The following is a 121,896-nucleotide window of genomic DNA, read 5'->3' as shown; positions in this document are numbered from 1 at the left end:
AGTCAGTACTAGACTCTATGATGCGATACAAAAACATTTTGTCCACCTTGAAGAGTTTGAGATCGCCCTCAATAGCCGTTTGTTTTCTTCCACACTTGGTACCTCTTCGTGTCAACTGCCCTTTATGTATCCCATAACAAAATAAAGTACGTTTATATTTTATATTAATTTTCTGAAAAAATATTTTATTTTTCTTCATTTTTTTAGTATTTTTTTGGGATTTTTTGTTGTTGTTTTAATTAAATCTTTTTTTCTTATTCACTTAGAATAATAAAGTTAGTTCTATGGCTTATTTAACTAGCCTAAATAAACACTAAAAAAAAGACCACACTTACATACACAATTTTATTGAACTTTAGTTACTTTTTGTTTTTATTGTGTTTTATAATATAAAAGACATGAACAAAAAGAGCAAGTGGAACTTTCATAGATGTTATAATAAAAAGAAAAAAAAAACAATGGAAATAAATTATCTACAGACTGGGTAAAAAAAAAGGCAAACCATTTTAATAGGTTTTATATTCAAAGTGAGCTGGTGTATGTGTAACTTAAATAATAAAACATGTTAAAAGCTATAGCATCTTTATTTTTGATTTATGGTTGCTATTGTATAGTGAAGTAAAAAAAATTAATAGTATTTTAAAATTTAAAAGTATAATCTTAAAAAATAGTGGTTTTGTTTTGTAATAAAATGTAGTTTCTAAAGTTCTTAAATAATGGGGGTGGTTGCTTAGAGAGAAAATAAAATATACACACAAAAAGTTTTTGGAGATGGAACTAATTTACAGCATGATTACAATATAATGGGGTAAAGTTAAAATACATTTTGAGGAATAGGCTTTTATTTTGTATTGTGAATTTTTTGTATATAAAAATGAAATGGACTCATTACTAGAATTGTTATATTGCAAAGAAGAATACCTTAAAGAACTTTAAATTAATTTTTTTTAAGCATAATAATAATAATAAAAGAAGTAAAACATTTTGTTTTTGATTAATATTAGATGTAAGTTAATGTTATAAATAATATTTTTCTCATATATAAAATAAATATATATTTTATGTTTATATTATGTGTGTGTGTATATATATATGTATATATAATTTGTATTATAATTAATTATAAATTGTATGCACAATGTTTTATTTGTTTTATAATTTTAATTTCTTTAATTATTTTGTACTACACATTCAGCGTCATCTCACCACTAACTTCTTCATAATTATGACCCATTCTCATTAATATGAGAGTTCGTTTGCACATTTTGATGTATTGCCAGTCAATGCAGAGATTTTCATTCTTTGTGTTTTAGCTAAAGATCTAAAATATTTTATCACACAGTCATTAAAACACAGTTTAACTAATTAAAGTCTCACCTTGTTCATGTCTTAAGGGACTTATAACTAACGATAAAATCGTTTAAAGCTTTAGGGCATAGCCATAAGCACTAACCGGTAAAAGGTGTAAGTGACAAAATGGTGGATACACAGTTTCTGATTAAAATCAATAGACAAACTATATTAAATCGTCTTCTCTCCAAGTTGTTTACCATTAAGGACTTTTAATTGAAGTGGGAATTTCCTTAAAGCTTCCCCCTTCAAAGTTCAATTTTTGTCACTTATACCATTTTGTCGGTAAGGGACAATATGGTTGGTAATGGTAAAAGTTAGCCTCAAACCATTTCAAAATTGTTTTAATTTTTGGCATATAAGGAGCACTTTTTAAATGCTTAACAAAACTGTAAGGCCTCAGGTCATGGTAACCAAAATTATATCAATGTAAAAATCTAAACATTTTGTAAAGTAATATGACCTAAAGGAAAAACAATTTGCAATAAAGCAAAGCTAAATACACAAAAGAAGTTTGGTTAGCGAAAAGCCCAACATTGAGTTGTGCCCTTCATGCCTCCTTTTGTTACAAAGCTTAAACTTTTCTCTTTGGTGGTTTTGTATATAACCAGCCCAAAATATAATCTCCACATTAATTGGCAAAATCATCTCAGTGCAACATTGTAAAGCTTTTTCAGTTCGAAACCTCAAGTATAAACCTTAGTACGACACCTGCCCTCATGAATAAACCTCTGGTTTTGGTCTATCGTTTAAATTTTTTCACTATGCGGCCTCTTAGTGTCTGATGATGGGGAGGTCCATTGGGCGTTTCACTTGTAATTGTCACTCCGCCACTGCTTCTCAGATTGACTCTTTTTCCAAATACTGCAGACACCACCGACGACGTCGTGCCATTGGCCTGAGCAGCACGTTGTTGTGATATCAAAGATCTGGCCCTAGTGGCTGCTGCTGCCACCGCGGCCGCCGCATTTATCATCTTGGGTGAGGGTGGAGGAGCTGCCAGATTTGTGCCTGTACTCTGCGAACGTGTGGTCTTGCTAAAACTGGGGGCCGGGGCTGGCGCACATATGCGAGGAGAGCTGCGTGTGTGCATGGTTCGCAAATTGCGGCGATCGGACAGAGAGGCACGTTTTATCACAGGTGTAGAGGCTGCAGTTAGCGGCAACGGCGTGGGCGGACTGCCCACTAAGCTATCCCTAGCGTTATTGAGGTGCAGAATATTTGGTGTGGCTGACGACGAAGACGACGACACAGAACTCTGGCGAGATCTTAAATTGAGATGGTGTGGTGTTATGTTAGTACTGTTATTGCGGCTTTTAATACTGCGTCCATTTGAGTTTGCATTGAGAGATCTACGATTTGTTGGAGTCATATGTTGTTCTTGTAGCAACACTGGGTTTCCTGCCAATAATGCTGCTGCCGCGGCGGCTCCATTTCTTTGCAGGAATTTGCGTGTATTGTGTGTGGTATGATATTTCATAGTGGCCTGTACCAAAGCTGATTTGGCTTTCATATCCTTGGTTAAGGAATTCCTTGTTCTCAGCGTACGCTTACCATAATCCACTATGGAGTTATTACTGCTGTTACTACGCAATTGTCTTTGGATCATGGGTGTGGAAGAGGCAGCCGGTGGTGTCAACATAAGTGTAGAGTTTAGTTTATTGCTACTTGTGGGTGTCATAGATAAACTTCTGCGTGCCCCATGGCTTTGATGGAAAATGGCATGTTTTCCCTTGCCGCTAGAGATTCTTTCTAAGTTCTCATTTTGTACATATGGGCGAATGGGTCTTTGGCTAGATCTTGCAAGAGGGGTGCTATACAAATTCCCTTTGCTGCTCATCATGGGTTTTCGCATTAACTTGTCACTTTCGCGTTCTGTACCATCTAATGGCGGCTTGTAGATCTCATATAAGGGTTCTTGTAATATTTCAATTTTTTCTATAACTGCTTCAGGCTTATCGCAGAATGAACTACTTGGCATAGCTTCGTCTTCGTTCTCCAGCTCCTGCATAATTTCATCGCCTGAAGAGGAGGAAGATATTTCGTTGATCTGAACTGAGGGTTCCAGCGTTATGACAGCTTCTTCCTCCTCCTCATCTTCATCAACCTCCTCTATGAGGTCTTCAGGCGCCATCAACGCCACTTCTGTCTCCAGTGTTGAAGTGGTAGGCATTTCATTTGCCACATAGGCGGTTATTGGCTCTTGTCGTATAGCCTGTAAGCAAGCATAAGCAGTTATATTCGGCTGATGCTGCTGCTGCTGCAGTACACCCATCTTATTTTGCATTTGTTGCTGTTGTCTTTCATATGCCACTTGTTGTTCCTCCTCGCGTTCTTGCTGCAGTAACGAATGCAATTCCAAAGGTTTCTGATGCAGTTGTGGCAAATATGTCGTATGCTGTTGGTAATACCTTTCCGTATGGCTACTGTACAACGTCGTCATACTCTGACTGTCTTGCTGCTGCACAACATTCGTGTTATGGTGGAAAAATTTGAAGGTATCTATGCCATTGCTGTTGGTGCCCTGAGATTTGCACGACTCCTGTTCTCTTCGCGTCTCCAGTTTGGTCAATGAGTAGCCATCCTCTTCGGACATGCATTGCTGTTGGTACAACTGTTGTTCTTCGATTAGAGCATGCATATTTGGCGGCGTAACACTTTGGCAGTTGGAGGAATTTGAGCTGGAATTTGAATTGGAATTTGTGGGTGTTATTATAGCAGCAGAAGTTCTCGATGATGTATTATCCTCCACAGTGAGGCATTCACTTTGTCCTGTTGCTAACAAAGTATTGTAGGACTCGGCAAAGGTATTTATATACGAATCGGTAGCACTATTCGCCTCTTCTGTGTCCATTTGCAAATAGTTTTGATAGTTCATGACGCATACTTGTGGTTCTCCACCAGCTTTTGTAACATTGTCTTCCTCCTCATCTTCGTCATCTTCCTCTTCGATGTCATCTTCATCTTCTTCGCAATCCTCGGCATAACCATGTTCCTCTTCGCTTGAGTTGGAGCTAATAGTTTGGTTTACTATACTAGTATGGTGCTGCCAATCCCAACCATTCGTTTGTAGCCGATAATTGTTGTGGACCATCGAAGTCTGAGCCATGGCTTTGGTTTGCGTTGTCGAATCCTCCGCATCACTTTCGTCCGTATCGCCTTCTTCAGCATGATCAGAATCATCGGTGTAGTAGTTGAAATTCCTATAGGCTTCTGGAGGCAAATATTTCATGGCCATTTCTTTGTACGTTGTAACATCGTCGTGCGTGGGGATTTCGGCCTGCACTTGTGTGTATTCTAGCCCATAACTGGCGGGTTGTACAAAAGCAGGTGGCGCTGTCACATCTTTGTGAGTTTGATTTGCATTGTTGTGGCCACCTTGACCGGGTGGGTACAATATCACAGTAACGACAGAGGTATTGTCGGCTCTCATCTTCTTCGATGACCACATTGCCAAGGCTTGATCAACTAATGATTTGCTAGGATTTGTCCATTGGTTGCCCTCATGGGGGCAATCACCACGTTGAGCTTGTAAACGTTCATTTATAATTTCCTTTTCTCTTACGGTATTAACGGCTTCCTGGGCACTTACAACATTCCAAAGGCCATCAGTACCAAATATTAAACAACGGAATGTTTTGGAATTTATGGGTATAACTTTAACATCCGGATCTGGGCTAACCACAAATTCATTGCGTTCAGAGTTGTAACTCCAGAGATCACCCAAACTTCTGGCAACAGCTAAAAAGGGAATCTCGTCAACGGGTGTCTTATGTTTAATGGGTCCTTTGTGGCTGGCTATAAAGAGAATAAAACAAGAGGGGGTTAATACAGCCCTTGGTTAAAAGTGTTTCGTTTGACAACTTACCATTTCTCGGCCGATTCCATACCACACGTGGTACACCGGATTTTACAACCACTTTGCCACCGGATTTCATTATGCGTGTTCTTTCCTCTACCGATTCTGGTTTGTGGTCCACCGTCAATTGTTTGGCTCTCCAAAAGTTTTCATTTTCATTTTGATAGCCCAACACAATACCGGAATCTCCCACATGTCCTATATAGATTTTTTCACGCCTTATAAAGGCAACAGTAGCGGTAGTACCTGCGGTACTAGGTAAACCATTTGCGGTTTTAGGCCATTTATCTGCAATAAAAAATATAGATTTTATATTAACATTTTGTAAGACAACAAATGATAAGCGCGTGAGCACATTGTGACAGTCAGAAGTTGTAAAAAAGTTAAAATATGTTAATGAAAAATCTGTCCTATGGCATCGGTAGAGGCACACCTTTCAGAGGACTTCCTGGCTAAAAAAACAGAGTGTGCAGAAATGCGAACATGTCAGTAGAAGTGGTACTGAGTTCGAAGGGCAAATTAGAAGTGACATGTCGCTGCGTCACTACAAATTTGTTTTCAATTAATTTCAAATGTAATTATTGGCTCACGAACTGGGTCACTAACAAATCTGCTTCACTGTAATTGCTTTAAATGTGTGTAATTGTATGACTTTTGTTTGTGTTATTTTATGCAATAGAATGCGGCATATTTTACAATCAATTAATAGACAATTTTAGTGCAAATGAATTTAGTACTAGGCTTTAAGGACAAAATATCCTCCTGTGAGAAGCCAGAGTTGTAGTTTAAGCAGTATGTACCTGCTATCGCCTAAAGCTGATATTACACGATAAGACTTGTCATATGTAATTTCGTAGACAAATTTTCATGTGAAAGTGGCGATCCTCATCAAGTTCCTGTATGTGAGTACGCTCATTCCGGTCCAAAGAACCGATCGCCGTGGGAACACGATGACCATTAGTTATTTAAAGGCGCCAATAACTCACCTTGTCATATCGAGCTTCATAGGCACTCAGTTTTTTTGCAAGTGCTTCTCATTGAGACTTTCCGCTCGATACCGCTGATTGTCCGCGACTACCGTTGCAGCTACTCCGTATGGAGCATTCCACTATCCGAAACCTGTGGACGCGCCATGTAGCTCGCAGCTAAGCTTCTCGTGACAGCAATGAACACCACACAGATCGGACCTCTACTGTTGTTAATGCAGTATCTTTTACCATAAAGCTACGATATTTAGAGATGTAACGCAAACATATATTTGATATCTATCAAACAACGGAAATCGAAACTTTCAAAATTTTCACGGGAAGAGCTCAATGTGGTCATAAATTGGTGGCTGTGAACACTCCAAAAGTATGCGGCCCAAGTAACCTTGAAAACGACTACCAATTAGCTGTCGTGTCCACCATGAAAAGCCCTAATCGTGGTTGGAAAACATGCTGATAGACTTAAGAGTTAATACTAAATGTTTTTACAGAAGAAAGTTAAGGGCGTACCTATAGCACATTTGCTAAGTGGTCTGTTTGACCAGCCAAGACAGCAGTTCTACTTTAGGTTTCATTTCTAGCAAACTCGCTTGAAATTTGGTGAATAGTTCCAACCACAATTGACTTAATTGTGGACATAGATTGATCTCAGATTGCCACTACAGGTAAATTAAACTAGGTCCTTTACTAACATACACAAAAAATTAAAATAATTCAAAAAAAAACTTCAAGGTTAAATACGTTACAAATGTTAATACGTTGTGAAACACCATCATACTTCACTAATTAAATCCGCAATATTTTCGCAGAATTGAAATTGTACAACCCACAGAACAATAACCCGCTTTTGATACAAAGCGGAAAATGTCCATTCTGCTTCAACAACAATCTCTCTCGTTCTCATGGGAGGTATATTAACACAACAAAGCATTGCATGCAATAAAATGACTTCCTACTTCATTAAAGGGGGACGGAGTAGCGGCAAATTAAGATAATCAAAACAAAAACGCCAAATTTTTGTTTTGATTTGTGTGAATATTAAAAATGGCATAAACTAAGAAAGAGGGACATATCCACGAGAGGAAAAATGAAATGCGTACCGCCGTTAATAACAACTATAAATACAATTGAAAAGAAATAAAAAAAAAACATGAATGCTATTCGCAAGAGGTGAGTTTTATAAGAGGAGCTGCCACTACAAAAGCAACCACAACAACACCCATCATCAAGTGTCAATAAAGCACAGCCAGAAAAACACGAAAAATTCATGGTGGGGATAAACTAACCACAATTCAAGTAACAGGGTTGCAATTTAATACTACATACTAGTGGACAATGTGGGGCTTTTTAGGTTTCAAGTGAAAGTTAAAAACGAGCGCCTACTTAAAATGTAATCCTAACATTAATGAGTTCCTTTGAAATTGCTTAAATAATTCGTCGCATTTTCGTAAATTCTTTCTAGAGAAATCTACAATGAAAAAAAAAATAATTTCCTGTTGAGAAACGAATTTTCTGTATATCAACATTTTTATTTTTGCTTTCATAAAAATGAAATAACACAAAATTCAGTTTAACCATGACTGGCTGACTCATGAAATACGAAAACAGCAACAACGTTGTTCACATTGGTATACACAACGCTGCTTATTATTTGCTTGCCTGCCTGACTGCCTGCGCTAAAAGTGACTGGCTTATGTAAACTCAATAACACAAATAACAAAAAAAATACCCGCCGCGACGCCTCCCCGTTCTCTTCTAAAAACAATTTATGCCTCACAGCGCATACACACGCAGCAAACAGAAAGAAACTACCACCACATTGTAGAAATCAGGCCACAGTGAAGGGCCTTGAGCTGAAGGGCCTTTTCAAAAGCTCAAGATATATATGAGTATAGGAAGGAGATAAGGTTTCTTTCAGTTTGTTAGAATTCAAAATGCTACAAGTGATTGCCGAATAGCAACCGAACAGCGGTTTCAGTGAAATGAGTCAGTTTTTTGGGAAGAAAGTATTTCAAAATGTTATTAGTTCTCAGAAAACTACTAATCATTTGGAGAAAACATTTGACAAAATAAATCTATCAACATATACATAGCTTTCTATGAGAAATACATACTACACATGTATTAATATAAAAACCCGACGAAATCAATATGAAAGTTTAAGTTCAAGTGGAACACGACTGTAAAACAATTTGTTTTTCTTTTGAATCCCAATAAATTAAGTTTTAAGCCCAAAACTATATTAAAATTTAAAGCTAATACATTTACTTTACTTGGAAAACCCCATCAAACTCTGATGAGTCGTTGTTTTTTAAAAGGCCTTTTACAAGGCCCTAATTGCTTAGTTGCATGTCTTTATTATGACTGCAGTACGAAGAAAAAATCTACCACTACAACGGCGTTGTTGAGTGTGTTGAATACGAAACTGTATAAAAGGAAATGAACGATAATTCTCATCGTTGTACGATGCCATCATAAAACCCAACAGAGTCTCTGAAAATTATGGTGGTGGTATATAAGTGTACAAATGAACCCGTATCGTATCGTATACAGAGAAATACGCTATATACAACACTGTAGCTATGGCTTTGCTTACTGTGTCGTGTCGACGAAATGGGGAAAATGTAGTATTCGTCGTTGTCGTATCTCAACAAATTGGGTAGGTACACAATTCAGGGATGGAAAGTTTATTTCAAGTATAAGTTGTTTGCTGTTTGAAAAATGATCACTATTTGGGGAAGTTGACACATTAGCTACTAATTTACGTTACAACATTGTATGCGTAAAGGCCTACATCTCGTAAGCGTATCGTAAACAGAACTATGCAAAAACAAATTCCGCAATATACAGTTATCTTCCCTCTTCTATGCATAATGAAAGCAGCTAGCAAAGTATTTGAAATATTTTGGACTAGATTAATTTTTCCTTTACAAAAAGTTCTAAGGGTATACAAATATTTGAAGTGCAATAGAGTGTGGAAATGTTGCCAACTTCAAAGGATCACTAATTTTAAATGTAGCTGAAGTATTGGTGATTTTTATCATGCTTTTAAAATAGGTATTAAAAGATGGCAGCACTTCCAAAGAAAATCACATCAATTCTGCCTCACTCAAAAGAGGGACATGATTCATTCAAAAAACGGTTTTCCAATTTCAAAATCAATGATTTGAAAAACAATAAGCAAGCGAAACATATATTTTGGGTAATGAATATTTTCGGGTATGGAAAACAAAAATAGCATGGATCGCATTTGTCAAGTCTTTGAAGGTTTTTTAGGTCAGAAATTGAAAATGCGAATATGAAGACCATAGCTAAAATGATCCCTAGACCCAGATCCCTGTGGATCTGGGTAGGCAACAGAATCAAGCAGACGAAATAAATAACACAACACACTAATATAACAACATAATGTGGGGGCATTGTTTCAAATTATGAAATAAATAAAAATTGTTTTGCTGATCCGAAATTTGAACTCGAGACCCGGTGTATTGAAAAGCACATGCCCTGTGCCAAAAAACTCCTTCCCACTTTGTACCAAAATTTTATTTTAAGTTACTCACTTTCACTAGTGAGACATTATGTTTATAAATAGAAAATGTCAAACGTAAACAAAAAAACATAAACATCTTTGATGAAAAAAGTTCGAAAATGTTTTGCTTTTGTGTTGTTACTAAATATGGAAAGGGGAAATTAGTGTCACATTCAAACAGTAATGATGTGTATATGCTTTGTAAGCAGAAGATTCCTGGTTCAAATCTGAGCTGCGACAAAAGGTGAACCGTTATTTAATTTAAAACTGCAATGTTTCATTTTAAATTTGTCTTCTTTAAAACAGCTGAGCGATTGCTAGCGTGGGGGTGGGTGGGAGACAGGTAAAACTAAATGGGTTATGTAGTATATACTTAAAAAATGTTTAACCTTATCACTAAATAAAATGAACTAAATTTGAGCAGAATTGAACTTCATATAGCGCTAAACAATTATATGGTCGTTATGAGTTCACAATTTCTTAACAGCCACGATTTTTTAAAATAATTTTAACTTTCAATTTTAGTGCTTATTAGTTATAATTTATCTGTAGGGAGTTTAAAGTAAACTAATACTACGGAAAAACAATTCCGTAGCTGTTAAGATATTTTTGAACCTCCAACGAGCATAATTCTTTAGCGCTATATGAAGTTTATTATTGCACAAATCAAGTTCATTTTAACTAGTGTTGAGACTCGACATTTTATGAGTCTTTTTTCCATAATACAGGATAAGAAGTCGCTCAAGAACATGAAATTTAGTGGTTAAATTCGCCCGGGCAAAATTTTGCCAATCCACCACAATGGATTCTTCCAGAAATATACACAATTGAACTTAGCTGGAGGGCATATTCGTAGATTACGTGCCGAATTTCAAGCATTCGGTTTATATGGGAACTATATCAGGCTTTATACCGATTTGGACCATACTTGGAACGTGTGTTGGAAGTCGTAACAAAACGCTACGTGCAAAACTTCAGCCATATCAGATAACAGTTGCGGCTTCCAGGAGCGCAAGATGTTATGCATTGTACTTGGCACGATTGGTAGAATACAGTACTTCGTGGAAATTTTCAGCCAAAAAGGATAACAATTGCGGCTTCTAAGAAGAAGTCAAATCGAGGACCATTTATTAATTGGCTTTACCCAAATATGAACTGATTTGGCCCATTTGCCATCCTTAACGACCTAGGTTAGGTTTATGTGTTTATAATACCACAGGAACAGGGGAATGAAGATGCTGTCTAGTTACTACCGTTAAACCATCTATGTAGATCGCTTTAAAAAGCCCAATAACTTGCGAATGTTCACATACGCTAATGCAGATAAGTTCTCAAAGAAATGATAACCTAAAGTGGAACTTCATATGTCTGCTAATGCGGGACACACACACAAGAGACGACCGCTATCGTGATTTCCACAGTTGGACGAGCGAACTTTGCTTGACGACTTGAATGCCAAGGCGATCAAGAATATATGTGTATTTCGAGGTGCTGCAAACGAAATGGCAAGATTAGACTTACTTCATCCTATGATGGTGGGTATCAAAAGGAAATTATGTGTTCTGAAAGTTTTTTTTTTAAGCGAATGAGGTTTTTAAATGAAAGAAATTAATATGTATTTTAAGCATTTAATGAAACATAATTATTATATTAACCCAGTAACGACGAATTGGTAGAAAAATATCCAAAGATAGAGCTATCTTAAAATAATTCTAGCTTTGGTTAGGGAAGAGATATATTGGCGTAAAGTGGACGAATGACGCTAGTTTGGAGAAAATTGGTTTGTCGAAAGTTAAAAACTTTATAGCTCAAAAATTTAAACGAAAAAATTTTGTGAAAATTCTTGGCAGTAAGATTTCTGGGAACCGCTTTATTGCATTTGATGATTTCTATATTAAAAAAACATTTATGGCAATAAGACTTCTATTTTGAAATCCACTTTTCTTCGCTAAATGGCGATAAAATATTAAGAAATTATAATTTTTTGTAGTTTAAAAAATTATTACGTCAATATAAATGTTTTTAATTATGAATACGTAAATTTCATCAACATCGGTCAAGGGAATCGAGGGTGGGGCATTAAGGGGTAAAATTTTATTATAAACAATGTAGAAATATCTTACTTAACGATGTAAGCATGCTCTTCGCTTTTTTGATTTTTTATTAAAAAAAATATATATATCGTGATATTTTTATTTTCACTGTTAAACACGAACATTGTAACTATCTATAGTAAAAAAGCTATTTGCTTAACATATTTACTTGTTAAAAACAACTTTTGCGTCAACAATGCTTAATTGCATGGCATTCATTAATATCCATTAACACTATCCATCCCTGGCATAATACTCGAGAAAACTTACGATGCGATAGCACACAAAACGAACAGTATGGCACCTTGGGAATATTCCATTGTATTTAAGTGCAGCTGGGCAAGGTAGGTAAAGAGAAACACCACACCACACAAGTTTCACAATTTTATTAAGGGTTGCCACTACACTAAAACCTGTAACTCAAGGTAAACATGGCAGACCTGTCATTTTATCGTTATCATCGCCAACATGAAAAAGATTCCACAGCCGTTGACTATCTCCATTTCATTTCAAGTATGTATACACAATGAGAATTTAAAATTATACTCTCTGCAAGTGGCAACTCTTTGCGATTTTATTGTCTTGATGTGTTGTGTGCCTTGCCTTGCCTTGCTTCGCTTATACGTGACTATTTTGTATGGCAGAGGAAATCCATACACAATACTACATACATGTGAATACGAAAAAGACCCCATATATTTTATTTCAGCGTTTTTTTTTCATACCATAGAAATGGGTACACTAGACTACACTACTACACAATACAGCGAGCAAATGCTTAATAAAATACCCAACCCACCATATGGATGGATGTTGTTTGTTGTAGATAGAAAACGAAGAATATAAAAAAACAGCGCTGCTGTATATACAATAATTCGAAAAAACAAGCAAACAAAACCAGCCAAATGCCTCACAGCCACGGCCGCAAAGCCAAAGCATAGCGAGTGGTGGTGAAATTGGATTTTTCCGTTGTCGTCGTGGTCGATGTTGTTTTTGGGTCTTTATATAAGTAATGATGATTTTGTTTAATGCATATCTAAACAAGCAACTTGGAATGATTTTTTGTCGGCTTTAAGTCCAAAAAGGTTGTGGTCTATGATCGACAAAAATGATGTAGGATGGATGTAGCAGAGCATACAAAACGCAAAACGTTTCGTACACTATACCGAATCTAAAATCACAATAATAAACGTACGATGTACGATGACAACAGCAGTAATCTCTCCGTGTAGAAGATATATTGACAGTTCTTGCCATGCAATGCCGCGAAAGGCTTGCTGCTGATGCTTAGGCGAATCGAAATGACATTTTAATTAATTGCAAGTGTTTTTGTTGTGTTTGTTGGTGGGTATGGGTAGTTGGTTAGTTTTCGACAATTCGTACGATGGGTAGTATATGCAATAATATGAGGAGATGAAACGGGTGGAAATGGGTATAGCAAAACAACGGTGGCATAAAAACGAAACGGAAATTTGATTTTGAAAAAGAGAAATAAAAACCAAACTATAATCTAAATAGAATTTAAAATAAAGAACAGTTAATATTTTTTAAATATTAGTCTTTGCAAAGAGGAAATAAAAATTAAAAGCTTTATATAGAAAATTTAGATAGTAGCTCATTCTACATATAGATCTTGCGATTAAAAAAATTTTATTGGTAAAAATATTAGAATGTTTAAAGAATTTGTAATTTTAAATGAATAAAGATTAACTTGTACATCATTTAGTTACATAAACTTCCAAATTCTGAACAACTAACAAAAATGTGTGTACATATACCATTCCTTCGAACATAGAAGCAAAAATCCCATAAATCTGTGTTTCAAGATGAAGTCCATTATAGGCAAGGACTGCCGCCTAAATGCAAACCACACTGCTACTGCAACAACAACTAACATCTCAGGCTAGAACATTTCACCAACTCATAAATATCGCTACTATTATTGGGGGAACAACGTCCGCTAACTAAATTACCCAGTATTTTAAATCCATATCGATATTCTGCAACATGATAATAACAAAATCCTGGGTACGTTTGCAAGTTATACCTCTTTGGTCTCAAGATCCTCATATCTGTGGTTGTTGTCTGCCCAACAATTATAAGCTGTTCTTGCTCTCATAGTTTCGAACCCATTTCAAGTCAGACCATCTACACTAAGAATCTCTCAGGTAGGACCAACTGTTTTGTTCCACGTCAAGAACAAAGCTGATAAATATAGAGAATATTGACATTAAGAACCTAATATTAAACTTAAACCATAAAATATAAGCTATAAAATTATCTTAGAAGACCCTTTTCCCCACCTGAGGAGGCTCAAAATACATAGAGAAGTATAAAATATTTTTTCTTATATATGAATTCATGTTAGGAACTTCCCGCTTTATATACGTATAACCACCACCCCAGTATGGGTGTATATTAATCATTCCGTTTGTAACACCTCTAAGTATAGATTTGCGACCCATAAAGTATTTTTTTTTTTAGGTCGTCTTTACATCCTATAGTAAATCGTCTTGGCATCCTATAGCGATCGAAAGAATAGATATTTGAAATTTTACACAGATTGTACTTCTTATATACGTGGGTCATTGGGAATTGCCAATGAGCTAAATCGGTTCATAAATTGTTTAAGCTCCCACTTAAAATGGTCCTTCGATTTGGCTTCTTAACCTACAAGCTGCCAAAATGGTCCATCGATTTAGCTTATTGAGCCACTAGAATCCGCAATTGTTATCAAATTTTGTTGAAATTTTGCACAGAGTGTTTCGTTACGCCTTCCAATAACTTTGCCAAATGGGTCTATAATCGGTCGGTCAACAACCGTGCCAAGTTCGTTTTAAATCGGTCCATATCCTGATATAGCCCCCATACACACAGATCCCCTCTGTTAATCTTTTTCTTAATCTTTCACTTAAATTTTGGCCTGAAAGTAAAGTACGCATACGCCACTTAACTATGTTGATATGTGTAAATGTTAAGCAGAATCCATTGTGATGTGTTCTTAAGATTCGGCACAGCCAAACTCAGTAGGTTTTCAAATGTTCCCTACGAATGCAGTTTTAATGCTTTGCAAAAATTTAACTTTACAAAGATTTCGATTGGATGGCCCTATAATTTGGCAGCCAATCAATTAAAGTTTTCGTCGGGATCGGATGCCATGTGATTGAACCTGAAGAACTTAACATCCCTCGGTAAATGAGAGTACCTCTAGTTTGACTACGTTGCGGCAAATGCAGCCGCCTCAATTCTGGGCTATGATTGATATCAAAGTGCTAGACGTGTCTCCAAGATTACTCTGGACGCACGCTACAAATGGTCAAAAGTTCCTTAATCAGTTGAAGTTGAATCGAACAAAAGTAGAGAACCAGGCGGACTGGGGAGAAACTCTCTTCGATTAGAGAATGGTCAAACAGGCCGTTCGTTGTTGTTGTAGCCCCAAAGTCCTTCCTTGAAGAGGAATGATGCTGTGTCGAGCCCTACACATAGACCTGACTGCAATGGGTCAGGGGATATGCATAAATGAAACGGCCGTTTTGTGAGGACTCTCGGTAAGATTTCTTTAACGCCTTGTGTGTTCCTCAAAAATTAATCGTAGTGGAATATCTAGAGAATGTATGTAATGTCTAAACAAAACTGATCATTTATTTTTGCGCAATATATAAGACCTAAAATTTCTTTGAAGTTGCAAAGCAAATTCAATGATGTACGTATGTATTTAAAAGATGTTTAAAACTTTTTCCTTGACACCTGCTTCTACATTACCTTCCCACAACTAACGAAAAAATCCTTCAAATTTTCTATGTACTAATATTAACAAAAACAACTTACCTTGTTCTCTCCACATTGCATAATGTGTTGCTATGTATCCCTCTCGTATGGCTCTTAGAATGTCATGGTCTGAATCGGACCAAAATAATCTCTGATTTATAATCTCCATCATAAGATGCTCCTTGGCGAATGTAGCTGCCTCGGCACCACCATGCCCATCATAGATGCCAATGAAAGCATATTCTAAATCTTTGGCATTTTCCGATTGTTGATAGGCAACGGAAAAGTAGTCCTCCATATATTTACGCCCTCCTTGGCTGCATTGTCCTGTCACACGCAAGTTCACACCAATCGAAGGTGTCTGCCTTTTATCGGACAGATTGGAATATGAGGACTTTGGTGATAGGCAAGGTGAACTGCTATTACTAGATGCTGATGGGCTGGAACTTGCAGTTGAATTACAGTTAAGAGATACCTCGGAACTGCTATAATACTGGGATGAACAATTTTGTGACGTCACAATGGGAGTATAAAGTCCTTCGTTCAAGGATGTCAAAGGCGGTGTTACTGATGATGACGAGGCAGGCATTGTGGCTGGCATGTGGACGTAACCCTGATGAAGGTGAGGTTGATGTGGATGATGATGCTGCTGTTGGTGTTCTGGCAGGATTTTTTGTTCTGTCTGCATTTTGTTTATATTTACAATATGACAATTTGTTGTTGCTGTAGCCTTTTTTGTTGGTATTTTTCAAGTTTCTTTTAGCTATTTCGCTGCTTGTTTGTATGTAGAAATTTGCTTGACATTTGCACTCTTCCCTTTTAAATGGTATTTTTGTGATTGTTGTTGTTTTTACTTTGGTGGCTGCATTAAGGAAATGACAGCTATCACCCTCACACATTCTAATGTGAAAGGCGTAAGTGCGACAGAGAGCGCAAATCGTTTTTTTTTTAATCTCTTATTTTCTATCCCCCGACGTTTCTGCTTCCTCTTCACTTTAAAAACTATATATTTTGTATTTTATATGCTCGCATCAACCAACAACGACCTCTTTTAATGTAATTTTCCTTTATTCCGCATTAATCTCAATGTTTTTCATCAAAAATTTTTCATTTTTGTTTAAATTTTGCTTTCAACTTCCATTTATCAGTTTTAATTTATTTTTAAACGATAACTAACACTTATTATTGGTTGCTTTATTGAAAGGGGGAAAATTTTCAAGCGACGATAACGTCTTCTTCGTTGGACTGGAACTCTGTGTCTGTCAATACTGAAATCTTACCACCCGTCTCTATCGAACAGTGAAACAGAGACAAAAAGAGGATTGTGTGTGTGTGTGTGTGAGGGACGCATTGTTGATGTGTTTGTGTTGGGTATGAGGAATGTCAGCCTGTGTGCATATTTTAATGTTGTTTTTGTTTTCCGACTTCTCTATGTGTTCTGCTTTGTGTATTTTTCGTATCTTGCTTGTATGGCTGACAGCGGGGATGGAAAAGTCAATGCTATAGTATTGTTTCAGCACTTTTTCGATCCGAGGAGTACAGTAGTAGCCCCGCAACCGGTTTAGTACCTTTTAGAGCAGAAATAGTTTCGAAACTCACCACAGTAAAATAGGGTCATTCTGCCCGGCACGGGATAGCTATGAGCACCACACAAGCTGGAACTTTGAGTTCTGATCTGTGAGGTGTTCATTGTCATCACGAGGAGCTTAGCTGCGAGCTACCGGGCGTCCACAGGTTGCAGATAGTGGAATCCTCTATACAGAGTAGCTGCAATTGCAGTCGTGGACAATCAACGGTATTTGGCGGGGAGACTCAGTGAGAGGCCTGGCGGCACCGGCTCTTGCCTATGATGCTTGATATGACAAGGCGAGTTATTGGTGCCTTTAAATAACCAATGGTCAACCTGTTCTCGCGGAGATCGATCCTTTGGACCGGAACAAGCATGCAGACCTATAGGGGCAAGACGAGTATCGTCACCTCCACATATAAACTTGTGGCTACAACAACAACAAGGGTTATTCTGGATATAATCGACTTTTGAACTCGCGTTATGCAGGACATTGGGGTTGTATATAGACATGTCGGTACATATTTTAATATAAACGAGACGGCTATTTTGACTTGTCGAGCTTCTAAAAGAATTAACTATTGTCTGAATGTCGATGGATATTAGTTACTTAAAATACTCTTATTCGCAGTAGTATGTTATGATCGTAGTGTGTTGTACACTGAGGCGACAGCCCTTGCCGATGAAGCACTTCATCGGGTCAATCCGGTATCACAACCGTCGGCCATGGTCGCAGTACTATACAAGTAGTAAAATATTCTTAAATCATCTAATTATATATTGTGGTTTAAAACCCGTTTACCCTGCTCTTTAAATCCGGATTTAATGGGTGGATCATCTGTTTTCCCTTTATAAAATCAGCTGACGAGAGCCTTAAATCCGGATTTAATAAGCAGTGTAAACGGGATTTTACATTGTTTTGCATTTAAGGTGAAGAAATATAGCAAATATGTATAACGAAAAGTTTTAATGAGAATTATTTTTGATCTCTGTACTCGATTACTCGGGGATACCGTAGATCAGAGGTAAGCATATCCGCCTCTGACGCTGAAGCATGGGTCCTGAGTACCCGGGTTCATGAGAAAAATGTTCAGCAGTGGTTTCCCCTGCTAGTGCAGGGTAGGTAAGATAGCCGCGTAAACTTCTCTATTAATTGGCGTCGCTCTGCATCCAGCCGTTTGGAATCGACAATAAATCAAAACAAGGTCCTTTATCATTGAGTTAAAACTTGTATCGGAAAGCACTCATTGATATGAGAGATGTATCCCCGCTGTTTGTTAATGGAATGTTCATGTGAAAATTTGCAATTTATTCCCTCTAAAGGCCAAAACAGAATAAGCGCGTCGAGAATTGGTTTTTAGCGTCGTGTTCCAAAAATGCAACTCTGCACACAAATTTCACCAAAGCAACGCGGAAAAGTTAAAAAATATTCAACTTTGCCAAACATTAAGTATTGTTTTTGGTGGTCAAAGTTAAAAATTGCAAAAATTTTGTTGCAGAGTTGCATTTTTCAGGGCGGCCATTCTGTTTATCCCTGAATACTTTTGATATCTTTATGCAAAACTGAAAAGTACTCTCGCGGTCCAAAAAGTACTTTAGTACCATTTAAAAATTTATAATTTCCATCCCTGATTCGATGTGTTTTTTTTCAGTTCTCTGCTTTGTGGCTTTGTGTATTTTCGTATCTAATACATGACTGACAGTCTATGGGGTTTATACTTTCTCTGTGTATTCATATCATGAAAATTACGGTTGTTGCCGGACTTATTAAATATGTCAATACCCTCTTTATAACAAAATGTGTTGACGAATGTTTGCAAGATTTAGGATAGGACAACATTTTGCAATTAAAATATTGTCGCAACCATTTTTTTTAAAAACTCAATATATCCTACTATTGCGATATTTGCAAAATTCGAGTTAGTACAAATTTTGCTTGCGGACGCACATGCTTGTTTATCAAAAAAAGTTAAATTAGGTAAGTTTGAATGGTTTATGTTACCCAACAAAGCTGGAGTAACATACCACGCGGAGCACTTATGCGTACTTAAGCGTATATGTCAAAAAAATAAAATACGTTGGTTTGTATTGTGTTAATTACATAACTGAAACGCTTTCAAAGTTGAGGGATGGTTTACTTACTCCGTCAGATGCGTTCGTGCATTTGTTGTGTAAATCACACAAGATAAATTCATTTACAGGTAGGGCCAGTTGGCGAACAACAAAAAAAAACCGAGGACACTATCTGTCCAAATCTTTGTTTGGTGCAACTCTGATTTTGAGTATGTTAGTAATTCGCGTAATTTTTCGTTGTTTGTGTGATATGTCACTTAACGATAATGCACACACACAATCGAACTTTATGAAAACTGGATAACAGATAGTGTACTCCGCGAAAAAAATTTTACTCAGCTTTTTGCCGTACACTACCTGCATATGAATTTATCTTGTAACTCACACAATACATACCCACCTATTTAATTTTTTTTTGATATGTACGCATGTCGAAACATTTTAAGGTGTTCTCATTTGTACAACAACGACAAATAATATGGTGCAATCTGCCATCTTGTCATCAAGCCGATCTACTTTTGCCAACACACGCAAAGAAATTTGTATGCGTGTGTCTATACGCGTGCTTACTTGGGCAGAGAATATGCGAGAAAGAAGATAACAACAAAGAGAATGCAAACAAAAATCTGTCATCTAGATACCGTCAAACCTGGCCAGCTGTTAACGGCTGTTCGCGTGAGACCACTGCCTTGACATGTACGATTAAGTACGCATAATTGCTGCGCGAGGTATGGAACTTCACCTCAAGTGCACGCAAGCATCTGAAGATGGTGAAACAATTAAAGGTGGTCTTATTTGTACAACAACCACAAATCATATGGTGCAATCAGCCATCTTGTCATCAAGCTGATCGACGTTTTGGCAACACACACAAAGAAATTTGTGTGCGTGGGTGTATACGTGTGCGTACATGATCAGAGAATATGCGAGAAACAACAAAAAGAATGCAAACAAAAATCTGACATTTTAATACTACTCAAGTGTTTCCATTACAATATTTTTTGCCATTTTGCTCATTATAAGCAGAGTACTACTTTTCCGCTTATTTTTAGTCAACGTTTCGCCGACAATTTTTTATATGGAGTTTGAGTGCTCCGCCTGAAAAGCTGAACAGAATACTCAGCTTTAAGCGTCAAAGATAAAAAAAATTGTTTAACTTTTCCGCCATTAGAAGATAAAACATGTCATATGAGCTGTCACTTTCAGTTTCTTTCTGTAAGCCGAATGTATTTTCACACATGTATGTTCGATGAACTAAAAACCGAAAAAGTTGAATATTTATTCTAAAGTTCATTTGTCATATGAAATTTTTCGTACGTATTACACGATGTGTGCAACTTCCGGAGTTGCTGTTCTTGAAATTACTTATGGCATGTCTTATTGTCTAATGGCAGCTTTAATTGTACCATGACTCAACCCAAGGACACATATGGTGAAGTTTAACAAAAGAGACAACCTTTCAATTAACGAGCCATGGATGTTGTGACTGGGGTGAAATGGGTTGCTTTAAATATGGCAATACCAAATGCCAAATGGTGGCAGCTCCACTGTATTGACATTCTTGTCTAGCTGCTAGCCATTTTTAAAAATAACCGCGGCTTGTAAACAGAAAGGAATCCAAAAAATCAAGTTTTTAACAACAGAACTCAAATTTTTGACAACAGAACTCAAATTTTTAACAACTAAAACCAGTCTCTAAATTAGAAACAACAAATAGCTTCAACACTAGTGCATTCTTGCAAATTATTGGGACAAAATAATCGTTCAATAGTTCTGTAGCAGCGCAACCATGGCAAACTATGAAAAAGAATGTAAAGAAATGCAATACCTTACGCATAAGTATGTGAGTGAGATCACCAAAATATGGGAAAAACTCTTTGAACAGGATACATGTAGAGATAACTTGCGCAAGCTTGTGGAACATGCCAATAATTTTTATCGTGAATTGGTTGATGAATCACTGAAAAGGAAGGCCTATATTGAGGGCGAAATAGAGGATTTAAAAAAGGAGGCGGAAAACCTTAAAAGGTTACTTAATGTTAATGTAGAGCTGCCTTCATATCACTCAGAAGATATTCCCCTCCTAAGAATTCAATCAGAACTTGATAAAAGCTTGGAGGACTTGAGAGACCAGTTAAGACTGCGCAAGGAACAAATTTGTGAATTGCTTTTGGAGCAAGAAGCCCTTTGCGAAGAGCTGGGAGAGCCACCACGTGCTTTACTGGCCGATCCTTTGCCAACGGCCGAGGAGATAGATGAATTCCGTATACACCTGGACAAGCTGAGGGATGAAAGAGCTGAACGCTTGAGCCGCGTGTCAAACATGCGCAGGGACATTAAGAATTTCCTACAAGTTTTAGAGTTGAAGGTGAACACCGAAACCGAGGATCGTTTGCTTAACCATCGTGAGATACCCATGAATAAGGAGACATTTAATGGTCTGAAGAGAATGTACGATAACTATGGAGCCCAAGTGCAAGAATTAAGGGATACCATCGACGGAATGCGTAATAAAATAAGCACCCTCTGGGATCGCCTGCAGACTTCTCCCAATACGCGACACAAGTTTAATCGCTACAAAGACTACAACCAACACACCTATGATGTCTTCTATAGCGAATTGCAGCGCTGTGAGCAGCTAAAGAGCCAAAATATCAAATTGTATGTGCAACAGATAAGGGATGAAATCGTTCGGTGGTGGGACAAGTGCCTCAAAAGCGAAAAGCAAAGAGAACGGTTTTCCGCCTTCAGCTCAACCTGTTATACAGATGATCTTTTGGATCTACATGAGTTGGAGTTGAATGACTGCAAGATGCATTACGAGACCAACAAGCACATTTTCGACTTATTTGCAGATCGCAATATTCTATGGGATCGCATGTGTGCCTTGGAGGCAAAGGCCTCCGAACCGGGTCGCTACAATAACCGAGGTGGGCAATTGCTGAAGGAGGAGAAAGAACGCAAAACTATTGCCACGAAACTTCCCAAAATCGAGCAGCAAATCAGCGACCTTGTGCGGGAATACGAAGAAAGAGAGCATTCTCCATTCTTGGTGTATGGTGAGAACATAGTCGAATTCATGGCCAATCAGTGGGAACGCAAACGCAAAGAAAAAGAACAATTGCAATCAGCCCGAAAAAATGCGGCCAAGACGCCAGGCCTCACACCAGTTAAGCCAAATGTCACTATGCGCACCCCCATGTCGTTGAAAAATGCATCGACAGCGTCCTCGCTGCGCAAAACACCTTCAACCACAAATCTAACAAGTCAAATAGGCATATCCTCCCAAAAGCGTAAACTGAATCCGGTGGAAAAACACACGCCAATGGCCAAACGTAGTCTAATGCAGGCCTTGAATAGTCCAAGCATATTTCTCAAGCCATCCACCACAAAAAATACCCTGCCGCAATCAAAATTGTTAGGCTCGGCGTCCAAAGTTTCCGCATTTAAATCGCCTTTGAAGAAAGCCAAAGTTATAGGAACCACTTTAAAGCGTAAGAGTGGTCGACTTAGTGCAGGCACGAAAAAGCGAAGATCTATGAATAAGAGTGGTACGGCGGCTCGTAATATACCACGCATTGTAGTGCAGGATTGTGCCTCATCAGATGGTTATACCACGGACAATACAGCCGACGATACCTATGATTCATTCCAGAAATGCATTGAACCAGCATCTAGATCATCCATAATACAAAACACCACCACACAATCGTCCAGCAGTAGTGCAACGATGCGAAATCGTCGCATGCAAAAAATGGTAATGGATGAAAATGCACGTCTGGCAAAATTGCCTAGACCACGGCCAATTAGCAGGACTCCTTCGAAGCAGAATTTAACCCATCACAGTAATAGCACCAACATAACCAGAACTCCAACGAATGCACACTCGCCGGTCTCATGTTCGACGGGTCGTAAGTTAACCACAAAAAATTTGCCCATTATTATTTAAGGACGTTTTTAAAGATACAGCCAGAGTCTCTAGTTTATAGTATTTTTTATGTTGTTTGTAATACATGGTGTTAGGTGTTTTATGTTTTTTTTTCAAATTTGTAAAATTGAAGGCAAGAACGATGATTTTTTGGTTTAGTTAAGGGGAAAAAGGTAAAATATGAACATTTTGTATATTTTCCTTAAACCTTAGACGCTTCTTTATACGAGGCTACTTAGTGTGCCTGTTTTTATTTTAATTTCTTATTCGAATTTTGACTATTAATATAACTTGACACTATCAACACTTCAAATAATGTTAAAAACGTTTTTAATAAATTAAATGAATAAAACAATCGGCAGACAGGATAACATACTTTCGGGTTCCTGTAAAACCCATTTTGAGGGTACTATTTTGCCTATATTAAGCTTTCAAATCAAACTTTGGTACAAACCTTTCGATATTAATTGCTACCGTCAAGTTCCTTATCATGTTGTGGAAGTAAAACAACGCCCTACTAACATTCTAATCATTGGGGCTTGAAAAATTATGACATGATTTCAAGCTAAAAGTTTTCTTTTTTAATATGACTTTTCGTCAAAATATGTTCTGATATATTGTTAGATAATTTTCAGATATATTCTTAAAAATTAATGAACCCTTATCAGTTATAGTTCTAACATTTGTTAGTTGTCTCTTTTACAAGCTTAAATAAAGGAGAATGGGAATGGGTTAAAATGCATTGCGCCTTAGCGCAAATGTTAACGAAAAGCTCGATCAAAACATGAGACATTTTTACATAATTTCAAATTTAAGTTTAAAGAAATATTAAAGAGCTAAACATCTTTTCAAAATAAGTCCATGCCCTAAACTTTCGGTCTATAGATTTCAGTTTTGAGCCCCAGTGCCCCGTTGAGGCTTTGCTATAAAAAGAAAACCATTAATCATTGAGCTAACTTTAATCGATTCGAGAAAATTTCATAAAAATTTGTCTTAAAAGAAATTTCATGAAAAGTTTTGTTTGTAGAGATAATTTCAGGGAAAATTTTTGTCTTTGGAGGAAATTTCAAGAAGATTTTGTCTTTAAAAAAAGGCTGTACTTTTGTTTGGCAAAAATTTCAGCAATATTTTGTTGTCACAGAAATTTAGTATTTAGAGAAAATTTCATGGAAAGTTTCTTTTTATAGATACAATTTTTAGATACAATTACAGAAAAAATATCCCTGAAAAAATTTCCATAAAACTTTCTCTAAAGACAAAGTCCTTTACATACTCGCTTACAAAATCTTAAGTCTATTGTGGTACCATAGTAGGGACAAGCTAAGGCCCCTGGTAGGATCGAAATGGCAATCGGAGAACGCTACCAACTCGGTAATCGGGGCGCTTCAAAATTCCCGTTAAATTGTCTTCTTCTCTTTAGAAAACATTTTCGGGAAATTTTTTGTCTGGAGAGAACATTTTTTTAATAAATTTTGTTTTCTTTTAAGAGAAGATTTTCGGGAAATTTTGTCTTTAGAGAATAATTACGGGAAATTTTTTCTATAGAGAAAATTTTCGGGAAATTTTGTCTCTAGAGAAAGTTTTCGGGAAATTTTGTCTCTAGAGAAAGTTTTCGGGAAATTTTGTCTCTAGAGAAAGTTTTTGGGAAATTTTGTCTATAGAGAAAATTTTCGGGAAATTTTGTCTATAAAGAAAATTTTCGGGAAATTTTGTCTTCGAGAAAATTTTCGAGAAATTTCGTCTTTAGAGAAACATTTTCGGGAAATTTTGTATTTCAAAAATTTTTTTCGGGAAATTTTGCCTTTAGAGAAAATTTTCGAAAAATTTTTTCTTTATAGAAAATTTTCCTGAAATTTGTCTTTAGAGAAAATTTTCAAGAAATTTTGTCTTTAGAGAAAATTTCAGGGGTATTTTGTCTTTAGAGAAAGTTTCAGGGAAATTTTGTCTTTAGGGAAAATTTTGTCTTTAGAAAATATTTTCGAGAAATTTTGCATTTGGGGAATATTTTTGGGGAATTTTGTCTTTAAGGAAAATTTTTGGGAAATTTTGTCTTTGGAAAACATTTTCGAAAAATTTTGTATTTAGAGAAAATTCCAGGGAATTTTGTCTTTAGAAAAAATTGCATGGAAATTTTGTCTTTAGAGGAAATTGCAGGGTAATTTTGTCTTTAAAGAAAATTACAGGGAGATTTTGTCTTTAGAGAAAATTTCAGGAAAATTTTGTCTTTAGAGGAAATTTTCTAGAAATTTGGTCTTTGGAGAAAATTTTCGAAAAAATTTTCGGGAAATTTTGTCTTTAAAGTAAAATTCAGGGAATTTTTGGAAAACATTTTCAAGATATTCTGTCTTAGAGAAAATTTTAGGGAAATTTTGTGTTTAGAAAGCATTTTCAAAAAATTTTGTCCTTTGAGAAAATTTCGGGAAAATTTTGTCTTTGGGGAAAATTTCAGGGAAATTTTGTCTTTAGAGAAAATTTTAAGGAATTTTGTTTTTAGAGAAAATATAGGGGAATTTTGTCTTCGGAGAAAATTTTCGGGAAATTTTGTCTTTACAGAAAATTTCGGGGAAATTTTGCCTTTAGAGAAAATCTTAGGGAATTTTGTCTTAAGAGAAAATATTCGGGAAATTTTGTCTTTAGAGAAAATATTAGGAAAATTTTGTCTTTAGAGAAAATTTCAGGGAAATTTTGTTTTTAGAGAAAATTTTAGGGAATTTTGTCTTTAGAGGAAATTTCAGGTAAATTTTGTTTTTAGGGGAAAATTTTAGGGAATTTTGTCTTCAGAGAAAATTTTCGGGAAATTTTGTCTTTAGAGAAAATATTAGGAAAATTTCATCTTTACAGAAAATTTCAGGGAAATTTTGCCTTTAGAGAAAATTTTCGGGAAATTTTATCGTTTGAGAAAATTTTCAGGAAATTTTGTTTTTAGAGAAAATTTTGGGGAAGTTTTGTCGGGCAATTTTGTTTTTAGAGAAAATTTTGGGCAAGTTTTGTCTTTAAAGAAAATTATTGTCGAATTTTGTCTTTAGAGAAAATTTTATGTTAAAAAATTTTTTTCGAAAAATTTTGGCTTTGGGGAATAATTTTGGAAAATATTGTCTTTGGAGAACATTTTCGAGAAATTTTGTCTTTTAAGAAAATTCTCGGGAAATTTTGTTTTTAGAAAAAAATTTTTTACAGAATTTTTTCTCTAGACAAATTTTAGCGAAAATTTCTTTTGAAAATATTTCTTTATCTGTTTGCGCATTTAAGCAAAATATGTGTTATTGGTCAGATGACATAGGAAATGCTACAACGTCTCTTCTTTGTTGTTGTAGCAGTGTGTTATACAATGTGGCGGTAGCCCTTGCCGATGAAGAACTCCATCGGGTCAATCCGGTACGTATAACAGGCTGCCATGGGATTGAACGTCTCTTCGTCATCCCCACAAGCTATCACTTGCCGCATCTCTTTTGCATAAGGTGGCCCGTAGTCTTATGTGTCCCGTTATAATACCGATCTCCTTACTTAGTGTTGACGTCATTTATGATCATTTTAATCTTGTACAACTTCTATACAAAGAAGTATCGTTTTGTGGCATATGACATTTGAATTAGGCTAGCCCTCCAAGTAGTTAATGTAGATATCATAGATCTCTCATTGATATGTGAGAAATCATCTCAGTTTGCTTAAAGAATTGTCTGTGGGGAAATTTGAATTGTTTTCTTAATTTCTATTACATTGACTTCCCATTCTCTAAAAAATCATCGTCCTTGATTTACCTGACGTTTATTATTATTTTTGTTTATTTTAAGCTATTTGTATTTTCTGTTTGTAATTATTTTTATTTGCTTTATGTTGGTGTGTATGGTTTTTTCTCAAATATTTTTTATTTTTTTTTTTTTGTAAAAATGTGAAGAGTTCTTGTTTGAATGTTAGAAATTAGGCAGCATAAGCAAGGGCACCTGAAACTAGACGGAATTCCCGAATAAACTCCAACTATTTGTACTTTTGACTTTAATGCAATTATAACTACTTGAATTACGCTTGTTTTTCCCTTTTGTTTATTTATAATTTATAAATGCCATTTTAAAAAAATGTGCTCTATATGATAAGTAATTAAGAGGATAAGGGTCACATTACAAAGAAAACAAAATTCAATTCCTTAAAAAAAATAAATTTAATGTAAGCATAAATTTAAAATTCCTCCAAAGTTTGGAAATTCCAGAAAAACATATATTTAATTGTGGTTTCCCTTAATATGTATTGGCTTATTGTTATTGGTATGCGTCAAAAATAATGAAATTTCAAAACTTTTTAGAAATTCCATTTATTTTTAATTTTTGTGCGACCCCCTTTTGACAAAGAAAATAAAATTTTGTAAAATGTAACTATTCTTTTTAAAAAGAATTGTTTAATATAACTGTTTTTTGCTTTTTCTTCTTCAGAGCCTAATTAATTACTTTAAAAATCCCAATTATTGTAGTCATATTATAAGAAGTCCATTTGTAATTATTTTTAAGTATTTTAATCAACAATTTTAATAAAAAAATATACTAACCAAAACTTTAAATTGATATTTTTACTAAAAAAAATAAAAACCTATAAATATTCTCAAAATCTTGAGTAGCCCATCATCACTGAAATGTTCTACCAAATATCTCACGATTAAGCATCTTTAATGTTTTAATGGTTTTTGGGGTGGGGCGTCCTAAAAACATTTATTCTCAAGTTTGATGGCAGATTCCTACTCTACTCCCATTTAAACCCAATATTGTCCCGATAAGTCTAAATTTGTATCCAATTTTTTAAGTCAGATTCGTACTTTGAAGTGTCACATTTCAGTCGATCTACATACATGACCCCTCGATGTGCATGTGACAATTCTAAGGGTTTGGAACCATTTTTAAAGTCAGATACGTACTCTATTGCAACAAAACTTCTTATTGAGGCTTTGAGGGGGCTTAGGAAGAAAAACGGAGAATTGGCTTAGATTGGGACTGTAAAAATGTATAGATCAATTAACACTTCAAATGGTATGGGGTGTACGAGAGCCTAAGTGTACTACACATATACAATTGAGACTTTTTGCTGAATATGTTTGTGTAGTGCATATATCGGTGTTTTGACCCATCTGGGGTTTTTCCAATAGTGACTTGAAAACTTTGCATTTAATTGATGAACTCACTCTTACAATTTGTTCAGTTAACTCTTTAGTTCATCATGGTAAAGTGCACGAACGACAACGTCTGCAAATTATACAAATTAAATACCGAAATTCGAAGTCGGTGGCCGCTGCTTCAAAAGCGAAATCAAAGGCTTAATACATTCGCCATTTAGCAAAATATGCGTTATTGGTCAGGTAAAAAACCACATGTGCTTCAAGAATCAACACTTTCTCCACAAAAAATAACTTGTGCAGTTTGCATGCCGGCTTCATCATAGGGCCATACTTCTTCTTCGTCGACGATGCTAATCGCCACGTTATCGTGAATGGACAACGCTACCACACCTTGCTCACTGACAATTTTTTGCCTGACGTTGAAGATATTAACCTAGAAGAAATTCACATGTGCTTTATGAATCAACACTTCATCCACAAAAAGCAAAATCATCTTCAGTGAGAAAGCCGAATTTTGGCTTAATAGATTCGCCATTAAGCAAAATAAGCGTTATTGGTTAGGTAAAAATCCACATGTGCTTCACAAATCAACACTTCATCTGCAAAAAATAACTCTCAACTCACAAAAAGCAAAATCATCTCCAGTGAGAAAGCCGATTTTTGGCTTAATAGATTCGCCATTAAGCAAAATTAGCGTTATTGGTCAGGTAAAAATCCACATGTGCTTCACAAATCAACACTTCATCCACAAAAAATAACTCTTTGGTGCAGTTTGCATGCCGGTTTCATCATAGGGCCATACTTCTTCTTCGTCGACGATGCTTGTCGCCACGTTACCGTGAATGGACATTGCTACCACACCTTGCTCAAATGCAAATTTTGCCCATGAATAAGGCATAGGAACTGGGGCATGGCTTAGCCCGCAGCTAAGCTTCTCGTGACAGCAATGAACACCACATAGATCCGAACTCAATGTTCCAGCTTGTGTGGTGCTTAACGCTATCCCGTGCCGGGTGGATTCTTGCAGAAGCTGTGAGAACAGCTAGGAAGAAGAGACTATAGAACATCCGATGTGTGTGTGTCCCACACTGGCAGTCAGAAGCATTTTCACTTTAGGTTCTTATTTCTTTGAGAACTTGTCTAAATTAGAGGATGTGAATATTCCTAAATTTTTGGCCATTTTAAAGCGATCTGGATAGTTCAACTGTAGGAACTAGAAGGCATCTTCCTTCTCCTGTTCCTTAGACGAACGAACGTCGAATTGAGTCTGATGGCAGACTGCCAATTAAACCTAACCTAAGTAACCTTACGCGTTTATACAAATTTACCCATGAATAGAGATGGGCGATGGGTATTTAACCCAAAAGGTATTTACCCGGAAAAATAGGTAAATATCCGGGTATTTACCCATTTATACCCAAATGCTGGGTATTTTTTTTAATTTGGCAGATATTTTGGGTATAAAAACATTTTTCAAAAAATTTTTGATGATTTCGATATAAAACTGATCTTCTGATCTCATAAAGTCGGATTTTAGTTTTATATAGCCACTATATAAACCGATCTCCAGACTTAAAATCTTGAGGCAATAAATTGGTCATTTTTAATCCGATTTCCGTGAAATTTGGCACAGTGAGTTTTGGTAGGACCCTATTCGTTTCTGTGAGGTGCGATTCAGATCGCACTATATTTGGATGTAGCTGCGATTGGACCAACCACCCGCTTTCTCGATATGGGGTATTGAGGCCATAAAAGATCCATTTATTACTCGAATTCGATGAAATTTGGCATAGTGTGTTCTGGTAGTAAAAGGAGAATTTTCCATCCAATTTCGATGAAATTTGGTACAGCGAGTTGCCCTCTTAACGTTTTTGTTGAATATCGTCCAGATCGGACCTTATTTGGGTATAGATTCCATATAGACCACCGATCTCCCGAAATAAAGTATTGAGCCTATAAAACGAGCATTTTTCATCCGACTTTGATGAAATTTGAAACAGTGCGTTTTGGCACCCCTCTAAACCTTTTTGTTGAATATCGTCCATATTGGGCCAAATTTACCCAAGCGTTGGGTATTTACCCGGTAGAAACCCATCTCTACCCATGAACATTCCATTGAGGAACCGAAACAAACTTCTCACATATCAATGAATGCTGTCCGATTCATGTTGAAGCTCAATAATAAGGAACCTTCTTTCTATAGTCGATTCCGAACGGCGTGCCGCGGTGCGACACCCCTACTGCCTTTAAAACAAACTTGAATTTCATTGAATTAGGTAAGTTCAAATTAAGAAAAATACATTTATTTCAAACTAAAGTAGCCCCCGTATTGAGATCCATACTCAAAGGGAGTTTTTAAATGGTAACATACTACATTCAAATGACAATATACCACCTAGTGCATTAATATGTATGTAAGGTAAAAAATTAGTTCGAACATTAAAAGCGGCATTCCATTGAAAATTTTTAAAAATTTTTTATGCGATGGAACGTATCGTTTCTTAATATAAATCTTACAGCGTATGTGTGTACGTAGGTAAATGTTTTGTTTCTTTGTCGAAGATTTTGTTTTTGTTGAAAATATGTTTAAACAATGGTAAGCTAAATGAGGGAAATATAGATTTTTTTGGTTTTTACAAATAGAATTTTTTTAGTTTACAAAATATTAAGTTAGAAACAAAAGTATAATGGGCTTTTTGTTATCGTCTTTCCAAATATGCTTGCAAATCTCTTTGGCAAAAGCTTCATACACTTGTGTAATTAGTCCTTTACAAGTCCTTGTCTCAACAATTCCCATGTGAATCAATAGCGATTTGTGTCTTCGATAGTGGCATGTGTATGGGTGTGTGTGTGTGTGTGTGTGTGTGTGTTTAGGTTCATCGGTTTTTTCGGTGACGTTGTGTTAGCTGATGTCGTTGTAACTGGCCATAGGTGGCAAAACCTTTATCGCATGCCTTGCATGAAAAATGCTTTTCGGAATGTATATCACGTAAATGCTTTTGCAAATTATCCTTGCGTTTAAAGGTCTTTTCACAAAATTCACAATTAAATGGCCGATTATCGGAGTGCGTTAGCAGGTGTCGCCTTAGGTTTCGCAGCAATTTAAATTCCAATGGACACTGGTCGCAGTGATATAAATTGGTAACCTCATTGCGCATATATACCAGGTTATCAATGCTGTTTCCTGGTTCAGGATAATCCAGCAAATGGCTCATATCACTTTCATCAAAATAACGTTGGTGTTCTTCTTTTATGTCTCGTATGTCGTCGTGTATTTCGTCGTGCATGTCGTCTTGTATGTCATCCTTTATATTGTATGTGGGAGTAATAATCTCATTTGCGGAGCTATCCTTTTCCATTTGCCGTTTCACACCATCAACATATTCGTAATCATCGTAACTGTAGTTATCCATTATTTCAATGGGTTCGACTGCAAAAGAAATAAGGAAAGGAAAAAGTTTTTAAGAAACACATTTCGAGTTGGTGCATGGAAGTTGAATAATACTTTACTTTAGAGGGTTGGTGTCAAAGAATATATATATACACTTTATGGGATCCTAGATCAATATTTCGAAGTGTTGCAAACGGAATGACTAGATTAGTATACCCCCATCCTATGGTGTTGGGTATAGGTTAGGTTGAAAAGAGGGTGCAGATATTAATCCGCCCCATGGCACTATGGACATACACCTAAGCCAGTGATCGGCTTGTTGTGCGCTCAAAAAAGACTATAATATCACCTCTAAAAAGAAAATTTTAAGTTGGGAATTCAGTGCTACTTACAAAATCCTTAATTGTTTTCAATACCACTACCCTAAGTTGGTTCATGTCTGGTATTGTGTCTCCACCTAAGTGCCGGTATCTGTTAGACGCGAAAGCCGGGCAATGACAAAGGAAATGCTCTAACGTCTCATCATCTTCCTCATCATGCCCTACACATGCTATCACTTGACTCACCGATTTTACATAAGTGAGCTCGTAGTCCTATGTGTCCTGTTATGATACCAATAGCTATACTGACCTCCTTCTTACATCCTTTCAGTAATAGCCTCGTCTTCTCACGATCTGAAACCCCCCGTAGGATTTTCCCCGTCCTACCGACCGTTTCGCTGTTTCACAAAGTTGCATGTGCATTCGTCGCCCACTCCCTTAACTCGGTCTGCGTCGACCGGAAAGGCTTCGGGTTACCTAAGTTTATTGACGGCAGTCCTCTTGCCTTCACCGCCAAATCGTCTGCCCTTTCATTTCCCCTTATTTCGTTATGGCCCGGCACCCAAACGATGCGGATTTTCCCATCCTCAGAGACTGCAAGGCTGTTCGTAACCTTACCGTCCTGGTTTTTATTGCCCCTAAGGCGATTTTACTGTCGGTAAAGATGTGATGCGTTAGCACCACACCACTTCACACATTCCGTGATCAACCGGATCTCCGCCTGCAGGACCGTATTATGGTTAGTCAGTCTAAAACAGATCTCAGCCCCTGGGTTCTCAGTTCTTTGGGTTCTGTCCTCTAGCTTTGATCCATCCGTGTAACATGATCTTCCAGATGGCAATACTGGAAGATCAAGGTGGTGGGTATAAAAATGACAAAAAAGCGCAATTCCACGCACAAGACAAAGAATGTGTTAAATGTGTTGAATTCTGCCAATAGGAGTATAGGCGGAATTTCCATGATTTCTGCCTCAAATTTACACAAAGAAGACTAATTTGAAGTTGCATCCGCACTTAGCTCGCATCCAGCTAAGTAGATAAATGGCAGTGTTCAGAATCGAAACAACTTGTCCTAACAAATCTCTCTATGTTTTTGCCCCACACTTAGCTTGCATTCGCGCTTGGCTCGCAGCCACACATCCGGCTTAGCTCGCATTCGCACTTAGCCTGCATCCGTACCCAGTTGCACCCGCACCTAGTTGCATTCGCGCCTATCTCGCATCCGCGCCTGGCTCGCACCCACACCTAATTGCATCTCTAGATGGAATTGCCAACCGTAGAGTTGTTTTCACATATGCTCCCCTTACTAAAGATAGTTTTATCCCGCAGACTTTGTGGTAGCGATACATGAAATCCCGAATGTAAATTATATCATTATAGTTATAGAGCGCACCTGCCTTCCCTACCAGCTAACCATAAGACGTTGTCATCGTCGTACTTGCTGACCAGTCTCCGACTCCGAATACAACGATTCCGAGCTCAGCCAGGCCAGCGCTCAATTTGCTCACCTACAGGAGTCCGACCACAAGGCGCCCGCCACATATCACAAACATCATCCGAAGCCCGCACCGACAAACGACGCCTTCCACTAAGCCCACCGAATGTTCCGGATCAACAATAAATCAACTGCTGTCGGTGACCGCACCGTCCAAAAGCACCAACAAGGTGGCCTTGAACTTGAGAAGGACTCATCGTCGAGATAACACCAATCGAGTCTGCCTTAACGCCCACCGAAAGTTCCCGATCAACAATAAATCGCATGCAGTCGACAACTGCACCGTCCTAAAGCACCAACAAGGGGGCCTTGAACTTGCGAAGGCCTCAACGCCGAGATTACACCAACCGAGCACTCATAAAGAAGAGCCGAAGACGACAGCCTAACACAATTAGATTATAATATAAAATTGAAATTAAATAAAGTCACCTTATTGTTAACCCTCTAATTCTAATTTACTTGTGTTATCACTTCAGGTTGGTGGATCCTTATATTGATCCCGGAGACGACTGAACTTACCTCAGCTTTCGACAAAACCACGTTACAACCTTTGGGGCTGTACATAGATGACGAAAGGGTCACATAGTCCGTCGAAGACACTTGTGTTGTTTCTCGAATGTATATATTACCTTTTGTTTCCTGTGCTCAAACTCCAATGCTTTTTGGGGGTATGTAAAATTTTGTAATTTACATTTTATTGATTAAAATTTATGTTTGCATAAATTAGAAAAAATACAACTAAGCCTAAGTATCAAACAAAACATAAACATTAAATACTTGCATATCTATCTATATTACAAATGTGTGGGCGTTGGATGTGGCGGTGGCAATAGAGCTGGATCTATGGAGGGGGTTTGTACCGTAGACACCACGGCCATGGGATTCAATAAATGTTGACCCAAATACAAGGGAGGTGTGGTTGAATTTTCAGTATTATGTTGCATGGATGTTAATGACTGCGATGCTTCGGCAGGTGCCTCCTCACCCATAAGTTCCTCGGAAGTTGGGGGCATCTCTTCATTGCCATCACCAACGCCGCCGGGTTGATCCGCTTTGCGTAAACGCCCTGTAAATGAGGTAACCACCACACCATGTACAGATCTCAAATGAGCGTTGAGACCATAACGCTGCAAGAAAGCAGCACTGCATTGATCACAACGAAAACGTTCGCCGGTGTGACGTCTAATATGTGCCTTCAAATCATTGCTCTGGGCAAATGCTTGAGGACATTGTGGGCATTTGTAGGGCTTCTCACCAGTGTGGGTGCGCATGTGTATGGTAAGATTGTAGGGACGATGAAAACCTTTGCCGCATAGGTTACAAAGATTGGGCTTGAGACCAATGTGGTATCTAGAGTTAAATGAATTTTAATTTTAATAAAAATAATCAGTGTACTCTATTGCCTACCTTTCATGCATTTTCAAATCAGTGCTGCGTGGAAAACCTTTCTCGCAGAAACGACATTTGTAAGGCTTTTCGCCTGTGTGCCTACGCATATGTATTTTAAGGTATTCATTGCGCTGAAAAGAATCCCCGCATATGCTACATAGAAAGTTTCGAGGCTGCGAATGCTCCTTCTTTGAATGCTCTTTCATTTGCTCCTTTTCGGGAAAGGTGGCTGGACAATGCTTGCAGGCATATAAGCGATCGGTATGCAACAATTTGTGCCTTACCAAATAGGTTTTGGTGGTGAATTTCTTTTCGCACATGTCGCAGGCGAATTGAGGTTTTGGAGCTGCAGGATTTTTATTATGGCGCGTTTCTATATGCCGCAGCAGATGGTCTTTTCGTCCATAGGCTGAATCACACTGGTCACACTTAAAGTTCTTTTCCGCATGTATGCTTTGTATGTGTTTCTGCAGATGATCGGAACGTGAAAAACCTTTGCTGCAGAATTTGCAGGTATGAGGCTTCTCATCACTGTGAGTCAACATGTGACGCAGCAAATGATTATAGCGCGAAAATGTTCGATCACATTGTTGGCAACGATTTTCTTCTTGCTTGGAGGCACCATAGCGACGCCGAGGTTTTCGTTGCTTTTCACCAGTTGAGGAACATGTGGGTTTGTCTTTTTGGGTTTTGCGTTGCTTTCTCATTTTAAGTGGCTTATCGTCATCGTCATCTTCCTCATTTTCATTAACCTCTTTATCTTCTGCTTCGTCCCGCTCCCCTTCATCATCATCCTCATCGTCATCTTTATCGCTATAATCCTCATCGTCATCACTGGTCTGTTCTTCACTGTTATATGCATTAGCCAATACATCATGCAAATTATCATCGTCGTCTGTGTCTGTATCTACAATTGGTTCTAGTTTTTGTACAAAAATTTCTGGCTTTTCCGGCTTTAGAATATCTATTATGGGTTTGCATTCATCCAATGCAACACCTTCTTGTGGCTTGGTATTCTTATCGAATAGACTGAGGTCAATATAGTCCGGTTTCTCAACTGTAATGAAAAAATATTTTCAAAATATTTGCACTTTAATAGAGATTTATTCAAATTTATTAATACGAACCCTTATATGTATTTAATTTTTGTTTTTGGAAAAAATGTCTCTTCTTTTTTGCTTTTTGTTCTTTTTGGTTTCATTTGTTCCTTTTCTTTTTTTTTAATTTTCACGCTTTTATATTATTAACAAGTTAAAACGTTTAACGCGCCATAAATTTTCTAATTGGTTTCTCCCACCCTTATAGCTTGGTTAGTGATATTGGAACACTTTGATATTGGTTGGTCTATATTGATAATCGGTTGAGTACTTGCCTTTTATGGACACATCAGACGGCGACAAATTGTCAACAAAATGTTTAACATCTTCTTCATCTTCCATATCCTTATCATCATCATGTTTTGCGGCAACCTCTTCGTCACTGGAGATTGGGTTTGTTACAACAGCGGCTTTTTCACTTTGTGTAGTTGTGTCAGCATTATCCGGCTCATCATCGTCATCTTCATAGTCCGGCCAATGACTGCTGTAATTGTTGAGAGCAGTTGATGATGAGTGGCTGGTACGATTCTCGATTTGTATTTCGGGTTCATCAAGTGATACCTTGGAACTGTGTGGGTGAAAAGACCATTCGTTAGCGGGATCAATTATGCAAGGAGAACATCAAACATTAATGAAAATTTAAAATAATGGTCGCCAAAACGGTTTTTGGGGAAGAGAACTCTAAAAGAAAGTTTTCCACAGACAATTATAAAGTAACATGAGATGGACTTCTCATATATCATAAAATGCTGCTCATGAAGGCTGATATCTGCCTGATCACCTGTAGACGAATGTGAGCCAATTTAACGCACCACCTTTCCTCACCATAACGATTTTGATATCCGACAAGGTCAAGGAGTGTGGAACCTACTGAGAAAGCTTTCAGATGTCGGGTCGTAGGCTGGAAATGGGGTCTGAATCCGAGAATATTCCACAGGTTGCACAGGAGCTTCAGTAGTTTGGAAGACAGTGATGGAAAATTATTTGCAATATAAGGACAACACAATAGGTTCAAAGATCATGTTGTCTTGGCATAGGCTGGGGGAAGAGATCATGCCTACTTGGGCTCTCAGATTTTGGGCACTATGTCGATGGGTCGTAGGCTCGAAATGGGGTCTGAATCCGAGGAATATTCAGCAGCCAATTCAGGAGCCTCAATAGTTTGGTAGACTGTGATGGAGAAAAATTGCAACATAAGGACAATCTAACAGGTTCGGAGAACGTTTTGTCTTGGCATAGGTGGGGCGATAAGAACCACGCTAATCAGGCACTAGGGACTCTTTTAGATGTCCAACCCATAGACATACAGATTAAGTATGAGGCAGCCACTGCGGCCTGCGGAGGCCAACAGGGCGCAGAGGTTGGCATGTCCGCCTATGATGCTGAACGCCAGGGTTCGAATCCTGGCGAGACCATCAAAAAAAATTTTTAGCGGTGGTTTTCCCCTCCTAATGATGGCAACATTTGTGAGGTAATATGCCATGTTAAACTTCTCTCCAAAGAGGTGTCAAACTGCGGCATGCCGTTCGGACTCGGCTATAAAAAGGAGGCCCCTTATCATTGAGCTTAAAACTTGAATCGGACTGCACTCATTGATAGGTGAAAAGTTTGCCCCTGTTCCTTAGTGGAATGTTTATGGGCAAAATTTGCATTTGCAGCCACTGCGACTGTAAGATTGAAAGTGATGGTAGAGTGGATGGTAGATAGGAATAGGCCATGAAATGACTGTAAGCAGCACACGCGTTGGAACTCTCAGCGCCTTTTTGTGTGGTGTCATCACGAGAAGCTTAGCTGAGAGCTATCATAGGTTGCGGATAGTGGAATGCTCCTTATACGGAGTAGCCGCCACTGCACTGCAGCGATATCGTTTGGAGAGTCTCAGAGAGAGACCGGTCGGCATCTAGGTTAGGTTAAATTGGCAGTCTGCCATCAGACTCACTTAGATGGCTTCGTCCATTGTGATATTACAGGAACAGGAGAAGGAAGATACCTTCTAGTTCCTACCGTTGAACCGTCCAGATCGCTTTAAAAAGTCCAACAACTTGCGAATGTTCACATTCGCTAAATCAAAAAAGTTCTCAAAGAAATGAGAACATAAAGTGGAACTCCTCTGACTGCCAATGCGGGACACACACACAGCAGATGTTCTATAGTCTCTTCTTCCTCGACGTCCTCGCAGCTTCGGCAAAAGTCGTTACTGGCAACCTCCAGTATGTCAGCCTATTTTCCGATCAGACCGGGACCTGTCATGACAGACACAATGACTAAGACGTCTGTTCTTGCCGGTGACAGCAAAGCGGTAGACCTCTTCAAGTCTATATTAGGCCACATAATTTTGGAATAGGTTAGGTTTAAGTGGCAGTCTGCCATCAGACTCACGTTTTCGCCCATTGTGATACCACAGAAACAGGAAAAGGTAAGACCTTCTAATTCCTACCGTTGAATCCTGGTCACTTTTAAAAGCCCAAACTTGCGAATGTTCACATCCGCTAAATCAGACATGTTATCAACGAATTGAGAATATAAAGTGGAACTCCTTCTGACTGCGGGACACACACACAGCAGATATTCTATAGTCTCTTCTTCCTCGACGTCCTTAAAGCTTCGGCAAAAGTCGTTACTGGCAAACTCCAGTCTGTCAGCATGTTTTCCGATCAGACAGTGACATGTCATGACGGACACAATGACTGAGACGTCTGTTCTAGCCGGTGACAGCAAATCGGTAGACCTCTTCAAGTCTAGCTTAGTTCACATGGTTTTGGAATGCTCACAGCCCCTCTTTGTGACCATCTATCATTCGTTGCCCTTCGGATCTGATCCTGAAGACTAAGCTTATATGTTACTGCACTAGCTGTTGCTAAAATGCTGCATGTCTGTGATACACAATAGGACAAGGCGATCGGTCCTATGGACCAAAACAAGCTTGGAACGCCTATGGAACTTGACGAGGATCGCAACCTCCACATAAAATAAGTGGCAACAACAAAAGAGGCAAATCCCAGAGTGCCTTCTCCGCACACTACCCCGTCTGTGCCGGGATTGAAAAGCCTTGTAGTCTGGTTCTGTTCGATCTTGCACAAATACTACCTATGATGCTCCATGTGACAAGGCGAGTTATTGGCACATTTAAATAATCAATGGCCACCATGTTCTGCAGCGAATGGTCCGTTGGGCCGGAACGAGCTTCCTCACCTACAGGGGCTAGACGAGGATCGCCACTTCCACATATAGACATGTGGCTACAACAACAGAGGACACAACTTTCGATATCTCAACTTCTGCACGGTGAATGAGAATTTCATCCTATCAGAATAGTATGAAATTGCAGCAGTTTGCACCATGTTGTTCAACCATGAATTTGTTGAGCGATCCTAGAGTGATAAAGCTAAAGAGAGACCTAATCTTAGCCTAGTCTGTTTCCGAGCAGGTTATGAACTGTCACAATTTCCCATGTTCATCCACAGCCCTAAGTCGTTCAAGGAGCTGGCCCCGATAGGCTACACTGATTCTGAAGAATGATGTAAAGTGAGTCGGGTACGTGACAAAGGTCCTTAACCTGTCTCTGAACTAAGACACTTAATAGGTCGCGGACAATCAGCAGTATCGGGTGGAGAGTCTCAGTGAGAGGCCGGGCGGCACCGGTTCTTGCTTAAATAATGAGTGCCAGTGTCTTTAAATAATCAATACCCATTATGTTCCTACGGCGATGGGTCCTTAGCTGGGACCACTCGGACACGTAACCTTTTCGTCTGTTCAGGCAATCCTACTCGATTTACTATCAGATCACTTTGGATGCTTCCTGCCCAAGTTATAGAAGATGAATGTAAAATGTAAAAAAAAAACAAGTAAAATGTTAACTGGCCAAAGGAGGTTTCAACGACATTTATCAATTTAAAAGAAGTACCAATAAAGCGACTGAATTTTATTGACATTTTAAAACAGCTCAGGTGGTAAATATAAAAGAAGGGGCCTTATTTTCCCCTTAAAACAATATATATTGAATTCTTTTGTATATTCCTTTGTAGTACTTACATTTTCAATGAACTCTCTTTAATTTTATGAACTTTTGTCAAATGCCGCTTTAGATGATCCTTACGGGCAAATTCTCTCATACAGACATGGCATCTGTAATCGCATCGTATACCTTCGCTGGGATGTTCGGTGGACAAATGAACCTTCAGTTGACCAAGATAATTGAATTTCTCACCGCACACTCTACACTTCTTGCCCTCATAGTTATGGGCGGTGACTCGATGTTGGCGTAGTTCACCAACAACGAAAAATTTTTTAGGGCAAGACTCACACTGGAATACCGAAGTTTTCTCCGTTTGTGTATACCTATCTGCCACACGGCGGTTGTTAGAGGTGGGCGTTCCCTTGTCCCCATCCTTTTTCTGGTCCTTCCAGGTTATATCATACAAAACCTTAAGACGGCAATATGCCTCCTCTGTCTGTCGCTTGAAACTATAAGCACTACGGGCCAATTCTAAACATGCCGTACAGATATTAGTGGGCAGCTTATCATCCCGATCCACCGGATATTTAGTGCATTCGGTAAGAATTTCAGCTACAGTATTTTTTTTGCCCCCCGTTTCAGGCTTTACTTTGTCAAATATGGGATATAAATCAGTCTCTTTTTGTAAACAAATTCGGCAAATGGTATGTTTATTAAAAACCTCCGATATTTCCATTGTTAACACAAATTATGTTTTTTTATATATATATATATATTTTTTTTTGCAAAATTTATTAAAACATTTGTATTGATTTTGTTTACAGAGGCTTGTAAAAATTGCTTCTTCTTAACAAAGAATGGTAATTCGTGTTGGATTGATAGCATTGTTAGGCTTCTAAAAGTTGATTATTTCGGGGTAAACGTATAGTAAAGTAGTTGTGCAAGTTGGAATGAGGTATTCGGTTGTCAGTGTTCAGTAAAAGCTATAAACGTAACAAAACAGAACAAAATATTTTAAATGCGTTTCTTGTTAATAGATTTCACTCTTAAAAAAGTCGGAAAAAAACCGACGAAACGTCGAGGAAAGGATGAAATAAACTTGTTTTATTTGCATTTTGAAACATATTGACCCTAACAACCCGCAAGAATCACTTAAAAGATTCACGGTTACATTATTGAAACACTACAAAAATCTCAATGATAACATATACTTTCATGAACATATTTTCATAAGTAAAGGCTGGTACTATATTCGTTTTTCAGAGCTGAAAACACATATTTTTCACGGTTACTTTTTTATAACACTATGAAAATCTCAATGATAACATAAACCTTAATGAATTTGTTTTCATAAGTAAAGGCTGGTACTATATTCGTTTTTTAGAGGTGAAAACATATGTAATTCACGGTTACTTTTTTGAAAAAATACAAAAATCTGAAAATTGCATTATAATTTTATGATTTTTTTTTTAAGTAATGATTATTCAAATTACAGAATGCATTTTGTTCTTGTAGAGTATCTGCAACCAATGGCATTTAAAGAAATCAACATTCCACGATAAACCATACTGCTTTGGTTCAACAACCTTCTAACATGCAGCGGCCTCAATTCTTATTGGTCTTGAATTGCTGCCAACACTTTAGATGTGGGTATACCCTCAGAGACCACACTTTGGACCCACCTAAGTGAAGTCGCAGAGTTACAAGATGGGAATATTTATCAGAAACGCTAAATTATAGATGGAAATGCAATACACTGTTACAACAACAAGCACGGGACTGAAAATTCAGCTGGGAGCTAACGGGGGCGTGCATCCACAGGTTGGGTATCGTGGAACGCTTTGTATATGGAGTAGCTGCAATTGAAGTGGCGGGCAATCAGTAGTATCGAGTGGAGAGTCTCAGTGAGAGGCCGGGCGGCAACGGCTTTTGTTTAAATACTGATTCCCAATGATACTCGATGTATAAAAGCGAATTATTGACGCCTTTAAATAAGCAATGATCATAAGGTTCTTGTGGCGATCGGTCCTATGGACCGAAACGAGCTTGCTCACCTATGGAGATTGATGAGGATCCCCATATACACACACAAATGTTGCCAACAAATGTTAAGGTTAGTTTGGTTGTTTGCTATTGCAAAAACGTGGTTTTACATTTTAAACCACGTCTTAACCTTGCGGAGTGGCTTTCACAGCCGACTTTTAATCAGCTAAAAGTAAATCTTACAAATCGCATAAGCTAAACATTCCTTCGGAAGGAAATATTATTTAGTATAACATCCCTGTATTTTTGACATATGAATAGGCAGGGTTGCCGAATAAAAATTTACATCCGGCAAGATATCAAAAAATTCGTTCACTTGAAAAAAATAAAAGTATCTTTCAGTTTTTGGAATTTGATAAAGCAGGTAATGGAATTTTCCCAATTTTGTTACACACTTATTTTTTAAAACATGCAAGTGATCTCACGCTTAGTTTGGCGTTTTTTGGTTTCAGATGCTTTTCTACAGTATAAGTGGAAATTTCTACTAACCTCTGTAGGATTTTTTTTTTGATTTTTGGCAACCCTGTTGGGTTGGTTCTTGTTATTTAATTGAATTGGGAGTCAGCAAAGAAATCGAGAAATTATTTTTTTTAACACAAAACTGCATTAAATCTTACGAAAATATTATCAAAATGTCATTTCTATGGAAAACCCTTAAAACTCCAACTCTAACGAATGCTGTGAATACAGTTTGTCAAACACAAACACAGGCCAAGTTGTTACATACCACACCGGTGTGCTGCGAGATACGTAAATTGGCTCGTTTGCGAGTGGTGGACAACAGTGATATTGGCAAAAGGGCTATGGCAGAGGGTAGACCACCACGTTGCATTCATGTCTACAATAAACGTGGCATTGGTTTGGTGGGCGACAAAGTGCTGGTAGCCATTAAGGGCCAAATGAAAAAAGGCATCTTGGTGGGTCTGAAACAAAAGCAAAGACCGAAAATTCCCAAATTTGACAGCAACAACCTGGTGTTGATCGATGACAATGGAACACCATTGGGTACGCGTATTCATGTGCCTGTGCCCACTATATTGCGCACAATTCTCAAGGAGCGAACCCAAGCTAAGGGAGCGGATTATACAAAGGTTTTGGCCATTGCAAGTAGATTTGTATAAAGAATTAAAAAGTCATTATTGTTTACCTTATATTGTGTTTAACGAAAGAAAATAAAAGTTTTATTGTTACCAGCGTAAATCACGACTACAATGTTTGCCGCTTTTGATCCTGTTCGGGGGAATCTGAGTTAGCATCACTCACACGTTCACGTTTTCGTTTTTTGGTATGTTCCTGCACCATTTCGGAGGCGGCAATGTTGTTGAATTTCATTCGCAGCCAATTGTTGTACTAAAAGAAGGAAGGGAATATTTCAAAGCATATTAAATTAAACATAGATACCATCAATAACAGTCTGGCGTGTAAGGAAGTAGCACAAACTTCTCATATATCAATAAGTGCTGTCCGATTCAAGTAACAGCTCAATGATAAGAGACGTTTTTATAGCCGAATCCGAACAGTGTGCCGCAGTGCAACACCTCTTTGGGGACAATTTTTTACATGGCTGTCATACCAAATGGTACAATATCCCACAGATGTCACCAGCAATAGGAGGGGAAAACCACCGCAGATAATTTTTCCTGATGTTCTCCGATTTGAACCAGGCTCTCAGCGTCACAGGTTGATATTTTCACCTCTGCGCTACGGTGGCCTCCACGTTTACTTCTTCATCTCAAAAAGATTTATTAAATCCAAGTCATGGCTTACCAATGTTACAGTTTTCACTCCAGCTTCATACAATTTATTTTCAATATTATCCAAACGATGTTCTGGTCTGCCAGCTTCACCCGTATTCTTGGAGATATCCAATAAATGCCGTACTCGCTGACGCATGGTTTCAAAGACAATTTTTCCCACCACATGATTGCGATCGTATGGCGTTAAGTAGCGCCCATATTCATAGAAGTATGGATGAAGTTTTCCCAATTCTATGTGTGTCGTTTCAGCCTCACACACTGCCTTGTGTACATTTTTGTAAATATCAGGAACACAGACGCTGAAATAGGGATTATTCACTTTGAGTTCCTTAATATACCAGAGGGGAAGGTTAACAGAGCGTCCAGGATTTAAGTCTTCGGAGTCTGCTCCAGCATCAAGGAAACCTTTTTGGGAGAAATATTAATGATAGTTACAGAAGCTTGTGTCAATGCTTATCTCTTTCCCTTACCCATCTTTAAAAGTTTTGTGTTTACTTTACATTCCACCTTTTCCTGTGTGACAAGTAAATCATCCACCGCATAGTAATTGGGAAAATAGCTTTGAGTATTCATTGTATATATTTATTTGTTTACAAAACCGCAGTAGAATTTTACTTTTGGCGCTGAATATTGTAAAACAGCTGTAAAAATAAATATGTGTGTGTGTTTGTTCACCCTAAACATCATTCACTATAAAATGACTTCATTTAGCACCACAGCAAGCAGCTTTCATATACATAGAACCACATCACATATAATCAGTGTCAACAGTACGGTAGGTCACTTGAAGCATTTACAATTGAGAACAGACAATATGCCTGACTGAAATCAATATAACAAGATAACCAAGGCGGATTTAAAAAGGTGGTCTCACGCGAACGGCTGTTAGCAGCCGGTCAGCTTTATAAAGATGACAGATTTTTGTTTGCATTCTCTCTTTTGTTATTTTCTTTCTCGCATATTCTCTGCTCATGTACGCACACCTATACACACACGCACACAAATTTCTTTATGTGTGTTGGCAAAATGTCGATCAGCTTGATGGCAAAATGACGTATTGCACCTTATGTTTTGTGGTTGTTGTACAAATGAGACCACCTTTAATTGTTCGCCACGCAAGATATCAAGCTTTGCTTGGCCCACACTCATCAATAATTGCTGTGAATGAGGTATCTAAGGAGCTAGTACACAGGTTTGCTCATGAGTGTTGGTCATACAACTGAGCAAGTTCTTTGGTAGAATAGTAGAATGACTTCGGAAATAAAGCGTGGGCTAAAGCTTTAGGTTCTAGGTGTCTGAAGTCCGGTAGACAAGTTTTTTACGAAGGAGTACCACATTACTTAACGGAGGGTTGAGTAAGAATGACCTTGGCTAGTGACAAGGGACCTGAATGACCCTGACAATCTCTAGCCTTTGTAGCAGGGTATACCTGCAAAATTGATCGATGGGTATACCTACATTCCTTCAAACCTACCGAGTTTTTTTGAGCCTATGAGGAACCTTGGCAGCAGAGTTCCAAAAACTACCCTCAATAAGATACATTAGGTTCCAATGCCCTTGGATCGTTTTAAAATTACCATATTCAGCGAGTAGCTCATACTTGGGTTTCCAACACCCTACCGAACATGCTACTGAAGGAGTGTTCCTTTTACACGACCCAGCTCAAATTTCTTAAGCTTTGTTATATCTTGCAACATCCATACTAAGTATGGTCCAAAACGGCTGATAAACGAAATTTGCAATTTAAGTTCTTGCTTGTTGTGACCTCCATTTATCTTTATTTTGCTTCTGCCTATAAAGACAAACCGTGCAAAAGTTATGACACATGAACTTAACTGCAAAGTACGGTTCAAATCAGTTTATAACCTGATATAGCTTCCATGTAAACCGATCTCCTGATTTGACTTCTTGAGCCCCTGGAAGCCGCAATTTTTGTCCGATTTGGCTGTTACGACCAAGAACCTGATATAGCTCCCATGTAAACCGGTCTCTCGATCATCGTTTCTCAATTCCAAGAGCTTTAATTTTTGCTTGTTTGACAGAAGTTTGGCATGTAGAATAAAATTATGCCTTTCAACTAATTTTAATTTGTATACAATTTTTGCTGAATCCATGGCTGTGGGTTCCCAAGATTCGGCCCGTCCGCTTTTACTTGTTTTTTTTTATTCTTTATAATTAACAATTCCATAGTTACTAATTGCTTATTTAATTTGTTTGCCCGATTTAATGATCAAATGAGCAAATTTCTCATCTACTGATTAGTTCTCGTTGAATTTCCTACCCACCTTTTTTTGCGATTTGACATTTGTCAAGTAACCAAGCCAACAATGCTTCATATCAAACATTTGCGAATGAACCAATCAAAACAAATGAATTAAAATGACGTAATATGCATGCGGAATAGATGTAAACAAAAAACAGCTGGTCACATGAACGATGGCAGCATTAGAGCTTTCCCTTCGTTAGGCAGTTCACACACACTTCCGTTACGAACAAGTCATGGCTTTTTTCTACGAGTGTGTGTGCATGTGTGTTTCAATGTATATTGTGTGTATTCATGTTTAAAGAGGAAACTAGAATAAAATGTCCTGCATGACAAAACGGACCTTGGATACGCAGTAAGAAATCAGTACGTGGTTGAAAAGGGCAGCAGCTGGTTGTATTTGTCCATACAAAAATAAAATTATCATTGACAAAAAAGTGAAAAAAAAAATTGAAAACCTAGCGAGCAAAGTAATAAAAAAAGAGGAATTTTCCCAAAAAATGTGTATTAATAAGTGAATAAAAGAAAACAATTTCCAACTTCAAGTTGCCATACCTCTAAAAATTAAGTTCAAAGTGATTTTTGTATAGATAATTTTTCCTAATTTCCAAAATTGAATCATGATAAAAATCTGTGAATCACTTAGCCAGCCATCACCGAGAAAAATCAATAATTATTCATTAAGGAATTGAAAAAAGTCTAAGTGTAATCTATTAAAAGTTTCTGTCATGACTATGGACTATGATTGATTTTGTTATAATTTTGGTGCAAACTGTATTGACATGGTTTTATGTAAAATTTTCTTTGAACATCCTTAAATTTTTGGTATGCTATAATTCCCTTTAAATCCTCTTGTTCGTCGTTCGTTTTTTTGTGTCAAAGCGCTGTGTGTGCGTGGGTATGTCTCCCAGCCCAAGTGCACAGACTACATACACATACACACCCATAAAAAAACCATATTCTCATTTCCCTGCAGTTGCAGTCAAACTTTTTGTTGTCAAAAAACCAAAAACATTGTTGCCATATTGCATTTTAAGCTTTCGCTGTAAAGAGTAGATTAGAGAGTGGAATGAGTTTTAAACATAGAAAAAATAGAGTAGAAATAAATGACCAAGGCAATTGCTACAAAAACAAATCCTATTTCATAAAAAGGTCGGTCGTTTGAAAGGTGAAGTTATTGCTTGTAAAGAATTTTTGTGGCATCTGCAATCCTAGTCTGTTAATTTAATTCAGAAACTAGGAACAACAGATGTCGTTTAGTTCGTATCGTTGAAACAATCAGGTCGCTTTGGAAAGCATTTTAGTTTGTGCATGTTCGTATCCTAAAGTTTAGATTAGTACTAGTTTCCTCCTTCTCGACATCCTCACAGTTACTGAAAAAATTGTTACTTACAACTTTTAGACTATCATCATGTTTTCCAATTAGTCAATGGTGACCTGTCTAATGGGCACGATAAGTGAGATGATATACCTCTCCAGGTTTAGATTAGGCCACACGATCCCCTTAATATATGACCATCTGTTAACCGTACCGTTGTCATTCTTGTCTTATCTCGAACGGTTTTAGTTTCCGTGGATTGTGCAAGGTCTTTCCAACTTGTCTGTTTAACAAACCGCTGGGATACTCGTATCTCAGCGGTCTAGCATCCAGATTAAGTGAATTTTGATTTATTCAACTATTCCGTTGAGATATTTGAGATCAGCCATCCACAAATATGTGATCAGCTGTCTAAAAATGTGTGATCAGCTGTCCTTGGAATACGAATGGAATAAAATACTTACTACTTAATTTAATTGGCTATGACATAACATTTGTTCCACTAGCCGAACGTATAATAGCGTTCCAAGCACCTCGATCTTCTGCGCTCATTCTAAAATATCTGATTACGGCGGTGCCGAGGTAGATAAGGTTACTGACTATCTTAAAGTTGTGGTTCACATATTCTTTATCTGGTTCGGAGTTTTCTTTCGGAGAGATTGATACTGAGGAACGCATATCAGCAAGTGTCATCCTGCAGATTCTTTTTAATTTTGTAGGGATACAAAACTCAGACATTGCTTAAAATAACTTTGACCATATAGGGGTATGGAAAGCGGCTTTGTAGTCAACAAAGAAATGGTAGTTGTTGATTTGTCTCTCTCATGTCTTTTCCAGGATTTGGTGTAGTGTGAATATCTGATCCAGGGTTTTAATCTTTCACACAGTACGCTCGAGAGTATCTTGTATGCGGTGGGGAGGATACTTATTCCTCTGTAGTTGGCACATTCCGTCTTGTCTCCTTTCTTGTGTATGTGACATAGTATGCTGAGGATCCAATCATCGGGTATGCGTTCTTCTTGCCAGATTGCGCAGATAAGCTGATGCATATGCCTTATCAGCGTGTCGCCTCCGGTTGAGCGGGTAACCCGTCGGCACCTGCTGCCTTGGGTCACTGCTACTTGGACCACATTCTGACTATGAGGTAAACATTCTATACCATCATTATTGATTGGTTCGGCGGTATCCTCTTCGCCGCCAACTTCGGACACTAGGAGTTGAGTAAAATGTTCTTTCCATATCCTCAGCATGCCATCTGTATCAGTTACTAGATTTCATTCTTTGTCTCTGCAGGAGGATGTGCCTGCACCAAAGCCATCGGTTTAATGTTTAACGGGATAGGATATGCTTCCGAAATAGGTTGAAAACCAACGTCACCTGGACCTGATTGAATATTTTCCTCGTTATTAAAGAAGGAAGCGAAGTACCTGGCGCCCCATTTGGCCGCTTTTATCACTGCGTTCCCAGAACTTATATGTGCTCCGAAGGTCTGGCAGGAGGCAAGGGTTATATTTATACCAGCAAGGCAAGTTATGCGGCATCAAAGACCTATAAGCCTTACTTCCTTTCAACTTTAAGCTATCGAGCGTAAAGTGGGTATCATGATAATGAGTAGAACATCCAGCGTATTGCTCAGACTCAAGCAGCAAGCATATGTCAAGTTGAGGTGGTAGAAATAAATCTTTCTATGCGCTATGCATTGACATCGAAGGGGTTTATATCAATGTGAGCGACCGACACAGTGATCCAATCCTTAGATCAGTTCCGGGTGGACCGGATTCTTATAGACTGGATAAACCCTATGCCGAATTTCTCATTTTCAAGTTTTTTGCCTGTTAGGGCGAAGATGATTAAATTTTATCTCGTTTTTAAAGCCGAATCTGAGTGGCACTGCTTAGTGATGCCTTTTCGTATATATATATATATATATATATATATATATATATATATATATATATATATATATATATATATATATATATATATATATATATATATATATATATATATATATATATATATATATATATATATATATATATATATATATATATATATATATATATATATATATATATATATATATTATAGGACCTCACACCAATATTTCGAAGTGTTAAAAACGGCACCGCATTCAACACTGGAGTGTGATTGTTGGCACATATACCCTTCAACCTATGGTATGTAATTTCTTCTATGAACATTTCATTAAGGAACAGAGGATCACTTCCCACATATGTCAGAATCAAGTTTTAAGCTCAATGATAAGGAACATTCCTTTTATAGCCGAGTCCGAACGGCGTGCCGTAGGGCGACACCTCTTTGGGGAGAAGTTTTTACGTGAATTCTATGCATGGCACAGTAATTCACATATTTCGTCAGCACAACAAAGAGAACATCATTGAAGCAAAGGTGAGTGGTGAGCATTTGATTACATTGGTAGTTAATTGAAGCGAAAATTGTATTGGCGCAGCGACATGTCGCTACTATTTTGCTCATAGAACTCAGTACCACTTCTACAGAATGTGTTCGCATTTTCTTCGTCACCAGCCCAAAGGTATTGTAGAAGTCAGTACTAGGCTTAAGGAAGGTAGGCGGATATGCTTCCTATTACGTGTGACGTTCTCGCGCAGCGAATTAAACGTCAATTGCTTCAATGAAAAAATCTCTCTTTTTAAACACATGTCTGGCAACATTGTCGGGACACCGTTACATGGCGTTTTCTTTTGTTAGTATCAGTTCAATGCATCCACCACATTGCACAGCATATTGGGAATAATGTCAGCTTATGTACCGTAACTAAGGTTCTTGTTGTTGTTATTGCTGCACATCTTGTTGATTTGTGTTGTTCTTAATATTTTCTTTGCTGTAGTTGTTGCCTAGATATATATCATGCCTGAACCAATACTAATAATACTAAAGTGTAGAACTACAACAAAAGCAACAACTATGCCATGAGTAGTAGTAGATGAATTGTGAACAATAGGGGAGAGTTGAAGAAGTGAGTGTCTGTGCTTAAAAAATACCGTTAGATTTTCTTCATTATGCTTTGGTGCTTGAACATCCTCTAAGAACAAGCAATGCGGCCAACAGTGTAGTAGTTGCTAGAAGATGTACTGTTTTTTTTTTGTTTTTGCAATATTTTTCTGCTTGTTGTTCTGGTTTCCTGCTCATATTATTTTTCCTCTTTATGAATTTTTTTTTTTATTTTTTAGGTCACAATTTGCACCAATAGTCATCATAGCAAGTACAAAAAACAAGAACAAAACAGAGTAAAAATTCATTTCAAGATGAGTAGTAGAATCGTTTAGAAGAGTCAATCATCACTCGCACGAAGAATGAGAAGAAAGAAATTAATTTAGTTGTCAATGAACCATCATTAAATTCAACAACCACAACAACACCAACATCAACAAGCGTCGTGTGCGTGCATTTTTCCAAACATAGATTCGATTTAAATTTATTTTGTCATTTGCGTCTCGAGCGAAAACCCGCAAAACAAAAAATAGAATGATTTGGTAGCGAAAATTTGCTGTTTTGGTGTTTTTCATTTTGTTTTACATATCTTTTGCGTGTAACAACCAACAACACAATGGCTGAGTCAATATCTTCCACTACATCGTCTTCGTGCCGTTTGGATGACGCTGCCTCACATTCCGATTCGATTGTGTGCCAGGGATTCTACAGTGATTCTTCCTTGCAGCCAACGGAGGAAGGTGAGTGTTCGTTTTTCAGAATCATTAGGAAAACACAAGTCAAAACATGAGTCAAACATAAGGGAGTGATTTAAATGACTAAGCTGAAAATGCTCGAAATGAAACAGCCATCATTCATGGAGTATGGAAAGTGCCTGAGTAATAGCCTTTGTCCTATCTGTGAGCAATTTTTCTTTGTTTCTTCTTCTAATTTTGAAGGAATATATTCCACTAAGCACCATCACAGCAACAGGATGTATGAAAATAGTTCATGTCTCATGGTAGGTGACATTAATAAGCAGTTGGGCTATTGGCCAAAAAAAAGAGAAAATTTTGGTCAGGGTCTAGTATTCCATCGTAGTTGTGGTTGGAAAGTTTCAACCACATAGAAGTAGTGGAAGATTAACTAGGACTGCTAGATAATATGTTTGGAAAAGTAGGAGTCAATAATTGAGAGGGGTAATGGGGCACTGTGTTAGGGCAGTTATATATATGTATGTCCTGCCTTGCAAGGGGGTTCTTATTGGATCACAAGATGCCGCATTTAATTTACTCCGGGTAAAATTCAGGATTTTACCCGTCGTATTTCCTTTCCAGTTTTCTATACTAAAGTCCAAACTCAGAAAGAGAGGCTTTCTTAAAAGGATTTTGAAGGATTATTTGAAATCATTGTTGCTGTGGATTTAAATTTTTGCAACTTTTTTTGGCTTTTTTATTCTTTGGAATCGCAGTTTCAAGAATGGATTTGTGATCTGAGATATTTCTCGGTATACATTCGAGATGGATATTTTCCGCCTTGACCAAATCCAGACCTGCAAATTTGCTCATAAACATTCCAAGTGGGAACAGTGGGGTTGGAAAACTGCAAATTTTGCCCATGAACATTCCATTAAGGAACAGGGGCACACTTATCACATATCAATGAGTGCAGTCCGATTCAATTTGAAACTCAATGATAAGTGGCCTCCTTTTTAAAGCCGAGTCCGAACGGCGTGCCGCAGTGCAGTGCGACACCTCTTTGGAGAGAAGTTTTACATGGCATAGTACCTCACAAATGTTGCCACAATTAGGAGGGGAAAATCACCGCTGACAAATTTTTCTGATGGTCTTGCCAGGATTCGAACCCAGGCGTTCAGGGTCATAGGCTGACTTGCTAACCTCTGCGCTACGATGGCCTCCAGCGGGAATACTTCTCTCATATCCAGTGCTGCTCCAGGCCAAATCTCCCTAGAGTCCCCCACCTGCTGCTCCTATACACTTTCAGTTTCTTGTAAAATTCCTTAGGTAGCATTCCTTGTTCCTTGTTGAGGTATTCGTAGCAGTCGGAGGAACTTTTATCTACACCGGAACCAGAAACCCCTTAAGCGATCAAAGGAGGAATGGAAGATTCTGTTAAGAATTCAACAAGCCCTGTGTGAGTGGGTCATTCGTTTGGATTAGGATTTAAGTTAATGAAAAAGTAGGAAAGTCAGAACGTATTTCGGCAGCAACAACTGGGGAATCGTTTATTGAGAAATAAGGATGTGTGGTGCAACTGCACTCTCATATGCTCCTGAATATGTAAGGAAACTTTTCATGATTAAATGGATCTTATGAATATGAACTCATGACGGACAAAGACTATGTGGGTAGTGCCAGGTGAAAAAATGTGAAGCCTGACCATAACATTTAAGAAGATCGTCCATACCGCAAGTGTTCTAATTTCTGAGGATGAGTGAGCTCTCAACTCACTCAACTATGCGGCAAGTTGCTACCTTAGGTTAGGTAAGGCAGGAGGGTACGCGATACGTAGTAGCTAAAACAGCAGTCGCGGACAATCAGAGGTATCCAGCAGAGATTCTCATTGAGAGGTAGGGCGGCACCGGCTCTTGTACAAATACTGAGTGCCTATGATGCTCGATATGACAAGGCGAGTTATAGGCGCCTTTAAATAACCAATGGCCACCCAGTTCTTGCGGCGATCGGTCCTTTGGAGCGGAGCGAGCTTGCTCACCTAGCTTGACGAAGATCGCCACCTCCACATGAGAATGTGGCTACAACAATAACTGCAACTGATACAAAAGTGCTTTAAACCGTTTCCAACTCCTCCCTGTCCTCGCGCACTCTGCAAAAGTCTTCTTCTCCCTGAGCCCAGAGCGACCTCAAAGACTCTTATCAGCGGTCCGAAGACATGCTTCCTCAGTTTCAGCATAAGCTAGGTCCTGTTCCGCGAAGTACTCGGCCTCGGAAAGATTTGTCCTGGCACAGAAAATAAATGTTCATCACTTATTAAGTCTCTTCTCCTTGCAATTGGGGGGAGTCCGCCTCTCCCAGAGCATTTTCCACAACCTGAAGTTACAGTAACTAGTCAGGACTCCTATCCTTAAGTATCCCAACTCCTATCATAAGTCTCATCCATCATCGGCTTAAAATAAGCAACATTCTGTTCCGCGGAATACTCGATCACAGGGATCACCCTGTGCACAAATACGTACAGTAACAGACTACGCTTCATTCGCGCGGTCATCGTTTTAAGGCGTGCACCCGCCAAGAATCTAGCACATGGGAAGGCTCACCGTGGCATCGCTCATCAGCGATCCAGTCTTGGCTAGTTGATGGCCCCGGCCTCATTAGAGCTCAGAGATTTTTGCATCTACTAACCAGTCTCGAAATCACATGGCTCGTTGCCAGAGCCTTCGGCGTCTGATCGAATCGCCGCACATCCAACGTTATCACACCCAGGTCCCCGAAGACCTTTTATTTTCTGGTTCCAAGGAATTTACTGAATACTGTCCCTGTCTAATTAAACCCAACCAAGAGAAGAGAGGGTCTTTGCCTGCAGGGTGGCAAAGCACCCAGAGCACCACCCCACGCTTCATTCACGCGGTCATAGAAAACGACCTCCCTACCAACAAGCTCGCATAGGGAAGGATTCACTTGTTCTCTGGTACTATCTGTGCTGATTAGCGCGGCATTACTACCACCATTACCGCCACCTCTTGACGGCCTGGGCTACAGCAGGACCTGTCACCTCCTCCTATGGTTCGAAGAAGCACTTTGCATCTTTTAAAGGGTCTTCAGAATCTTTAGCGCCCCCGACTGTCCCCAGATATCGTGACAGTCTGGTCGGGCTGCCGCTATCGCATTGACATAGTCTCTAGCGGCTTCAGGACTGCGAGGAACTTCCCATGAAAGATACTGCAGCCGTCCAAAAGTTTATATGATTCCCTGATTTCAAAGAATTTAATGAAGACTACTGCCCAGGTGCGCCCATTCAATTTAGACCCATCCATGTACACAGTAGGTCCTGGAATGGTTGGGATTTTAAATAACTTTAAATTACCAATGGCCACCAAATTCCCTCGGCGATCGGTCCTTTCAAAGGAGCTTGTCGAGGATCGTCACTTTCACATGCAGCCTACTAGCTGCGAAAGCCGATTGTTGGCATAGGAAATGTTCCAATGTCTCATCATCTTCCCCACATGCCCTACACTATCTGCTCCTATAGGCCTATTTCACCGGTAGTGATACCGAAAGCTACACTGATCTCTTTCTAACTTCCTCTCAGCAATAACCTCATCTTCTCAAGTTTCGGAACCCCCCATTGGGTATTCGTCGTCCTATTGAGAGTTTCGCCGCCGCACAGTGCTAAGTGGGCGTTCCTTGCCTCTGCCATGAACACGGACTGTGTCACCCCCGAATGGTTTCACATTCAACAAGTTTACTAATGGCAGTGGATTCCACCGTAGCGCAGAAGTTAGCATGTCCGCGTAAGACGCTGAACGCCCTAGTTCGAATCCTCGCAAGAACATCAGAAAAACAATTTCAGAGTAGTTATTCTCCTGATGGCGCACTATGGTCCCAATGAAGGGTTTTGGAGGCAACAAATCCCAGGAAGCAGCTGGGACTCCACAATTTTGAACCAGCGACTGTCAGGGCAACAAAATGACGCTGTCGGAGTCTATTTGATCTGTGCCACGCCTACTTTCAACGGTGGGCGTTGAATTGACCTCTCCCAAGTTGATTTGGCTAAAATTTTGCATACTGGACTATGACCCATATGTATCCACGTCAAATATGGTTCAAATCGATACGGAACCCGATATATCCACCTTATAAACTGATCTCCCGATTATAGTTCTTGAGCCCCTAGAAGACGCAATTCTTACCCAGTTGGTTTGGGTGAAATTTCGCACGAAAATTCTGTCCAAGTATGGCCTGAATCGATCCATAACTTCATATAGCTTCCATAAAAACCCCGAAAAATTAAACCGCACACAATGGTTATATCCAGCAAGGAGGGAACTTCAAATGCCGACATCTTCAAGAAAATCAGGTTTGACGCAGCCCTGCAGGGACTCGGTAACGAGGTCACAAAGTAAGGAGGACCCAAAAGATTGTTCTTCTTTTGCAGCTAATAAACCCAATTCGCAACCGAGAAGTGCAACCTGTTCGGTCAAGTCGAAATTAAGACCCACAGTCAGGATGTTGTCATAGAACGCAGAGACATGGGTGATATTACAACTGAAAAGGAGATATGCACTACCCATACCTCATACTTAGTCTCTGTGTCTATGAGCCGGGTATCTACAGTCTCCAGTGCTCTTGTAGGAGCGGTCCTCATTGTCCCTCCTATGCCAAGACATGTTCTCTGTACCCTTTTGCTGTAGTAATGCCTTTTTGCTACACTTTGTCACCATAATCGTCCACCAAACTACTGAAGACTATGTTGGTATTGGTCCAATCACGCTTCGGTAGATATAGTCTGTGAGCCTTGTCAGTACGCTGCTGGATGTGACACTTTCAGTTCAATTTCGTCGAAATTAAAACCCATAATCAGTAGGTTGCCATAGAGTGCAGGGACATGGATGACATTACAACCAAAAAGGACTGCACTACCTATACTTCATACATAGTCTGTGTGTCTATGGGCCGGGTATCGACAGTCTCCAGTGCTCTTGTAGGAGCGGTCCTCATTGTCCCTCCTATGCCAAGACATGTTCTCTGTACCTGTAGTAATGCCCTTATGCTACACTTTGTCACCATAATCGTCCACCAAACTACTGAAGACTATGTTGGTAATGGTCCAATCACGCTTCGGATGTGACACTTTCAGTTCAATTTCGTCGAAATTAAAACCCATAAACAGTACGTTGTCATAGAGTGCAGTGACATGGATGACATTGCAACCATACATAGTCTGTGTGTCTATGGGCCGGGTATCGACAGTCTCAGTGCTCTAGAAAATGCGCTCCTCATCGCCCCACCTCTGCCAAGACATGTTCTCTGTACTTTAGTAATGTCCATATGTTGCATTTTGTCTCCACCGCCGTCCACCAAACTACTGAGGTCTAAGTTGGAATTGGTCCAATCGTGCCCAGTCTATGAGCCTTCACAGTATGCTGCTGGATGTGCCACTTCCAGTTCAATTTCCTATCTAAAATCAGTTCTTTGACCTTGTCGGATATCGAAATCGTGGTCTGTTAACGCTCCACGATTATGTAGCCCAATCTACCGCTATGCTGTCGTTGGCTAGAACTGTCCGTCATGATGAGTCACTGTCTAATTTGAAATGTTGTTGGTTGGAAGTCACGATTTCTTCAAAAGATCCGGAGACGTTGAGAAAATTAAAACTATAGGAAGTCTGCAATGACTGCTTCTGGTTGTTTCAACTGTAGGAGCTACCTCCACCCCCAATAACTGTGGTACGCCCGTCACAATGGACTAATATGTCCAAGTGAATAACTGTCACTATAACCTAAACTTCTGTTAGGCTTAAAAACATATGGGCCATTGGCGTCGCATTGCTTACCTGTTAGGGTTTGAGTTTAGACACTAACCTTGCCTAGCATTTCATTAACAGTAATAGCAGCTCTCTTAGGCCCCCAGGTAATTATAGAGTCTGCTTAATAGCTATTACTTCCTGTGAATTGCCATGCCAGGGTCCTTTGATTTCTATGTGCATATAATATCTCCATCCCCAATTCATTCGATTGCTCTATGATAAATAGCCTTTGCAGGACCTTTTACCACTTCTCTGGCATAAAATATTCACCCGACTTTTGGGCACACGTGTTTAACATTTTAATTAGTATTTTGTTCCCCTCTCATTTCCACAGATATTCAAGAATATGCCAAAACTATTGGCATTGATCCGGTCAAGGAGCCTCACTTATTGCACTTGGCCAAGGAGGGTCTAATGCGCCCATTGCCTGCTAACTGGCAGTTATGGTAAGCTCATATAAAATGGGTCCTTATGAAAAATATATGTAATTAACTCATGAGTGTGTGTGTGTGTGTGTTTTGTTTTTTTGTTGGTATTTACAGTTCAGCGGATGAAATAGGAGATCCTTATTACTATAACATTAAAGCGAATAACACGCAACGTGAACATCCTTTAAATGAGTACTATCGTCAATTGGTGAGGCAGGAGAGGCAAAGACACAATGAGTTTCCCCTGAAAATTGGCATGAATAATACAACAAAAATGGAAGATAAACCTACACCAGGCTCCACACCTCCCAGCAGGGCGGACATATTTGGTAGAAATGCACAGTCACGAAATAGTGTTAAGGCCAAGGCATCACTATGGGATCAGGCATTCGATGAGGTCTACAACAAGGTAATACAACAAGAGAAACCCAAGCAGGAGCCAGTGAAGAAATCCGCAGCAGCAACAGCCCTTAATGCTGAAGAGGCTGTGGAGGCCATGGAGACTACAATGGCATCGCCTGCAAAGAAAGCTGCGGCCAAGACCTCTGAAAAAGATTTCGATATACAAAGTCCTCCCTCGGGCGAGGGCAATGAGAAGGTCCAAAATAGCTCGGAAACCTCTTCGTCATCTTCGGGTCAGTCGGTTCATGCCGCAACAACAGGAGCCATACCTAAACTATATGGCAGCTCAGGTCCCAGCTCTACCACAGCCAGTGGTTTCAGTGGCAATGTGAATCGTTTTCTGGAGACTAGATCTAAAAATTTTCCCAAAACTTTGGGTAAAATACCCACAGGCTTTAATGTCAAAGCAGGCAATGAAAAATATCCCTTTCAAGATAAAGGTGACAAGGAAACGGATATTCTGCATCAGCAGGAGGAGGTTAATGATAAGAAAGGTTTCACCCTCTCCGGTACAGGGGCCATGTTTCTAAAGTCTCGCCGCCATTTTGGCATATCCTCCTCTGAACCTCCGGTCAATTATAAAGTGGTGGTGGAGGGAGAGGTGGGCACTCCTCCCGGCTACAAGAGTATTTTGCGTGAGACTGGCCTGGAAGAGGTCAAGCGTCGTTGGCAAAGGGAGTTTGCCAAGAGCGATCAACGCGCCATATCCGACACAGATGCTGATGATAGAAAGAATGTGCGCTTCAATCTGGATGAAGCCAGAATTCCCAGTTCCAGCGAAGAGGAATTGAATGCAGAAATGTCTTCCGAGTCTGAAGATGTCAATGATGTGGATGATCCCTGGGGTGATGAGGAATTGGATGAATTCGAAGATCTAGAGCATGATGATGATGTGGAGGAGGTTAATGCCTGCGTGGGCATAGGCACTTTGCCCATGGAGGCCGGTTTGAGCTATCAACGCAGTCTCAATCCCTTCCTGATCAATGATGAGAGACATTTGAAGGAGATAAAAGTCACCCCGGTGAGCAAAAGTCAAACCATACAAATGCTTAAGGCGCAAAGTTTTTCCATACACATGAAGGCCAAAGAAGCCGAAGCCAATGTGGCCAGTGAATCCAAGGAATTGGATAATCCCATAGCTGTTCAGTATCTGGCCAAGTTCAAGGAAATAGGAGCGGTGAAACCCATGTATGAGGACACCGATTCTGACTCCAAAGGCAGTTCTGGGCATAGCATTGTTGTGAACAAGCAAGAACCTGCCGCCATGGCCCACAGTCCCTCCAACAATCCCTTTGAGATGGACGACCTGGCGGTTGAGGTTGAGCCTGCAAAACCTGCACAGGTGGTGGTGCAGGCTAGTGAGAAACCCTCAACGGTAAGATCCTTTAAGGTGGCCTCCAAACTGGTGGGCTTTCTGAGGAAAGACCCGGAAAAGAATGAAGCCAGCAAAGACAAGGACTCAGATGACAATTCCTTTGAAATGGACAAAGACAGGCCTATGTGGATAAGCGAGGATGGCTATGAGTCCGAATGTCCTGGCAACAATCCTTTCGATTTGGATGAACTGGGTCGCCGTCATAGCCGTGATGTAGAGCTGCTGGAAAAGAAATTGCGCATGTCCAAAAATGAAAGACCCACAACACGTTCCTTTAGGGTGGCCTCCAAGCTGGTCAACTTGTTGAAGAAGGACAATGAAAAAGCTTCCTCCTCCTCGGATTCCAGCAAATCCGCAGAATCACAAGAAAAATCCATGGAGGAGTTAAGGGAATCCTTGGAGAAACAAAGGCAGACTTGGATCAAAGAGGAACGCGAGAAGATGGAGGAGCAGCTGCAACAAGAAATCAGCCAAATTAAAAAGGACCATGAACAGAAACTGCGCAACATACGCCATGAATATGATCTACGCTTGACTTCATTTCGCCACCAAACTGAGGAAGCCCTGGAATTGGAAATGGCAGAATACCGCAGACAAATAGAGGAGGAATACGAGGGGAAGCGCAACACTGTGGTCGATGAGCACAAAACCCAAATGGCCACGGTGCAAAAGAATCACGCGGAGATATTGGAGGAGCTGGAACGCGATCTGAAGAGCGAGGAGGAAATGATTAAGAAGGAGCATGCCACAAAACTGCAGCAGATGAAGGATAAACTCAATGATGAGCTGGAAGCCGAACGCCAACGCATGAAGGAGTCCGGTGAGGAGAGGCTCTATGAGAAGGTGCGTTGTGAGAAACGCCTGCTGGAGGATAAATATCGCTGTCTAAAAGAGAAGTATGCCCGTCTAAAGACGGAGGTCAAACTTTCGGTGGAGAGGCGCAATCGCCGCAGAGAAGCCCAGGCCTTGCAGCAAAAGAATTTGCATACTACCACCACAGGCTCAGAGACAGAACGTTCGACTTCACATAGGCCTCCAATTACAACGGTGAGTAGTGAAAATCGTTCGGCTAGCACTACACCGGGGAGTGGACAAAGCTCCAAGCCTCCAGTGCCCAATAAGACTCATCTGGTGAATGCCAGCAAGGACACCACACCATCTACAGAGCGCAGCTCCGAAAGAGTGGTGTCCTCAAGTTCGCGGAGACCCGGGGCCTCGCCCAAGTATGCCCGCCATCTAAGGGTGCAAGATGACACCACCTCGGTCAGCCAATCCGATACCACTATATCCAATAATTATCCCAAAGGCAGATATCTGCTGACGCCTAGTACAGCTCTCAGCGATAATGGCAATTCTGATTCGGAGGCCTTTGCCAGCAATGTGGAGAACAATAACAACTCTCGTCGCGGCAGTGGTGCAGGACCGCAACAGCCTCAACAGCGCAAAAAGCAATTCACAAGACTCAAATCGGCCTCAACATCTCGCCTCAATACGGACAACATTAAAAATGAACGTCCCTGTACCCCAGTGGAGAATCTGCGCCATCAACTGCAAAAGCTAGAAGACCTAGAAGATCAATTACCCGACAATGCCTTGGAGGCCACCTATCATTTGCGCTATCCCTTCTCGGACATATCGAATGCGGACTATGCCGCAGGCTCCAGTTCCGAATTGGAGTTCTTCAAACATCGCATACACCTGGAGAGGGATTCGGTACGCCGAGCTAAGGAGTCATTGCGTTCGCAAAGAACTACCTTTAGAGCTAGACAGCGAGAAATCAAGCAAAGGCACAATAACATGGCCACACGTCACAGTCTCGAACAGCTGATACAGGAAGAGAAAGATCTCACCGAAATGGAGGTGACACTGCATCGGACACGTGCCTTGTTGGGCGAGAAGGTCATACGGCTGCGCCATTTGGAGCAGAGTGTCATGCGCATATGTGACAAAGCTGGCAACAAGGCATCGCTCGACCTATTGAGTGTGGAGCCAAAAGAAGATGCAACTTTGAGTGATTTGTCGTCTCAGTCTAGCTCCGGTTTTAGTAGTACCGATTTGGCCAGCGGCGATACTCAGAATCTAAATAAGCGCAGAGAGTTTCACAATTTGGAGTCCAATGAGTGCATAAAGAATTTGGAAATATTGAATGCGGAAATAAGAGAGATATTGGATTTGTTGGGCAGAGGAGGTCAGCAGACAGGTGAGAATAACAAAATGAAAAAAAAAATATATGAGGAGAACTAAATTCCAAAAACCTTTTTTGCTAAAGGTTTTAACATACCCATGATACCGCCAGCAGAATTGAATTGGTCTCATATGATGGGTTCCCCAGGAGCGGGAACCACTCCCATAAGTCCAACACCAGGTATTTATTTATGAATTTAAGAACAAGACTAAGGCCTAGGTATTAAAATTTTTTTACATTTTCAGATCGCCGTGAGGGTTATCGAAAACTAAGCTCTGGCAATACCTCCACCATAGATCGCATGCAAAATTCCATGATGGCTGCCAAGACCATAGCCTCTCAAAATCCCAAAGCCATCAACTATACCAACAGCCTGGTGGAGAGAACACGTGATATACGTAATTGGCTGAAACAGGCCAAAAATGAACATGAGCTGGCCAGTCCCAAAAACTTGGGGTTAACAAGTCCTCAGGCTGCCAGTGGTCAATTGACACCCAATAATGCTTCGGGCAGTGAGGGTGGTGTTAGTCCCGTGGGAGCAGTGGGACCATCACCTGGCAACTCTTAAAGCAAATGAAAGAGAGAGCAAGAGAGAGAAGATATGAGAAAACTATCAACTGACAATTAAGTTTCCTTGTAAGCTCCAAGGAAACTCCAACAAAAATCACTGATGATGATTAGGTTGTGCTCTAAGTGTAGTAGTAATCGTTAGAATTGAGGAACTGTCGTATATTATGGTGCCAAAGAATTGAGTATTAAAACTTTATGAGTGATTGCTAGAACTTTTTTCAATAGCAAACAATAATGACGTTGAAAAAAAAACAGCAGAAAGAACTAACGATTGACCGATAGATAGATAGATAGACAGACAGACAGACAGATAGGCTGATAGTAGTTACATACAATACTTGGAAACATTATTTCAAACGATATTGTCAAAATTTAGTTGTAAAATGAAACAAGACACTCTGACATAGGCCAGGAGCTCGATGACTCCTTGTGCTTGGCTAATAGTAATAGCAGTAGTATAGAAAAATATACATTAAATGATAAAAAAACATAGTTAAAGAATGAAGAAATCATAAAGAATATCGTTTAGATCGTCTAAGGGTCTTTTAGGTGAAGAGAGTATTTAAGGATGCCCTCAAACTATTTTGACTAGCCTTTGGATGATTAAATTTAGTGAGGCTGCATATAAAGTTGTTATAATTTGTTTGGAGATGTAAACGCGAACCGTTTTAAGATGGCCATATATTGTTTACCCCTATCATACAGGTTGAAATGGTTCACCCTCTTTAGAGAAGTACTGGCATACGCCCGGTTGCTTCGCTACACCCGATGCTGCACAGTCAGAAGTCAAGGTGTAACTGTATCCCAATTTTAAAAGCTCTGGCTCAATCCGGAAAGGAAGTACAATTTTAAATGTTTTTATGCCCACTACCATAGGTTGAGGGTATACTAGTCATTCCCTTTGTAAATGCAAATTTTGCCCATGAATATTCCACTAAGGAACAGGGGCAACGCAGGACCGTACTGTGGTCAGGCAGTCTAAAACAGATCTCAGTCCCTGGGTTCTCAATGTAGACTCAAAAACGGCTGAACTGATTTCCTTGAAATTTTCACAGATTGTGTAGGTTGGTCTAGAAGGGAACATAGGCTTTAAAATTTTTTGATATCGGGAAGCGGCGGACCCTCCCCCTTACCCCAAAACACTACCCAAAATTAAAAGTGAACCGATCGGGACAATATGGGACTCAAATGAAAAGTATTCAGGAGCACACTACGAATTTCGTATAAAAATTGGGTCCCAGTAGCCGGGGGGACGCAAAACCCACCAAAATAAGTTTATATGACGACCATGACAATATGGGACTCAAATGAAAGGTATTCGGGAGTCAGGAAGGAGGAAAAGGCTTTATAATTTGTTGATATCGGAAGGGGCCGAACGTTCCCCGGTGACCCCTAAAACACCACCCAAAATCAAAAGTGGACCAATAAGGACAATATAGATATCAAATGCAAGGTAGTGGAGAGTAGAATATTAATATGGTATTTAAAATTGATTCCAAGTACCCAGGAAGTCGCCCTAACCCCAAAACTTCTAAAAGCAGCCAAATGCAACGTCCATATCAATATGGGGCTCAAATGAAAGGTATTGGGGAGTAGATTACGAATCTGGCATATAAAATCCGATCGAAGTGTAGGGGGTCACCCAATCCCCAAAAATGGCTTATGACCCATCATGACTCGGTTTACTTGTTTGTTTTGTAGAATCAAAAACGGCTCAAGCAATTTTCTTAAAATTTTCACAGATTGTGTAGGTTTTTGTGGAAGGAAACATAGGTTATATAATTTTTAGATATTGGGTGGTGAACGACCCTCCCACTTACCCCAAAAACGCCACCCAAAACCAAAAGTGGACTGATAAGCACAACATGGGAAGAAAACGAGTATCGTATTAAATTTTGGGTTCAAGTACCCAGCGGGGGCCACCCCAACCCCAAAACTCCTCGACGTTCATGTCAATATGGGACTCAAATAAAAAGTATTCGGCATTAGATTGCAAATATGGCATAAAAAAATAAGTCCAAGCAATGGGAGGTCGACCCACCCCCAAATACATTAGATTACAAATATGGCATAAACAAATAAGTCCAAGCAATGGGAGGTCGACCCACCCCCAAATACCCTCAAATGGGCATATCAGCCGACCATGGCTATATGGGACTCAAATGGTATTTGGTAATACCAATAAGAATAAGACATTTACATTTGCGTTCAAGTCTAGATGGCGCTTTTCCTCTTAAAAATACCTCAAATAGGCTAATTGACCCATTATGACAATATGGGACCTAATGAAAGGTATTTGAGAGTAGAAAACGAATTTGATATCCAATTTTGGAGCCAAGTGTATGCACCCCCTAAACTGAACTTTATTTCAATATGGGGCTCAAATCAACGGTATTAGGGAGTAAAGAACGAATTTGATATCTATTTTCAGGGCAAAGTGCAGGTGGGCGCCCGACCCCCAAAACACCATCCAAACGGTTCATACTTACCGACCATGGCAATATGAGGCTCAAATTAAAGTGATTTGGAAGTGGAGCACGAATTTGATATTCACATTTGAGTCGAAATGTCTGAGGTTTCATCCCTCCTCGAAAGAGCACTCATTATTCTGATTTTCAAAAACACCAGATCTCGGAGATTGACAATGTGATTCGTTCGAGATTTTTTTTGACACTCTCACAGTTACCAAAACCAAAACATGGTTTCTATTGTTGGGGTCGGGTACCTCGAGGGCCACCCAAAACCAACTAAATGGATATATATATATATACCAATTACGACAATATAGAGCTCAAACAACAGGTACTTGAGAGAAAAAAAAACGAATTTGATATCCCATTGAAGAGCCAACCCACCCCAAAATACCTCCCTATTATATAAAAGCTATTTAGGATAGAAATTGATCGATTTTCCGGATATTGATACTCAGACAAAGACCCTGGGCTCCATCCCACCATCAAACAGAACTTTAATCAAATATATAATTGCCAGTTTGTTCGATAACCTTTTGCCATCTTCCTGGCAAATTTAGTATTCCACGCTCATAGAACTTCTGGCTTTTCTCTGTAAAAAGCGATTTTATAGCCTCATCATTGCCGAAAGTTTTACCATTTAAGGAGTTTTGCAAAGATCGAAATAAATAGTAGTCTGATGGTGCAAGGTCAGGGCTATATGGTGGACGCATCAAAAGATCTCAGCCAAACTCACTCAGTTTTTGGCGAGTGACCAAAGATGTGTGCGGTCTAGTGTTGTCCTGGTGGAATATGACACCTTTACGATTGACCAATTCTGGTCGCTTCTCCTTGATGGCTGTATTCAATTTGTCCAATTGTTGACAGTAAACATCCGAATTAATCGTTTGGTCCCTTGGAAGCAGCTCAAAATATACAACACCCTTCCAATCCCACCAAACAGACAGCGTAATCTTCTTTTGGTAGATATCAGCCTTTGAAGTGGTTTGAGCTGGTTCACCATGCTTGGACCATGATCGTTTTCGACTAACGTTGTTGTAAACAATCCATTTTTCATCTCCAGTTATGATTCGTTTTAAAAACGGATCGAATTCATTGCGTTTAAGCTGCATATCACAAGCGTTGATTCGGTTTGTTAAATGATTTTCTTTCAATACATGTGGTACCCAAATATCAAGCTTTTTCACCAGTCCAAGACTTTTTATGTGATAATGAACGGTTGATTTTGGTATATTTAGCTTCTCTCCTATCTCACGCTCAGTTACATGACGATCCAATTCGATTAATGCTTAAAATTTGCTTAAAATTTGTCAACGCCGACTATATGAAAAATCCGCAATTACTTTTTGGGCAACCCAATATTTGACATTTATCCACAAATCATATATTTAATTTAAGGGCCAAGTGTTTGGGTGACTACCCCACCCCCGAAATACCCCATCCTAAAAAGATATTAGAGAGTTAAAGAAGGCGCAGCGGAGCGGGCCCAGTTCGACTAGTGTATCTATGAAACAATGTAAAAATATCTTTATCTATATTTATCGATATCTTTATCGGTTTTAACTTTATGATCATTTCCATTTGAATTTTTGTATTCACAAAATTGCAGAATTTCTGCTCATTTGGGTTTTATTCAAATAATACAACACTTATTTAAAATTTTTCTTTGAACTTTAGCATTTTATTATAAAACACGTCCTGACCTTTCCTGGCCTTTCCAAAATATATATAAAATAGAGAAACATATATGAAATTTCAAACGAATTGAGAGAAGCTATTTGTTAGATGATATGAAAAACCACGTAAGCTTTAACCACGTAAAATTTCATGAAGATATCTTTACCCGTTCTTGAATGGCGGACATATTTCCACTTATTTTTTTCCACTCCACTGTGCTTGGGTTCATTCAAAAGCAGTGGAAGCAATACTCCGCCCTGTAGTGATTGATCCAGAGCTTTCCGAAAGTGTTAAAGCAACAATTAGGGCCATAGATCACAGTCATAGCCTTGAAGCCGATCAGCTGCTACAATTTAGTGGGACCGAAATTACACATGAAAAACGAAATTTTTTCTTATTTAAAATCCAATTTGGTCAATAGATAAATTAACGCCTTTAAAGACTTTTAGCGTTTTGAAAAAGAAAAGGTTTGCACACATCACAACTACAAACAGTAAACAAAAGAAGATTTATCACTGAATTATTAGTGGTTGTGCTAGTTTCTATAACAATTCCTGTGAGTCTTTAAAATGCATATTGAATTATGGTCATGGGGGTCGTATGAGTGATAATAATTTTAGATAATGTGTGCCGGAACTTGATAAAATCTCCCTTCTTAAAACCTTTAGTATTTGTCTCTTCATACTTAAATGGTGCAAGATGTCCAATCAAGCTGCTACCAAAGTAAAATAAAGATACGATTTAGGGTGAATTGTATAATTTTTGAAATGTCTTGATTTCTTCATCTTTCGCAGTAACATCTTTATGGCATTTTAATTAATATTAAGCTAGCCCTTGAATTACATGCTTAGCGATAGTTTTTATGAGTTTTGGCTCCCCCTTAGGCGATCTATATACTAAATAATTACAACTCTTAAACATTATTAAGCTATGGAGATATAATTTTACAAATTTGCACTTGAATAATTTCAAAAGCAAATAAAAAATTATATTTTTTCTTATTTAAGATATAATTTGGTCAATATGATAAATCAACGCCACTAAATACTTTTTGCGTTTTGAAAAAGAAAAGGTTTGCACACATCACAACTACAAACAGTAAACAAAAGAAGATGTATCACTGAGTTATTAGTGGTTGTGTTGGTTTCCATACCAATTCATTTGAGTTTTTAAAATGCATATTGAATTATGGTCATGGGGGTCGTATGAGTGATAATAATTTTAGATAAGAAGTCCTGTAACTTGTTTAAACGAATTGATATGGAAAGCCTGTTAACTAAACCATTAAACCACTGATCATGGCTTTTTAAATGTATAACAATGGGTCATGTGTGCAGAGTAATTCTTTATAAACAGGCATATATTGGAAAAACCACAAAGATTTTTTAAGCTCCATACAATTTTAAATCCTGTTTTTAGGTTTAGTTTTTTTGGGTTAACCACTAACCAACCTAAAATAAATAAAAGGCAAAGGCCAGAAAATGCGTTTACCAATATACATAGTTGTAAAACAAATTCTTTTAGTCTCCCTTATGAAATTAACTACAAGCTATGTAAAAACTAGTTTTAGTGTATTATGATTTTTAAATGCCTACATACTTTGAAAGAAAAAGAAAAACTCCGAAAAAATAATACAAAGTGCTTAATTATAAGTTTAAATATAATTTAAGTAAGTTATATATGAATTCACAATATATTTGTATGTGTTTTTTGGAAATTTAAATACAAAACTTGCCTTCTCACAAATATTTTAAGGATCATCCAATTGTTATGTTGAAAAATACCTTCTCGCAAATGAAACACAAAAAACCAAACTTAAAGCCCTCCATTTGTATAATTTGTATAAGGATAAATATTATGAATTTATATGTTTTCCCAAGAAGTTTCGATTATGTGTGGTTTCTAGTACCCCCACAAAAAAAACCCCATGAACTTAACTAAACAAAAAAAGAATACTGGTATCACTTTGTTAGACTGATTGTTACTTTATGTATGTACTTTTTCCTTTTTTTAAAACACAAAACAAATAAATAATAATAAAATAAAATGGGGGTTTGTCCAACCCCAGGAACAACATTTTAAATTTCCTTCTTCCTCCCCATACGAGAACAAATGACACAAACAAAACCCATAATAGTTTTAGGTAAAAAAAAAGTTTTTGAAAATTCTTAGCGTTTAAGAGAATCGATTTAAACAAAACTTGAATGCGGACCTGCAATTTGACACATAACTCGTCTTATAGTTAAACTATGTTCGATTAATGATTGTCTACAATGAGATGCGATACGATGGAATCTAGGAATTATATGACAGGAATTAGATATTATATGACTACATGTCTACCTATTTACTTTTATCTCATCATTATCTATCTACAGAAAGCAAAAACAAATACAATAACCAGATATGCAATGTACTGGTTGGTATACAACCATAATACAAACATACAAACATTGGGTTGAGTACGCTGTCTGCTCACCCACTCTAGATACAAATCAAAATATACTTCTAGTCAAGTCATTGTTAGAATTAAATTCGAAATGCAATTGAAATTCGTTCAGAATATGAAAATAAAAAAAAAACATTGTTCAAAATTCTAAATAAGTTGGTGTTTTCCTTGGGGGGTTAAAAGGTAAAAATAAATTTTAATGAAATATTCCCTAAGGACAAACTTTCAAAAAAACAAGTAAAAGTTGGGTTGGGTACCCAAAGTTCGGCCGGGCCGAATTTTGGGTACCCATATCACCATTTTGACAGGTTCGGATAAAACATGGCACTGATGAGGTTTTTGGGCCAAATTTCAACCAAATAAGGTGAAAAATTAGGCTTCTAAGGGCTGAAGAAGTTAAATCCGGGGATTGTTTTATATGAGGGCTATATTTCTTTATAGACAGATTCGGATCATGCTTGGTATGGATGTTGAAAGTTACAAGTCCAAAATTTTTTCCAAATTTCAGCCAAATCGGATGAAAATTAAGGCTTTTAAGGTCTCAAGAAGTCAAACACGGGGATCGGTTTATATGGGGACTATATCTGTTTAAAGACCGATTCGGATCATACATGGCATGTTTGTTGGACGTCATAACTCAAGTCCAAATTTTTTTCCAAATTTCAGCCAAAAACGAATGAAAATTGAGGATTGTAAGGGCTCAAGAAGTCAAATTCGGGGATCGTTTTATATGTGCGGCTATATCTGTTTATAGACCTATTCGAATTATTCTTGGCATGGATGTAAGAAATCATAACTCAAGCCTTTGTTCCAAATTTTAGCCAATTCGGAAAAAATTGAGGCTTCTAGCGGCTCAAGAAGTCTAATCGTGGATCGGTTTATATGGAGACTATACCTGTTTATAGACAGACTCGGATCATACTTGGCATGGATGTTGGACGTCATAACTCAAGTCTTTTTTTTTGTTTTAAATTTCAGCCAAATCGGTTAAAAATGGAGGCTTCTAAGGGTTCAAGAAGTCAAATCCGGGGATCGGTTTATATGGGGGGCTATATCTGTTTGTAGACCGATTCAGACTATACTCGGTATGAATGTTGAAAGTCATAATGGAAGTTTTTGTTCCCAATTTTAGCCAAAAAGGATGAAAACTCGGGATTCTAAGGGGTCAAGAAGTCAAATCCGGGGATCGGTTTATATAGGGCTACATCTGTTTAAAGACCGATTCAAATCATACATGGCATGTGGATGTTGGACGTCATAACTCAAGTCTTTGTTCCAAATTTCAGCCAAAACGAATGAAAACTGAGGATTCTAAGGGTTCAAGAAGTCAAATCCGGGGATCGGTTTATATGGGGGATATATCCAAATCTGAACCGATATGATCCATTTACAATCCCCAATGACGAACATCAATAAGAAGTATTTATGCAAAATTTCAAGCGGCTAGCTTTGACGCTTATGACGCTGAACGCTTGGGTTCGAATCCTGGCGAGACCATCAGAAAAAATTTTCAGCGGTGGTTTTCCCCTCCTAATGCTGGCAACATTTGTGAGGTACTATGCCATGTAAAACTTCTCTCCAAAGAGGTATCGCACGCCGTTCGGACTCGACTATAAAAAGGAGGCCCTTTATCAATGACATTAAAACTTAAATCAGACTGCACTCATTGATATGTGAGAAGGACAGGGGCAACCCTGTTCCTTAGTGGAATGTTCATGGGCAAAATTTGCAATTTGCATTTAGCTTTACGCATTCGACCGCTATCGTGATTTCGACAGACGTTTACATACGGGTGGACGGACATACGGACCGGCGGACGACTAAGGATGTTGAGACGATCCATAATTTATATACTTTATAGGGTCTTAGATCAATATCTCGATGTATTACAAACGAAATGATTAGTATGCCCCTATCCTGTGGTGGTGGGTATAAAAATTCTCAAAAAACCAAAGCTTTTTCTATAGAGAAAACAAGTAAAAGCGTGCTAAGTTCGGCCGGGCCGAATCTTAGGAACCCATCTCAATGGATTCTGCTACAAATTTATACAAAATAAATTTAGTTAAAGGGCATAATTCAATTCTACATACCAAACTTCTGTCAAACTAGGAAAAATAAAAGCTTCTAAGAACCGAACAAGGATAATAGAGAGATCGGTTTATGTGGGTGCTATATCAGGTTTTAGACTGATTTGGACCGTACTTGGCACAGCTGTTGGAAGTGATAAGAAAACACTTCATTCTCAATTTTAGCCAAATCGGAAAAAAATTGCGGCTTGTAAGAGCTCAAGAAGTCAAATCGGGAGATCGGTTTATATGGCAGCTATTTCAGGTTATAGACCGATTTGGACCGTACATGGCACAGTTGTTGAAACTCATAACAGAACACTACATGATCAATTTCAGCCATATCGGACAAAAATTGCGGCTTCCAGGGGCTTAATGAGTCAAATCGGGAGATCGGTTTATATGGGAGCTATATCCGGTTATAGACCGATTTGAACTGTACTTGGCACACTTGTTTGAAGTCATAACAGAACACTACATGCAAAATTTCAGACAAATCGGACAAAAATTGCGGCTTCCAGGGGCTCAAGAATTCAAATCAGAAGGTCGGTTCATATGGGAGCTATATCAGGTTGTAGACTGATTTGGACCGTACTTGGCACAGCTGTTGGAAGTGATCAGAAAACACTTCATTCTCAATTTTAGCCAAATCGGAAAAAAATTGCGGCTTCCAAGAGCTTAAGAAGCCAAATCGGTAGATCGGTTTATATGGGAGCCATATCAGGTTATAGACCGATTCGGACCGTACTTGATACAGTTGTTGGAAGTCATAACAGAACATTACGTGCAAAATTTCAGCCAAATCGGACAAAAATTGCGGCTTCCAGGGGCTCAAGAATTCAAATCAGAAGGTCGGTTTATATGGGAGCTATATCAGGTTGATAACCGATTTGGACCGTACCTAACACTGTTGTTGGAAGTTTTAAAAAAATTTTAGCGAAATCGGAAGAATATTGCGGCTTCCAGGGGCTCAAGAAGTCAAATGGCAGATCGATTTATATGGGAGCTTTATCCAAATCTGAATCGATATGACCCATTTGTAATCCCCAACGACCTACATCAATATAAAGTATTTCTACAAAATTTCAAGCGGCTAGCTTTAAGCGTTCGACCGCTATCGTGATTTCGACAGATAGACGGACGGACGTGGCTGGATCGAATTAGGATGTCGAAACGATCCAGAATATATATAATTTATGGGGACGCAGATCATAATTTCGAGGTGGTACAAACGGAATGACTATGTTATTCCATCCTATGGTGATGGGTATAATTAACCTAAATTTTCTCTGAATACTAAAATGTCCATTAAAAAAATTTTTTCTAAAGACAAATTTTCTTCAAAATTTCCATGAAATTTTCGCTAAGCACAAGATTTTCATGAAATTTTCTCTAAAGACAGTTTTTTAATGACAATTTCTCTAAAGACAACATTTTCATAAAATTTTTTCTAGAGACCAAATTTCCATGAAATTTTCTCTAAAGACAAATTTTTCATGAAAATTTCAATGAAAGACAAAATTTACATAAAAATTTCAAATTCCATAAAATTTTTTCTAGAGACCAAATTTCCATGAAATTTTCTCTAAAGACAAATTTTTCATGAAAATTTCAATGAAAGACAAAATTTACATAAAAATTTCAATAAAAGACAAAATTTCCATGAAATTTTCTCTAAAGAAAAAATTTACATGAAATTCTCCCTAAAGATAAAATTTCCATGAAATTTTGGCTAAGGACAAAATTTTGATCAAATTTTCTCTAAAGACAAATTTCCATCAAATTTTCGCTGAAGACAAAATTTCCATTAAATTTTCTTTAAAGTCGCATTTTTATAAAATTTTCTATAACGACAAAATTTTCTCTACAGACAAATTTCCAAGAATTCATCGCTCAAGACAAAATTTTCATAGCATTTCCTCTAAATACAAAAATCTCTTAAAATTTCTTTAAAGACAGCAAATCCATGAAATTTTCTTTAAATACAGCATATCCATGAAATTTTCTTTAAATACAGCATATCCATGAAATTTTCTCTAAAGACAAGATATCCATGAAATATTCTCTTAAAATAAAATTTCCAAAATGTCTATGAAATTTTCCCTAAAGGCAAATTTCTATGAATCTTTCCATAACGGCAAAATTTCCTCTAAAGATAAAATTTTCATAAAATTCTCCTAAAATGCAAAATTTCCATTAAAAATTTTCCGAAGTCTAAATTTGCAAAAATTTTCTATATAGACAATTTTCCATGAAATTTATGAATTTTCTTTAAAGCTAACATTTCTATGAACTGTTTCTCTTTATAGGCAAGATGATTTTAATGGCAAACAAGTGCGGTCTGTTGCCTGCCATGTGAAACGTCTAAAAGCCTTATCTTGTTGTTTAACATTCTGCTTCCTCCACACCTACTCAAACAAACCATATTTTAATTATAGAAATCTACTTTGCGCAAAAGTCACTTCAATCTGCCGTCATCTCAGCAACAACAACGAGCTTTCATAATATTTTCATCAAACGACATTTCGATTCATTGAACTTTGGATTGCATCTAAAAAATTAGCTTTCAATTGCCAATTATTCGTTATGGTCGTATAATCCGCTTTCAAATACAAATGGCTTTTCTATGCATGAACACACATCGAAGTGGTAACCTCCAACTTCAGCTGCCTTCCCTAAAAAACGTGGTGGTGGTTGTGAAAGGAAAATGAGTCTCGGTAGAAGTTTCTCTGTTAATAAAGAAATACAAGAGAAAAATAAGTGATAATAATTTATTCATAGCTTCTGTCACCTACCTACCGAGCTATCATCAGTAAAGAAAATAAATTCACCTACAGCAGTAACAACAACAACACCAAAAACAACACTCACATAAAGTAAAAGAAAACAAAGAAAAGTTATTGCATTGCGAAAAAGTTGTTTATAAACAATTTTCAATTTTACTTTTGTATGGTTGGTTGGATGCTTCAACTCAAAGTGGTTGACAAATGTCGAGGCTACACGCAACGCCCAGCTGCCGCCACACTCTAAGCATCCAATATCCAGCCAAGCAGCCTACAAATGTCACAAGTCAAGTCATCAAAAGATTTGCCTCTAACCAAACAACTACAAAAAAAGGACACTAAAGCGAGGAATTAAGGAGAAGCAGAAACGAGTACACATTGCTATGCCTTTGCATGGGAATGTGTTTAACCTATGCAAATTGAAAAGAAGCATCCAATAACACCCAAATCCAATTTCAATTCATCTATTCTTGGGAAAAATGACAAAAATAAAAGACACGGGGAAAAATAGAAAAAAAATCCACAATTTTGAGAATGTTTCATAAAAATTTTGTTTGTGCGAAAAAATTCATGTAAATTTAGTTTTAAGATAAAATTTTATGGAAAGTTTGTCTTTGGAGAAATTTTCAAGAAAATTTTGTCTTGAAAAAAGTATTATTGAAAATTAGTTTTTAGAAAATATTTCATGGAAACTTTGTCTTAAGAGAAAATTCATAGATTTATTATTCATAGATTTATTGTCTTTAGAGAAATTTTCATAAAAATTTTTCCTTTGAAGCAAATATGTTGAAATATTTCGTCAGAAAAGAATTTATAGAAAAGTTGTCTTTAGAGAAATTTTCATCAAAATTCTGTTTTTAGAGAAAATTTCATGAAAATTTTGTCTTCAGAGAAAATTTTGTGAAATTTTGTCTTTAGAGAAAATTTCATGGAAATTTTGGCTTTAGAGAAAATTTCATGGAAATTTAAGCTTTAGAGAAATTTTAATGGAAATTTTGTGGGGAAAATTTCATGGAAATTTTGTCTTTAGGGAAAATTTCACTGAAATTTTGTCTTTAGGGAAAATTTCATGGAAATTTTGTATTTAAAAAATTTCGTAGAAAATTTATCTTTTAAAAAAATTTCATGGAAATTTTGTTTTTGGAGAAAATTTCATGGAAATTTCGTTTTTAGAAAAAAATTAATAGAGATTTTATCTAAGAGGAAATTTCATGGAAATTTTGTGTTTAGAGAAATTTTTATGGAAATTTTGTCCTTAGAGAAATTTTCATGGAAATTTTGTCTTTACAGAAATTTTCATGGAAATTTTGTCTTTAGAGAAAATTTTACGGAAACTTTCATGGAAATTTTGTCTTTAGGGAAAATTAAATGGAAATTTTGTGTTTAGAGAAATTTTCATGCAAATTTTGTCTTTTGAGAATTTTTTATGGAAATTTTGTGGTTAGAGAAAATTTCATAGAAATTTTGTATCTAGAGAAGATTTCATGAAAAATTTGTCTTTAGAGAGGATTTCATGGAGCAAATTTCATGGAAAATTCGTTTTTAGAAAAAATTTATTAGAGATTTTGTCAATAGAGGAAATTTCTTGGAAAGTTTGTCTTTAGAGAAATTTTCATGGAAATTTTGTCTTTAGAGAAAATTTTATGAAAATTTTGTCTTTAGGGAAACTTTCATGGAAATTTTGTCTTTAGGGAAAATTATTGGGTTGGCCAAAAAGTAATTGCGGATTTTTCATATAGTCGGCGTTGACAAATTTTTTCACAGCTTGTGAGTCTGTAATTGCATTCTTTCTTCTGTCAGTTATCAGCTGTAACTTTTAGCTTGCTTTAGAAAAAAAGTGTAAAAAAAGTATATTTGATTAAAGTTCATTCTAAGTTTTATTAAAAATGCATTTACTTTCTTTTAAAAAATCCGCAGTTACTTCTTGGGCAACCCAATAAATGGAAATTTTGTGTTTAGAGAAATTTTCATGCAAATTTTGTCTTTTGAGAATTTTTTATGGAAATTTTGTGGTTAGAGCTATGAAAAATGCTATGAAAAAGGACCATACAACAGGTTCAGATAATATGTTGTTTTGGCATAGATGAAGCGATGAGGACCACGCCCACTAGGGCACTGAAGTCTAATCTAGATATCCGACCCATTGACATACAGATTAAATTTGAGGCAGCCAATGCTATAAGACTTAAGGCGAAGGCGAATGGATTGAGGAGCAGCACATAGCATCGCGCTATAATAGGTAACCTGGAAGAATTAGAAGAGGTTTCCGATCGGATACCTTAGACGAAACTTGAGAATGAGTGCGATGCACTGCTGCCAGCGGCACAGCCTTGGACTGACAGAACCCTAGCATAGTCATCTGGAAGATCATGTTACACGAATGGATCAAAGCTAGAGGACAGAGTGGGTCTGAGGGTCTACATTGAGCAGCCAGGGACTGAGATCTGTTTTAGACTGCCTGACCATAATACCGCCCTGCAGACGGAGATCCGGGCGACCACGGAATGCGTGAGGTGGTGTGGTGCTAACGAGGACGTCGAGTGCAAACATCTTTAGGGCCAATAAAATGGCCATTAGGGCAATAACCACCAGGACGCTAAGGTCACGAACAGAAGGAGATTAACGTCTTCTCTAAAGATGGCATAATCCTTATCGTTTGGGTGTCGGACCATAATGGAGTAAGGGGGAATGAAATTGCGAACGATTTGGCAGTGAAGGCCCGAAGACTGCCGTCAATAATCTTGGTTAACCAGAAGCCTTTCGGGTCGACGCACTCTGAGTAAATGCCGTGGCGAACAGTCGGTAGGACGGCGAATATCCGGATCGTGAGAGGACGAGGCTATTACTGAGAGGAAGTAAGAAAGAGGTCAGTATAGCTTTTGCTATAATAACGAAACACATAGCACTACGAGCTCATTTATGTGAAATTGGTGGGGCAAGTGATAGGATGTATAGGGCATGCGGGGAAGATGAGCATTTCCTATGTCATTGCCCAGTTTTCGCGGCAAAATGACACCTGTACTTAGGTGGGGACACAATACCACACATGAACCAACTTAGGGGAGTGGTATGGAAAACAATTAAGGATTTTGTAAGTAGCACAGAATTCTTAACTTAAAATTTTCTTTTTCGAGTTTGCAAATTGCAAATTTTGCCCATGAACATTCCACTTAGGAACAGGGGCAAACTTCTCACATATCAATGAGTGCAGTCCGATTCATGTTAAAATACAATGATAAAGGGCCTCCTTATTACAGCCGGGTTCGAACGGCATGCCGCAGTGCGTCACCTGTTTGGGTAGAAGTTTTACATGGCATAGTACCTCACAAATATTGCCAGCATTAGGAGGGGAAAACCACCGATGAATATTTTTTCTGATGGTCTTGCCAGGATTCGAACCCAGGCGTTCAGCGTTATAGGCGGACATACAAGCCTCTGCGCTACGGTGGCCTCGAGGTTACTTTTTAGTTTTTAGAGCTCACAACAAGCCGATTACTGGCTTAGGTGTATATCCATAGTGGCATGGGGCGGATTAATATCCGCATCCTCTTTTCATGAAAACTTTTTCTTAATTGAAAAATTTATGAAAAGTTGTCTTTGGACAAGATTTCAAAGAAATTTTGTCTTTTGAGAAAATTTCGAAGTAATTTTGTCTTAACAGAAAATTTCATGGAAATTTTGTCTTAAGAGGAAATTTCATGGAGATTTTGTCTTAAGAGGAAATTTCAAGAAAATTTTTTCTTAAGAGGAAATTTCATGGAAATTTTGTCTTAAGCGGAAATTTCATGGAAATTTTTTCTTAAGAGAAAATCTCATGGAAATTTTGCCTTCGCAGAAAATTTCTGGATGACTTTTTCTTTTGAGTCGTGAAGTCATTTCTCCAAGTGCCTTAATTCATGCATAAATATTTATAATACATTTTCAGCTTCTTTCATACTCTCTGGAGAAAGATATGTGATGGGTGTGCGTTGATTTGTTTGCACACCTACAGCAGGTGCTATACCATGAAGTCATTGTTGTCGGCAACTTGAATCTATGATGGTAGCCCATTCAAGCATACGACAATTCATTTTCTATCATATGCCAGCGTTCATTGCTTCAAGGAATTGCTAGTACAATGATTGTTGAGTTGAGGCTGCAGGAGGTTCTGTCATGAAATGGTAGCAAAAGATAACAATTCGCCTCATTCAGGCGAATACAAAGAAATAAAACACACTTGAAATTGCAAATGAATTTATTGCGAAGCATAACAAAGAAAAGCACTACATAAGTGAGCACTCACACACAACACACGAACTCAGTATATCGACTACTCGTACATGGCAAACAACACGTGTGAATGTAAAGTAAAGTTGTTACAGATACATGCGTGTGTGTGTGTGGTATGGTATGTTATGGTGAAATGTATCTTCACTACATACCATGCTATTGTTAGCGAGCACTCGCATGTGTCTCACAGAGTTCCCTTTTTGAAACAGGAAAAGGAAACATCGTTTGCAGAGCATAAAAGACACTTTTGTATTACAAGGTTATTTACTCTGCTGGTGCCAAATGCCAACAAATTCTAAATTAACTTACTATACGTCTATAAACAATGAATAAATAACCAGACGAATATGAGAGATGTGTACGTTTGTTTGTAACACTCGTGGCATACTTGCCAACTTTTGGTAGTTCTTAAATATAAAATTCTTTGGAAACGGCAAATGTTCATTGAATTTACTTATAGATATTTATTAAGTCGTCAAAAGTAAGCCCAGGTGTTGAGGGAAAGTGAGGAAAAAACAATTGGTGTATGCTGGGAGCGAATAAGGCCGCAAATTGCGGTCCTAGTGTGAAAGCTATGAAGACAGAACTGGTCCTGGTGACATGTTGATTCCAGTGTTTAGGTTAGACAAGAAGTAACCTTGGGTTTGCCTTTTAAATCAGCCAAATGTCTTAATGTTATTTTAAAAAATTAATTGAGATTAAGAATGTGAATAGGGAATACTGGGGGAAGAGGCCCTCTGCCGCTCCTTATTCACATCAAGAGCTCACGTCTAGTAAGTGGGTTATACAACCTTGAGTCATTTCTTCGCAGGTTAGGATTGGAAAATGCTTTACATATGTGACGAGTATGTCTCTAGCCTAGTGATCAAAGGTACCGTCTAAAAACCAACCTGTGTCCCCCCAGGGGGTTTAGTTTTGGCCTCGAAACCGCTTTCGCATAACTTTACCTTTTTTGGTCCAACAGTCGGAAAATTAAGCTTCCACAAGATAATGGGTTAGGGGTAATAGACTTCGCCGAGGCAACAACATGGTAGTTAGCAGCAACAGATTGTAGCATAAACAAGTGAAAGCTTGCTAAGTTCGGCCGAGCCGAATCTAATATACCCTCCACCATGGATCTGATTTGTCAAGTTCATTGGCCGATATCTCTTTAAAGACAAACAAAGGATAATGAATAAGGATTGCTATGCTATTCAGGGCCACACTTTGCGTAGTTGATGATGGTCAAGCCACAACTGTGCATGCAAAATTGCAGCCAAATCGGATAGTAATTGCGCCCTCTAGCGGCTCAAAAAATCAAGATCCGAAATCGGTTGATGTGGGAGCTATATTAGGTTATGAACCGGTTTGGACCATACTTGGCACAGTTGTTGAGGGTCAAACCAAAACACTGCATGCAAAATTTCAGCCAAACTGGATAATAATTGCGCTCTCTATCGGCTCAAGAAGTCAAGATCCGAAATTGGTTTATATGGGAGCTTTATGAGCTATTGAACTGATTTTATCCATATTTGGCACAGTTATTGATGATCAAGCCAAAAAACTTTATGGAAAATTTCAGCCAAATCGGATAAGAATTGCGCCCACTAGAGGCGAGATCCGAGATCGGTTTATGTGGCAGATATACCAAAACATGGACCGATTTAGGCCATTTACAATCCCAACCGACCCACACAAATAAAATATATAAAGGAAAAATTTCAAGCACCTAGGTTTACTCCTTCGAAAGTTAGCGTGTTTTCAACGGACGGACGGATGGACAGACGGACGGACATACAGACGGACGGACAGACAGACGGGCAGATGGACGTACGGACGGACAAACAGACGGACGGACAGACGGACGTACATGGCTTAATCGACTCAGACTCAGTCAAGACGATTTCAGGTCAATATTTCGATGTGTGGAGGGTATAAACATTTGCCAGGCCACATGCTTTTCCTCAGATCAAGATTATTGCATGGCGAGAAAAACACTATCAGACATTATATGGAAGCTGGCCACTGAAGGGCTGCAAACACAACAGATAGTAACGGCATACTCCAATCGACTGACCCAATTGCTTGATGAAAGCACTCCCTTTCCCAATTATATAAAGGCGCATTGGCTATCTATTGCCTGCTACATGAAAAACGTCGCGAAATCCGTACTAGGATACCGGAAGCCTCTCCTAAAAAAACCATGGCACGACCAAGAGTGTCGAAATGCTACAGAAGAAACTCTCCAAATAAAGGAGAGGTAGATGGGAGAAAAGATGGGAGCAGCAACGTCTATTCCGCAGAAACAAAAAGGAAACGACCAGGAGTGAGTGTGAGCGAATTGAGATGTACAGGATTCGGAATGAAGTGCGGAAATCTTAAAAATGAATCAAACATCAAACCTATGACCAAAGCCATCGCAGCCACATTCTCCTACAGAGACAAAGAAGAAAATCTGGTAACTGACACAGATAGCATGCTGAGGATATGGAAAGAACATTTTACCCAACTGCTAGTGTCCGACGTTGGCGGCGAAGAGGATACCACAGAACAAATCCCTGATTATGGTATAGAATGTTTACCTCCTAATCAGAAAGAGGTCCAAGTAGCTGTGAACCGACTGAAAAACGACAAGGCAGCAGGTGCCGGTCTATAAGACTGGAGGCGACACGCTGATAAGGCGTTCGCATCAGCTTGTCTGCGCGATCTGGCCAGAAGAACGCATACCCGATGACAGGAATCTTGGTTTACCATGTCCCGTACACAAGATAGGAGATAAGAGGAATAGATCTTCTCCCCGCTTTGTGAAAGATTAAAATCTAAATCAGTGAGATAATTGGGCCCTATCAATGCGGCTTTAGAACTGGTTAATCCATCATAGACCAGATATTCACACTGCGCTGAATACTAGAAAATCGCAAGAAGAACCGGTCAAATTTAGACATCTTTTGTAACGGCCGTTTCCACTTTTTACTCTCCTGAGAGGGAAAGACGGTATTGTCTATTTTCTTTTCACAACATTTGTTATTGAGTACTCTAGAGTCACTTGCACTTGCACTAACACAAAGAACACCGATTTCATTCTCACGGCGAGTGAGGCGATAGCGGTTGTTTTTGTTGTAGCAGTGTGTTATACACTGAGGCAGCAGCCCTTGCCGATGAAGAACTCCATCGGCTCAATCCGGTACGTACAACCGGCTGCCATGGGATTGAGGCGATGACGGTGATGCGCAGTTGTGGGTCGCAACCGATGACAACCGCGGTGTGAAAACGACCAGCGGCAACAGCGGGAGGATGAACCTACAATGACGCAGTTGTTGCATCGCAACCGAGGTGTGAAAACCACCAGCGGGGGATCAACCGACGATGGCACAGTTGTTGGATCGCAACCGCAGTATGAAAACGATCAGGGGTGACAGCGGGCGGATCAACTGACGATGACGCAATTGATGGATCGCAACTGCGGTATGAAAATGAACAGCGGTGACAAGGGGGGATCAACCGACAATGACGCAGTTGTTGGATCGCAACCGATGGCGAACGGGCGGATCAACTGACGATGACGCAGTTGATGGATCGCAACTGCGGTATGAAAATGAACAGCGGTGACAAAGGGCGACAATGACGCAGTTATTAGATCCTAACCGCGGTATGAAGACAATCAGCAGCGACAGCGGGCGGATCAACAGACGATGACGCAATGATGGATAACAACCACGGTGTGAAAACGACCAGCGGAGGGATCACCCGATGATCACACAGTTGTTGGATCGCAACCGATCGCGACCGTGGTTTGAAAACGAGCAGCGGGGGGATCAACCGACGATGGCGCAGTTGCTGGATCGCAACCGCGGTATGAAGACAATCAGTAGCGACAGCGGGCGGATCAACAGACGATGGCGCAGTGATGAATAACAACCGCGGTGTGAAATCGACCAGCGGGGGGATCAACCGACGATGGCGCAGTTGTTGGTTACCGGTGCGTGTAGCGCTTAACCGCCTACCTGCCTCATCTGTAAGCCCTCCACTGGCGAAATCTCTCGCTGTGCTCGCCCTTTTATACCTTGGTGGGATACACAGACAGCCACGTAGATCATCTCTCAACAGTGTTGTCGTATGTATGGTGTTCCTCTCGCTGTGGTGTTACCACTGGTGTGGTATTGCAATATTGATCGCTCCATCACTTGGGTTGGCAATGCGGTATCGTTCTTTGGTCGTTAACTTTAAAAAAACTTTGATGTAGTTTGTACTCTTTGTGGTCAAAAACGAGCCAGCGACTTTTGTTTTCATACTTTTCGTTGACTACAAAGCCGCTTTCTACAGCCCTATACATTCAATGGTATTTCAAGTTATGTCTGAGATTGCTATCCCTGCAAGTTAAAAAGACTCTGCAGATGGCATTTGCTGATACACGTTCCTCAGTAAGAATAGAAAAGAATTTCCCCGAACCATTCAATACCAAACAAGGTTTTAGACAAGGAGACAGGAGACGCTAAGGTTGCCTGATAAAGGCATGCTGTGTGTATTTGAGAAGTTCTCTGGATGTCTTACTCTGTATCATGTTACTCACAACAGGCTCTATGTTTTGTAGAAAAAGGACGTAAGGCTGCAGGCCTTTCCCGGCTTAGGTGTAAATAAGGTTTAGATATGCCCTCTTAAGACTATAGTAGCCACAATGATGTTGCGATCTTTATAAAATTGAGCATGTTTTTACATTTGCTTAATAGTAGGCCTGACTTTTGTCTTTCCTCACTTGTTTTTTATGGGAAATGAATGACCAAGGTGGCGTATGACGTATTAATAAGGTCAACGTAATTATCGAAAAGTATTTATACGCACCCATGTCCAGCAAATTTAACAAAGCAATTATTTGAAATGATTGGTGCTCTGTAAGAAGTTATCACCAAATCATTGGTTTTAAGAACTTCATGGCACCTCTTAAAATTTTGCACAGATACTTAACACTGATGTAGGTCATTGGGGATTGCAAATGGGCCATATCGGTTCAGATTTAGATAAAGCTCCCATATAAACCGATCTCCCGATTTGACATTTGACATCTAAGAACTGTGCCAAGTAGGGTTCGAATCGGTCTAAAACCTAATATAGCTCTCATATAAACCGATCTCTCGATTTGACTTCTTGAACCCTTACAAACTGTAAATTTTGTCCGATTTGGCTGAAATTTTGCATGTGGTGTTCCGTTATAACTTCCAACGACTGTGTCAAGTAGGGTTTGAATCGGTCCATTACCTGATTAGCTCCCATATAAACTGGTCGATCATCCTTGATCGGTTCCTAGAAGTTTAAATTTTTGCTGGTTTGACAAAAGTTTGGTATGTAGAATAAAATTATGCCCTTCAATTAAATTTATTTTGTATAAATTTTTAGCAGAAACCTTGGTGGTGTGTTCCCAAGTTTCGGAATCATACTTAGCACGCTTTTATTTGTTTTTTTTTCAAATATGTATTCACAACAAATATAACAAAAACTACTTAAATCAAGCACTGAATATCTCCTTTGCTATTTCTTATTTCCGGAATTGGAAAAACGAGCCAATTCGTGTGTCTATCTCAAAAAAAGAATCTAGAAAAAGCGTGCTAAGTTCAGCTGGTCCGAATCTTATATACCCTCCACTATGGTTCACATTTGTCGAATTCTTTGCCTGGCATCCCTTTTTAGGCAAACAAAGCAATGTTCGCCCTTCGGGTCGATCGTACATCTAAAATGCTGGTTGAATGCCTTCCATCGATCACAACATAATCTTTTTGGTTTCTCGTGTGAATCCTTCGATGTTGGAATCTGGTGCTGCTAACTACCATGTTTTTTTTTTGCAGCGGCGAAACCTATTAGCCTCAATCCACTGTCGGAAGTTTCTTCGTGTAGGTTAAATTTTCCGACTGCTGGGCCAAAGATATTTTCCTTCCGTATTTTCGCATTAAAATCGTCCAGAACGATTTTAATATCAAGGGTTGGACATCGATCATATTCTCATTTTAATATCAAGGGTTGGAATTCGATCGTATTCTCATTCTAGGCGTTCGTAGAAAATGTCTTAAGTCTGTTCGTCCCTGTCTTCCGTCAGGGCATGGGTCTAAATAAGGATGGTGAAGAATTTGGCCTTATGCGGTTTGTGGCTAGCCTCTCATACACCGGGGTATTATAATGGAAGAAAACGTCTAATTCTGTCTGACGACAGACTGTCACTTAAACCTAACCTAACTTATCCACCGGAGTATACCTGTAGACAAGGTGTTTCAGTATTCAAACAAACCACAAATCCACAGCCGAATTCACGTTTCGTCTCATGGCAGCTATATTGTAGGTCGTTACCACTCGGTTTTGCCCTTCCCGAGCCATCGCACTTTCTATATGACAGTAATGTCTACCTTATATTGTACTTCTCCATACATCGGCCAGTGCTTATATTGCACACTCTCTAAAAAGAGTGCGCACATTTCAGGTGCATATACGCAAAGCATGGCCCTTAAAACGTTTGCGGGGGCCGTCAACATAGGGGGATCGGTTTTTTTTCTTCTTCGTTTTTTCAAAGTAATTTCTTCAGGTTTTCCGCGTGATGGGCTTTTAACCCGACGCCCCAACACATCTTCTATTGTTCTACAGGAGGACTCGTGGCACATTTGAGCTCACTAATTTTAACGATTAATTCACTAATTTTAAAGGTTAGCTAACCAGGTGACACCGCGAGGAGGTTTGTGTCCACATTTGAGATGAATGAAGACCAAGATAAACCTGAATTTTGCCGAGTCAAAACCAATCAGAACAGTTACTTGTTTCCCAACATCCCCAAGTAACCACAAGTCAAATCAGCTATGTCAAGTTATGGACCTATCAGTCAAATCGGAAAGGAAGTGCTCCCTCTAGTGGCTCAAGAAGTCAAGACCCAAGATCGATTTATATGGCAGCTATATCAAAACATAGACCGATATGGCCCATTCACAATCCCAACTGACTTTCATTTATAGGAAGTATTTGTGCAAAATTTCAAGCGCCTAGCTTTACTACTTCGAAAGTTAGGGTGCTTTCGACGTACAGACGGACGGGCAGATGGAGGGACAGACGGACGAACATGACTATATCGATTGGAAATGTCAAAAATATAAGGAATATATATTTTTTATGGGGTTTTAGGCGAATAATTCGAGGTGTTACAAACAGAGTAACGAAATTAGTATACCCCAATCCTATGGTGGAGGGTATACAAATTAGAAGAAACAGCCAAGTTTTATTTCATTTTGTTGACCAGTGTTATCGGATGTTGCCTCGTAGATACTAAATTTTCTAGCACGATTTTAATGTTATGTGCTGGGCTGTGTTCATTTACTGGAGTGAATCTGGGGATAAGGTATTTCGATCTCCGAATAACCACAAATTTATAGCCGCAATAATGTCTCGTATGTTATCAGCTATTGGGTTGCCCAAAAAGTAATTGCGGATTTTTCATATAGTCGGCGTTGACAAATTTTTTCACAGCTTGTGACTCTGTAATTGCATTATTTCTTCTGTCAGTTATCAGCTGTTGCTTTTAGCTTGATTTAGAAAAAAAGTGTAAAAAAAGTATATTTGATTAAAGTTCATTCTAAGTTTTATAAAAATGCATTTACTTTCTTTTAAAAAATCCGCAATTACTTTTTGGGCAACCCAATATAATACAATGTGTTACCTTTTGGTGTTGTTGTGACGCCTCTCTCAGTTCATCGCACTTCCTGTAAGGAGGTAATGTCGGTCTTTTACTTTTTTCTTTCATTCTCTAGGGCATATACTGCAACTTCTCACCATTGAGGTTGTAAATTCCAGGTACAGGCTCGATACTTATAGGCCTTAAATAGTTTTCGGGGTCGTCAATATTAGTCAGACCTTTTTTCTAATTTTTTGTTTTTTCTTGAGTATTTTTGTGAACTTCTTAAAAATTTTTTTATTATTATTGTTAATTGAGATAGTCATTGTAGTTAAAGACGAGATTCACTTGCCCTACTCACATTGAATGTACGAAACATCAACCAATAAAAAAAGCATGCAATTAACTTCGTGAGTTCCTAATAAAAAAATCCATTTTGCAACCTAATGTAACAAATGAGCTATTGTTAGGGCTGTAGAATTTCAACAAAAGCAAAGAAAAAAGCTCATGCCAGCAAAATTTAATTCAAGTTCTTTTTCAAAAACCACACAGGCCGCATCATCACCATCACCATCATCACCACTACTACTAATGCCAACCCCGACCCGGTCTCTCATTGTGTTGATGTTGGTTTTGCGTTTTTTTCTTGGTAGATTGTTTTTGAATTCAATGATGCTGTGAAATTTCATTTGTGTTGCTAGCGTATAAAAGCTACATGCACGTGTGTTTGTGCTTGCTCAGTGCCACAGACAGGAGGAATACTACTCATACCACTCAATAGCGTGATTAGTATAAACAACAGGGTGAGTTTAACGATTAGACGACTACAACACAATAGACCTCAAACAGGGTGAAGCAGCTTGGCAGCTTGCTTGCACAGAAAATGAAAGTGGGAGAGAAAACGGGGATAGACGAGAGAAAATAGAAATAGGTTAAAAAGTGAAAGAGGACAATTTAAAACACGTGGACTGGTGTATGGAAATAAGGCAAGCAAACTAAATGAACACCTAAACCATTCTAACAGGCCAACAACAGAGAATGAAAATAGTGGTTAGCTGTTGAGAGTTGTAATACTGAGAATTGAGAGTACTGAAACTCGAATGTTAGTTAGAGTGAATTTGGTGCAGAAGTTACACTGTTCAACAATTGAAAAAAATGTACCAAAGAATAAAACATCAGACCAACGGCTTTAGCAGAGGTACATCCTCCTGCAAAGGCAAAGAACATCGAATAAAAAAGACAAATCTAGCATTTTTCTCAGCTGTTGGCAATCGAAAGTAGCTTCGGCGAGGTTACCGACTTAAACAATCCCTACAATTGGTAAAAAATTTATGCCGCCTAGTCAAAATGAGTTGACGATGTTAGTTGGCTGAAGAACAACAAGGCAGCAAGAGCCAATGGGCTGCCATAAAAGCTTTTTCAGATTTTTAAGATTGGAGGCGATACGCCGATGAGGCGTATACATAAGCTCGTTTGCGTAATCTGGATGGTGAAGGACATACCTGATGATTGAAACCTCAGCACTCTACGTTGGGTACACAAGAAAGTATGAGCAAACTACAGATGAATAGTCTTTCTACCCCAAACAAGATACCTTTGAGCGTACTGTGTGAGTGGTTAGCATTTGAAGTCGACAACATAACGTAAACTGGATGGCGAAAGACATACCCGATGATTGAAACCTCAGCACTCTATGTAGGGAGCACAAGAAAGAAGACAAGACAGTATGAGCCAATTACAGAGGAATAGTCTTCCTACCGCAAACAAGATACCTTTGAGAGTACTTTAAAGTAGACTACATAATGGGAGCCGGTAAATCCAAGGGAGACATTTTGAGCTGTTGACAAACACAGTGACATAGGGGACATACTGGACTGTCCCGTACAGAGACAGGAAATAAGAAAGTATAAAGTTTATCGTCATCACGGATATTTTTGTCTTGAAGAGCTTTTAATGGTTTAAGTCATCATGACCTGATGGAATATATCCGGTGATACTGCAGTGGGAAGTACTAAGAAGGCTCACAGATGTTGGGCACTATGTAGACGAAAAGGGGCCTGAATCCGAGGATAGTCCACTGGCTCTACAGCAGCGAGATTAGACCAATACTAACTACGCCTCAGTAGTTTGGTGGACTGCTATGGAGAGAAAGGTGCAAGATAAGGATAGGTTCAGGGAACATGTTGTCTTTGCATAGACGGAGCGATGAAGACCACGCCCACTAGGATACTGGAGACTATTCTAGATATCCGACCCATTGACATACAGATTAAGTGTGAGGCAGCCATTGCGGCCATGAGTTTTAAGGCGAAAGGAGAATCAGCTCATACCATCGCGGTAGAGTCGAGGGGACGATAGGAAACCTGGCAGGAAGGGAAGAGGTTTCCGATTGGATACCAGAGATGAATCTTGAGGTCGAGTGAGAGACACTGATGCCAGCGGCACAGTCTTGGATTGACAGAAACCTAGTATTGTCATCTGGAAGATCATGTTAGATGGATCAAAGCTAGAGGACAGAGTGGCCCTTGGGGTCTACATTGAGAACCCAGGGACTGAGATCTGTTTTAGAATGCCTGATCATAATACGGTCCTGCAGGCGGAGATCCGGGCGATCACGGAATGCGTGAGGTGGTGTGTTGCTAACGCGAGGACGTCAAGTATGAACATCTTTACCGACAGTAAAATTGCCACAAGGACAATAACAACCAGGGCGGTAAGGTCACGAACAGTCTTGCAGTGTAAGAAGGAGATTAACGCCTTCTCTGAGGATGGCAAAATTCAGATCGTTTGGGCCATAACGGAGTAAGGGGGAATGAAAGGACAGACGATTTGGCGGTGAAGGCCAGAGGACTTCTGTCAATAAACTTGTTTAAGCCTTTCGGGTTGACGCAGTCCGAGTTAAGGGCGACAAACGCATGTAACACTGTGGAACAGTGAAACGGTCGATAGGACGACAAAAACCCTATGGGATGATCTGGATCATGAGAAGACGAGTCTATTATTGAAAGGATGTAAGAAGGAGTTCAGTATAGCTTTTGGTATCACACCGCGACACATAGGACTACGAGCTCACTTATGCAAAATCGGCGCGGCAAGTGATAGCATGTGTAGAGTATGTCGAGAAGATGTTGAGGCGTTAGAACATTTCCTATGTCATTACCCGGCTTTTGGACACCGGCACTTTGATGGTATCAATATGTTTCGCAGACGCAAAGCGCAGCGTTAAGATGTCCCCTCTAGACTCGCAGCTGGACCCCCATCAGAATTCAACATATGTTCGATAACCCGTTCGTTTACCAAATGCCTCACCTCGTCTTCTCACGATCTGGATCCCCCCATAGGATTTTGGCCATCCTACCGACGGTATCGTTTAAGACTGTTCCCCAGGGTTGCATGAGCATTCGTCGCCCACGCCCTTAACTCGGACAGCGTCGACCCGAAAGGCTTCGGGTTAACTAAGTTTATTGACGGTAGTTCTCCGGCTTTCACCGCCAAACCTCTCGATGTCAATGTATACCCTCCAAGTGTACATCTTGGCGTTGAAGGATTCTTCTATTTTAATGCTGAACCATGCGCGAGGTTGTCTCCACCTAGCCGTGCTTGGCTATAAACATCACCCTTGGCTTCTTTCAGGCAAATACTATCGCAGAGGATAGCATGTTCGCCTATGACACCTGGGTTCGATTCCTGGCGAATACTTCAGTGGTGGTTATCCCCTCCTAACACTGGCGACATTTGTGAGGTACTATGCCATGTAAAAACTTCACTCCAAAGATATATCGCACTCCGGCACACCGTTCGGGCTCGACTATAAAAAGGTGATACCTTATCATTGAGCTTCAACTTGAAGCGGACAGCACTAATTTATAAGTGAGAAGGTTTGCCCCTGTTCATGGGCAAACTTGCAAAGTACACGTTACGCTATGCATTTTGTCAATCTATTCTAAGGACTTCTCATATCACAGTTTTAATTTTTCATTTACTTTTTAAAAAATGTCCCTAAACATTTAACTATTGTGGCAACTCTGTTAAACAGCGGTTTAGTACAACTACAAATATGTGTGAGTATTTTAGATTTGTATTGCTCATACGCCTGCGTGTACAGAAGAGTTAAGTCAATTATGCTTTGATTTGGATAAAAATGCATACTCACTTTGAATTTCTCTCTCTCTCTTCCTCTTTTTATGAATGTAGCTGTTTGCCTTTTGTTAAACACCATATAAAAAGGCTGGCGCTCTAAATGGCATTCGTTCTAAAAGTCTCTCGCTCTCTGTTTACCAATCTTTGTCTTTTTTGTATGGCAAGGTATTTCTGTGTGTGTGTGTGCATTTAACAGAGCCCAACATACGATTATATAGAGTTTCTCATTTTAGATTTTCACTTTAGTTTGTGCTTAAAACTCGCTCTGTTCAAAACTTTCGGTGTAACAATCAGAAAAAAACTAATTTTACTCTATGGAAAAAAATGTGAAGAAGGAAAAAAATTACTTGATGTAAAAAAAGAACATCAATGAGACTTTGCTTAGAAAACCAAAATAAAAACTTTGAGAAAAACTAAAGGAAAAAAACTTGTAAAAAGAGAATTTCTATAAACTTCAGTGGCCGCTATCGAAAATTGGGCCAATAATTTCCAATTAGTGTGATGGAATTTGTCAAGAAAAGCCTTTCTCCTAGCCATTAATGACCTGTCATTAGCTTTCATTGATTTTTTTGTGTGTCATTCAAATGGGCTGCTGTTGGTTAGAGTGTCTGCAGAGGTGTTGTGTGCTAGTGAGTGAGTGTGGTGCTGTTTTTTCGTTGCTGCTGTTGCAAAAAAATTGTTGAAATTGTGACCTAAATCCCCACATACATATGTAAAATTCCTACTCCTTCAACGTTGTACACAATACACAAATGGTTGGAAAATATTTCAACACAAAACTAAAATAGTCATAAAAACAAATCCAACAACGAAAACAACAACAACAAAGTTACCAACATTCATAAAAAAAGTTGCAAAAAGTGGAATAACAAAAAGGAAAGGCAAGTGCTAAGCATGAATTATAGAGAGAAGTAAGGAAGGGAGAAAAAAAATATAAAATAAAAACTAGTGCAGACACAACACAATTGAGGTACATATAAAAGTGTACATAAAAGTATTGTTGTTGGTGCTATTGTCTTCTTTCCTCCTTACCTACAATGAAAACAGGCTTCAATTTCACATAAAAAAAGTTATAGCCTAGAAATACCAACGAAAGTGAAAGTGAAACACTTTGACGGCGACAACGACGACGATAACAAACAAAGGCAAGCAACCAACATTTACCCCCCCACAATTGCCACCCAGCCAGCTAAAGCAGCAGTGGAGAAAAAGGTAATAAAAAAAAATCACACACAGATGGTTAGACCAACAGCGTTATAGGAGTGGTTAATCTTATAGCACTCTTAGGAATCACTTGGCGAAACCAAAAAGAAAGAAGAAAAAATGTTGTAGGGTAATATTAGAGTAATTGTGTTCAGGATTCACCTCAAAGGCTGTTGTCTTAGGAACTCCACTCTGTACAGGAAATTTAAATGGACTTGCAAGAAGTTTACAAGCCATATCAAGTACAGCAACTAATTTACATGTTTATGGAGAGCCTTAAAACGGCAAAGCTAAAGTAAAACATGTTATCATAAGAATAAGATGGGAATTATTGAAACAGTTACTTCGCTTGCGGTTGTAGTCAAGAAGGACATAGTGCACATTTTTCGCTAACATACCATTTGAGCAACATCTCCCACATCAATGAGCACTATTCGATTCTTACTTAAGGATAGGTAAGTTTGACGAAAAGTAACTTAATAAATAACCAGTAAGTTAAGGCAAAAGTCAAGCGGTGCCGACTGTATAATACCCTACAAAATGCAAATTTTGCCCACGAACATTCCATTAAGAAATTGAGAAGTCTGCCCCTTCCCACATATCAATGAGTGCAGTCCGATTCAATTTTTTAAGCTCAATGATAAGGGACCTCCTTTTTATAGCCAAGTCCGAACGGCGTGCTGCAGCGCCACATCTTTTGAGAAGTATGCCTCTTCTCACATATCAATGAGTGCAGTCCGATTCAAGTTTTAAAGCCCTATGATAAGGGGCCTCCTTTTTATTGCCGAGTCCGAACGGCGTGGCGCAGAGCGACACCCCTTTGGAGAGAAGTTTTACATGGCATAGTACCTCACAAATGTTGCCTGCATTAGGAGGAGAAAACCACCGATGAAAATGTTTACTAATGATCTCGCCAGGATTCGAACACAAGAGTTCAGCGTCATAGGCGGACATGCTAACCTCTTCGCTACAGTGGCTACTACCTCTACCTTACACCTACCCTATAAGTACAAAGTGGGAACTATATCAAAATGTGAACCAATTTCGACCAAACTTCTTAGATAATGTGGTAGTCGTGCAAAATTTTAGCAAGATTGGTAAATAATAAAGTCTAGAAGTGAAAATAGAGTGAAATACATATACGACAGCTATATCTAAATCTGGACCAATTTCTATGAAATTTACCATACTAAGAGTCATAAGAAAATCCTTCCTGCTAAATTTCGAGAGAATCGGTTAAAAAATGTGCACTTGATTGCAATATTTCTCAAAATCGGACGAACATATATATGGGAGCTATATTCAAATCTAAATCGATTTCCAACCCGACCTTGTGAGAAAGTTCGACATCCCCCAGCTCACAAAGGCGACGGTCTTCACCAAAGATGAACGCGGCGAGTTCGCGACGAGACGCATGGCGGAAGTCCTAAACAAGCGAAATCACGCCCTTAAGATGGTGCAAGTCTGGAATGTGGAGACATACCAGTTGTGCAGTTGTCTGTTAGCCGCAAAAGTCGGGCAATGACATAGAAAATGCTTCAACGTCTCATCATCTTCTCCATCTTCCCTGCACATACTATTATTTTCCGCACCTCTTCTAGAAAGTGAGCTCGTGTGTCCCGTTATAATACTGAGAGCCATGGTGATCTCCTTTTTACTTATTTTCAACTATAGCATCGTTTTCTCATAATCCTTATCTCCCCATAGGATTTTCGTCTTCCTACCAACCATTTTGCTGTTCCACAGTGTTACATGCGCCTTCGTCTCCCACACCCTAAACTCGGACTCCTTCGATCCGAAAGACTAGTCCTCTGGCCTCCACTGCCAAATCATATGGTCTTTTATTCCCCCTTATTCCTCTTTGGCCTGGCACCGAGACATTGTGGATCGTGCCATCCTCAGAGAGTGTGTTCATCTTCTTCTTACATTACAAGATTGTTCGTGACCTTACGTTCCAGTTGTTACTGCCCTGATGGCCAGTTTACTATCCGTAAAGATGTGCACACTCGACGACCTCGCCGTATTCTGGTCAGGTAGTCAAAAATGGATCTCAGCCCCTGAGTTCTCAATGTAGACCACCTACAGCCACTCGTTCTTCTAGCTGTTATCCAAACGTGTATCATGAACTTTTAAATATCAATATCAGAGTTCCGTCAATCCAAGACTTTGCCGCTGGCAGTTGTGCCCCGCACACGACCTCAAGTGCCGTACTAGATATCCGTTCCAAATCCTCTTCCGTTCCTTCCAGGTTTTCTATCGAACCGCCTCGATTATACTGCGATGGTACGACCTGCTTCTATTCTCTAATGATTCTCCCATCGCCTATATCTCAGAGTCGCAGTGGTTGCCTCACACTTAAACTGTAAGTCTATAGGTCGATATATTGAAAAGTTTGTCGGATATATTGACAAGTTTGCATGTCCTAGTGGGCGTGGTCATCATCACCTCGCCTTTGACAAGGCAACATGTTCTATATCCTGTTGAATTAACCTTATGTTACATTTTTTCTTCATCCCAGTAGGCGGTCTGCGGGACACACACATAGAAGGTGTTCCATAGTCTCTTCTTCTTCGATGTCCTCACAGCTTCTACAAAAGTCGATGCTGGCAATTTTCAGTCTTTAAGCATGTTTTCCGACTATACCTGTTAAGGCGGCCACAATAAATGATACATCCATTCTGGCCAGTGACAGCAAAGCGGTAAACCTCTTCAAGTCTAGGTTAGGCCACATAGTTTTGGAGTGTTCACAACCCCAATTTTGTTACCACCTGTCATTCGCTGCCTGATCCTTATGACTATGTTTACTTGTCGCTATAGGCATACCCACAGATCCTAATTCCCCTGGAATGTGAAAGGTAGTTCCTAGTCTCGCAAGATCGTCTACTCTGCAATTCCCTGCGATATCTCTCGGACCCGGCACCCAGTACAGGTGAATTTTGATCTGTTCATCCATCTCGTTGAGAAATATGCGACAGTCGAGAGAAGTTCTTGAATTCAGAAATACTTTTCCCAGGGATTGAATGGCTGCCCAGCTCTTTGCAAAAGTCGTTATGACATTACACCTCAGACATTCCACCACTTATTTAATTGCAAGAACCTCCGTTTGATTCACACTAAAGTGATTGGGTACTACTACTACTTAGTTTCCGATGAACATCCCATTGAGGAACAGGATACACTTCTCTTATATTAATGAGCTCAGTCTGATTAAAGTTTTAGCTCAATGATAAGGGGCCTCCTTTAGCATTAGTAAGGTCATGACCACCGCTAAAAAATATTCTGATGTTCACGTCTATATTTCAACATAGGCGTTCGGCATCATAGGCGAACATGCTAACCTATGTGCCGCGGTGACTGCAAAAAAGTGGTAGGGAAGAAGTGTTCGGTTAACCTTCTCAAAATTACAAATCTTAGTTCTTCAGAGTACACGTATAGAAGTCTATGTAACTTCTAATACCAGGAATATCGTAGTTCCAATAGGTTCTATCAGTAATAGCGGTGCAGAACTTTTTATCAAAAATGTGCTCAGGCAATGTGTAATCCACACTACCTGGATCATCGGACGTTGTATCAATCTAGTACAGTGTCCGTTGCCGCCGCATGGCCAAAGAGATAGCTCCCTTAGCCTAACAGCAGTGGTCGCAGCTGTTTGTCTAGCCACAATGTCCAGAGGTAATAGGTGGAACATTAAATTTAACTTTTAGATGTTCTCGTTTTCATTGCCGCTGTGATGCACAAACAAGCCATCCTTTGAATCCGGCTGAGTATTTAACAGTTGAGGGACTTTTAAAGCGCCGTCCACCAGACCACAACAACATATAGCATTATATGTATGACAACTACAGTATATACCTAGTGCATGACATGCGTTTTAAACCCCCAACTTTGATCAATAGCTCTCTTGCAGGTGTCTAGGGCAGGAGTTGCCTTTCTTGCCCTTTTCAAAATGTTGGGTTTGAAGTGGAATTTCCTGTTCAGCAAAACTCTTGGGTATATTGCGCTTTCGGGAAATGAAACATTCTCTTCTCCCAAGGAGACAGTTGCCACTATGGGTAACTTGTGCCTCCTGCTGAAAAGAATTACTTCTGTATTAGGTTGATTTACTTCTACACCACTTATGGTAGCTCATTACGTTTGTTTTCTTATGACTTCAAAATTCTAGAACAGTTGTGGTACAAATTGACGCCTCACCTGTTTTCTTATGACTTCAAAATTCTAGAACAGTTGTGGTACAAATTGACGCCTCACCTGATATTGCTCCCATGTTAACCGATCTTCAAATTGGACTTCCTGGGCCTCTAGAGGGCGCTACGATTCCTTCTCTATTCTTTATTTCTTAGTAGAGCTGGCAAACTATCGATAATCGCAACATTCCATATTTTCGATAGTTTTAATAATAAATATTGATAGTATCGGTACTATCGTTATTTTCCCATTTCCTATATTTCAAACGAAAATGAGAACTAAAAATCCTGAGATCGATTTATATAGAAGCAATATCAAGGCACAGACCAATTAAAACCATGGTTAATAAAGTCAGTTGGAAGTCATGAGAGAAATCATTGTATAAAATGTTAGCCTAATCTGATGAAAATTGCGCCCTCTATAGGCGCAATGTATCTTAAAGGATACATTTAGTGTCGCATCGCTTATTTTTTTTAATGTTGCAAAAAATTTATCTTTTCCAATAGTATCCATCCGAATAATATCAATTCATATTCAGTCAAAAAATTAAATATCGACAGTATCGATAGTGCCATCGATATTTTGCCAGCTCTATTTCGTAGTGGCATGTTAAGGAAAAATGCCTTTAGATTACCCCCAAAACTATGCTACAATTTCATTCATTTGTATATCTAACTCTATCTCGCTCTCTGCAAAAGATTGATGCCAATAGTTAACATTTGTTGTTATTGAGTCCTTTATGTTTTGTTCTAAAATATGGAAAACAGTAAGAGTGAGTGTGTGTGTGTGCGTATATTTACGTGGGTTAAACAGGATATGGAGCAGATAACAATCGCTATACAAACACATGCTCACCAGCATAGAAATCGAAAAGAAACCATGTTGTTGCGTATGCGTGTGTGTGTGATTTTAGATTTCCAGTTTTTTTATGGCATTTATTTGTTTCATTTGTTTATCTGTGTTCTTTTCAGTGCTTATTTCGATGTTTGTTGTTATTGTTTTTCTATGCTATGCTTTGCTTTGAATTTGTGTTTTTTTTTTGTTGTTGTTATTGTAGTGGGTCTTTATGACTTTGGGCTACATATTTTTTCTCTGATTCTGTACGCTGTTTTAAAAGATAGGGGCGTCAAGCTGTTAACGGTGTTTTGTACATTTTGTCTGCTTTTTGAGGGTGTTGTTGTTGTTGTTTTATTCTAGCAAAACCTAACACAGGGTGTGCCGCAAGCAAATCATTGCTGGGCTTAACAAAAGTATCAGCAGCTAAGGTAAGCAACACAATTATGACAACAGCAACAAAGCCCCAAATTGTTAAAGAAAACTTAATGCATATTACTAAGACCTAGAAAGCTGTTTGCCACTCATTGGTGGGGTGGCTGGCATGGAAAACCTCAAAGTTTATTTTATTCTCACCACGCTCTTAGTTGTCTCTTTCTACCTATTCATCTAAGCTACTCTCTTGGAAATCCTCTTGCAAATTCACAAACCCATTGTTGTTGTTAGAAATGTTTTGTTTTTGTTAAGGCACACCAACAGCATGGTCACGAGTACATGTTACTATGTGTGTGTGAGTGTGTTTAAAGGGATGCCTGTATTTTATGTCGCCGTGTTGTTTCATTTTCATAATAAACGACATTTAAAGTGTTTTTGTTGGAACTTTGTCATCAGCATAGTTGGAGCGCATACGAAACAAAGGCATGTGGGTGTGTGTGTGTGTGTAAGTGTTATTTCATTTGTTTATTATTCCGAATATGAATAGTCGGTAAATTTAAGAGTGGGTGTATGTTTGGTTGAATGCTTGTCGTATCACTTTGGCTTATCCATGTAAGAGAGCGAGTTCGTGTATGCGTGTGTGTGTGTGTTTTTGTCCTTTGTTCTGTGTGAGTAAGTGTTTATGTTTCGACCATAAATGGCAGAAGTTTATTTACTTTTCGTGTGATTTCAACAGTTATGATTGTTAATTATTTGCAGTATTTATTATTGTGCGATTTATGGCATCATCCATCCATGGATAAGTGTTTATTTTCATAAGAAATTTATTCATACAATGCCCTGCAAAAGGGCACGGCTAGTTTTGCTTACTTTTGTAAACATTTTGAGTTGTCTCGGTTAAATGGGGGTATATAACCGAGCAATTATTAAGTCGTAAAGTTCATATGGTAAAGTTTTTAATGAATGCCATTTAAAGTTGGTAATGAGGTAACCCTTTTTAAGGAATAATTATGTGAAATATTTTAAGGCAATCACATTTTCAAGTAGTTAAATTGTTAGAAAAGGTAGAAGAGTAGAGAGAATAGTTTAATTGTTTTTAATTTTTCGTTAATATAGCTTACGTTGGGATAACAAAAGGCTGAGGATTTCGATTCGCCAAAGCTACTATGGGCTGATGGACTAACTCTGGAATACTTAACGATTAGGATTTGGGAGGAGGTTTTAGATGTGACAATATGTTCGGAAATTTTGATCGATGAGGTTCAGGTTTGCGGGGTCTCCATGGAGCACTCCTTCTCTTACCATCGCAATATTAGGTTTCGAATGGCACGGCCAGCGCCGAATCCGATAAGCTTCCGCTAGATCGTTAGTACTCCAGAACTTGCCCACTTAATATTGGTAATACCGGTACATTTGTTAATAGGATAAGGGAGGAGGTTTTAGATGTGACAATGTGTTCGGAAAATTTGATCGATGAGGTTCAGATATGGAGGGACTCTATGGAGCTCTCCTTCTCTGATCAGGTTTAGAATAGGACGGTCACCGACGAATCCGATAAACTTCTGTAATAAAATTTAAACCAACTGGACAAAATTCGGAAGACTACTCAGTAGAAGACTTGGACAATAAAGTACCTCACAAAAGTCGCCAGCGTTAGGAGGGGATAACCACCGCTAAAATTTTGTTCTGATGTTCAAGGTGCAACCAGATTTTGGTCTATAGCTTTTCTAAACGGGTTAGAAAATACAAAGTATTTCTTTGAACCATCATCAAGAAGAGGCCTTCAGGTAGTGGTGGGAACGAGGCGTCGGTTTATCAAGTAGGGTCCGTCAACCTAACCAAGAAGGCGGATTAGGAAATACAAAGTATTTCTTTGAAGCATCATGGAGAAGGGGCCTTCAGGTAATCATCTTCTAGCCAGATGGCGTAGACGAGCTGATGCATACGCCTTATCGTTGTGCCGCATTGGTTCTTAAGTAGTCTAGCTGGCAACCCATCGGCTCCTACAGCCTTGTTGTTTATCAGTCGGGTCACTGCTACGCTGACCACATGCTAACTTGTCGGTTTACATTCTATACCGTCATCAGGGATAGATTCGCTGGTGTCCTCTTGTCCACCATCATCGGATACTAGCAGCTGGCAAAAATGTTCTTTCCATATCCGAAGGACACTATACGTATCTGCTAACAGATTTCCTTCTTTATCTCTGCAAGAGGATGTGCCTGTACCAATGCCATTGATTTCCTGGTATCCTCCTCCACACCACCATCGGATACTAGCAGCTGGCAAAAAAGTTCTTTCCATATCTTAAACACACTATCTGTATCTGCTAACTGATCCCCATTCTTTGTCTTTGCAGGGGGATGTGCCTGCACAAATGCCATCGGTTTGATATTTAATTCTTTGCTAAAATTTCCGGACTTTATTCTGACTCACATACATCCCAATTCACTCACACTCACGTCTTTCGAGAACAGTTTTCTTTCTGTGGAATAGACATTTCTCTTCTAATTTTAAATTGCTATTTCCTCTTCACCTGGCGCTATACCGTTGTCATCTGCTGCATATGTCAATGCATACCATTAATGTGAACAATTCGTCGAATGAATCTCATATCTTATGCACAATCTCTTTGATTGTTGACCATTTTTCTATGAAATTTGTTCATTAGATGACATTTATTGGAAAAGGTGCAAGCATTGGACTAGAATTGGAGCAAACATTTTGCAAATTTTCTATCAATTTTTTTATGAAATTCTTTCTTTTTTGTGTTCACTGGTTAGACACTATTCTCTGCTGTCCTATGCAACACGTGTCATACAAAAAAAAAAAAACTTCAAAAAAATTCAGCAACAAACTGTATTTAATATCTTTCCTTTGTAAAATGAAACAAGTTCCCAGAAGTCTGTCCAATGAATAGCCAACGAGTGTTATTTACACTACATTCTCATAAATTGTGTCTTTGTATCATTTTCCATAGAAAATCAAACAAAGGTACATCAAACCAAATGAAGAATTTGAATGCATGGGACAACAAAAAAAAAATTCTGTGGAAATTCACGACTAGCATTGCTTTAATAATACCAAATATGAAATGCAATTGCAAACAAATTAAATAGTACAATTTATTATTTTAGTTCCAGGAAAATCGAGAACTCAAGTCTAGCCTATCCAATTTCAGGGAAATTTTTGTTTTATATGAAATTAATTTTTTTTAACTTCAGATATTGTTGATTTTTTTGACGTAAAAGAAGTTAATATATTTTTGCTATTGCTTTAGTGAAATTTTTTTGAGTTGATTTTTGTATTTAAATAATTTTAACGAGAATTTAAAAAATTAAAAAAAATCATTCGCACATTAGGACTGAGAGTTTATGTTGACCTATTGGCGTATAATGTATTTATATAAGAACAATCACTCATACGCAACGATGTACAAATGTTGCCAAGGGAATAAAGAAAAGAACAGAAATATATGTACATATCTGAAATATTTTTTTTTTGAAAATGCAAATTTGCCCATGAGCATTCTATTACAGAACAGGGGAAAACTTATAACCCATCACTGAGTGCTGTCTAATTAAAGTTTAAGTGCAATGATAGTCAAGTACAAACGGCCCGCCGTAAAGCGACTCCTCTTTGGAAACAAGTTTTTTCATGGCATAGTACCTAACATATGTCCCCATCATTAGTAGGGGATAACCACCGCTTACATTTTTTCATAGGCGGACATGCTAACCTCTGCGCAACGGGTTTTGAACATACTTCCCTTAAATCGATACCAATTATGCTGCTTTTTCCAATTAAAGCATAATTATTTTACATATTTTCAAACCTAAAATGTTATTGTTATAAGGTTTTTATTGCAACTGCCCCATATATTATGACAAACTAACTACAACCACTTAAAGCAGAATGTCAATCAAACTCAAATAAAAATCTTGTACACCACTATAACCCAGATTATTTCACTCGAATGTGACCTTGCAAAATTTCCTTTGGTAAAATAATTACCTATATACATTCCAAATAAATAGCCTTAATAATTCACTCAGTCTTAGACTCTCTGTGGACTCTTAAGAGTAAAACTTCCTAATTATTTCAAGGAAAATTTATGCACAAACATTCAGCAAATGAGTATTGCTGAGTGGAAATGCTTAGTCTTTAATACAAACAACATTTGTTTGTGTGCATTCGCTCGACTTTGGGTTTAACATAACGTATAATCTGTGGTTCTATGAATTAATAAGCATAATAAAATTAATCATACGCACATGAGAGCCAGACATTTGTACGTGGTGTCGTATGTGAGTGTGTGTGCTAAGCATAATTCTTATTAATCATACGTACCCTGGGGACTCCACATATAAGTTATAGCCATTGGTTACGATCATAATTCCTATTTTACGTTAATGTGAATACCAATTAATAAACAGGGAAAGATATGCATAAATATTCTATTAACTACATAATTATTATAAGTATCACAGAAATTTTTGTCTAAAATTTATTTGTATAGAAAATTTTGTTAAAAATTTATTTCAATAGAAAATTTTGTCAAAATTTTATTTCTTTAGAAATTTTTGTCAAAATTTTATTTCTACAGAAAATTTTGTCAAAATTTTATTTCTATAGAAAATTTTGTCAAAATTTTATTTCTATAGGAAAATTTTGTCAAAATTTTATTTCTATAGGAAATTTTGTCAAAATTTTATTTCTATAGAAAATTTTGTCAAAATTTTATTTCTATAGAAAATTTTGGCAAAATTTTATTTCTATAGAAAATTTTGGCAAAATTTTATTTCTATAGAAAATTTTGGCAAAATTTTATTTCTATAGAAAATTTTGTCAAAATTTTATTTCTATAGAAAATTTTCTCAAAATTTTATTTCTATAGAAAATTTTGTCAAAATTTTATTTCTATAGAAAATTTTGTCAAAATTTTATTTCTATAGAAAATTTTGTCTAAATTTTATTTCTATAGAAAATTTTGTCAAAATGTCAAAAGACCGGCAATAGATCTGTCTGCCGTGGAGGGTCGCTTCCTGGTAAATTCGCTTGCTCTTTTATTCCCCAGAACTTCGGCGTATCCGGGGTCCGAGGCAAACAAAACGTCATGAGCCAGGATCTCAAATAATCCATCATACACTTCGACCCCTTCTTTTTCGAATCTAAGGCCTTAAGCACCGCCACACTGTCCACATATACCTTGAGTTTCGAAGGCGGTAGGTCCATCCTCCGGATCTTCTTCAAGCATGGCATGTGTCATTTCGTTGGCACTCGTCCGGTAGTTCAACTGACATACCGATGTTGAGTGTCTCTTAGTAGACCTATCCCTCCCCTGACTTCATTATGGCACGGTTAGTGAAGACCGAGGGGTCACCCACCTCAAACACGTCATCAGCCTCCCACTGCTCCCTGCCGGGAAAGCGAATCGAGAAAATTTCTCTTGAATCGGTTTCGGCGGCAGGTAGTCCTCCAGACTCGTCTGCGGTGTTGGTCAGGCCAGTGTCTGCACCTTTCGAAGTTCCCTGGTTTGTGTATTCTTCTCCATAGCCTTTATGGTCTGGTCTCACAATGGCCGTTGCATCCTGTATATCATCCTCGGGCCGACTTCCCACTTCCTATCGAACAAGGTTCTACAGGAGTAGATCGCTCCTCCGTATTCCTTTACCAGGACAGTTTTGAATCGAGTACCTCCTTTGACAACAGCAGAGTGGTCCCGTCCAATGACGGGACCGTGAAATCTGATATCTTTTGTCCCCAAGTGAAGAGCGCCGGCTTCGCCTTCCTTGGGTTAGTCCTCAGCCCATTATTCGTAGCCCATTTTGATAGCCTCAACAGTGACCTTTCCATAATCTCGTTGATCACCGACAGAAAATTGCCTTGAATCAATAGGACGACTTCGTTCATGTATGCGATCAGTCGTACGTCGTGTCTCTTGAGATCCGATAGCACTTCGTTTATCACTATGTCCGAGAGAAAAGGCGAGAACACCCCCTTTTTAAGGCCTTTCCCTTGTCAACCGCCTTCTGACCACACTTTCTCAAAAATTCGCATTACTAATCCTGCCGCAAAGCATTTTATAAGAACACTGGGAGATACTCGGGTGGATCACCATGTGGTCTAGGGCGGCGATTATCAACCCTATCTCCACGTTTTTAAATGCCCCCTCAATATCGAAGAAGGCCGCCATAGTGTACTCTTTCTTGAAGATACCTCTCGAATTCTCGTACCACTTTATGCGGGACCATCTCCACCGAGCTCCCCTTGATGTATGCATATTGTGCCCCACTAAAATTCAGTCAGACAGATCAGTCAGACAGACTGATTGGCTTGGAGGCCATCGTAGGCGCAGAGGATAGCATGTTCGCCTAAGACTCTGAAAGCCTGGCTTCCTCTCCTTATGCTGGCGATATTTGTGAGGTAATATGCCATGTAAGAACTTCTCCCTAAAGAGGTGTTGCACTGCGGCAAGCAGTTCGGGCTCGGCTTTAAGGACGAGACCCTATATCTTTGAATCGGACAGCACTCATTGATTGATGATCATTGAATATTCATGAGCAAATTTGCAATTTGACTAATTGACCTATAGCCCTTCCCAGAGCTCTGGTTTATTATTCCCGCCTTTGGGATAAAAACCACCCTGTCCACCCTCCATGCCCTGGGTATATAGGACAGTGCCAGGCTCGCCCTGAAAATCCATTCTAGCCATGTGAGAGTGACCCCAAGGGATTTTTGCAGCAGCGCCGGGATGATCCCGTCTGGTCCGGCCGATTTAAAGATGCGAACCGGCCACGCTATATTCTACTCGCCAACGATGTCACCGATAAAATCTTCCATGGATTCAGAACAAGTGGGTATTACGATGTCCTGATCGTCGTTCTCTCTTTCGCTGCCTGGAAAATGTGCCCCATCAGTGGTTCAACCGTCTACTGGTTGTTCTTGGAGCGAGTTCTGCCCTCTCCCTCAGAGAGCTTGGCGAGCTAGGATCGCTAGGAGCTAGGATTGGAGAGGACTTTGCGCAATCGAGACGCTTCACTAGTATCCTCAAATTCTTCGTAGAATTTCGTCCAGGAACTCCTCTTCACTCTCCTTGTCTATTTCTTGAACCTGCCCAGGGCCCTTATGATATTCTGACGTGTTCTCCCCCTTCGCCTTGTAAAATAGCCTCCTGCTCTCTTTCCTGAGTACCTTTAGTTCCGGTGTCCACCATGATTGGTTCGTCTAACGAGGCGGTACCCGTTCTGGGCATGCCTTTCTAAAGCCTCATGCAGACTCATCTTAATAAGATTTACTGCGGACTCTAGTTCCCTTGCCAACGATTCCGAGTCCTTGATACAGAGCTACACCATGAAGTTGAGAAGTTTACACAGCTGATCACCTAGTGCTGCCAGCATTAGAAGGGGATAGCCAACGCTGAAAACATTTTCTCATATTTTCGACAGGTCGAGCTATCCTCTACTGGTTAGAGAGTAACCATCTTTGAAAAATATTTTCTCTTAAGTTTTTGGAAGTGTTGTCATCAAGGCCTTTAGAATTTTCTGTTATAATAAAGTTGTAGAAATGTATACACCTTTCCATCCTCTCTTGCAAAAAATTATGTTTTCAAGATGCTTCTAATGTTTATATTCATTGAATTATTTTCCTTTATTGTGTATTCTTTCAAAGATTGAATAAAATCGATACATTTTGAAATTCTTTTAATGTCAAATACCGATATCCTTGTATACCAGCAATCGGCCATTGTTATTCCAAACAATGGTGGTCATGCATATGTTATTGAGCTACAGCTCAATAATTGTGTCACATTAGGATAAACATTTGCTAACATTTTATCTCATACCTACACCCCCCTTCTTCGCCATGGCATTGAACTAATTTCATCTTGAGTTTGAGTTTAAGTTTTAATGTATGCCATTGACATGAATGCCAGAGAATTTATACCATTCAATACTTAAACTTGAAGATGGAGAAGCATATGAATGGCATAACCCGCCACACCATTGGTAATAGTATGAACAAAACAAATCTAATTGACCCTTAAGTGAGTTGCCAATGCAGCAGATGAGGGGTTGTAGGGAGAAAATAAAGAAATCTTTACGCTTGAGAGATTGTTTTGTTTTGTTTATTTTTTTCTCCTATAAATGTATTTGAGATGGGTGCAAAAAGTGTGAAGGTATCACAAAAGTTTTCTTGCAAATTTTTTGTTGTTTTCAAGTGCCGTTCAGCCTGTACGTGTTGAATTATTGATGATGCAGAGAATGAATGGATTTAAAATAAAAGGGTTGCTTAAGAGTTGCAAACTTTCAATTCCCAAGGGGCTTCGTTCTGTTACCCGCCTTAGGGTGACCTTTAGAGTAATTTGCATTTCTTTAGGATCATCAACATTTATTTTCAATTAATTCCTTAGGCAAACAACATGGTCTTTTATTGTCATTTTAATATCTTATTAGAAATTATCTTCCTAAATTGTCTTTTCCAATTAGTTGAATATAAATTGTATTTATCTTAATATGCTTATGTTACATACACGTATGTTTATTGTTATTACCACACGTATAAGTGATATTAATTTGGCTTAGTAATTATACGACACCTGGGCTGGTATTCACATATGCATAAGAACATTTAATAAGATAGGTGTGTGTATGCTTAAGTAAACATTTTCCACAAATATAATTTTCTTCTTTTAAATGTTTCAATAAAAAAAACCATTTTGGAAAAAATTTTCTACAGAAATAAAATTTTTCCAAAAAATAAATTTTAACCAAAATTTTCGAAATATTTAAAAAATTTTTAACAAAATGTTTATTTTTTGTGCTTCTTTTTTTGTCAAAAAAATTATTCCAATTTCGTTTTGGATTACTTCCAGCTACAAAAAAGCAAAACAATAAAAATCCCTTAAACAGTCTCAGCAATGTGATGTGTTAAATGTATTGGTTGCTATGCCGCGAAAAGGTTGACAAAATCTATGGGTTTGTAAATTTGTTTGTTCCGTACAAAAAAGCAAAATTGCAAATTTTGCCCATGAACTTTTCACTAAGGAACAGGGGCAAACTTCTCACCTCTCAATGAGTGCAGTCCGATTCAAGTTTAAGCTCCTTTTTATAGCCGAGTCCGAACGGCGTGCCGCAGTGCGACACTTCTTTGGAGAGAAGTTTACATTAGGAGGGAAAAGCCACCGCTGAAAATTTTTTCTGATGGTCAAGCCAGGATTCGAACGCAGGCGTTCGGCGTTATAGGCGGACATGCTACAGTGCGCTACGGTGGCCTCCCCGTACAAAAAAGCAAAACAATAAAAATCCCTTAAACAGTCTCAGCAATGTGGTGCGTTAAATGTATTGGCTGCGGGATTTTGACCTTTGCCAGAGGCCTCATCAGATTGCTATGCCGCGAAAAGGTTGACGAAATTTATATATGTATATAACTGAATTTGTGTTTGTTTGTGGGTTTGTAAATTTGTTTGTTCCGTACAAAAAAGCAAAAAAAAAAAAAAAAATCCCCTAAACAGTCTCAGCAATGTGGTGCGTTAAATGTATTGGCTGCGGGATTTCGGTCTTTGCCAGAGGTCTCATCAGATTGCTATGCCGCGAAAAGGTTTGTCAACCTATCTATATATCTATATCTATATATATATCTATATATATATATATATATATATATATATATATATATATATATATATATATATATATATATATATATATATATATATATAAACAAATGAATTTGGGTTTGTTTGTTTGTAGGTTTGTAAATTTCTTTGTTCCGTATAGACTCAAAAACGGCTGAACCGATTTCTTTCAAATTTTTACAGATTGTGGGGAGTAGTGCGGAAGGAGCAATAGGCTATATAATTTTTTTGATATCTAAAGGGGACGGACCCTCTCTCTTACCCGAAATGTACCACCCAAAAATAAAAGTGGACCGATCGGGGCAATATCGGATTGGAGGGCAATTAGCGCAGAGATTAGCATGTCCGTCTATGACGCTGAACGCATGGGTTCGAATCCTGGCGAGACCATCAGAAAAAATTTTCAGCGGTGATTTTCCCCTAATAATGCTGGCAACATTTGTGAGGTACTATGTCATGTAAAACTTCTCTCCAAAGAGGTGTCGCACTGCGGCACGCCGTTCGGATCGCGTATAAAAAAAGAGGCCCCTTATTATTGAGCTTCAACGTGAATCGGACTGCACTCATTGATATGTGAGAAGTTTGCTCCTGTTCCTTAATGGAATGCTCAGGGGCAAAATTTGCATGCGATCGGGGGACTCAAATGAAAGGTATTCGGTAGTAGAATACAAATTTGATATCAAAATTTGGGTCCAAGTACCTAGGGGGCTGCCCTGAACCCAAAACCTTCAAATAGGCATATTGGATGATAATGACAATATGGGACTCGAATAAAAGGAATTCGGGAGTAGATTACGAATCTGGTCAGGAACGAGGAATAGGCTATATAATTTGTTGTTATTGGAAGATGGCGGACCTCCCCCGTTACCCTAAAAACACCACCCAAAATCAAGGTTGAACGATCGGGTCAATATGGTTATCAAATGAAAGGTATTGGAAAGTAGAATATGAATATGATATTAAAAGTGGGATCCAAGGAACCCAGGGGGCCCTCCAACCCCAAAAGTTCCCCAAACAAACATATCAATATGGGACGTACATATCAATATGGGACTCAAATTAAAGGCATTCGCGAAAAGATGACCAATATGACATAAAAAATGATGTCTATTTGCGGGTCGTTCCACCCCCAAAATTTGCATTTGCATCCCAGGTTCCTTAATGGAATGATCATGGAAAAAATATATTTATTATATAAATAATACATTTTAAGTACACTGTGCATTTCGCTTATTCTGTCAATTTAACCGCAAATCCCCATTTAATTTGAATTATTAAAGCCATCCTCTTTTTTCTTTCAATTAAAATTCAATCCATACCTATCACTTGATACGTTTTATGTAGCCTCTGAATTGAACGTATGATTGATTTAATTATACCACGTATAAGTGTTATTAATTCATTTTAATAATCATACGCCCCCACGTACATGTGTCATACACATGGTTTTGTATGATTAATTTTCATCTTTTTTTATTACGAAAAATATTTCATGTGTGGCATTGTATGCCAGAATATGTGTGTGTATGTGTGTGTGTGCTCAAATGTCTGCGGTAATAATTTAATTGCATATGCACGTCAAAGTAATGCGATTTCGTGGAATTAAATTTTACATGAAAAAATAATAAATGTGTTATTTGCATTCTGGTATAGCTTCTGGATAAATGCAAATGGAAAATAGCAAAATGACCTAAAAAGTACTGGAGTTTATGAAACTTGCACAAATTCTATGGAGAAATTTTGGCAGAATTTTATTTTTATAGCAAATATTGTCAACAATTAATTTTGGTTTTTTAAAGAAATTAGTCAAAATGTTATTTGTAATGAAAATTCGGACAAAATTTTGATTACAAAGAACATTTGGTAAAAAAAATGATTTGTTGTCCAGTCATATTTCAAAGTTTTTTTATACCCTTCGCTATAGGGGGTATACTAACTGCGCTTTTTATTGTATACTATGTACTGCTAAATTTCCCATGTACATTCCATAAAGCAACAGAGGATTCTTCTCTCACATTAATGAGTGCAGTCCAATTAAAGTTTCAGATAAGGGGTTTCCTCCTTTATGCCAAGTCGAACGGCGTAAGGCATAGAGACACCACTTGAAAGAGGTTTTAGCATGGCAAATGTAACCACCATCAGCAAGGAGATAGCCACCGTTGAAATTTTTTCTGATGCTCGAGCCGGGATTTGAACCCATGCTTTGGGGGTCATAGGCGGACATGCTAAGCTCTGCGCCACGGTGGTCTCACCTGATATAACTCCCATATTGCGCCTCTAGAGAGCGCAATTATTATCCAATTGGTCTGAAATTTAGCACATGATGTTTCGTTATGACTCCCAACAACCATGCCAAGTGTGGTCCAAATAGTTTCATCTCCTGATATATTGGGTTGCCCAAAAAGTAATTGCGGATTTTTCATTGACAAATTTTTTCACAGCTTGTGACTCTGTAATTGCATTCTTTCTTCTGTCAGTTATCACCTGTTACTTTTAGCTTTCTTTAGAAAAAATGTGTAAAAAAAGTATATTTGATTAAAATTCATTCTAAGTTTTATTAAAAATGCATTTACTTTATTTTACAAAATCCGCAATTACTTTTTGGGCAACCCAATAGCTCCCATATAAACCGATCTATGCGGAGTAGCTGCAAATGCGACCGCGGGCAGTTAGCGATTTTCGAGAGGAGAGTCTCTTGCAATCCAAGTAGCAGTGAGCCGACTGAAGAACAACAAGACAGCAGGAGCCGGCGGGTTAACCGGTGAACTATTTAAGACCGGAGGCGACATACTGATAAGGCGTATGCATCAGCTTATCTGCGCAATCTGGCAAGAAGAACGTATACCCGATAATTGGAATCTCAGCATACTTTGCACCGTACACAAGAAAGGAGACAAGTTGGAATGTGCCAACTACAGAGGAATTAGTCTCCTCCCCATCGCATACAAAATACTCTCAAGAGTACTGTGTGAAAAATTAAAACCTAAAGTCAATGAGATAATTGGGCCCCAACAATGTGGCTTTAGACCTGGTAAATCCTCCCTGGACCAGTTATTCACACTGCGCCAAATCCAGGAAAAACGCCGAGAAGGGCAAATCAACACCTACCATTTGTTTATTAACTACAAAGAAGCTTTCGATGGCCCCTTACGTTTAAAGGTTTTTCAAGCCATGTCTGAGTTTGGTATCCCTGCAAAGTTAATAAGATGCTGCAGGATGACACTTGCTCATACGCGTTCCTCAGTAAGAATAGGAAAGAAGACAGGGAGACAGACAAGGAGACAGCCTATCGTGTGATCTCTTTAATATCCTGCTGGGGAAGATAATACGAGATGCAGATGTGAATAGATATGGCACACTAAGAGAACACATGCTACTCGCCTATGCCGACGACATCGATATCATAGGTCGGTCACCGTAAGTAGCAACTGCAGCCTTGGAAAGAATTGAAAGAGAGTCAGTGAAAATGGGTCTTGCGGTAAATGGAGATAAAATGAAATGGATGATATCAACTCCCAAAACGCCTTGTACAACCGAGCAGATAAAGCGAAAAATAATACTGGCAAACAGATGCTACTTTGGTCCAAGTAAGCAGTTTAGAAACAAGGCCACCTCTCGACAGACGAAGATTAAACTATATAAGACACTGATACTATCCGTGTGGTTATATGGTGCCGAGGCATGGGTACTTGTGAAAGCAGATGAGGCAGTGCTTGAAGTATTTGAGAGAAAGATTCTTCGTAAAACATATGGTCCTGTTTTCGTTAATGGAGAATATAGGCGACGTATGAATCACGCGCTGCATGAGCTGTATGACGATGATAGCATAGTTACACGCATCAAAATACAACGGCTGCGTTGGCTAGGTAATGTTGTCAGAATGGGTGAAGAAGCTCCAGCAAAGAAGTCTTTTGAAGGCAAACGCACACCGGGATGACCAAAAACCCGATGGAAAAATCAGGTGGTGGGATCAGAGATTTTAGAATGAGCGTAGAAGATCGAGGTGCTTGGAAGGCTATTCTACGTTTGGCTAGTGGAACAAATGTTTTATCATAGCCAATTAAAGTAAGTAAATTAAGGTTTTGTTATGACTCCCAACAACCGTGCATAGCTCCCATATAAACCGACCTCTGAATTATACTTTTTAAGTCTCTAGAGGGCGCAATTATTATACGATTTGGCTGAAATTTTACAATTGATGTTTTTTTATGCTTCCCAACAACCAAGTTGGTGCCAGTATGGTCCTAATTGGTCCATTTCCTGATATCCCTGACACCCACAAAATCTCTAATTGTTCTCCTTTCGAGAGAAAAAATAAAATTTTAACAAAGTCTTTGTTCTATAGAAAGATTTGAGAAAATTTTAAAATTTAGTTTTATAGAAAATTTTTACAAAGTCAAATTTTTATTGAACATTTTGTTTCTTCAAAGAACTTTAACATTTTATTTGTTTAGAAAATTTTGGAAAAAAAATTTTTAAAACATTTTGGTAAATTGAAATTTCATAGAAAATTTTGTTTCCATATAAAATGTTGTGTTGTGTCTCAAATTGAAATTTATGAGGAAAAATCTCATTTCCCATATATTCTTGGAATACTCACAACTCTCAGTGCCAAACATTTATCCTGTTTTACATAATTTTATACGAAGCCACTCTCAACAATTAACACAAAATTCAAAGAAACATAAACAAATGAAGATAAGAAACCATGCTCATATTCTGATGATTGCCTGAAATTAATTGAAATGCGACACTTGATGGGTAGAAAGACATCATCAGCCAAAACAGAGACAAACATGGGTTAGCGAGAATTACTGATTATATCCTTCATTCATTCAATGATGATTACATGACAGTCTTACTTATTAGAAAGGGATTGCATTTTTCGGGATTCTCCAGAAATCCTGACATATGTCAATGAAATTGATTCCATGAATGGCAATATGAATAACTGGTCAAATCAAAGGTTAGAAGAACACGGATTATTGTAAGTGCAACAAAGGTATTCAGTGGCGAGTTTAGTGAATTCGAAGAAAAGTTGTCATGACTACTTCGTCAGAAAACTAATAACATTTTATTTAGGTATCTGTCTGTACTTGGAAAGGATAATAAATTCCCTAGTCATTTTAGTTTTGGATATTTTTGAGAATTTAACTTAAGCTAACTTTAAATAAGAAGAAGAAAAAAAAAAAATCAAATTAAGTTTACAAGCCGATATAAACCGTACTTGTCATGGCTCTTAGAAAATATACAACCTCCCCAATTTCGAGCAAATAGAGTGAAAATTCCGGCCTCCATAGGCTCAGAAAGTCAAATTGGAAGATCGGCTTATATGACAGCTATATCAGATCATACATGGCCTGACATTGCTGCTTTAGACCATACTTGGCACAGTTATTGAATCAATCGAGTGTTAATAACGCTTTCTAAAGGTTCAATAAGTCAAATCTGAAGATCGGTTTATATGGCAGCTATATCGGGTTATAAACCGATTAAGCCCATACTTGACACAGTTGTTGGAAGACATTACAAAACGACATGTGCAAAATTTCAGCCAAATTGGATAAAAATTGCTCCCTGTAGAATGACATGTGCAAAATTTTAGCCAAATAGGATTTTCATAGCGTTTTTTATCTGGAGATCGGTTTATATGGGAGATTATTTGATTATTGACAGATTTCGCACATTTTGTGAAAGTCATAACAAAATACTTTTCAAAATTCAAAATTTCAGCCAATCGGACAAAAATTGCGGCTTACTGGGGCTCAAGAAGTCAATCGGGAGACCGGTTTATACTCGTATGGGAGCTATATCCAAATCTGAACCGATATGACCCATTTACAATCCTCAATGACCTACATCAATAAGAAGTCTCTGTGTAAAATTTTAAACGGATAACTTGCGATGTCCAAAGGAGGAGCGGACCGTGCTTAGCACAGTTAGTGAAAAACATAACAAAATACTTCGTGCAAAATTTCAGCCAATCTGACAAAAATTGCGGCTTCCTGGGGCTCAAGAAGTCAATGGGGAGACCGGTTTATATGGGAGCTATAATGAAATCTGAACCGATATGGCCCATTTGCAATCCTCAACGACCTACATCAATAAGAAGTCTTTGTGCAAAATTTTATACGGATAATCTGTAATGTCTGAAGGGGGAGCCGACCCTCCCCCTTGCCCTAGTTTTCAAAAACTACAGATCTCGGAGATCTAAGGACTGATTTAAACGAAATTTAGTTTTATCTCTAATGGTAACCCAAGAACCACGAAATTGGTTTTAAACTTTGGGGTCGAATAAACTGGGGGAACGTCCCACCCCAAAACCCTCCCAAACGGACATGTTTTCCGATTGGGACAAAATGGGTATCAAATGGAAGGTATTTAAGAGTAGAGTACGAACTTGGTATAACAATTTGACCCAATGTATCGGAGATCCGCCCCAACCCCAAAAACACACATATATGGCATGTTTGCCGAGTGGGGCAATAAGGGTATGAAATAAACGGTAATTAAAAGTAGAATACGAAACTTATATAAACAAGTAAAAGCGTGCTAAGTTCGGCCGGGCCGAATCTTATATACCCTCCACCATGGATCGCATTTGTCGAGTTCTTTTCCCGGCATCTCTTCTTAGGCAAAAAAGGATATAAGAAAAGAGTTGCTCTGCTATTAAAACGATATCAAGATATGGTCCGGTTCGGACCACAATTAAATTATATGTTGGAGACCTGTGTAAAATTTCAGCCAATTCGTATAAGAATTGCGCCCATTGGGGCTCACGAAGTAAAATAGAGAGAACGATTTATATGGGATCTGTATTATATGGCAGCTATATCAGGTTATGAACCGATTTGAACCTTATTTGACACAGTTGTTGAAAGTAAAAATAAAATACGTCACGCAAAATTTCAGCCAAATCGGATAGGAATTGCGCCCTCTAGAAGCTCAAGAAATCAAATCCCCAGATCTGTTTATATGACAGCTATATCAGGTTATGGACCGATTTCAACCATACTTGGCACAGTTGTTGGATATCATAACGAAATACTTGGTGCCAAAAATTCATTCCAATCGGATAAGAATTGCGCACTCTAGAGGCTCAAGAAGTCAAGACCCAAGATCGGTTTATATGGCAGCTATATCAGGTTATGAACCGATTTAAAACATACTTGGCACAGTTGTTGGGTATCATAACAAAACACGTCGTGCAAAATTTCATTTCAATCGGATAAGAATTGCGCACTCTAGAGGCTCAAGAAATCAAGACCCAAGATCGGTTTATATGGCAGCTATATCAGGTTATGGACCGATTTGAACCATACTTGACACAGTTGTTGGATATCATAACAAAACACGTTGTGCAAAATTTCATCCCAATCGGATAAGAATTGCGCCCTCTAGAGGCTCAAGAAGTCAAGACCCAAGATCGGTTTATATGGCAGCTATATCAGGTTATGGACCGATTTGAACCATACTTGGCACAGTTGTTGGATATCATAAAGAAACACGCCGTACAAAATTTCTTTCGAATCGGATAAGAATTGCGCACTCTAGAGGCTCAAGAAGTCAAGACCCAAGATCGATTTATATTGCAGCTATATCAAAACATGGACCGATATGGCCCATTTGCAATACCAACCGACCTACACTAATAAGAAGTATTTGTGCAAAATTTCAAGCGGCTAGCTTTACTCCTTCGGAAGTTAGCGTGCTTTCGACAGACAGACGGACGGACGGACGGACGGACGGACAGACGGACGGACATGGCAAGATCGACATAAAATGTCACGACGATCAAGAATATATATACTTTATGGGGTCTCAGACGAATATTTCGAGTAGTTACAAACAGAATGACGAAATTAGTATACCCCCCATCTTATGGTGGAGGGTATAAAAATTGGGGTCAAGTGTCAGGGGGGCCGCCCAATCCCAAACGGACTTGTAGGCCGATCGAGACTATATGGGATTCAAACGAAAGTCACCTGTGAGTAGAATACGAAACTTATATAAAAAGGAGGACCGATTTAAACGAAATTTGGTTTGCACCCTTACGGTAACCCAAAAATTGGAAATTGGTATAAAACTTTAGGGTCAAATTATATGGGGGAGCGCCCCACCCCCAAAACCCACCCAAACGGACATGTTTCTCGATTGGGACAAAAGGGGTATCAAATGGAAGGTATATAAGAGTAGAGTACGAACTTGATATAACAATTTGATCCCAAGTATCGGAGGTCCGTCCCACCCCCAAAAACCAAACAAATATGGCATGTTTACCGAGTATGGCAATATGGGTATCAAATGAAAGGTAATTAAATGTAGAGTGCGAAACTTATATAAAAATTTTGGGGTCCGCCCCCAAACGGACTTGTAGGCCGATCGGGACAATATGGGATTCAAACGAAAGTGACTTAAGAGTAGAATACGAAACTTATGTAAACTGAGCGATTTAAGCGAAATTTGTTTTGCACTCTTACGGTAACCCAAAAATACGAAATTGGTATTAAACTTTAGGGTTAAATTATCTGGGGGAGCGCCCCACCCCAAAATCCTCCCAAACGGATATGTTCCACTATTGGGACAATATGGGTATCAAATGAAAGGTAGTTAAGAGTAGAGTACGAACTTGATATAAAAATTTAACCCCAAGTGTCGGGGGGCGGCCCCACACCCAAAAACGGCCCAAATATGACATGTTTACCGAGTGGGTTAATATGGGTATCAAGTAAAAAGTAATTGAAAGTAGAATACGAAACATATGAAAATTTGGGGTCAAGTTTTAGAGGGGCCGGCCCACCATAAAAACCAACCCCAAACGGACTTGTAGGCGGATCGGGACAATATGGGATTCAAACGAAAGTTACTTGAGAGTTGACTACGTAACGTATGTACATATTTGAGGTCTATTCCCAGGCGGGTGGTCCCACCCCAAAATTAGGCCCCAAATGGACATGTACACCTAACGGGAGAAAATGTATTTGAGAGTAAAATACGAAACTGATATAAAAAATTGGGTCAATTCCCGGGGATTGCTCTACTCAAAAATTATGTCCCAAATGGAGGTATTATTTTACTCCAATATCAGATTGATGGTGCCTTTAGTGAGCAATAGTGGAGGCCATTGTAGCTCAGAGATAAGCATGTCCGCCTTGACCCTGAACGCCTGGGTTCGAATCCTGGCGAGAACACCAGAAAACATTTTCAGCGGTGGTTATCCCCTCTTAATGCTGGTGACATTTGTGAGATATGTTAAACTCTTTGCAATACGCCGTTCGGACTCGGCTATAAAAAGGAGGCCCCTTATCATTGAGCTTAAAAGTTGAATTGGACAGCACACAGTGATATGTGAGCAGTTTGCCCCAGTTCCGCAGTGGAATGTTCAAGGGCAAATTTGTATTTGCAACATGAGCAATAGGGTTGAGCATGAATATTCTTATGAGGGGAAGTGTGCTTCTTAAAAATAATCTCAACAATAATGCGGCCACGTGTAAAAGTTTGCCTTGAAAAATAAAACGACATAAAAGCCATTTCATTATGAATATATTCTTATATTTATTTTTATATCAATCCGTTATAGCTAATGACAATTCATGCCCATCGATAGATTTACTATTTCTTTGTCATAATTTAAGCCAACAAATTATAAATACCCCTAAGCAGATGAAGGAGAATACCTTTCAGGGCCACTCTATAGCGACCCAAACAAAACAATGACGACACTGCTTATCACAGATCGGCTTAATGTCATTGACAAATATTTCAATTTCACTCAATATAAATACCCAACGAAAAGAAGATGATATCTTGGGGTTGCTTTAAGTAGTAGATACAAGGGAAAACCAGCTTTTGGAATACCTGTTTGCAAGCTTCCACAAACCATTAAATTACTAATGGAAGCAAATGGAAGGGAAAGAGGAAAACAGCCAGTCTATGATGGACAAGTAGGAAGATTGAGAAAAGTGCCTGTTATGAAAAAGCAAAAGCATAAACAAAAAACGACCACATAGCACTTCACACTAAGTTGGGCATGAAAATAATCCGCTTTCACAAACTTGTCTCCAAATAAAATTAAAAATAAAACAAAATCCTTAAGAAATTGTTTTCAGTTTATATTCTATTTTGCCATTCAACAACTATGAGGTTTGCATTTTATGACTTGTACATGAAATATGGCATTTCAGGTGGACAGAGATGTTATCTTGTGCCTGTTACTTAAATGGAAAATTCGGGGAAATATTGTTAAGGTAAATGAAATAAAAACCATGATGACAAAGAAGCATGGTGTTTAGTTTAGAGGAACTGAAGTTCGGCTGTCTCAAGTAATAATGATAGAAACACAACAACAAGACAAGACTGGTGGTAAAAACAGAAGTTGTCTGTGCGGATGGTAATAAATTATTTTTAAATTTATTATTTATGTAATAATATTTGTGGATAAAATGGTGTTTTCTTACGAAATTGGAAAAATATGCAGGTATATCTGAGGAAATATTAGACTATAAAAAATAGATAACACGACACTTTTATTTTCCGAATCACATTTGGGATGACCGGGAAGGCCAAAAATTCAATGGAAGAATTCTTGCTGAGGCCATATGTAGAAATTTAGCCACTTTAGCATGAAATGCACTTATACCATTTTTTATTATACCCTCCACCATAGAATGGGGGTATACTTATTTCGTCATTATGTTTGTAACTCCTCGAAATATTCGTCTAAGACCCCATAAAGTATGTATGTTGTTGATCGACATGACATTTTATGTCGATCTAGCCATGTCCGTCCGTCTGTCCGTCTGTCCGTCCGTCCGTCCATCTGTCTGTCCCTCCGTCTGTCCGTCCGTCCGTCTGTCCGTCCGTCTGTCCGTCCGTCTGTCCGTCCGTCTGTCCGTCCGTCTGTCCGTCCGTCTGTCCGTCCGTCTGTCCGTCCGTCTGTCCGTCCGTCTGTCCGTCCGTCTGTCCGTCCGTCTGTCCGTCCGTCTGTCCGTCCGTCTGTCCGTCCGTCTGTCCGCCTGTCCGACCGTCCGTCCGTCCGTCTGTCCGACCGTCCGTCCGTCTGTCCGTCCGTCTGTCCGTCCGTCCGTCCGTCTGTCCGTCCGTCCATCTGTCTGTCCGTCCGTCCGTCCGTCCGTCTGTCCGACCGTCCGTCTATCCGTCCGTCTGTCCGTCCGTCTGTCCATCCGTCCGTCCGTTTTTCTGTCTGTCCGTCCGTCTGTCCATCTGTCCGTCTGTCCGTTCATCTGTCTGTCTGTCCGTCCGTCAGCCCGTCCGTCTGTCTGTCCGTCCATCCGTCCGTCCATCTGTCTGTCAAAAGCATGCTAATTTTCGAAGGAGTAAAGCTAGCCGCTTGAAATTTTGCAAGAATATTTCTTATTAGTGGGATTGTAAATAAATGGACCATATCGGTCTACGTTTTGGTATAGCTGCCATATAAACCGATTTTGGATCTTGACTTCCTCTCCTCTCGATTTTTACTTCTTGAGCCTCTAGAGGGCGCAATTTTTATCCGCGTTGGCTAAAATTTAGCATAACGTGTTTTGTTATGACTTCCAACAACTGTACTAAGTATGGTTCAAATCGGTCCATAACCTGATATAGCTGTCATATAAATCGATCTGGGATCTTGACTTCTTGAGCCTCTAGAGGGCGCTATTATAATCCGATTTGGCTGAAATTTTGAACAACGACTTTTGTCATATCATCCAACGTACGTGTCAAATTCGGTCTATAGCCTGATACAGCTCCCATATAAACCGATCTCCCAAGTTTACTTCTTGAGCCTCTAGAGGGCGCTATTACTATCCGATTGGGCTGAAATCTGGCATGACGTGTTTAGTTATGACTTCCAACAACTGTACTAAGTATGGTTCAAATCGGTCCATAACCTGATATAGCTGTCATACAAACCGATCTGGGATCTTGACTTCTTGAGCCTCTAGAGGGCGCAATTATAATCCGATTTGGCTGAAATTTTGAACATCGACTTCTCCCATATCCTCCAACATGCGTGTTAAAGGCGGTCAAAATCGGTCTGTAGCCTGATACAGCTCCCATATAAACCGATCTCCCTATTTTATTTCTTGAGCCTCTAGAGGGCGCAATTTCTATCCGATTTGGCTAAAATTTAGCATACGTGTTTCGTTATGACTTCCAATGACTGTACTAAGTATGGTTCAAATCGGTCCATAACCTGATATAGCTGTCATATAAATCGATCTGGGATCTTGACTTCTTGAGCCTCTAGAGGGCGCTATTATAATCCGTTTTGAGTGAAATTTTGAACAACGACTTCTCTCATATCCTCCAACGTACGTGTCAAATGCGGTCAAAATCGGTCTATAGCCTGATACAGCTCCCATATAAACCGATCTCCCAATTTTACTTCTTGAGCCTCTAAAGGGCGCAATTCCTATCCGATTTGGCTAAAATTTGGCATGACGTGTTTTGTTATTATTTCCAACAACTGTACTAAGTATGGTTCAAATCGGTCCATAACCTGATATAGCTGTCATACAAACCGATCTGGGATCTTGACTTCTTGAGGCTTTAGAGGGCGCAATTATAATCCGATTTGGCTAAAATTTTGTACAACGGTTTCTCCCATGACCTTCAATATATGTGTCAAATATGATCTGAATCGGTCTATAGCCTGAAACAGCACAACAGAGATACCGGGAAAAGAACTCGACAAATTTGATCCATGGTAGGGGGATATAAAAGATTCGGCCCGGCCGAACTTAGCACGCTTTTACTTGTTGCTCCTAAGAAAATTTAAACTGGCAAACAAGTGCACAAAAATATGTAACCGTCAAAAAATATTTCCTAAAACAGAAGCCATCAATACAACTTCCCCCAGATGCACAAAATCATGTGTAGTATGCAAAAAGTGAAATTTGTCACAGAAGGAATGTCCGTCATTACACAAAAATACATGCATTGGGAAAAGTACAGCTAATAAACAGGGTTGTCGAGCTTGGTTAATGTGGTAATTGTTTCATAGATGCATTTTCACTTTTAATACAATTCAAATACAACATATCAACGCACGGCCCTTGAAGCCATCACACCTAATATGGTTGAAAAGTCTTCTAACCAAGGACCAAACGCTTCCCATAGTGGATGGTGTGTGTTGCTATATTTGGCTTTCCTTTTCCATTTGCATCTCCGATCATTGATCTCGTCTCGAAAGAGAAACAAACAAAAAACATAATACATTTATTAACCCCAAAATGTGAATTTAAGAATATTTAACCCCAAAATGTGAATTTAAGAATATTTAGCTGTGTTATCCTTCATTACAATCGTTAGTTAAAATCTCTAAAAACCCCAGCATTTAACTATCTAGGGAATATATTATATTTACTTTCCAAGTACAATTATCTCAATATAAGGTTATGAGTATTCATATGACTTGTCATAATCATGACAACTTTTCTTAGAATTCCCTAAATTTGCCACTGAAGAGCTTTATTGCACTTACAATAATCCATGCTCTTATATTCTTTGATTTGGCCAGTTCTTTTACTGTCATGTAATCAACTTCATTGACATATGTCCTGATTCTAGGAAAATCTCAAACAAATGCAATCCCTTTCGAATAACTAAGACTGTCATGTAAACGTTGAATGGATGAGGTATAGAAAGAGTAATTCTAGCTAATGCATATTTGGTTCCGTTTTGGCTATGATGTCTTTCTACCCATCAAGTGTCGCATTCTTTTGATTCGTTTCAGAGAATGTACAGAAGATGGGTAAAATGTTTTCGTATTTTGCGATTGATGAAGGCATTTGTGGTTCCATTTTCATTTTAATGCATGATTTGGATTGGTGACTACAATTACAATGACTTTGCTGCAAAAAGTATCCTTAATCGATTTTTCAGTTTAGAAGTAAAACAGTGTTGCTATTTTTGCTTATTTTGCCCATGAACATTCCACTAAGGAACAGGGGCAAACTTCTCACATATCAATGAGTGCTGTCCGATTCAAGTTTTAAGCTCAATGTTAAGGGGCCTCCTTTTTATAGCCGAGTCCATACGGCGTACCGCAGTGCGACACCTATTTGGAGAAAAATTTTACATGGCATAATACCTCACAAATGTTGCCAGCATTAGGAGGAGAAATCCACCACTGAAATTATTTTTCTGATGGTTTCGCCAGGATTCAAACCCAGGCGTTCAGCGTCATAGGCGGACATGCTAACCTCTGCATTACGGTGGCCTCCCTAAAGTAAAACATTGTAGAAGAAGTTTTTTTGTATTTTTTGTCTCTATTGAAAACAAGTTAAAGCGTGGTAAGTTCGACCGGGCCGAATCTTGGGCAACCACCATCATGGATTCCGCTAAAAATTTACCCTTATTAACTGACTTTGTATTATTTTACCCTCAAGATGTCATATTGGTACAAAGGGGGATCTATATCACCATATTGACCGATTTGTATAAAACTTGGCACTGATGAGATATGTTTTTGGGCCAAATTTCAGCCAAATTAGGTGACAATTTTAGCTTTTAAGGGCTGAAGAAGTCATATTCGGGGATCGGTTTATATGGGGGCTATATCTGTTTATGAACCTATTCAGATCATACTTGGCATGGATGTTGGAAGTCGTAGCTCATGTCTTTGTTCCAAATTTTAGCCAAAACGGATGAGGCTTCCAGGGGCTCAAGATAAACATAGCAAAGACCAAATTGATGAGGATAGGAACATCAAATCTCACACCGCTCACTATAAATGGCCATATCATGGAAAACGTCTTCTATCTTGGCAGCAAAATAACAAAGGACGGAGGATTAGAGGCAGACATATGCGTATGTATGAACAAAGCTAGAAGCGCTATTCTTAAACCCAACAAAGTTTGGAGATGCAGTAACATCTTGCATAATACAAAAGTCAGGATCTTCAACAGTAGCGTGAAATCTATTTTATTATATGTTTGTACAACTTGGAGCTTGACACAAGCCACTACTCATACAGTCCAAGTTTTCATAAATCGCTGCTTATACTTAAAAATACTTTGAATTTTCTGGCCAAATCGTATTTTAAAATGAAGAATTGCAAATAAGAACAAACACTTCCCCTGTCGATGTAGAAATCCAGAATATATATAGTATATATATTCTGGATTTTGTCATTCTGAGTCTATCTAGCCATGTCCCTCCGTCCGCCTGTCGAAATCCCACTAGGGGTCGAACGCGTAAAGCTAGGAAATTTTACGCACATACTTCTTAATGATGCAGGTCATTGGGGATTGTAAATGGGCCATATCGGTTCAGATTTAGATATAGCTCCCATATAAACCGATCTCCCGATTTGACTTTTTGAGTCGCTGGAGGCCGGAATTTTTGTCCGATTTGGCTGAAATTAATGACTTTCAACAACTGTGCTGGATCTCGTCATTCTGAGTCGATCTAGCCATGTCCGTCCGTCCGCCTGTCGAAATCACAATAGCGGTCGAACGCGTAAAGCTAGCAAATTTTACGCGCATACTTCCTATTAATGCAGGTCATTGGGGATTGTAAATGGGGCATATCGGTTCAGATTTAGATATAGCTCCTATATAAACCGATCTCCTGATTTGACTTTTTGAGCCGCTGGAGGCCGGAATTTTTGTCCGATTTGGCTGACTTCCAACCGCTGTGCCAATTACGGTCCGAATCGGCCTATAACCTGATATAGCTTCCATATAAACCGATCTGCCGTTTTGACTTCTTGAGGTCCTTAAAACGCAATTTTTTCAAATAACTGTGCCAATTACTGTGCGTATCGGTCTATAACCTGATATAGCTCCCATATAAACCGATCTCCCGATTTGACTCCTTGAGCCCTTAGAAACCGTAATTTTTGTCCGATTTGGCTGAAATTTTGCATGTAGGATTCCGCTACGACTTCCAACCGCTGTGTCAATTAAGGTCCGATTCGGTCTATAACCTGATATAGCTCCCATATAAACCGATCTTCCTAGGGTCGAACGCGTAAAGCTAGCAAATTTTACGCACATACTTCTTAATGATGCAGGTCATTGGGGATTGTAAATGGGCCATATCAGTTCAGATTTAGATATAGCTCCCATATAAACCGATCTCCCGATTTGACTTTTTGATTCGCTGGAGGCCGGAATTTTTGTCCGATTTGGCTGAAATTAATGACTTCCAACAACTGTGCTGGATCTCGTCATTCTGAGTCGATCTAGCCATGTCCGTCCGTCTGCCTGTCGAAATCACAATAGGGGTCGAACGCGTAAAGCTAGCAAATTTTACGGACATATTTCCTAATAATGCAGGTCATTGGGGATTGTAAATGGGGCATATCGGTTCAGATTTAGATATAGCTCCCATATAAACCGATCTCCTGATTTGACTTTTTGAGCCGCTGGAGGCCGGAATTTTTGTCCGATTTGGCTGAAATTTAGCCTGTAGGGTTCAGCTACGACTTCCAACCGCTGTGCCAATTACGGTGCGAATCGATCTATAACCTGATATAGTTCCCATA

General features: G+C 38.8%; 8 protein-coding genes across 13 annotated transcripts in view; 4 read left to right on the top strand and 4 right to left on the bottom strand.

Annotated features, from left to right (window-relative positions):
* Nucleotides 1–232: 232 nt before the first annotated feature.
* Nucleotides 233–16,829, bottom strand: LOC106090624 (uncharacterized). The gene is made up of 3 exons (XM_013256893.2): nt 15,646–16,829; nt 5,219–5,497; nt 233–5,148 (listed from the first exon to the last, which is right to left on the bottom strand). Exons 1-3 carry the CDS (start codon nt 16,271–16,273, stop codon nt 2,093–2,095), a joined length of 3,963 nt encoding a protein of 1,320 aa, XP_013112347.2. The 5' UTR covers nt 16,274–16,829; the 3' UTR covers nt 233–2,092.
* A 4,014-nt stretch (nt 16,830–20,843) lies between these two features.
* LOC106090628 (protein regulator of cytokinesis 1) lies at nt 20,844–24,691 on the top strand. The gene has a single exon (XM_013256895.2). The coding sequence runs from the start codon at nt 21,015–21,017 to the stop codon at nt 23,172–23,174; it is 2,160 nt and encodes a 719-aa protein (XP_013112349.2). The 5' UTR covers nt 20,844–21,014; the 3' UTR covers nt 23,175–24,691.
* A 6,436-nt stretch (nt 24,692–31,127) lies between these two features.
* Nucleotides 31,128–31,664, bottom strand: LOC106090622 (histone-lysine N-methyltransferase MECOM). Its single transcript, XM_013256886.2, has one exon. It carries the CDS (start codon nt 31,662–31,664, stop codon nt 31,128–31,130), a length of 537 nt encoding a protein of 178 aa, XP_013112340.2.
* A 2,272-nt stretch (nt 31,665–33,936) lies between these two features.
* Nucleotides 33,937–63,692, top strand: LOC106090623 (uncharacterized). 6 transcript variants are annotated; one of them, XM_013256889.2, is made up of 6 exons: nt 33,937–34,124; nt 50,494–50,994; nt 57,072–57,183; nt 57,280–61,142; nt 61,212–61,307; nt 61,373–63,692. In XM_013256889.2, the coding sequence occupies exons 2-6, from the start codon at nt 50,871–50,873 to the stop codon at nt 61,693–61,695; spliced, it is 4,518 nt and encodes a 1,505-aa protein (XP_013112343.2). In that variant the 5' UTR covers nt 33,937–34,124; nt 50,494–50,870; the 3' UTR covers nt 61,696–63,692. The 6 variants fall into 6 exon arrangements, with proteins under 6 accessions (XP_013112343.2, XP_013112346.2, XP_013112342.2 ...); XM_013256892.2 differs by lacking the exon at nt 33,937–34,124 and adding an exon at nt 46,204–46,315; XM_013256888.2 differs by lacking the exon at nt 33,937–34,124 and adding an exon at nt 46,204–46,326.
* Nucleotides 34,108–40,724, bottom strand: LOC106090625 (zinc finger protein 652). The gene is made up of 4 exons (XM_013256894.2): nt 39,975–40,724; nt 36,218–36,510; nt 34,864–35,902; nt 34,108–34,806 (listed from the first exon to the last, which is right to left on the bottom strand). Exons 1-4 carry the CDS (start codon nt 40,631–40,633, stop codon nt 34,251–34,253), a joined length of 2,547 nt encoding a protein of 848 aa, XP_013112348.2. The 5' UTR covers nt 40,634–40,724; the 3' UTR covers nt 34,108–34,250.
* LOC106090631 (large ribosomal subunit protein uL14m) lies at nt 42,456–43,140 on the top strand. The gene has a single exon (XM_013256900.2). The coding sequence runs from the start codon at nt 42,573–42,575 to the stop codon at nt 43,059–43,061; it is 489 nt and encodes a 162-aa protein (XP_013112354.2). The 5' UTR covers nt 42,456–42,572; the 3' UTR covers nt 43,062–43,140.
* Nucleotides 43,061–44,327, bottom strand: LOC106090630 (DNA replication complex GINS protein PSF3). The gene is made up of 3 exons (XM_013256899.2): nt 44,168–44,327; nt 43,708–44,102; nt 43,061–43,290 (listed from the first exon to the last, which is right to left on the bottom strand). The coding sequence occupies exons 1-3, from the start codon at nt 44,268–44,270 to the stop codon at nt 43,147–43,149; spliced, it is 642 nt and encodes a 213-aa protein (XP_013112353.1). The 5' UTR covers nt 44,271–44,327; the 3' UTR covers nt 43,061–43,146.
* A 25,987-nt stretch (nt 63,693–89,679) lies between the features above and the next one.
* Nucleotides 89,680–121,896, top strand: part of LOC106091352 (uncharacterized) — a 129,560-nt gene continuing 97,343 nt past the window's right edge. The window contains exon 1 of the mRNA XM_059368135.1: nt 89,680–90,382. The gene's annotated coding sequence lies outside the window, so the exon portion shown is untranslated. The remainder of the gene's footprint in view (nt 90,383–121,896) is intronic.

The sequence above is a fragment of the Stomoxys calcitrans genome, chromosome 4, assembly GCF_963082655.1.
Source record: "Stomoxys calcitrans chromosome 4, idStoCalc2.1, whole genome shotgun sequence".
Lineage (NCBI taxonomy): Eukaryota > Metazoa > Arthropoda > Insecta > Diptera > Muscidae > Stomoxys > Stomoxys calcitrans.
This window is presented reverse-complemented; position numbering and strand designations above follow the sequence as displayed.

Bases quoted from the DNA above. Each gene is read 5' to 3' on its own strand.
- LOC106090630 (XM_013256899.2), bottom strand. From the start codon at position 44,270: ATGAATACTCAAAGCTATTTTCCCAATTACTATGCGGTGGATGATTTA. The intron at 44,103-44,167 runs GTAAGGGAAAGA...TCTCCCAAAAAG, and splicing joins CACAAAACTTTTAAAGATGG to GTTTCCTTGATGCTGGAGCA. The intron at 43,291-43,707 runs GTAAGCCATGAC...TCCTTCTTTTAG, and splicing joins GAGTGAAAACTGTAACATTG to TACAACAATTGGCTGCGAAT.
- LOC106090622 (XM_013256886.2), bottom strand. From the start codon at position 31,664: ATGGATAACTACAGTTACGATGATTACGAATATGTTGATGGTGTGAAA.
- LOC106090628 (XM_013256895.2), top strand. From the start codon at position 21,015: ATGGCAAACTATGAAAAAGAATGTAAAGAAATGCAATACCTTACGCAT.
- LOC106090625 (XM_013256894.2), bottom strand. From the start codon at position 40,633: ATGGAAATATCGGAGGTTTTTAATAAACATACCATTTGCCGAATTTGT. The intron at 36,511-39,974 runs GTAAGTACTACA...TCACCCACACAG, and splicing joins AAAGAGAGTTCATTGAAAAT to TTCCAAGGTATCACTTGATG. The intron at 35,903-36,217 runs GCAAGTACTCAA...TTTTCATTACAG, and splicing joins GTCTGATGTGTCCATAAAAG to TTGAGAAACCGGACTATATT.
- LOC106090623 (XM_013256889.2), top strand. From the start codon at position 50,871: ATGGCTGAGTCAATATCTTCCACTACATCGTCTTCGTGCCGTTTGGAT. The intron at 57,184-57,279 runs GTAAGCTCATAT...TGGTATTTACAG, and splicing joins CCTGCTAACTGGCAGTTATG to TTCAGCGGATGAAATAGGAG. The intron at 61,308-61,372 runs GTATTTATTTAT...TTACATTTTCAG, and splicing joins TCCCATAAGTCCAACACCAG to ATCGCCGTGAGGGTTATCGA.
- LOC106090624 (XM_013256893.2), bottom strand. From the start codon at position 16,273: ATGCAGACAGAACAAAAAATCCTGCCAGAACACCAACAGCAGCATCAT. The intron at 5,498-15,645 runs GTAAGTTGTTTT...TTTTTATTGCAG, and splicing joins TGCAATGTGGAGAGAACAAG to ATAAATGGCCTAAAACCGCA. The intron at 5,149-5,218 runs GTAAGTTGTCAA...TTCTCTTTATAG, and splicing joins ATGGAATCGGCCGAGAAATG to CCAGCCACAAAGGACCCATT.
- LOC106090631 (XM_013256900.2), top strand. From the start codon at position 42,573: ATGTCATTTCTATGGAAAACCCTTAAAACTCCAACTCTAACGAATGCT.